The sequence below is a fragment of the Excalfactoria chinensis genome, chromosome 2 (assembly GCF_039878825.1).
Source record: "Excalfactoria chinensis isolate bCotChi1 chromosome 2, bCotChi1.hap2, whole genome shotgun sequence".
Classification (NCBI taxonomy): Eukaryota; Metazoa; Chordata; class Aves; order Galliformes; family Phasianidae; genus Excalfactoria; species Excalfactoria chinensis.
Window position 1 is genome coordinate 133,760,331 of NC_092826.1, and position 144,179 is coordinate 133,904,509.

At 40.2% G+C, this 144,179-nt stretch overlaps 4 protein-coding genes and 1 long non-coding RNA gene across 5 annotated transcripts; 3 read left to right on the top strand and 2 right to left on the bottom strand.

Annotated features, from left to right (window-relative positions):
• Window positions 1-761: 761 nt before the first annotated feature.
• MNX1 (motor neuron and pancreas homeobox 1) lies at window positions 762-3,745 on the top strand. Its single transcript, XM_072329644.1, has 3 exons — window positions 762-1,370; window positions 2,719-2,879; window positions 3,011-3,745. Exons 1-3 carry the CDS (start codon window positions 836-838, stop codon window positions 3,344-3,346), a joined length of 1,032 nt encoding a protein of 343 aa, XP_072185745.1. The 5' UTR covers window positions 762-835; the 3' UTR covers window positions 3,347-3,745.
• Window positions 3,746-12,589: 8,844 nt separating this feature from the next.
• Window positions 12,590-26,786, bottom strand: NOM1 (nucleolar protein with MIF4G domain 1). Its single transcript, XM_072329038.1, has 11 exons — window positions 25,912-26,786; window positions 25,010-25,134; window positions 24,311-24,506; window positions 21,867-22,190; window positions 21,288-21,398; window positions 20,360-20,527; window positions 19,622-19,743; window positions 16,113-16,245; window positions 15,495-15,626; window positions 14,399-14,508; window positions 12,590-13,562 (listed from the first exon to the last, which is right to left on the bottom strand). Exons 1-11 carry the CDS (start codon window positions 26,773-26,775, stop codon window positions 13,385-13,387), a joined length of 2,463 nt encoding a protein of 820 aa, XP_072185139.1. The 5' UTR covers window positions 26,776-26,786; the 3' UTR covers window positions 12,590-13,384.
• LOC140248358 (uncharacterized) lies at window positions 25,520-35,516 on the top strand. The gene is made up of 3 exons (XR_011902831.1): window positions 25,520-25,616; window positions 29,305-29,399; window positions 34,676-35,516. It is a non-coding gene; the product is annotated as an uncharacterized lncRNA (long non-coding RNA).
• Window positions 35,517-44,471: 8,955 nt separating this feature from the next.
• LMBR1 (limb development membrane protein 1) lies at window positions 44,472-105,930 on the top strand. Its single transcript, XM_072328260.1, has 17 exons — window positions 44,472-44,679; window positions 57,206-57,278; window positions 59,029-59,068; window positions 61,323-61,462; window positions 67,461-67,564; window positions 84,278-84,404; window positions 84,877-84,945; window positions 87,093-87,157; window positions 88,227-88,299; window positions 93,425-93,505; window positions 94,493-94,569; window positions 94,783-94,860; window positions 95,724-95,797; window positions 96,033-96,123; window positions 97,594-97,660; window positions 101,320-101,481; window positions 102,552-105,930. The coding sequence occupies exons 1-17, from the start codon at window positions 44,617-44,619 to the stop codon at window positions 102,632-102,634; spliced, it is 1,467 nt and encodes a 488-aa protein (XP_072184361.1). The 5' UTR covers window positions 44,472-44,616; the 3' UTR covers window positions 102,635-105,930.
• Window positions 105,931-110,531: 4,601 nt separating this feature from the next.
• On the bottom strand, window positions 110,532-123,073 carry RNF32 (ring finger protein 32). Its single transcript, XM_072328261.1, has 8 exons — window positions 123,050-123,073; window positions 121,683-121,953; window positions 118,228-118,370; window positions 116,671-116,703; window positions 116,153-116,277; window positions 115,903-116,011; window positions 111,145-111,309; window positions 110,532-110,771 (listed from the first exon to the last, which is right to left on the bottom strand). The coding sequence occupies exons 1-8, from the start codon at window positions 123,071-123,073 to the stop codon at window positions 110,532-110,534; spliced, it is 1,110 nt and encodes a 369-aa protein (XP_072184362.1).
• Between the last annotated feature and the right edge of the window lie 21,106 nt (window positions 123,074-144,179).

Below are 144,179 nucleotides of genomic sequence, written 5' to 3' on the forward strand. Positions count from 1 at the left end.
GGGGAGGGAAAGTAAAGAGAAATACAAGAAGAAAATGGAACGGGGGGGAAGGAGAAAGAAAAGAGATCAAGAGGGAAAGAGAAAAAGGGGGGAAGGGAGAAAGATGAGAGGGAAATAAAAGGAAGCGGAAGAGGAAAATGAAAAGGACAAATAATGGAAGGAAAGAAGTGGAAGAGAAAGAAAAAGTAAAGGAAATAAAAGGTGAAAACTGGAGGGGGAAAAATGATAAACGGGAGGAAGAAAAGAGGAAAAAGGAAGGGAAAAAATAAAGAAGGAAAAGTAGAAAGAGGAAAAGATGGGGGGGAGGAAAAGGAAGGAAGGAAGGAAAAAAAGGGGGGGAAAGGGAGAAAAATGATACTGTTCGATTGGGAAAATATAACGGAACAAGCGAACGTGCGCTCTGTGCCCCTCGGGTGGGGCTGCGGGGTGACCCCGACGGGGCGGGTGGGGGGTCTGGGGGGGGGGTGCGTGTCCCGCCGGGGCCGTCCGCGTCCGTCAGACCGCAGCGGCGCGGGGAAAGCTTCGCCTCCGCCCGCGGGGTCCCTCCGGGGCGCGCTCTCTCCGCGGCTGCGGGGCCGGGGCGGTGCCGTCGGTGTGGGCGGCCCCCGCCCGTGACAGGTGCGCGGCGCGGCCAATGGCGGCCTCCGGCTCCCGCTACCGCCAATGGAGGCGGCGGCGGCGGCGGCCCAATGGGAGCCGCCTGCGGGCCTTGAAGGGGCGCTCCGCGCCGTGCGGCCGCACTCCGCCCCCGCCGCCGGGAGACGCGGCCCGGGCCGCGGTGCGTCCCGGTTCTTCCCGGTTCCTCCCGGTTCCTCCCGCCGCCTCCGCCGCTCCCATGGAAAAATCCAAAAATTTCCGTATCGACGCGCTGCTGGCTGTCGATCCCCCCAAGGCGGCGGCGCAGAGCGCTCCGCTGGCTCTGGTCACCGGCGGCTCCGGCGGCGGCAGCCCTCCGTCTTCGTCCTCCTCCTCTTCCTCGTCGTCGTCCTCCTCCGAGCTCCCCGCCGACTGCCCGCGCACCGACAGCCCCTCTCCGCCTCGCCTGCTGCCCGCGCACTGCGCGCTGCTGCCCAAAGCCGCTTTCTTGGGCGGGGGGGGACCCGGGGGCGGCCACCCGCAGCACCACGCCTTGGGGCTGCACCCCGCGGGGCCGGCCGGGCCGGGCCTCTACGGGCACCCGGTGTACGGATACCCGGCGTTGGGAGGGCAGCACCCGGCGCTCTCCTATTCCTATTCGCAAGTGCAGGGAGCGCACCCCGCGCATCCCTCCGCCGACCCCATCAAGCTGAGCGCCGGCACCTTCCAGCTGGACCAGTGGCTGCGGGCGAGCACGGCCGGCATGATCCTGCCCAAAATGCCCGACTTTGGCTGTGAGTATGCGCTGCTCGCTCCCAAAACTTCCCTTAAACCCTATCGGGGCTGCGCCTTCAGACCGCTGTGTTATTATTACTACTTTAAATCAATTATGATTATAACGGGGATATCCGCCCGCAGTCCCGCACTATTCCCTCCATACGATCCATCCCTTCTCCCACGCTCTGAGAGGGCAGCTCTCCCCGACCGCTCCGCGCAGCCCCAGGGCGCAGCTCCGGGCATCTCCCCTACAGCATCACCGTTGTGCTTATTTACGCTTTGTTTCTTTCTTTAACCGGCATTACGGCTTTAGGACACCTTCCTTTAGGACACCTTCCTTTAGGACACCTTCCTTTAGGACACCTTCCTTTAGGACACCTTCCTTTAGGACACCTTCCTTTAGGACACCTTCCTTTAGGACACCTTCCTTTAGGACACCTTCCTTTAGGACACCTTCCTTTAGGACACCTTCCTTTAGGACACCTTCCTTTAGGACACCTTCCTTTAGGACACCTTCCTTTAGGACACCTTCCTTTAGGACACCTTCCTTTAGGACACCTTCCTTTAGGACGCCTTCCGCACGTTCGCGGAGACAAAACCCCATTGTTTGCTGTCGGATTGGGGTTGTTTGGACTGCGGCGTTCAGGGATGGGGAGTTGTGGGGGGGTCCACAGAAGAGCGGCTGTCCGAGCGCTGCCCTCAAATAGGGGGAGGAACGGGGGTGGCAGAATCTCACCGCGGTGTGAAAATACCTCCGGGGCCTCCGCTGCCATCCCTGTTTTCTAAAGCGAAGGATGGAAAGTGCCGAACTGCGGTACCCCGCCGCCTTCCTCATTTTGTTAATGAAATCCTCGATTCGGATCGTTTCTAAAACGGGAACGTTGGCAAATATCTGTAATATAGAGAATTTGTTTATCCTTCGTTCCGAGGCCGTTTCCCGTCTCCCGGCCCTTAACGGTGCGCTCCCGAATGCGGCCGCTGCCGCATCTCTTGGCTCTGGGTTGGGGTTAAACCAGCTCATCCCGTCCATTGGGGTTAGGATTAATTAACGCATTGCTCTAATTGCCGCCGCCGGGCTTTGCTTAACGCGTTAAACGCAACAAATCGCCGCGATCCCCGGCAGCGTTTCGTTGCGCGGCCCTCGGGAGAACGAAGGAATTTTCCTTCTTTTTATCGATTTTTATTTATTATTCCCCAGCCCTTTTCGGCCCTACAGGGGATCCCCACCACCACCACCGCTCCTCTGTTCCCCTCTCGCTTCTCTCTCCGTTGCCACCCCCGTCCCACCCGGGGTGGCCGTCGGGGCCGACCGGAGCTGATGGCCGCGTTTCCCCCTTCTTCTCTCTCCCCTCCCTCCCCCCGCAGCTCAGGCGCAGTCCAACCTCTTGGGAAAGTGCCGGCGGCCGCGCACCGCCTTCACCAGCCAACAGCTGCTGGAGCTGGAGCACCAGTTCAAGCTCAACAAGTACCTCTCCCGGCCCAAGCGCTTCGAGGTGGCCACTTCGCTGATGCTGACCGAGACGCAGGTGGGGAGAGAAAGAAGGAAAAAATGTGATAATTAAAAAGGAAAATAAGAAGGGAGGGTTGGGGAAGGCACGGGGGGTGGGGGGGTGACGCCAAGGGGTGGTGGATAAAGGAGGTTGTCTCCCATTTCTAGGTGAAGATTTGGTTCCAGAACCGCCGCATGAAATGGAAGCGCAGCAAAAAGGCGAAGGAGCAGGCGGCGCAGGAGGCCGAGAAGCAGAAAGGAGGAGGAGGAGAGGACAAAGCGGCCGAGGAGCTGTTGCTGCCCGGCCCGGAGAAAGGCGGAGGGAGGCGGCTGCGGGAGCTGCCCGACAGCGAACCCGAGGACGAGGAGGAAGAAGAGGAGGAAGAGGAGGCCGGGCAGTGCTGCCCCTACCATTCCTCCGACTGCTCCGAGGCGGACGAGGAGGACTCGCAGCCCGGGGGGCGACCCGGAGCACCCCCGCCACCCCCTGCACAACCGCAGTGAGCCCGCGGCCGCCCCGTCGGGGCCGCCCCCGGCAACGGAGCCTCCTGGCCCCCCTCCCCATCCCGTGCTCCCATCCCTCCCTGCTCCGAGGGGGACGCGGAAGGGGATCTCCGGTCTGCCGAATGCGAGGGAGGATTCACACAGTATTATTATTGACTGAGAAGAGGCCACGACTTGAGCCCCCCGCCCTGCCCTATCGGAACCGTTTCCTTCTTACCATATATCGGGAAAAGTGTTTATGTCATGAACGTTAAAACTGCTGCAAATCTCGATACTGTCTTTATTTTTGTATATCGTATTTATAAAGAAAATAATAATAATAATAATAATGAATTCCTCTACTTATGCATGCTAAATTATTACCCAGCCCCTCCTGCTGTGAGTTGGGGGGGGGACGAATATAAATAAAGAGCGTTTTGTACTGTGGGGATGAGTTCGGCTCCTTGGGCTGGGGGGGGGGGGGGACTGGGGCTGTCTGACGTGCGATTCCCCCCACTTGTGGGTCTGCGGATCCAAAGCGGCGTTAATTCGCCTTTTAAGAAAGCGAGAGGGGTCGTACAAAGGGGCGAGGGGTTCCCGGGACCGAAAAGAGCCCCTCCGAGGGGCCAAGCGCGGCCGCTCCGGGATTTCTCTCTCCAATAAATCCGCGGATCAATCGGTCCTTGTCACGGCGTCGCTTCCCCGGCTCAATTAGAGAGCATTTAAATATAATCACTGCCTCGGCCCCGCCTGCTCCCCGGGGCTCAACCCTGCCAACGAGCGGCGGAGCCGCGGCCGCGCAGCCGGGGTACAACCGTTTGTATGGGGGAGAAGGGGGCTAAAGACCTCCGGAACGCGTCCTGCTCCCCCTTCTACGTTTTATACGTAGATCTATGTTATGTTTTGATCTCGTGCATTTAAAAAAATCATATATAAAGAATATATATATCATATATCATATCATTTTTGTTTATTATTGTTGCTATTGTTCTTCGAATTCTGATTTAATCATTGCCGTTCTTTTTCACAGTCCCTCCTTAACCTTCAATTCCCCCGTTCCGCGGTGCGCAGCCCAGTTTTCCTCTGCACGCAGGAACCCCCGATCCCGGATTGCTTCGAGCGTCGCTCCCCGAGATGGGATTTAGCGGCACCGCTGTTATTTATGACTTCGCTGCCCGACACTCCGCAGGAATACGCTGTAATTCAAAGCCGCTCCCGGGGTAGAGCATAAATCTGGGCAGATCCCAGGTGTCAAAAACCTGATCGGAGGAAAACTTGATTTAGGCTGATCGATGCGTGCTCCCCTCGCAGGGAAACAATCGTGTTACGGGCTCTCATTTGAATTGGTACAACGATTTCCTTTCGTTTGCAGGCCGCGGGGTTTGGGAAACGTAAAGAGAGAAAAAAAGAGAGGAAAGGAAAGGAAAGGAAAGGAAAGGAAAGGAAAGGAAAGGAAAGGAAAGGGGAGGAAAGACGGCTTTGCGATTTTCAGTCTCAAATGTGTGATTTTCAATGCACAACTTCGGTGCAACACCGCGGCTTCTCTGTCCCGGAGCCCAAATCTGCTTCTCCGGCTGAGATCCATCCGCGCTTCCCCCGAAATACCCGACATTGGACAACCTGCCTCGTTATCCTGAATAACGGTAATAGTCATAATAAGGAGAAAAGAAGGGTAAGAAGTTACATTTTAAATATATATATATCTATCAATGGCGACCTGAGCTCGCACCCTCAAAAAGAACCACACTTTACCCATTAATACCCAATTAACCCCTCGCTAATTAACCACACCGACACGCCGCAGAGCTGTGTGCCCGAGCCCATGGATAAACCGCGCAGGGTGCGGGCAGCCGCTGCCGGGCTCCGTTATCAAAGCACTGCCGGTGTATTGTGTCTGTCTCAATAAAATTAATCTCTTTAAAGCCCGGCCCCTACAAGAATACCTTCAGTGTTCCAGACTACAAGGGCAAATATGTTTTTCAGATTCTGTTTTTATGGACGGATTAAAGTTTATTTTCCATAATAGGGCACCTAATAAAACTCATAAAGCTCTGTCAGTCTTACAGCTGGTGGCCTCATTTAACACTTTCACTTCGTAAATCATTTTACAGCTTACCAGGTGTTTCCAAAACCGAGAGGAGGGGAAGGGGGGGAAGAGAACGAGAAGGGGGCACAGAGGAATTAAACACACTGCAGTCACCCGGCGGCCCCTCTCACGGTGGGATGCAAAGGTGGTGATTCCAATGGAGAGAAAATCCCTTTAATTGGGATTTTCCATTTTGAAGGGCCGAGGCTCACGAACAGAGTGATAAAAGGAATGTGGAGATGGTTGGGGGGGAGTGGGACCCCATTATCCTATGCTGCCCAAATGAGCATCCCCACACATAGCCCAGCATGGCTCTAACCTAGTGCCCAATAGTGAACTTATTGCCCCAGTTGTGATTTAATGACGCTATTTGTTCCCCCACCCATCCTCAGGAGGTAGCAGCGCTCTTAAAGCCTCCCTGCCCCACTCGAGGAGTGGTGAGGTATGAACAAGGACCTGGAGAAGACGTTTTCCTTTAAAAAAAAAGCACCGTGCTTTAGGCATGGATGTCATTAACTGGCAATTTCATAAGCATTAAGTGCTAAAACAAAAGAACCCAAATAGGAGCCATATGGTCGAGGTAAACCTGCTAAAAGTCTTTCAAATGGGAAACCATAAATATATAATCCCCCATGAAACTTCTGGGGATGGAATTCCTCACCAGCACAAGGACTATTGATTATTTCTGAAGCCCAAACTCCTCCACTCATCCAAAGCTAAATGAATTAAGTGAAGTTTTCATGCAGTGCTCAGGAAGATCCCATCCCACACCACAACCTCCTGCAGTGCCTTTTCCCTGCTGCTGGCACCCATGGCTCATGGAATCATACAGTGGTTGGGGTTGGAAGGGACCTCAGTGCTCCGTTTGAATCCCATGAATGGACATACAGAATGAACGATGGAGTAAGAAGCTGGCAGGGAAACGTGGTCTCTCCTTGGCATTGCGTGGGATGAGCAGATTCCATTCTGCTCCTAAAATTCAGGTCTGCCCGTAGCTCAATGGCAGCTGAGCATGATGCTGGGAGCTGCTTGGTGACCATGGTATTGCAGGTCGGTGTTTTGTTTGTATTTTTAACTGGTGTTCATGTGGTCACCATTCCAGCTAAGGGGTACTGGAGTTATCCTGGATGACATTAGGCATTTTAGCCTTTTCTATGACTTTTTGCTTTCACACAATCACAGAATTGTATGGGGTGGGACGGTACCTCTGGAGATCAAGTAGTCCAACTTCTGATTTACTTTTTATTTTGCCATGAAGAATATGCTCTGGGAACTGAACAGCTTCAGCTCACTGAGCCCTGGGGTTGGTGGTGAAGCAATGGAAGTGCCTTTATGGGATGGAATCGCTCACTGTATTCAGGAGGTCAGAGCAATCCTTGTCTGATCACAAAGAAAGATTATCAAACCTTGGCTGCCAGCTTCCTTTTGGTAAAGACACAGGTTTCTCTGAGTCATCTCTAACTGCTAACTAACTGATGCTCTCCAACATCAGCAGATGAAGAGAACAACGAGCTCTTGCTTTTGTAAAAGCCCCACAGAGCTCCTCAATGTGTAGCTGGAAGCTGAGCTCCATTTTACTGCCTGCAGGACATTTGCAAGCACATCACAGTTTCCCCTAATTAACCAATCATTTGGAGTTATTATTCACAGGACCTCTGCTGATGTTCTTGGCCGATTGTAACTGCCAGCAGCTGGGGCTTGTGGTTGCAGCCTCACCCCTCGTTCTGCCTCCCCCTGCCCAAACCATAGGGATGGAGAATTCCCATCCCTGTAGGGGGCTGTGGTTGCATCTTCCAGAAGCACAAACCAAAGCAGGCAGTACAGACTGCAGCCTGGGGATGGGGTGCAGGGCTGAGCCCAGCTGGGAGCCCTGCGTCCCCGGCTGCCTTGATGGGAAGGTGAGTGGAAGGCTCCCCTTGCCGATTTCTGCAGCGTAACAGCAGCTGGCAACGTGCAGCGCCCTACACAGACAGCTGAGGGCTCATTCCAGGCTTCGACATGATGAATCTCTAAAGCATGTATTGCTGCAGCAGGTGGGTGCAATTTTAGAAATGTTAATGACTAATTACATAAAGGTTGTCTGCAGTCAGTGATGTTAATCACTGTGCTTTTGCCAGGGGTAATTAAGACAGGATTCCAGCAGCACAAGTCAGTGGCTCCCGCTGTCTGAGCTGCTTTCCTTCCTCCCCCCTCCTCAGCTCCCATCTCCTGCTCTTCTTCAGGGATTTTCCTGTTTCTTTCCACCTTTTAGCCCCCATCTTTGCTGGAGTACCTGTCTGAGGCCAGAGGACGTCCAAGCTCCCACTTTCACTTACTCTTGGGTATGAGGAGAAGCAGATGGGGGCAATGCCAGGCAGATAGCTGCTGCCTTTGCAGTCCTGCCCTAAGCATCCCAGCACCAAGCTCTGCTCTGCAGGCACTCTGCTGGGACAGCGCGTGCCAGCAGCCTCACCTCTCCCTGCCCTCCACTTCATCACCCAGCTGCTCTTTCCAGCTTTTTGTGCCTTTTCATTTGCTTTGGTGACCTCTGCTGAAAGGATCACGGCCACTGTTAATCACTATTGAGGAGCTGGAGTAACAGCTATGGGATAGTAAGGTCTGTTGTTACAAAACTTAGGCATTTTATCCATGTTTTAACCTTCAGCTCATACTCAGGTGCTGTTCAGTGGATCCATAATGTGTGTCCCAACCATCCAGGAGCTCTGGCAGGTGCAGGTAGCTCAGTTCTTCCACTGACCATCTGAGCATCCATTTTAGCAGTGGAAGAATAATGCTGGAGAAAGCTCAGTGTGGCTCAGATAGCTCTGCATCAGCCTTGGGCAGCCTCAGCTCCTCCCTGCAGGAGCCACTTTGGGGAAAGACTCACTCAGCATCCATGGGGGTGTCAAAACCTGACCAAGAAGAAAGGTCTGTTTCTCCCTCAGCAGCTCAAGGGGTGCTCTGAGCTCCCAGACCCAGAGAAGGGCAGTGCCAGGAGCATCAGTGGGGTTGTGACATTCCCATATTGCCTTCAGACCGCAGACAAGAAAGCCAAACCCACTCAATGCTGTAGCAGCGGGCTGCTGCCTCCATCTGATCTAACCATTTAGGTGGGGAAATCTGGAAAGTAAGAATCATCTTGTTGATGCTTTTAGAGCAAGCTGAAATAGAGATTAAGGAAAAAAAAAATATCCATCCAGAATGTAAGGCTTTGGCTGAGGAGGAGAGATGATTTTGTGCATAAAGTGGAAGCTTAGAACATGAAAGCAAGATGATTTTCTTTTCCCAAGGTGAAGCTGAGTACATCTGGATCTCCTGTCTTTGTAGCAGAGCCATACGCTCCTCCCTTCCCAGCTTCAGCTGATTTTTAGTGAAAAACTGTGCCATGCTTGGAAACCTTTCACATTTGGAAACGAAACATCCATTTCACTGCTACTGACAGCAGGCTTTAATGGAACCATTCATAAAGGGTCTCTATTTGTAGCGTTGCCGTGCACCTTTCCTTCCAGTTACCTCATGTTTCTTTGCCATTTCTAAATGTTTTCACATTAAAGCCTTCCATCCACGCACTGGTTTTCATGAGTCAACCAAGCGTTATGTCCTAGTCCATGAGTTTTAAGATAAGTTGGTGCCAGTAGGGATCCATGAGCATCACCAGAGGGTGAAGGGAGCTCCTCCAGGGGCGAAGTCACTAGAAGTGGTGGATGGTGAATGTCACATCTCTACCTACGACTTCCTGCAATCTGTTCCATCCAAAGAGCCCAAGGCTTTTGGAAAAGTGACCTGTGGATCTAATTGTCCTATCAAACTTAACCTGAGCAAATGTCAGCTTCTGGACCTGGGAGGGGGCAATGAATCTATTGGATATTAGTACGGATAGATGTACGGACTGGGGGATGAGAGGTTGGAGAGCAGCCCTGGAGTGAGGATCAGGGGGTTCTGGCTCTGGGCAGGTTGAGTCTGAGCCAGTAGTGTGCCCTGGGGGCACCAGGCCCAGCATTGTCACTGGGACAGGGAGGGATTGTCCTGCTCTGCTTTGTGTTGTGAGGCCTCACCTCCAGCACTGGGTGCAGTTGGGTAATAAGAAGAAGATAAAACTATTACAGAGTGTCCAAAGCAGGGTTACAAAGACGGTGATGGGTCTGGAGGGCAAGGGGTGTGAGGAGCACTGAGGTGCCTGGGTTTGTTGGGTGCAGAGCAGAGCAGGCTGAGGGGAGGCATCATGGCGGCTGCAGCTCCTCACAGGGAGTGGAGGTGCAACAACAGGGCCTGAGGGAATATCATGGAGCTGTCAGGGGAGGGAAAGGCTGTGCCCCAGAGGGTGGCTGGCAAGTAATGGGCTGCCCAGGGCAGCGGGCACAGCCCTGAGTGCCGGAGCTCACAGAGCGTTGGGACCCTGCTGTGAGATACAGGGTTGGGTTTGGGTGCTGCTGTGTGGAACTAGGGTTGTACTCCATGAGCCTTATGGGTCCCTTTGAGTTTGGGATAGTCTGTGATTCTGTGCTGACACTCAAGGAGTCGTCGTGCTGAAAGCTCTGCCGTTCGCATTTGGCATTTGGCAGCTGCTCCCAGGCTGCAGCCCCCAGCACACAGAGTTCACAGCGCGAACCAAGCGATCCCAGATGTGCTGGGAGCACGGTGTTGAGTTGCACACCTTTGCTAACGGGGCAGACCTGCTTGCGTTTGCGCTTTCGGAGCACGGCTGCTATCAGCTCATCGTCCCCCCCTGCACGGGACAATGGAAAATGGGAAGTTCAGAAGCTTGGAGAACTTGGAGCGCTCAGGTGCAGAGCTAAAGCCCTGCCAGAAGGACTGGGGATGATTTATCAGCCTCACGCTCGGGCCAAAGCTGAAAACCAGACTTCACTGCCCTGTTTAATATTGATACAAAAAACAGAGAAAGGGAAAAACATCATCGGTCAGCTTAAAAGAAAACAAAAATGGAAGCAGTGATAATAGCTGTGAGGGGGTACTACTGCATAGTTTTAAGTGGGAAACTTTCTGCTGTATAGCTAAAAAAACCCCCAAGTATCCGGCTAGCAGCTAAAGGCACCTAATGCAAATCCCACTGTTTTCCACCAGCTTGTCACGTGTAAGGATTGGTGCAGCTGCTCGCCTTTCCGGTGTGGGGTATTGACATCAATTAGAAGCCCTTTTCTGCTTCATCTAAGGATTCTGCAGCCTCTTTCTTAGTATGAAAAAGGGAACATTATTTAGAGGGCTGTGCCTGCACAAAAGCTTCTCTAAAAGTGTTTTTTTACAGTAAGGGCAATGAAGCACTGGCACAGGTTGCCCAGAGAGGTGGTGGATGCCCCATCCCTGGAGACATTCAAGGTCAGGCTGGATGGAGCTCTGAGCACCTGATGGAGCTGTAGGTGTCCCTTGTCACTGCAGGGAATTGGATCAGACGACCTTTAAGCGTCCCTTCCAACTCATTCTATGATTCTCTGCAAGATCCATTTTGTACATGTGCTATTGAGCATTTAGCCTGTGGTAGACAAAGCAGAAAGTGTCAAAGCTGTCATACCTTCCCCTAGCAGCTTATGTTCAGCCTGCAGTTCTGCAGGGAGCTGCGTGCCAGCACAGTGCTTGCTGCTGTTATAAGGGCTGAGCCCAATTATAGAGGAAGCACGCTGGCAGGGCTGCCTTTGTTGGGGATGTTTTTTCCCCTCCAGGGTTTAAAAGAAGTGTATTGTCATCTCAGCTTTCCTTTCCACATGTGCCTTACAGCCTCAGGATGCAGCGAGTTTTGGCTGCTTTCCTTGGAAATTCAGTTTTTCCCCCAAAATTTATGTTTGTGCATAAATGTGATGAACGCAAAAGCTGCAGGCAGGTAAAGCCTGCTTCCTTCAGAAAGAAAGCAATAGCTGCAAGAATCGGCTGAGTTAGAGCAAAACACAATGGATGTTTGGCATAAATAATAAGGCAAGTATGCGCTAAAAAAAAAATAAAATAAAATAGCAATTGTAATTTTAGACTGTGAGGTTAAATCCATCTCCTCTAATTGCACAGCAACACCTGCACTGCACCGCCTCAGCCAGCTGCAGCAAGGGAATGGGCTCAGACCCATAAAACACCAGGCAGTATTTCCATGGGCACTGGTGCTCAGTTCTGATCACTGAGTGAGGCACAGAAGCAGGACAGCCTGCTGCACTGAATTCCAGGGAGATGGCTCGAGATCTGCCTTCAAGAACAAAGCTGTCATGACCTCCCTGTTAGCGCAATGCATTTGTATATTATTAAACCACAAAGAAGTTGAATTGCTGGATTCCCCTCGATCCCTGCAAAAAGGTAATTAACTGGGTGGCTGCTGCAGCCCAGAAGGAATGACTTCTTACCTGTGTCTCGTGCATTCCAAAGCAGTCACAATTTCTAGAGGCTTGCACAGATTTTCTCCCATGCCCAGCCTCCAAAACTTGACCAGGTTTACCACGGTTGTTTGTAAAGGTGCTGTTTGTGGGCGCACCTCAGCATCCTGCGTTCCGTGTCACACAGTCCACTGAAACACAGCACGATGCTGCCTATGCTTCTTCTAATTAGTATGGGTTCCAGAAAGATTTCATACTTTTCCTTCTGTTGCACCTAAGATCCAATGGAGCAAAAACGTGCATTCTAAATGGTTAAATCTACCAGTGGTCTGAATCAGGATAAAGAAAGCATCTCGCTTTGCTCATTTTTGAGTTATCTCTTATGTGCAAATTCTGCGCAAGCATAACCTGTGATTCTGCAACTGAGTCTCTCCAATCCCAGTCCATTAACCAGTCCTTTAACCAGTCCTCCCCAGAAGAGGGAGGCCAGAAAAACAGCTGGGAGAAGCACACCTCCTCCCAAAAGTGTGTCTCACACAACCAAGCAAAATATTCTACATTCACCTCCAATTTAAAAACAAATAAAACATTCTTGTAAGACTCATTTGCTGCAGAACTCAAGACTTCCTCGTGGATCCCTTCTGGGAGCAAATTTTCCCAATGGGAACAGATCCAAAGAAAGAGAATAGATCAGTGGTAATAAATGCAATTAAGAAGCACCGTAACTGATGGGACTGCTGAGCAGCTGAGGGCAAGACCGCCATAGAAATTAACTGGCAGCCCTCATACAGGTAGACGCAGTACTTACTGCGAACTTGGGAGTGCCCCCCACATTTCAGGTCACTCCCCTGCTGGGTATCCAGCTGGAATAAAGACAACATGAACAGCAGAACACTTTAAAAAATCAGTTTCATGTGTAGTTGTGGGGTGACAAAGTAATCTGAGTGTTACACAAAGAAACATACACGATTTTTTAAGGCATTTGAATGGGAAGTGGAAGCAAACCCTAAAAGAAGATATTCTCTTACTAAAAGACTGCTATTCTTTACGCCTAGAAAATCTGATTAGCACAAAGAATAAGACTGGCAACTCCAATGTTAAAGCTGAGTAGAACAGGTTAAAGGAGTATAAAACTCTGCTATAATCTCTGCACCCAACATAACTGGGCTAAGTCAGATCCTCAAGTCTTTTTACTACAATTCATAGAATTAGTTGATCGATTCAACGCGTTAAGAGGGAAGTTACTTTCTTCCCAAAGTGACTCATCAGTACTTGTGCCATCTAGTGGCTCACTCCTTCAGGAAAATGCACTGCTAGTTATTAAGAGCCTTTGGTTAAGGCTGTTAACATACTGTGGTCAGCCTCCTGAAAGTCTGAAATATACACTGTTGAACACCACTGTTGACCAGGAATACAACACAATAGAATCCAACCTCTTCTCCAGATACTTGTCTACACGAAGTACTTAAAGGGACATAACAAAAAACCCACCACATTTTCCCTTTCTTCAGGATGCCTTATATGGCCTTCAGTTAATCCAGTAACTATTGTGCTGAGCACAGTTTCCATCACAAAAATGGATATAAGGCTCTCCTCATTCCCAATAATTAGGGGCTGAAAGACTAAACAAGCTTTGCAGCTACATGCAAACCTAGTTTTTCTGCACGTTTTACTCGATAAACAGAACTACAATTTGAATTTGGATTCTTTTGCTTGCAAAGCTTTGCTTGCAAGTTCAGCTCTTTCTTTTAACAAGCCAGTTTCTTCATCACTGTTTTGGACTTGTGCATTTTTCAGTAAGAAGTGGGTAAGGAACAGTTTCAAGCCTTCCCGTAGCATTCCCAGTTTGGGATTGTCAGATATCCTGTAGAGATGCAGATCAAAGCATAGTATTAGACTTCTACAGTTACATTACAGATAACAAACAAACAACACCCCAAAACCAAAGCAAACAAAGAGTTTGAAATTCCTCATGTCACAGCATAATAGTTGAAACAACTTCCCCCTAACTTTGTGTGACGTTGTGACTGCAATACAGCTTACGTCCAGGGGTAAGGTGTAAACTATGGCTGTCTCCACTACAACCAAAACGTTGGAACTCCATTTTACATGGGTGTATGCAGATATGTTTATAGATTGTAGTGGACTGGGTGAAATGGAAGCATCAGGGCAATGTTTTAGCCCCTTCAAAAGAGCTGATGCCTTTTGAACACCATGGAGAAGGATTTATTAGAAGTTTGCTGTCCCATGTACAACAATAAGATCTTCTACACAATATTCTTTAAGAACAATAATCAAAACAAAACCTTGAAGCTTTCCCTCATTAGTGTAAGAAAGGAAGAAAACAATAAGGAAGGATTACTAAAGAAATCTACCAGCAAAGACTGAAACACAGTGCACACAGATGGCAAAGCAATAAGGTATGCAGGGTTACGGAGCTCTGCTCATGGAAATCCTATGAAACTTACATAATAAGGCTTTCAGATATTCAATGTAATACCTTTCACAGCTGTATGTGTATCACAACCTGCACTAACAAACAAGCAATACCTGCTGCCTCCCCCCACTTCCAGCTTCCCCCAGGCAAGTTTGCTTTTTGAGAGTGGATATCTGGCCTTTGAAAAAGGCAGTGTATAATTCCAAACAAAACAAAGTTATCTTTCTAAATAACCACTAATGAAAGATTCTCTGATGACTTACCTCCCGAAAATATCATTAATGTCGTCTCCATCTGTTTTGACTAACAGCGTGCTTAGTACTTGCCGCAAGAAACGGACTTTGGGTTTATCTAGATCACCAAATTCAATTACCTGGTTTAGAATAGAGAAAATTCATTCAGCTCAAGTATTTCAAACAACTGAATCCTCTTCACAGGGAGCAGAGCTCTTAGCAAACCTGCTGGCCTCCCATATACACTGAGTTTGAGGTTTGGCACAGAAGAATTATCTGAGCACACTGCCTCCCATAAAGCCAATCAAAAAGGAAACAGTCAAGTTTCTAAGAAATAACCTGTCCAGCAGTAACAGAGTATAAATATATACATTTTCAATTAGATAAATGCTTCAGAAGTACCTAGAACAATCTAGAATATTGCCTGCTTACCGCATTGCAATCACTCTTCTAAATAAATTCTATAGTCTTCTCATTCTGAAATCCAAGCACTCTGTATATTTCTTCCTGGTCTAATAAAAACCAACGGCAACTACAATACGTGGCACAAAATCCAACACATGCTAATGAAATGGCTTCAGTTCCAAATCTTATAAATGTTCACATATGGAATTCTACAGGGATTGTAAGGGTTTGTTTACCCTGTACATGTAGTGGGGATCCCGTAACACTGCCTTTGGCAACAGTTGTGAGACCTAAATCAGCTGTTCCAAGGCAGATTCTCAGTTTGGGAGAGCAGCACCACTGGTTCCCTGGGTTACATCAGTACAATAGATGCATTCCCAATGAATTAGGGACTGAAGGGCAGCACAGCAAATGAGAACCCTGGGTTTGATGCAGAAGCCATGATGGCAAGGCAGTTACCCAAACCTACTAGGCTCAATGGACTGATTGCCAGATGCAAAGATGGTTCTGCATTGTGTTCTTCAGGATTTTTGTATGCCTAGGCCACCTCAGGCTCCCTTATCCCCAAAGGACAGTGTTAGTGTAGTCAATGAAATTAATCTGCATAATCTTTATGGCAACAAGCAGCTAAAGCACCATTTGGGTAACAGAATATACATTTTACACAGAACTCGTAAATGCAAGGAGAGCATACATATATTTTTAAGTAAAATATACCAACCTTGAGAACTGAAAGTGGCAATGACTTTGTCCTTACTAAGTGAACCAACAGCGATACCAAGTTGTGGATGGCACGGGCTGACAGGTTTCCCAAGTCTTTGATTTTATCCCAAATACTAAACTGAAACGTCACCTAAGTATCACAGAAAAAAATGAAACAAAACCAAATGACTGTTTAAGTGAGAAGCAGAAAAATCTTTGGACCTTCTATTCTTTATGAGTCCTCTGTTAACCAGGAAATGTTTGATCAGACTGTTCAATTCCTTTCCATATATGCAAAAGAGAAGAATGCAAACCTTCTGAAGAAGAGATTTTGTTTCCTACTCAGATGTGATTCGGAGTATATCTTACTGAATGCATCCCCATATACATGGAGAATCTTGCCTCAGGATCATGAGATCTCAACAGGCACGTATCTACTGCGTATCTACTGCGGAGCAGGGGGTAGAAGTGCCGCTCTGCTACACAGAGGGCTCGAATCCCGGGAGTTGGACTCGATGATCTCTAAGGTCCCTTCCAACTCGCACAATACTATGATACTATGATATGATATGATACTGTCAGGTGCTTAGTAACTGTCTCACTACAACAATGGCACAGAAAGTAGAAACTTCTTTACCTGAAATCGTCTTTCATATCCACAAAGTTTGCTAGCCAAAAATGCATAGAAGGGGTTATATGTCTTCTCCTGTAAGCAGCAATAAAGGATAACGTGAACAATTTCTCTCTCCTGCTGATCTTTCAACCCAAGCCTAAAATTTAGGCAAGAGAATGAAAATAGTTTAGTAAGGGGAAAAAAAAAACAGTCAACGTTTTTAGTACCTTCAAAACAAAACAACACACAAAAAAAACCCCACAAACACACCTCATTCAATTCTAGCTATTGAGAAGTTCTTACAAAGTCCTTAAAGAACCGAACAGAAGCAAACCCTTTAGACCGTAAGCTAAGTCAGTACTCTGGTATGGCAACACAGAAGTGTTGAAGCATTAGTGGTGTTAAAGAAGTGGCTGCAAAAGCAACACCAAAATGGACAGAGGCAGAGTGATCCAAATGTAATTACTTCCTGAATAGGGAAAAGTAACCCACTCCATCTTTGACACTTTCCACAAAGGAAAACAGAGGAGATGACCCGTCATCATGGAGTCTGTCATTGTTTGCACCTTTGTAAGCAGAAGTACTGCAGCAAGCACTGCAACTCAATGTACCAATACAGAAGATAAAGTACTGGTACTGTAGTATCAATCTATAGTATCAAAACAAAGGCAAGAAAACAATATCATTAGGAAGTTACAGTCTGTCTCTTCACATCAAGGCCAAGGACGAATAGCCTTCCCATTTGAACATTTGACCACTCTGAAAGAGGGCTGAGGCACTTTGGCAAGGAACAGCAACTCACTCACTATGCACCTGTTCTTGTGAATAATATGATTTAGCTTCCAGGGCTGTCAAACACTTGGCAGCATTAAAACCAATTAAAATGAAGAATGCTTAATATTATAATCTGAAAAATGTCAAACAAAATTATTTTCATTGCTTCAAGCTTAAGTTTCTTATGGCATTAATATAACTCAAATGTATTTTGTAGCTAAGTTCGACCCCACTGGAACTTGCTCTACAGTCTGTAGGGTACAGGCTGTCACAGTTGGAGCTAACAGTCATTGGCTGTATGCTCCTCCAGACACCTGCCATTATATTTGATCATAGATACGTACCAGAAAAAATACTGTCATTCAGCCAAAGAACAGAATTTAAGGTTTTACAACTGAAAAATTTGGGATGATTTCTAGGTTGATTTCTAATAAGCAGTGAAAACTCACGCCTTTTTTCCCTAAACAAAACAGCACCGTAACTGCTACATCTGGGATATCATTCACTTGCTCTCCTATCAGCCAAAGTGTGTCTGATTTGGTTACAGAAGTCTTTTCAGAACTAAATACAAAGGTTCTCAGCTATCTGGAACATATCTAAGAGATGAAGTTACACCGCAGTCACTAATTTGGTATAGTCTCCTTTTCCTTATTCATTACCACTTCTAACACAACTTAGGTATTTTGGAAGTACTCATGTTGCCAAACATTTGTTACTGAATAAAACAGCGTTTGATTTTGTTCTTATCTTCACTTTTTCAAAGACCCAGCAGTACTTCTTCTTTTCAGACCTTGTAATCCTTAAATATCTTCACTGTAAAGCTGTACACATTTCAGAAGGCTGGTTATTTTCAATAAAGAAGTTGCAATCACCTCACCTATTTAATTGCTCAAGAGGTACAACACTTCCATGGACATGCTAGTCTTGATCACTTTAAACATTTCCCTTTATATATGAAATAACTACCTCTAAGGTAGATACTTTATCACTGACATAAGCCTGCCTCCTCCAAGCAGACTACGTATCATCAGCCGAAGCTCGCAACTATCACTGGCTCCAGATAAAAAAACAGCAACTTTCAATATCACCTTTTAAAAGTAGATACAGGTGATTACAGCAGATACAATCACATGCTCGTTATTCTGAATTGCACAACGCAGCACAACAGGATATCTAAGACTTCTACAACTGTTCCAATTTTTCTGTGAAACGCGGAGCTTTCCCAGTTCTTCACGTCTATGAAACAGCTTAAGAAGTTGCCTGTTCATCTAATTTAAGAAGCGCTCATCCCCACTCCAGTGTGAGTATGTGGTTTGGTAAGGATGTGCAGCCCTTCAGATAATGAAATGGATCAAGTCTCATCCTGGCTCCAGTCATGTTCTCAACACTCACACGCTGAGCCACTTCAGGGAGCTGTTCTGGCAACAAGCTAATGGCTTGCTTTAGTTGAGAGGAGGAGAAAGAAGCAAGTTAGAGCAGCCTGGATTTAAAACAGTTTAAATCAGCATTTCACCACACCTCAACTCTGCCAGAGACCAAGCAGCAAATGAATCAACAAGTGCAATTAAAATACATCTTTATGTGTTTCCCATGGTCTTCCTCAAGAGACTGACATGAAACATATAAATTTCCAAACTCCCTGGAAAGCATGTTCATATTGAAGTTAATTCCTTCAGTGACAATTCTGTGTACTCTCCATTATGCTCTGCCAGATGTGGGCAGATTTTAGAGTCCTCCTCTATCTGCATTTGCTGCATAGAAGTCAGTATAGACGCACATCAGGCAATCTGCAGATGTAGTTCTTCTGACAAGCCTGTGTGTATACAGATCTGTATACTAGGTTAAATAGCACAGATGAGAGGCGAGGATCAATTTGCAAATTGAGCTACCAGGCCTTGGCAAGAACTGCAGCAGCAGCAGCTAATTTCTTTTAATTGAACAAGGCCATATTAAGATATTGGAATGATTCCACTGCAGTCTTAAATCCAAGCTGTGTTTTGCAGAAGTGGCATTTAATCAAATATTAGTTGACTTTATTACAGAGCCTGTTTTGGTTTGGTTAGCAAATTAAATAATTGCATGCCATCCTGGTAGAACAATTCCTTTGAATTACAATTCCTGCAACAGGAAAGCTCAGACCTGATCTCCCCCTTACTAAAGGCTTGCAATTAATATTCTGACAAGACACAAAGAATAACTTAGTTTGAGCCCTCCGCTGATCACAGCCTTCTAAAAAGCTGTTTGCTAAGTGTTGTGGAAACTGGTCTCAACGTGATATGTGACCCTGGAGCAAATTCAAAGCTGATAAATTCTCCAGGATGGATACCTTCTGCAGGAGGGAATCTCAGGTGCTAGAACACTACTACAAGTATGTAGAGATGCACAAGGTGGCAAGAGCAAGCCTGCAACAGACTGGGATCTGCTAGACTGGCATCCATATTTTTTCAATGGAAAAAACATAGAGCCTCCTTAAATCAAAAGAAGACATAAATCACAGTTCTGGACATGAATGCCAATAAAAGGAGCTACTTACTTCCCCTGATTGCCAGTCAGTTCTGCCTGTCCCCTAGTAGTCCTCACAGAATTTTGATTCCCCTCTCATCCTTTTATCCATCCTCATGAGGATGCCCACAATTACACACTTCTGTGATCATATTATTGATTAACTGCTGCTAAGCCCAGACCAGCAATGTTAGTTTTCCTACCCAGCTAATGCTAGTTTTAGTTCTGGGCTTTCTTCTGACCTAGTCAGTACTTACTTAAGTAACTTTTCAAAGGCATCCATGAAGTCTTCACTTGTCATCAGCACACAGAAAATACTTCTCCTGATATCAGTGTTCATCCTCTGCTTACGAGCAAGTTCCATTATCTTTGAACTCACCTGAAAAAAAAGAAAAAAGCTTTAAAGAAAGCTATTTCTGCAAAGCCTCCAATAGGAGCATTAATGAAAATCTCCAGTAAATGGTAAAGCATGAATCCAAAGGTCCTGAACTTTTGTCCAATAAAGGTATAGGCGTCATCAGGAGATTTTTCAACTATGGAAATCTAGTTTCATTGTGCCAATTATTTTTAAGAAGTGCTTTGCTAACGTATGGGACCATGCCATGACCATCTCAACAAATTACTTTTAGAATCAGCTCACTCCACCCATGGACAGACAACATTACACGGAAGAATTCAAATCATCAACTTGACTTTAAGTGTCTTCTTCTGTTTCACGTAACAAGTTACTTTTGCAGCGCCGCAGTTGAAATTGCACAGGATAAAAAGGAAACAAACTATAACGAAGTATTACGAGAATTAATAGCTCTTATGAAGGTCGTGAGTCCAATATTCCGAAAACGTTAAGAGCAGAACTTAGAATTCAAAAGTTTCATCTTACAGGAGCCTACAAAGTGGTTTTTGTGGGCTCCAAAATGAGTTATTCATCTCTATCAAGAACATTCAGAAGAACACAGACAACAATGAGATTGATAACCAGTCCTGCTAGGATTTACCTTCCCAATATGCAGTTTTTGCTGAGTCTTGCTCTCTGTGTTATTGATCATTGGTGCTCCACTCCAGGATGAGCCTACGATCCACCAGCGACCAACCCGATCTGCGTTGAGGAGGGACTCCAGGGAGACACGCAGCTGAGTTTCTTTTCCAGAACTACTGCTGTGAACCTTGAAGAACAAAACCAATGTTTTTGAAGATTAAGACACTTTATCTACTTAAAATTACTTTTAAATAAACACTACAAATAAACAAGGAAAAGCTGATCTCCAAAAGGTCTTTCCTTTAATTCCACCATCTGTTCTTCCAAGCAGCAGCCTGAAGAAAATTCACCAATTTTTCTTTAGCTGTAGTTTCTCAAATAGATGAAGTTGATCAAATCCAAACAGAAATCAAAACTGAATCGTTTTAGACACCATCCACAAGGCTCCCAAATATGAAAATAAGGAAAGAGAAAAGCAACACATGAAAGTCTTTATAACTTCCAGAATTATGGTCAATTTAGGAGCAGTATCTGCATCCATGCATAAAAAAGTCTTTGGAAAAAAAGAACTTGTCATGATGACTCATTTGTTCGACACAACCATTAAATGTTCCACAATCTTTGTCATGGTCAGAGACACGGACTTTGCCTCAACCTCTTTGATTAAGTATTACGTATTTTAGCAGATCGTTCTGATTGGCAGGAGATTGTTAAAGTACTAAAGTCATTTTTGACCACAAGAGTTTAGGACTGTTAAAAGGACTCCCAAATACTCCTTTATATACACACATGCACGCACACAACATACATATGTGTATTACATAAACATAACTATCTTCTCTACTACACATTACACAGTTTATTATCATCATCAAGATGCCATAAGCCAGAATTAATTATCTGTAGTGCAAGAGCTGCTATACTACATCTGTCAACAAAGTTCTCACCAACGTTCTTTGCAATTTGCGGAGTTTTTCAACTGGTTGAGGATCATAACCGGGAATCTTACGCATGTCGTTATTCCTCAGTGCCAACATGGTCTCTAGCATAAAACGAACCTACAGGGAAGAGAAATATTTATAGGAATTCTGTGCTGCAAGGTTGTTTAATGAAGTAGAATATGTGTTTTGAAAATAGTGTTCTGTGGGAATAAGGAGCTGATCTGGAAGCATACTTTGAAATTCAGATGACATGGATACAAATACAGAGGAGGATGTTTACTTTAACTCCTATTGTATTCATTTGGGTTCAAGCTTGAATTCAAAGTCTTAGCTGCTAAACACCACACTTTTTGAAGTGTAAAAGGTAACATGAAACAGAGGAATTACCCGTTGCATAACACACGCAACAGTTCTAGTTTCACCAGTTGCAAGACAGATATAAGGAGATAGTAAATAACTAAACGCAATGATTGAGCTCTAACTGGGAACCTGGAGTACAGCAGAAAGCACTCTGGTAAATTAACACTTGTACCCAAATACTTAGCAAGGCTGATTCAGAAAAGAAAATCCTAAATATACACATACCCTAGTCTGATCCTTAAGTTCCTTCTCTGCTGAGTTTGCTTTGCTCTGGGCTTCACTGATCAGATCCTTCAAAGCCAACGCATCATCTTTTCTCAAGGAAAAGCCCACGTTTTTCAGAAGAAACAAAATGAGTTCAATATCTTTTTCGGTGAAATTGCTAACAAGCTTCTTCAGAATATCAAAGATCAGCAGGCAATGAACTACGTGGAAGTTATAAAGGTGAGCAATCAAGGCAAGCAGATTTTCACATTCTTTCCCTTCAGCATCACTGCGACTGAGTTCATCAAACTTCTTCACCACAGCTTCCAAAAAGTGAGCGCCAACCTGGCAATAGTTCCATTAAGGAAAGAAATAGTCAGCATTTAAACACTGATAGATTATACAGACATCTGCAAGGCATTCATTTCAGGGGCACTGATATTATTAATTTTAAAGACATATTGTTCTTCCTGTCTACAAATATGAATGCACTATATATATATATAATTGGGTCACATTTTCTTAAAGCATGTGTTACTTAACCTCATATAAGCCTCACAGATTCCTTTTAAAGTCTGTGCAAAAAATGAAAGCCAATGTTCTGAAATTACAGCACACGCACACTACAATTTGCTCACACAGCTTTCACAAACATCCCCTCTGCTGCCAGACTGGCATGTTGTTACTGCTAACCATTTATCCAGTAAAAGCTGTGTGTCCAAACCAAAATGCATCACAGTTTAGCACTCCAAACCAAAATATGCAATAGGTGGTGTAGTAAAACAAAACTGAACGTAACAAGTTCTCACTTGCAGAGCATGAGCTTAAGCCGATTTCAAAGTGAGAATAAAAGTCAGACAGCTGTCAGAGGTCCAGCTGAAAAAAAATCCCACAATTCGTATTTATGAGGAAAAAAAGAATGCTAAGGAGTGGAATTAAAAGGCTTATCGAAGCATAGTTAGGTAATGAACGCATCACTGCTAGGGTTCAAACATGACTACCCTCAGGCCACTCGCCTCACCATTACTATTGTGGTAATATTAGCTGGTTGTTTGTTTTTTATTGCTTCATCTGTACATCCCAGCAGTAGCACTGACTTGCATGCTAAACCTCCAGTAACTGAAGATTAAACTATCCAGCAATCCCACTGCACAAACGTATAAACATAGCTAATAGAATCTTAACTTATGCACTGACCAAGCTAACCCAAAATGCAGTCGTGTTACACTTGTGTGTAATGCATACACTAGAATCCTTTTATGGAAGGAAAAAACAAAACAACCCTGTAGTACTTCATAATACAGTTAAACACTACAAACTTACTGTAGGGGAATTATCAGGACACAGCCTGAACTGGTAATTGAGCACCTGGTGAATGGATGTGGCTGACTCAGGGAGCACAAGTAAATTGTTTGCATCTGCACTCCCCATTTGGCTAGAAGGGACCCAGGGTGGAGTCCCCTGGGTTCGTACAAGGACCAGCCACTGAAAGGAGAGCATCTCTTAGACCTGAGCTGCTTCCTCAGAAGTGCTATGTAGCTAGAAAGCCCCTTCACCAGGTGGGTAAGTTCTGTTCTTTCTGTATGTGGCTACTGGCCTACCTGTGAATGCTTTGTCTAGTTAGTGCTGAGAACTTGTCTGAAACAATTTTGCTTCTTCATGAACAGGACACTTATCATCAAAGGTGCTGAGTAAGAGGGTCATCAGTATATAAAGCAGTCTAAATATCAGCTGCCTATTACACAGTAAGTTTCATCTTCTGAGCAGACTACACTTCTTAAAGTGGCATTATTGTATCATGTGTTACTTGTATTAACAACAGCCTTCCAGAAAGCAGAGAAACAAAAAGTTTAACAGCAAGGCTGCATAGGGAAGTTGGTGCAACTGCATTCAAATATGGCTTCAGAGACCAGTTATTATCTGGGTCAACAAATATATAATGAAGACCTTGCATCAATGAAGTTTGTGCACTGAGATTTAGGATGAGAATGTAATAAGATAGGATGCTGAGACACCTCAATTCTCTAATGAAAATGTCACTGAAATTAGCTCAAATATGTCCTTTATAATTTCAGCTTCCTGACAGTAAGCAAGACGCGTTATGTCTCCACCATCCATTAACTTTAAAAATACAGAAAAGCCTCAACTTCTGGGAAAGCTGCTATAATTCCTTAAGTTTTTGATGTTTTGGAGTCACTTATACCTAGCTATGATTTGCACAACTGGGCTTTAAGAGAACCAAAGGGGCTTCTTCCACTGATGTGGAAGGACTTCTGTGACTGTAGAGTCTTTCTTACCTTTATACCCAGTGCACAAATATTCTCATATGCTCAAGAGAGCATCTGTTCAATGACAGACTCTATTTAGTGACACGCAATCAGAAACTAAAAGGCATTCCAAAGTACCAGCATGCTCCCCAACTTGTATCATTCAACAGTATTAGCCCCAACCCCCTGAGGAATTACCTCAGTTCCTACTGTATGGTGAAGAATGCTGACCAAGAGGACATGTTCCATCATCAGTCTTGCAGGCATGGCAACTGCAGTAACACAAGCATTCATAAGGATACTTGTTAGAGTTTCATTCATGTCCTTTCTGCTGTTGGCCATGTAGAGCTCTTCCAGCTGTCCACTAATGGAGGACATATTTGGCTCACTCAACCTATTGAGAAACAAAATTCAACGTTTGTTATTTTGCCTCTTTGCACCATTTTCAAGGTATCCAACTTGCAACCTGGTCTTAAGCCCTGCTAGTTCCTCTAAAATGAGCGAGAAGATGAATCGAATGGACATCTTGTATTTTGCTGTGTTCAATGAACTAAAACCCCCACACAGTGCACTGGTGGGGGAATAGTAAAGATCTCCCAGTGCAAGGCTTTTTTTTTTTCCAATAGGTGTACTGAAATTGACACCTGGAGAATTATAGCAGCTGTGTGGAATTCAGCCCAAGCTTAGATTTATTTGCTGGGTTTTTCAACTTCTATAACTACCAACTGTGAAGAATTCCTATCAACAAAGACAATTATGAATAAGGATAGCAGACACGGCTGCCAACTTAAAAACGCTTTGCAAAGACAAAAGTTCACATCCACGCCACTTTACTTTGAATGATGAGCACTGTCACATAGAATCAGAAAGATTAACGACTCGTCCTTATTACATTACCTATTAATGAGACCATTCACCATTTTCTTCAGCCTTCCCAATTCTTCTCTCTTCTTGTCATCGAGTGCCTCCTGAGCTTTTCTCACTTGAGGGGGAATGTACTTTGCAGCACCGTCATTATGATCCTTATCAAGAAAACAATCAGCTGGTGAGATAAGCATTTAAAACATTTGAACTGAAGTATACATTTCTATTGGAGATTAATATATCAGACTTTTTGCTAAGCATATTGTAACTAATGCCAAAGGAACAACCTCATTCAGGGAATAAGTATGCAGCAAGTTACTGCGTATGATCAGCTTGAGGGAAGCAAAAGAACCTTCCTCTCCTCCTTACGTGAAGTTTTAAGTATATTACTTCTAATAAAACTGACATCTTAGGTCTCTGGTTTAACCAGTCAAACTGAAAGGTTTCACACAGGTGAAAGCCCCAGCTGCAGAGGTGCTGTCAGATTAACTCAGTGCCATGTGGTTAAATAATGTTTGGCCTCCTCTCCTCCACTTGCCCTACAAAGCCAAGCACAAGCAGAATATCTGGGATCCACGGGAAGAAGGAACTCCATTTTCCAATGCGTATTCATTGTCTTACAGGCCCTTTACAATCTTAGGTAAGTGCTTAATGTGGCTCTGGGTCAATGGCACTTTTGTTCCTTTTATTTGTTGATTGTGTGTACACAAACATGGCTTTGTGTGTAGGGGTGCAACGTGCCAGCACGTGCCTGTAGGACTGGGTAGAAGCTCAGAAGTCAACGCTGTTGTTGCTGCTGGACCCAGCATGGTTTTCACCACCACCTCTCCATGCTGCTCAGACAGCAAACATCAGCGCTTTGCAGAGGTGACGTCAGGTCTACTTTGCACGTACTCCGAGAAGCAAGTCTGCATTCTCTCAAGCCAGCTCCCTACCTCTTGCTCTTCCTCCTCCTGGTCCGAGGCCTCACTTCTCTCAGGCACCCCACCGTCCTCGGGGGACGAGCTCTCGCTGTCCCACTGCCCTTCCCCATCTGACTCCTCCAAGCTGTCAGAGGTCTCTGCCGGGTCATCCTCTGCCGGCTCCTCCTCAGCCTTTTTAGGGATCTTCTCAGCTTTCTTAGGATCCTCCGCTCGCCTCCCCGGCTCCGGGCCCTCCTCATCGTCGCTGCTGTGGCAGAGTCCTGCCAGGCTGGCGCCGGAGCCCAGCGCGCCCAGCACGTAGCCCAGCCCGTCCCGCATGAAGCTCTGCGGCAGCTCCTCAGCCGCGGCCTCCCCCTTCTTCCTACGGCGCTTGCCGAGCCTCAGCTGCCGCTCCAGGCGCCGGATCTCCTTCTCCTCCTCCTCGTTGGCCTCCAGCAGTGCCCGCTTCCTCGACGAAGCGACGGCAGAAGGATGCGGGGCCACTATCGCTGGTCGCGGCGCTTTGGGGGGCGGCATCTTCTGCTGCGGCTCCGGCTGCTTTTTCTCGGCGACGGCGGGCGAGGCCGGAGCCGCCGGGCGGGCAGCGGGAGCCGGGCGGGCCGTCGCGTCGGAGCCGAACCCCGGCACTCCGCGTCGGAGAAGGCGGCGGCGGCTCCGCTTCAGCCTGCGCTTCTCCTTCCTCGCATCCCGCCGGCTCTTTCGGCTCGGTCTCTCAGAGCCTTTCATAGGGTGCTGAGGAGGCGGCTGTTCTCCAGCCGCCTGCACGAACTCCTGCACCGCCATTCGCAGCCTGTCCAGCTTCCCGTCTCCGCGGCGAGCGCGGCCGGCAGCCCGCTTCATCTTGCCTTGAGCCACGCCGCGCCTGGGCGCCGCCATCTTGGGGAACAGCAGCGCTTCACTTCCGCCTCCCGGGCGCCGTTTGGGGCTGCAGCGCCCCCTGCTGGGCCGGCGCGGGAGCGGCAGGGATCCCCTCAACCTCCAGGCTGAACAGCCCCAGCTCTCTCAGCTGAGCCTTGTAGGTGAGGCGTTCCATCCCTTGCATCGTTTTTGTGGCCCTCCTCTGGACACTCTCTAACAGGTCCATGTCTCTCCTGTGCTGAGGACTCCACATCCGGACGCATTGCTCCAGGTGAGGCCTCACAGCACAGAGCAGAGGGGCGGGATCCCCTCCTTCTCCCTGCTGACCACGCTGCTTTGGATGCAGCCCAGGATACAGTTGGCTTTCTAGGTTTGCACACTGCTGGCTCAAGTCTGGTTTGCCATCCATCACCCCCCCAGGTCCTTTTCAGCAGGGTTATACTCAATCCTTTCATCCCCCAGCTTGTGTTTTTTCCTAGTATAAATATGGTTGGTGCTTTCATTACAAAAGTGAAGTAAACAATTCCTCCCTCATAACCACAGTTCAAGGACCTGCCACCAGCAAAGCAGGCAGAAGGTTCCTGTGGCCTCTCAACGCTGCAGGAGCCCAGAGTTCAGCATCCCCAGTCTCATGGTGACCTTCCCCATTCCTTACGTTAAACTCTTTACCACACTGCCAAGTTCCAGTGTCTCTGTGCATGCCAAAGGCAACGCTGACATCAGCTGCTAATGTCACTGGGGCACTTCCCTGATGGCAGTGATGTGATGATGCCATTCCCAAGGCACAGGCAAAGTAAATGACAACTAGTCTGTCATTTCTGCGGTCAGAAGGAATTAGATGTCCTGTATCACTTCGCTGCTGTCAGCAGGAAAACCAATTGGCAGCTTGATCTTATTTTTAGTCTCTTATTCTTCACTCCATGCTTATGTAATCCACTGAGTGTATGTGTTTGGCCCCATGGCTGTGTCCTCTCCTCTAGCCAACTTTGAAATCTCATGGTGAGTTTCAGTCGTGTTTGGCAGTTCCCAAAGAGAGTTCAGTTCTCTAAAGTACGGACTTTCCCCAGATTTTCCATTGTAGGGGGAAGAGTTTCTCAGCTAAACAAAACTTAGACGCTAATATACGTCACAGAAAATCCAGGCAAAGGAAACCCTGCACACATGACTCAGAAAGAAGCTCAGTCTTGAATCTCCTGTGGGTACCAAATCCATTGGAAGTCAGGCTTTGTTTTTTTCCTCTCTTGTTGCATTCCTGAACTCTCTTGAGCAGTGAAGTACTGGAAAAAAACTTCAGTTTTAGCTGAAAATTTAACACGGTATTATTATTCTGCAGATTATTTGTGCTTTTCTATGCATGTTTCCATACTCTCCTGATGACATCATGTGTCCGAGATGACCCCATGCTTCAGAAATCTGACATTCTCAAGGCTGATGTATAATGAATCTCTCCCTCTCAGTGACAAAATATGTGGCGTTGATTTGTCGAGGCACTCCTTTTGCTACATTTTAAACTATATATTATGCTCTGATTTATTGCTGCTCTGCTCCTTCTTCATGCATAGACAGCTCACATGCATTTTGCATCCTATTTATAGATTTATTGATAATTCTGCTCCATCAGCATGCCAGAATGGTGGCTAAATACATCTGAATATAATTTGAGCAAACGTTAGATGCTTTTAAAACTAAGATTTGCATCCTCCTTCTGTCTCATTGTGTAATTTGTCATTCAGGGCAACAGGGCTTTCCAATAATGGGAAATCTCATATCTCTTCAAAGAAAGAGGATGCTGATGTTTACCACCTACATGATCACCAGCAGCTCATGCATCAGAGGAAAATGTGTATGTTGCTGAAAATATAATCCAAAATTTGGGTGAAAACAGACCAGCTACTTTAGCAAAAAATATGGAAGTAAAATAATCATCACTTCTTGCAAGCACTTCCTAAGAATTAAGGTAAAGCAGAACTTCAGAGGAAATCTAAATGCAATCATCAAGAAAATGCTATATTGAAAGAAATAACAATCTGCATAGATTGATTTATCATGCAAATCTAGGGGTGCTCTATCTAGATAAATGCATTATAACCAGTAGTTCAGATACTGCTCTAGAACATTGTGGATTACTGTTTTACATTTACCAGTTTGGCTTCTAGTATGCAGGAAAAGCAGATTTCTTGTCATGATGTTATAAGAAACTCTTAAACCTGTTCCAACTTTCTTGTGTTCACTTTCCACTGTACAGATTTCACGTTTAGATCTCTGCATCACATCGGCATCACTTAGGAAATCTGAATTTGGAACCGGGGGAACATTTTGTAATTGCTCTTTGTTTTGACAGTGATCCCACAGCAGAGAACAAGCAGTAAGGGCAGGTTTTGTATTTAGAATTAAATTGAACATAATGGCATGATTCACTGGAAATGAAACTTCATATAGAATTGTTGCTTCCGGATGTTTTTGCTTTCTGCTGAGATAACCTTTGTTAGCAGATGTCTTTTGCTATTAAATTTTATTCATGGATTTTCTTTTTTTTTCCCCTTGCAGAATGATTTGGATACCCATCCTTTAGCCATCCGTCTGCTGTTTTTCCTGGTCACTTCCCATGAAGATGCTATTTAGTGTCTGTATTACACAGACAGGTACATACTTGCTCTTTTGTAATTTGCCACTATTGAGAATAGCTTGCAATTTATCAGCACAGGAAATATCTAGGTTGTTTCAGGAAGACTTTTAGGTTGATTTCACAGGGTCATTCTTTGTTCTTATCAATGGAGAAAACAGCCTGATTCATGTAAAGAATATCTTTTTAGATCCAAAGCCTTTTTTGACTCTACAGACTGAAAAGTTAGTACCAGGGTGAATTTATTCAGAGCAAGGAGAGCAACAGAAGAGTGTGAGCTTCCTTGAGGCAGCTGTGCCTTTCTAGCATGGCACCTGCCTACTTGAGATACTGTTCACTCCCATGTCATATTGCCACCACTGTGGTCAGAACTGACATTTGTTCTTGTGTTGAAAAAAGAGGGCTGCTGGGAGAGATTTTCTGGGAAAGGATGTTTATCCTCTGGAATATGTTTTCCAAAGTCTCACATCAGTACAGAGTTGATGGTTCTTCAAATGTGCTTCAGGTCCATCTGCCTCAGAAGTTATTGGTAGGTGAGATAAGTTGTTTCCTCATTGCTTTAAAAACACATCTCTGTTGCTGAGATTTTTTTCCCCCCTTCTTTCTAGAACTATGTCTTACAACTCCTTAAGTCAGGCATAATGAAAGCTGAACTACACAAGTACTCAATCCAGAATTTCCAGTCTTTGTATCTGGCCCTGGCCAGTCATTTTTCTTTGGTACAGGATGACTTATCTTCCCTTGTTCTGACATTGAAATGCCTCCTCCTTTATCTCCATGTTTACCAGCAGTACCTTCGCATGCAGGTGCATATTGCTTCCTCTTTTCTTTAGGCTGCCCCAACAGATTTTCTCATTGAAAGCTGTTTGCTGAGTTTTTCATATCACTTCTGACTTTTAGACCCTGAAATCAACGCCCTTTCAGTCACTGCTGACTGGTGATACTCATTAACAACAACCTACAGTTTGTGTAAACTAACACAGGCTGTTTTAACCGAAACAAACTAGGAATTAATCATAGATGTAGCTCTACAAGTCAGTAACTCAACATCTTCCCCCCAGCCTCCCTCCAAAAAAGAAGAAGGAAAGCAAGGGCTGAAAGTGGTAATCTCAGCAGGCAAAATTAGATCAGAGAGAAGATGTCTTTGCTGACTTTAATCATTAATGTGTTTTAGTTCATTGGAAGGAAGGAGTGGGTACTGAAGGTTATTATTTAGATAAATGACCTGAAAGGCAAGCATAAAAAGACAGGTATAATGTGTGAAAGCAAAATCCCATTTCCCCAATCCATTAGCGTTTTTAGTTTTAAACTAGAAGGAGATTATCTAATACGTGACATGGGGATAACTGGAAGAACGTAATCAGATGACTTTCTTGTTATTAAAAGGAAGAGGTAGGTTGCAACTAGAATGAGGGTGTAAATTAGTGCTTTGTGCACATCACAGTCCAAAAATACACAGTTATAAATCAGGATAACATCATCAATCAAACTCCCACATTATGGTACTTTGCATTTCCTATATGACATTTATATAATCAATGAAATGCCTCTATAGAAGTCTTAGGTCTATACTGAAAGTTGACCTTACCTAAAAACCACTCGTATTATACTGTCATTGACAAGGCAATTTTCATTGGAGATGAAGTAAATATTTAACAAGGAACGTTTCTTTTTTTCCTCTGTTCTTTCTCCTTTTATTTGTAATTAGTTAGCTTCAGTGTGTTGCTTGTAACTCTCTTCCCTGAAGATCAATCCGTGCGTATTTTTGCTGTTTAATTCTGATGAGGCACTTTAAAAAAATAATGCTTGAAAGTAGGAATGGTACTCTGGAATGGATACCTGTGACTGTATGAGTTCAACGGATGCAGCTTTGTTAAACATACAAAACATGACATGCATCTGAGTCAAGGCGCAGTCAGGCACTTGGAAGCCTTTCCATGCTGACAGCAAACCTTGGATCTGGTAACATATGCTGTAACAGTAATACCAATTTTTACTTGTTGGTTGCTGTTTCACATCTTAATATCTGTTCCTAAAATATGTTATGTTATTGTTCTTGATGTAGCATTAATTTACATACAGTTCTTATTCAGGAACTCTACTTGCCCAACTATAACTAGAGTATGACATTTCTAATTAGAGACTTTCTTCTCTTTGCTTGCAAGCAAATTATGAGATTTATGTCTGTTGCAGTTTAAATGGAAAGCAGAGGGCTCAGCAGAGCCTTAAGCAGATCAAAGTACCTGAACTTCTCAGGTCTTTCCCAAGACTGGATTCCTAGTCTCTGCATGCCTTGAAGATGGAATTTTACCAGCTAACTTTAGTTATCTGCAAATAGATGTTTAACTAATAAATAGTTGAGAAAATTAACCTAGGGTGAGGAACTGTTTCAGAAAGAGGTTAATCACTGTGTAATCTACAGTGACTATAAAGAGAGCCTGCAGAGATCAGCCCAGCTGAAAAGTCATTGTAGATGTCTGCTGTTGAGTGAGATTAATCCCATCCTAGTTATGTTGCATGTAAAATGACTTAGAAATATCTTCTCATGCTTTGTGATGTTACACCCACTAACTCAGGCCACTGAGTTCTTTGCCTGGAATGGCTAAGTGAGATTCCTCTGGATACATCCAGGTCAATTCCATGCTCCAACGTGCTCTGTGAAAGAGCTTTTTCATAGACTGTATGTATCTTGTTGCCTTCTTTCAGCGGTCGCATCTTTATCCACCATGTGATGACCAGTTTGTACCTCTGTCATTCTGGCATAACACACTCTGTGATTTGCTGATGCAACTGTGACTGTGCTGAAAACTGGATTAGTGAGTAGGCATGGATTAGAAGTAATACTTCTACCCGCATGAATGGCTTTATAATCATCACCAGTTTTAATCTATATCCTCACAAGACATTTATAATGCCCACCATCAGAACATTCCAGCCTGACAAGGCCTTTTCCTCCCTGATTGTTCTCACAAAGTGCTTTCAAACAGCAGCACTGATTTAGTTCTGACAGACAAGATGGGGTCACTTTAAGAGGAAAACTCATCTAATTCATTTTAAACTTCAGTTTTAGAATGAGATGGACAGCACCTCAGTCTTCATTAACCAGATGGTGAGATCTCCACTGATTCAAGAGGCAGCTTTGCGTGACATTTGCAGACAGTTGTTTTAGGCAGCCGGATATTATTTGGTATTCTGCTGCCCAAAGGATGGGGCAGTGAATCAAAATGATGCATATACAAATTTTAACAACCTCGTGTTTGAGTCTGTAACATAGCTGATTCTGGAACCCACTCTAACATTCTTCTACATCTGTTAATGTCTCTTTCAAGGAATCTCTATCTTTACAGATCAACTTATTTTTTATACAGCTGCTACAGGATAACATCATTCTGCCTTACTTGTCCTGGCAATACATTTCCTTACCATTCTTTACGCTAACACCAGGACTTATGGCATAATCCACCAAAACCAAGATTTGATTCAAACATAACTAAGAAGCTGATATTTGTCCTGGATCAGGTTTTTTTTGTTGTTGTTTTTGTTATTTTTTTGGCTGCAGTAATAGGTAGACAGCAGTAGGAAAGGGAAGTGCCCTTTCCAATGGCAGTACAGGCTGCAACTGGGCTAAATGAGTTATGAAAAGACACCATTAGCAGATTACAAAAATGTACTGTGTCAGGATATCCTGCTGGTGGGACAGTTAGTTCCCGTGTTGATTTAAATGAGAATTCATTACTCTGCAAGTATAGATGGTCTTTCTGTTGCACCCATCTGTATTAATACCTGTGCCACGTATGAAATAGGTTCTGAAACAGAGCAATCACAGCCCCCCTTTTTGTATAGTTGCAGTGTGTATCATGAGGTTTCTGTCTCTTGCTCTCCTTTGCAAAGATAGCGTGTTGACAAGTAAACTAATATAACGAACAAGGCTCTACACAGCTGTGTATGTGTGTGCACATCTGGGGAGCTGACTGGTTCTGTAGAGTTGGAATTTCTTTTCTCAGTACAAATTTTCTCCTTTATTACTAGTGCGTAAGGTAAGATACCTATTTTTAGGACAGCGGGTATTTGTCTGGATTCACTTACAGAGCCATGCTGTTAAACTTCCTGCTCTCCACTCCTGTATATAACCATGGGAAAAGAGGATATGCGTTAGTATCATGTAGAGTACTACAGTTACAGAAGTAACTGGAAGGGTTTTATTCTTAATCTTACACTTGGCGGTTGTAAATTCATAACTGCAGGTGCCATATTTTCATTAGATATTTCTAAATTCTCACAATATGGAACCCTTATCTATTATGGGATGATTATGCAGTCCCATAATGAAAAAGAAACAACAGGAAGAATATATAATAGTTCCTTTGCCTATAAGGCATGCCAGGATGTTTGCTTGAATTCTCACTTCTTTAATCCCAAATGGTGCATGTGAGTATTCCAGTTCTAAGACCTATTTATCTCCTGTGTGGTGTAATATTACTGCCTACGTTTGTGGTCTGCAGATGAAAAGAGCCTGCTCTGGAGGAAGGCAAGCACACCGACTATTTGACCTTTTGTTTCAGTACAGAGGGTGTCTAAAGGTTTAGTAACAAAATGGCCGTAATACTATTTGTCTACAGGTGAGCTGCCTACATGCAGTTTTCCTTCTTTGGCATTCACAGAAATAGAACAACACAGGTTATATGGCTCTAATGCTGCTTGGTAAATCGATCATGGCTTTTTTCCATTTCAATTTGAGCATTGCTAAAAACTTGATCTAATGTATTTGAACACAGGATCAAAACCAAGGTCAAACTGAGTTCCAGTCTTGCTGTATTAACTGCCTCTTTGAAGCCCTGAGCAACTCACTTAATCTCTGCCTATGAATTTAGTTTCTCAAGATACTTATAAATATGCTATGTGTTAACGTGCAGCATATTAGAACAGAACATCATATTGAACATTAGAGTTCAATATGACCATGATTATTTTTGATTAAGAGAAGCAAGCAGTTGATGTATTTAGATAGACATTTGGAATTCTGTGTTTAACCACAACTTTCACATGCTCAAGTTCAACAGTTGCCTTTTTTGTTCAGCAGAAAAGGTCATTCTCATTAGGTGACAATGCAAATTGGATACATCACATCTGCATATCTAAATATGCATATGAGTGTTCTCATTTTTCTTTGGAAGTACAGACCCTTTGAGCCAAGTGGAATTTGTTCTACTCTAAGCTTGAAAGTGAACTTCTCTGCAATAAAGATGATTGGGTGTCACAGGGCATCTGACATATTTTTTCTAATTGTGATTCCAGATATTTGATGGCAGACAGGAAGCCTGTGGCTGGATTTCACAAGAATGAAAAATTAGAAGTCAGCCTAGATTCCAGTTTTTGTGTAGGAACAGAGGTGATTAAGCAAAATTATTAGACCTATTCGAGGCCAACATCAAAAATTGTTTTAAAGACCGGTGTTAAAGATTGATGTTAGTACCGGCCTCTTGATGCAGACTGGGAATGTAGCCATGGAACAATCCCAGCCTCCAGCAATAAGGAAACAGATTCAAGGTCACTGCAATCCTAGGTGCTTTATATAGCACATTTCAATGCCTGCTTGGATTCTAGGCTGACCAGGGGAATTTGTAGTACCAAGCACTGACCTTTTAGTAGGGAATCACTGAAACTGATAATCAGATGAGAGAAATCTTGGTATCATTATTTGTGATAGACAACTCAGTCTTACTCTGCAGTGGAATTTCAAAACATTGTCACATTTTATTCTTTAGTAACTAGCTGGAAATAAACACACGATCCAATATTACTCTGCAGTTCCTTCAAAAATAATTACATGCTAAAAATTGTAATATATCAAAAATTAATTACATTAAAAGTGCTTACTAATGTTTTGTTACCGCTCTGTTTAATCTTGGCATCTGCATCCCATCCATTAATTTATTTCTGTAAAAACTACAGGTCACATTGTGAAGTTCTTAATGTATTTCTGTGTAGTTAAAGCTCCCCTCTTTTTTGATCCATAGACATTGATTTGGGGTACGTTATTGTGTGAATGCAGTGATGCATGTTACAAAGGGAAATAGCTAAGCTGACACTTTATCTGTATTTCAGTAGAGTGTTTTTTCAGTTTATACTATTTAAGATTGCCAGTTTTTATAGTCGACTAAAACATGTTAGAGTTTAAACTGCATTTTTCTGTTTTATAATATACGTACACAGACTCGTTGAAAAGAATACTATAAGCTGCTGCTCCTTTACAAAGGCAAAAACACCATCAGTAGTTAAGTCAGTAGATAGCAATTTTGTCAAAGAAAGGAAAATAAATACCTTAATTCAAATTACCTCAGTGTAGCTATCAATGTATTTTGATGCTTGTAGAGAAATTCTGTGGAGGAGACTGTGAAACGCTGTCTTCCATGGCAGTATATTTTTGTTGTGGGATAGTAGTGTATTTCAGAGAACTTTAAATAAAATTAAGCACACACACAAATAAATACACACACATCATGAATAAGTGTACGTACAATGTAATATATACATATTCATAAAAACTTTAAAACATATACTTAAAAACTTTTTGCAGGAGTGAACCTTTTAATAAATTCTGTCAAAAATGCCATCAGCTTGTCCAGCTGACATTGTGCGTAAGTATTTCTTACTCCATGAGAGGACAGGAACTATTACTTGAAGTCTGTAGGTATTTCTTGACTCATTAGTTCTCTGTGAGGACTAGGGGTGTGTAAAGAAAATGGACAGTATAATTTCTCACATTTTCTGTTACTTGCAGTACTTAAAATGAGATAGGCCAGACAGAAAAACAAATTTGTGATTGCTTTGAGTGTATGATGTAGTTCACAAGCACTTTTCTCTCTAACATAGCTGGAGTGACTCACTCTGCTCAGTTATATCATAAAATGGCTTGGATTGGAAGGAACCTTAAAGACCATTCAGTTCCATCCCCTGCCACGTGCAGGACTGCCACCCACCAGATCAGACTGCCCAGGGTCCCATCCAACCTGACTTTGAGTGCTTCCAGGCATGGAGCATCCACAGCTCTCTGGGCAGCCTGTTCTGCTCCTTCTGTTGTGTGAACACAAACTGTTCCAGAGAACTCATTCCAATTTCATCTTTTATTTTCACTCTTTTGTTTTCCCCAAGTCTCTCTGGCCATGTACTGTTCTATCAATATTGCAGAAGGGGTAGCTGAACCAAATCAAAGAAGGACAAAGCTGGGCAGAATCAGCATTACAACCTGAGAGGTGCTTTTTCAAAGTGTTGAAGTGATATCAGCTCTTAGGTTTTCAGAAGCGCTATGGAGATTACTGGTCTGCAGCAGTATAAAAATAAATTACATGTGGGGAGCTTTGAATTGTACAGCATCTTTGGGTGAAACCTCAATAACTTTGAACTATCCTTTACATATGTGATTAATAATAGAACAGCGTGATTCAGAAACAAAAGACCATCTATCTCAAACGGATGACTTCTTTGTAATCTTGACAGCATTGAAAATAGTTAAAATAGATGCTACAACCTTATCAATAACCACTTTGAAGGGAACAGGCTTCACAGAATAATGAATGAGTACTGTACTTGCTTTTAAAATTGGACAAACTCTCATAGGTGATACAGAGTCATCATGTTGTGGTAAGCTCACCAGAAGCTCTTGAATTTGTCACGTGATATGTAGAGCTTTATGTATTTTTCTGGCTAAGGTGGGACCAGAATTTTGGAAGTCTGACTGCAACAGCCATGTCAATGTGGATTATGTGGTAAATGGGGAATTAGCTAGAAACAGGAAAACTGAGGGATGCTAAAGCAAAGCTAAATGTATTATTGCCTCCTTGGGCCAGGGAGAAGGTGCACTCCTCAGTCAGATCATAGTTGTGGTTGAGCCATGTGTGACCCCATTGCTGATGTGAGATGGGGTTAGTGACCATTATCATAAACTGATGGAGATGAGAAGATGAATATCAGCACTTCCAAAGTAGTGTGGATAAGGCTGGGAGTTGTCCTGATCCTCTCATTTGCAGCATGTAGGAAAGCTGGGCATTCTTGGCTAGACAAGGGAGGCATCATCAGTGGTTGAAGAAGGTGAAGACCTTTGACATGGTCCCTCACTACATCCTTCTCTCTAAATTGGAGAGGGGTGGATTTGAAGGATGTACTGTTCGATGGATTAGGAATTGGCTGGCTGGACACAGCCCAAGGGTTGTGATTAATGGTTCTGTGTTAGGGTGGAGGCTGGTCACAAGCGGTGTCCCTCAGGGGCTGGTCTTGGGACCGCTGCTCTTCAACATCTTCATCAATGAAGAAAACCATCAAAACAACCAAAGTGGATATATTTTGAATATGGTTTACAGGACCTAAAATTAGAAATGTGGAAATATTTTAGACTTGGATGAGTCACAACCAGTTCCTTGTTCTATCCTCCCACTAGGAAGACAGTCTGAAATCTCTGGAGTCCTCTACTCAATTGCTTAGAGACACCCAAATGCTTTGGTTACTAATCATCACAAATGAATTTTGTTTTATATGAATGCCAGAAGACTATGCCAGGTCTGAAGAATCCTGCCATATTTTCATCATTTGGAGGCTATTACTTTACTGTAATATCTACTTAAGAAAGGAAGCTAAGCTCTTAAAACTGAATAAGCTGATTTCATATTATTGGCATGATTTTTGGTAAAGGGCTTGCTATATCTGAGGGCTGTTACTGAAAATGAGCATTGGCCTATGTTATATAATAATCTGTTTTCATAATTTCAGCATTTCCTGATAGACCACTGGTACAATGGATGGGTGTTATATGTTCTGTGGATCAAATACTGATCAGGAGCTCAGCTTGAAGTATAGGCTTTGACAGGATAACTGCACAAAGTTCTGCTGGTCAGGAGACTTTAATTGCAATGGCCCTTTTGGACCTTCCAGCCTCCGATATTAGCAATAACCCTACACATCAAATTAAAACATCAGCATGGTAACTGGCAGATATTGTGAAAGTCCATTTTATGTATGTGAAAGTCTATTTTATGTATGAGTACTGCATGAAGAAGTACCTGCTGAAATTTATTTGGAATGTCCTTGAGCAACATTGAATTCTCTGAATTACATGGTGCCTGTGGAACAAACCTATTCATTTTGCTAATGAGACAGAGGAGAAAGATAAAGATTTAAAAAACGCCTGGCATCATATTTTATTAGTCACCCAATATTGACAGGGATCGAGGCTGTTAAATTCCAGAAAAGGATTACTTATTATCTTAACACTCCTGAGATGCATTAAACACATTTGAATTTAATTAGAAAGGAGTATCCATGATTTAAGAATAAATCTTGCCCCCATTAATTTTAGAAATTAAGATGATTTATTCCCTTTAAAATTCCTAGCATTTTGGATAAAAGTCCTCCATAAAAAGTGCAGGGCTTACTGTCAAAGGCAAAATTTATACATATCATTTTTTGAACCTTACTGAAAAATGGTTGTAGTTTAATACTGGATAGATTTTTGAAATGCCTTCCATGAGGTATTTAACAGCACAGTTCTCTTAGTCATGATGAGTCAGATACTAAACTTAAGAGAAGAAAATAAAATGATTTAACTAACAGAAAGGTGGTTTTTATTGTTTGAAGATTTGGCATTGCAATCCATTTTCTCAAAAAATTGTTGTAAAATCGAATGTCCAAAAATATGGAAGTCGTGAAAAATAATTTGAGAATAGTTCCAGATAAGCATGTATTCCTGCCAATTATTTATCTACCTGGCTATTTATTTATTTCTTTTTAAAGGACAATGAGTACAGCCATATTAGGTAGCCAGGAGCTGATAGTATGGGTGGATATTTGCATTACATTCATAATACAGCTAATGCATGGTCAAGTTTTACAATCAACGCTGAACTGATGTAATAAGATGTCCAGTGAAATGTGTTGAATGGCTCAAAAATCAAAGGAGAATATTCAAAAATGAGAGAAACAATGGAAAATAAGCAATCAGCAAAACTTGCAAAGAAAGCTGAAATCTAATGATGGGTGAAACTCTAAAGCCAGTGCAGAATGTTGTGTAGATGTAATGTTATAATGCAGTGTGAGTAGAGCAGAGACTGTTGTCCTTTTAAATCATGCACTGTAAGTGCTTTAAGAACTAAACATTGAGTAGAAAGCATATCAGAGTAGAAAGCAATTATTGGGTAAGAACAGAAAAACTGTTTAAGACTAGTTTCTGAAACATATGCTGCTGCTGTCATTCCACTAGTGCTAGAACAACCCTACAGCTTCTAATGATTATTTGCTAACACAAAAAATATTGGCTTCACTATGAAATGACTCTTTTGGATCCTGTTATGTTGTTGCCATGGAACCAACACATGATATTGGCAAGATCATATCCCATATGAGCAAACAACATTTCAAACCAGTAAAATAAGTATTATATGTACTTATTACTTCAGGAAGTTCCCAAAGATGAGAAAAATATATGCGCAAAACTGGATGAAAACTTAGAGAAGGAAACATTTATTTTCATGCAAGTATTTATTCCAGTTGATAAACTACTTACTCCTAATATCACTGGCAGATGATACACACAAGAAAAAAAAGGCTGGCAAATACTGGAAAATAACAGAGTGATAAGTTACAAAGATGAAGTAATTACACAGAGCAATCTGAAGTGTTTGGGAAACAAACTAAAATGGGCTCAAATTCAGTCAAGTGTCCATGGATGCACGAAGAACAAGGAATCAGGTCTTGTCTATTGAACCAGAGATATTCCAGGAAAACCATGATTTGGAATAGAAACTATGGATTGCTGCTGATTGATTCCTCAGTGAGGAAACACTATATTCCTAAACTGGATTTAGTGACTCCATCTAAACTGAAGGGACTACAAAACTTCCCTAGCTTCCAGATCCAAGTGCTCAACAAGATCTACCTGCAAACCACCCTTTTCCTCACAGACGGTAGGCATCCAGCCTGTGTTTAAAGACTGGAAAGAATACAAGGAAGAAAGAAAAAAAAAACAAACACATGAGTTTGTGGTTGAAAATAAAAGGTAAATTTTCCTAGAGTAAATCTTTTAATTGACTGAAAAGGAGATTTTGAGGTGGATTTCTATGATTAACAGGAAATACCAAGTATTAAAGTTCTTTGCTGTACTTGAGAAGGACAGAAAAAGAATTTTAGTTGGAAGCTGAAGGCAGTAAAATTCAAATCAGAAGCAAAGCATGATTTTTAATATAGATGGTAATTAAATATTGAACATACCATGAAGAGAAGTAGTAAGTTTTTATTTTTTTGATCCATCCAGTCTGGCTGAATCCCTGTCAGGGATTTAATCAGACACGAACTTCTGACAGATGAAAGCGAGGCTTGTTTGGGGGCTTTGTTTTGTTTCTTGATTTATTGACCCTGGCAGAAGTTTGGAGTTCTGCTGGTAAATACAGAGTAGAGCAGGAGGATCACTTCAACATACTGGCAATGCTCTTTTTAATGTACCCCGGTGCACAATTGGTCCTCTTGGATGTGAAGGAACACTGCTGGCTCATGACCTGCTGTCCCCCCTAACACCCAGGTCCTTCTCTGCAGAGCTCCTCTTCAGCATGTCAGCCCCTAACCTGTATCGATGTGTATGGCTATTTGTCCCAAATGTAAGACTTGTCCTTGTTGAACCTCATCAGCTTCCTCTTCACCCAGCTCTCCAGCCACTCCAGGTCTTGCTGAATGGCAGCACAACCTGCTGGCTTATCAGCTGCTCTTCTCAGCTTTGTATCATCAACAAACTTGCTGACGGTGGATACTATCCCTTCATCCAGGTCATTAATGAAGATATTGAACGAGACAGGATCCAGTGCTGACTCCTGGGGAACAGTGCTTGCTACAGGCCTCCAACTAGACTCTGCACTGCTGATCATAACTCTCTGAGGTTTCCCAGCCAGTTGGTTCTCAATCCACCTCACTGTTCACTCATCTATCCCACATTTCCCAAGCTTACCTATGAGGATGTTGTGGGAGACAGTGTCAAAAGTCTCGCTGAAGTCAAGGTACACTACATTCACAGCTCTCCCCTCATGTACCCAGCCTGCCATGTACCCTGTACCATGTACCCTGTCATAACATCATAAAGGGCTACTGGATTGGTCAAGCATGATTTCCCCTTGGCGAATCCCTACTGACTACTTCTGACAGTCTTCTTGCTTGGAGATGACATCCAGAATAAGCTGTTCTATCAGCTTCCCAGGCATGGAGGCAAGGCTGACTGGCCTGTAGTTTTCCAGCTCTTCCTTATTGCCCTTTTTGAAGACAAGAGTGACAGCGGTATTCTTTCAGCCCTTAGGCACCTCTCCTGTTCTCCATGATCTTTCAAAGATGACACAGAACAGTTCTGTCAGCTCTCTCAGCACTTGTGGGTGGATCCCATCAGGACACATTGATCTGTCTGTGTTGAGTTTGCCTAGATGATCTCTGACCAGATCCTCCTTGATCAAGGGAAAGTCTTCCTTTCCCCAGACTTTTACCTCTGGGGTCTGGGATTCCTGAGGGGCAGTCCTAGCAATGAAGCAAAGGAAGCATTCAGTAACTCCACCTTCTCAGCATCCTTTGGTAACAGTAGTGGAGATATTTGACTCGTCTGTGGCACGTGTGTACTCCAAGTTCTACCTAAAATAAGTGGCCACTCTCAATAACATAATAAATTAGGCATTAGGCTTCAATCTGGCCAATTCTTAGGTAGCATCTTGATTATAATAATGTGAGTAATCATACCAGTTGATGGAATAACACCCCATTTTCTGTTTGTTTAAAACTATTTGTCTGAATGATGACTGGAAAAGAAAGCACCTTAGGCACCTCTACGAGTCAGTTCAATGGAAGTCTGCATTTCATTACTCTTTCTGGGTGTGCATGTACTTGTGCATTGGCAACTTGAGAAAAAAATTCTTGATTATACTTAGGACAAACTTATTAGGTCTGCTGAGGAGGTCAAAAGAATCACCAAGGACAGTTCCAATACTGTCTTTCTTTGTGTCAGAAGTATGGATGAAAGCCTCCAGCAGTCTTTTACCTACTCATAAAGGTACATCAGTCTTCATTTTCATATTTAGTGTTTTTCTTTCAGTATGCTTCCAATATTACTTTCATACTGAGGAACCCACATCAATGTGTTTGTTGCTAAACATTCTCATCAGTTTGCAACACTACCTTATAGTAGACTGCAAACCCCTTGATATAAATAGCTTTTGCTGTGGTAGATACTGTGACCTTCCTTTGTGGTGTAGACACCTTGGAACTGAGCAATAACTTCTGCCCAAGAAAGGAATTAAGCTATTTTTTTCTCCTGCCTTTTCAGCAAATATAAATATGTTTCGTGTTTCTGATGATGCAGCTGCTAGAAATGGATGAAAGAACTTGCCAGTCCATAATATGAGACAAATTATGTCCTGTATCTATTTGCTGGGTACATTCCAAATTGAATATACAGCCGGAAGTTCAACTGTGCTCCTCCTTTGTCTTCATATCAGTATGTGTATTTCTTACTGCAGGCCTAATCTCTGATTGTTCCCATTTTCCCCCTTTGCCTGGAACCTGCTTGCCCTCCTTGGATCATAGCCCTGGTTTGTTCAAGCTACAACACATACTTCTGCTTCTATCACACATCTAGTGAAGGCCTAAATGATTACCATACCATTGCAGCTTATTGTGTATTGTGTTATTTACTGCGTGTCAGACAATGAAATCTGGGAACTTGTCTGTTCTGTACAAACATTAAGTGCCATCTTTTCCAAGAATAGGGTTTGTCTTTGAAGTCTACTGACATACTTCCTGTAGACAGCTGAGAGCATTTGATTTCTCTGAAAACAGGTTCTTGCATAACAAATTGTCGTCTGCTTTTTCCAGTTGTGTTTATTAAGGTAAAATACATTACTTCTGTCTTCAAACCTTGCCTGAGCTGCACTGTTCTCTCTAGACCAAGACTGGAACAAGACCTTCTCACAAGCCAAAGTCTCATGCAAAAGTCATCTCGGCAGCTACAGATGCTTTCAGCACACAGCATCCTTAGAAGAAGAGATGACTGAAGGGGGATAGTTGAAGAAAACACAAGTAATTATGTTATCTGTCAGGTACAATCTATTGCTGTGGACTGAATAGCTGTGAAATAGCACAGCTTTTCCCAAGAACTGTGTCAAAGATGCTGTTCTCATTGCTCCTCCGGGTCTATTTTTAGCGGTCCCTTCGTGTTCCTGAAGTCTCAGTAAGTACTGAGATGCTCTCCCTGCACAGGCAGTGGACTTCAGAAGGACAGAGGGTGGGTTTTTTCTCACCTCTTACACTCACTGTGCGATTCTGTCTGCAATATACTTGTGTCTTTGAAAGTGTGGAAAGAACCAGGATGAAACTGTGTCCGTGCTGAAGCAGAAGGCAGTTCTCTGTGAACTCAGAATTCAAGTGATGCATCAAGCAGTTGAAGATGACTTCTTGTAGAATCATAGAATGGCCTGGGTTGAAAAGGACCACAAAGATCATCTGGTTTCAACCCCCTGCTGTGTGCAAGGTCACCAGCCACCAGACCAGGCTGCCCAGAGCCACATCCAGCCTGGCCTTGAATGCCTGCAGGGATGGGGCATCCACAGCCTCCTCCAGTGCATCACCACCGTCTGTGTGAAAAGCTTCCTCCTAATATCTAACCTAAACCTCTCCTGTCTCACTTTGCAATCATTCCCCCCTTTCTAATGATAAAATTTCGTCGAACACTTTGACACGTGCTTTTATACAAGCAAACGGGCCGGAGGCTTGGAGATAAAACTACTCCGAATGACACTTTGCACAGGTATCCGGTACAAGATCAAACTCGAACTCCTTTGCTCAGCACCACCTCACGCCTTCTGAGGGCCTCCCTCCATGTGGCTCCTCCCCTCCCTCGGGCACTTGGAGGCGCGGCCGTGCTGTGCGCGCGGTCGCTGCGTGGTGACGCAGCGGGAGGAGCTGAGGCGGCGTTGCCCGCCCTTCCTCCTCCTCCTCCACCACCTCCTCCTTCTCCTCCTCCTCCTCCACCTCCTCCTCCTCGTCCCGCCGCTGGCTGACAGTGCGGCGGAGCTCGTTGCCGCCGGAGTTTCTCGGTCGCCGGCCGGGCTCGAGGGGAGCAGCGGGCGCTGCCGCCGGCCATGGTGGCCCGCCCGCCGCCGGGGGGACAGCAGCAGGCGCGGCGGCGGCGGCCGCCATTGCGCGCGGGGGCCGCGGGACTATGAAGGATGGAGGCGGACGAGGTGTCGATCCGCGAGCAGAACTTCCACAGCCAAGTGCGGGAGTACACGGTACGCGCCTTCACCCCCGGCCCCTCCCCCTCCCAGCCCCTCACGGGGGCTGCTTTCCTCGCAGCCGCGCTGCCCTCCGGCCCGGCCTTGTTGGGGGCAGCGCGGGGGTCGGGCTGCGGCCCGGGTTGCTCCGTGCCCGGCCCTGCACCCGGCTCCCCGTGGCGTCCCGCTTCACCGTGTGCCTCCAGCAAAGCGAGGCGGTGCGGTGTGTAAGTGTGGATGCATCTATGCGTGCTTACATCTGCATGTGTAGGTGTACTTCTGAGCAGCCCGTGTGTGCTGTATTGTGCACCTCAGCCTTCAGGAGCAACCTTGTGTCCATGAGGGTCTGCGTGGGTTTCGGTGGCACTGCCTGTGGTGCTCGTACCCTCCTCAGAGGGTTGCAAGAACACACATGCTTTGCAAGCAATGTATAACCTTCACGGTTGCTCACATCCCTCCGGTCCTGCTCCATCTGTGCTGTGGTCTCTGAGTGAAGGGATACAAGCTCATAGAGCAGCACTTGTGCTTTTCCATCTTCCTCGGCGCTGCACCTTACATGCAGATGGAGAGAGCTCTTGTGGTTTCCTCCCAGATTGCCTCATCATTATTTTCAGGGCTATTCGAGGCCCGTAGGGATGTGCTGATGGGACTTATCTCTTGCTGCACCTATGAGGCACTGTTTTGGTCTGCCGCATGCCGTTCTAACTCTGCCGGGTTAATTACATTCTCTTTGCAGCTACTACTCTGTGATTATTAGGAGGTTTCTTGGTTAAAAATATAATCTCTTAGCTTGAAGTGTTTTTCAGCTATACAAGGAAGCAGTCTTAAATATTGCTGTCAGTTTTGCCACAGACCTACGTAACTCATTTATTTGATAAGAGACTTGACTGGATCCCTGGTGTGATAATTTCTGTATCTTAAAAGTCCATGTGTTAACACTAACTTTCTTGCGCTGTGGTATCACACTTTCAGAATACTTCTTTTTCTTGAGTGCAACACAAGCTGGTATGAGGAGAGCTGTTATTTTGGGAGGTTTTTTCTGGCTCTTCCTGTTTGTGTGAATGGCTGGTAGGTGTGTCAGGAGTACCATGATCAGCGGAGGGTCACTGAGAGACCAATACTTCTTTTGTAAGGAAGTATTTCTGTTCTTTGATGAAAGCAGAAGTGCATACACAAATCCTGCAGCTCTTTTGGGTGCTAGAATCATTTCCCCAGTGTTCATTTTACCATTTGTGGGTGGGTTTTTTTATGTGCTGAATCTCATGCTTTTGTTCCCAAAGGCTAGTTCTGCCCCTCACTGCAAGAAAGACATTGAGGCCCTGGAATGTGTTCAAAGGAGGGCAACAAAGCTGGTGAGGAGTCTGGAGCACAGGCCGTATGAGGAGAGGCTGAAGGAGCTGGGAATGTTCAGCCTGGAGAAGAGGAGGCTCAGGGGAGACCTCATTGCTCTCTATAACTTCCTGAAGGGAGGATGTAGTGAGCTGGGGGTCGGCCTCTTCTCTCATGTCATTAGTGATAGGACCAGAGGGAATGGTTTCAAGATGTGGCAGGGGAGATTCAGGCTGGACATTAGGAAGTATTACTTCTCAAAAAGGGTGGTCAGGCACTGGAATGGACTGCCCAGGGAGGTGGTGGAGTCACTGACCCTGGGGGTATTCAAGGAATGACTGGATGTTGTGTTGAGGGACATGGTTTAGTGGGAGCTATTGGTAATAGATGAATGGTTGGACTGGATGATCTTTTAGGTCTTTTCCAACCTTGGGTGGTCAGCAGGGATAGGGAGGTGATTGTCCCTCTCTACTCTGCTCTTGTGAGGCCCCATCTGGAGTACTGTGTCCAGGTGTGGAGCCCTCAGTACAAAAAAGATACGGAGATTTTGGAAAGGGTCCAGAGGAGGGCCACGAAGATGATCAGGGGGCTGGAGCACCTCCCCTATGAGGACAGGCTGAGGGAGTTGGGTTTGTTCAGCCTGGAGAAGAGAAGGTTGCGGGGTGACCTCATTGCAGCCTTTCAATACCTGAAGGGAACTTACTCCCAGGAGGGGAGCAAACTCTTCGAAAGGGCTGATAATAGCAGGACTAGGGGAAATGGTTTTAAGTTAAAAGAGGGAAGATTTAGGTTGGATGTTAGGGGGAAGTTCTTTACTAGGAGAGTGGTTAGGTCCTGGAACAGGCTGCCCAGGGAGGTTGTGGATGCCCCGTCCTTGGAGGTGTTCAAGACCAGGTTGGACGGGGCTCTGGGCAACCTGATCTAGTAAAGACGTATGTTTGGTGGCCCTGCTAGGCAGGGGGGTTGGAACTACATGATCCTTGAGGTTCCTTCCAACCCGGGTCATTCTGTGATTCTGTGATCTGTGATTCTTGGTGATTCTATGATTCTGTGACACCTTGTATGCTACGTACTGTTTATGTACCTGGGGAAGATGCACGATCTAACAAATTCATTCCTTTATTGAAGTGTATTGAATTCTTAAACAATGAACTGATACGTACTGCAGCTACTTCTCTAAAGCTTTGCAGCTCTTCTGAGCGATTTGTAATTCTTCCTATTGGTGTAGTCATGGAAGTATTCACATGGGAAAGCAAGAATGCATAATTCAGAGGTGTGGTATTGCTTCTTGTGAAGAGAAAATATTCAGCAAAAGCTACAGTTTGATCTTTGGTTTGGAGAAGAGCCTTCTATATCATCGTTTAATCAGCGAGGACAGTAAGTTTTCAGTTTTGAAGCATACACAAAGTTATGTTCTTACCCCTAATTTCTCTATGAAGGCCGCAGTTGTGTGTACATTTCTTGTAGCACTTGCACAGGTGCAGAAGTGTATTGCAAGTGTGCGTGTTGCGTGGCCTCCTGTTGCTCTTGTCATTAGCTTACAGATAATGAAATACACAGAGCATGTTGTTTATGTGTGCCATTATGCTTATAACCCCCTCAATTAGCTCTGCTCTAGCTGGTCTTGAAGCTGCATGGTGAAAATCGTGTTGTCAAACATGTAAATGAACATTTCTTCTGTGCATACAGGCACGGGCCTTCAATGAAGGAGGGAATATGTTCTACTGTCTGATGTGCATGTGAGGCTTTCATGCCAGCTGCAGGTGGAGTGGGGTCACTGGGGGGGGGGGGGGGGGGGGGTTAATAAAAGGATTGAAGTTTTTGCAGCGTTAGAGTGAACTTCTGTGTCTGTTCCCAGAAACCACTCGAGCTTATGGAATCTGTTAGTATCTTCCTTTCTTTGCAGACCTAGTTCTGTGTCGTGACCTTTACTGGAAGCCAGAATGATGCATTCAGGAGAGAAAGGAAATCAGGGCAAGTTTGACGTAGTTGAAAAGCAAACTCTTTTCTCTTCTGTTCTGTGAATTGTATTCACTCTCTTTGAATGGCTTTAGAGTTTTTAGATTGTACTTCCTGGAGGAATCCTAAAGGCAGGTGAAGCTTTTCTTCAGTGTAATGCTTCACTTCTCTTTCATCTATTTTCAGAACAAGCAAGCTTCTAAGTTTCCATAAAGTTTTGCTTTGTAACGTAAAACAAAGGCTTGTTGCCCTTCTGCTGGCAGTGTCTGACTTTTTTACTGTAGGTGCCATCTTCTGATAATTTCTCTGTTGAAAGAGAAATGTTTTTGATGCATGCTTATGGATCAAGCAAGAATAATTAAAGACTTTCCAAATAAAATAAATCTTTCATCTGCTTTTGAAGTGACCTTCCTTGTGGTTTAATGCACAATTAAGTTTAGCTGCATCCATCTCTGATCCACTTGTTTGGTGTGCTGGTGTGGTTTCTGGTTTTTCAGGAGTGTACCTGTCTGCACGAGAGTAGCCTGCCTTGTTCTGTTGCTTCATGAGGATGATCCCTTCCTTACAGGTCAGCTCTCTAACCTAGTTTCAGCACGATCCTTGAAACGTGAGTGCTGCTTGTAGGGCCTGTTGTTTGGAATACTTAGTAGGACAAACAACTGTCAGTCTTGTAGTTAAAATTCTATCAGGTAAATATGGAGATTGAGAGCTGATGACCCAGCATTAGAAACACGAGACATGACAGAACAATGAGTTTGCTTTAAGTTGGGTAAAGCCCTGTTCTCACCAAGCTGAACTCGTTCTCTGTTCTGGTTGCATTGTTCTGCATATCAGCTTTAGTTGGTTACAGGGCATGGGCAGCATGCCTTCTCTATGTGATCAGCTTGCATGTGCAAGTATTGTAATACATAAATGCCAGGTAATGTGTGCTAGTCTATTGGTGTCTTTGTTGTATGCTTAGTTCACCTTTCTTGATCCTTTGACTCATTTCTTTGCTGAGTTCTTGCACATCCATGGAAGCTATGTAAGCTTTTGGGGAGTAGGTTTTACCTTGTGTCCTATTTCTACACCTGTTTATACAATGTAATCAAAATGTCCCAATTGCTGCTAAAACTTTTCACAGCCAAACTCAAGGTAGTTAAGTGCCTCTGGCTTCACTTTGAAAAATATTCTTACACTCATTTGTTCCCATTTGAGTCCTCTATTCTGCAATATTAGTTGGTATTTATTTATTTTAAGTTTTCTAGTTCTTATGCTTAAAAAATAGAACATTCTCAGTTTATAAAACCACACACATGCACTTAGTTATGAGGCTTCCTTGACAAAATCAATGGTGTGACTGTGCTTATTTGTAGAATGAGGGGAAGAATGTGGAGGAAAATAACTTGGTGACTGTAGAATCATTGGTTAAAAAGCAGAGTGTACTTGGAAGTGATTAATTATACTAAATATGACATGGGGGAGTCAGTCCTGACAGAATAAGTTAGAACACAAAAATGCTATTTTAATTCTTTCACGCAAGTATCAGCAAACATTGAAACAGCTTTGTTCTCTTGCTCTGTATTTACACTTTTTGTCCTCTTGTTGTATTTCAGGGTAGAGAGGTGTTCAGGATTCTTCAGTGGGATCTGATGTGTGGCTTCTACTGGTGTTTGTCCCGTGTGTGGCTGTTGGAAGACTGATCCCCTGGAGTGCTGTGGGCCTGTTGGCAGCCTGCTCTTGTTTGTGACCCGTTCTGCTTCCTTCATCTTCTGCTCTGGACAATAGCTGTGGTCCTTGCAGAGCAGTGTTTATGCCAGAAGTGATGATATTCTGGTTGTGGGCCAAGGGGAATGTGCTGACTAGCAGCACTGGTAATTTTTAAAAACAACTTTTTTTTAGTAAAATATCTTCTGGTTCATTATACAGCCACGTAGGGGACAAATGGCAGCAGTAACTGCATTACACTTCTTCATGTAGAAGAAGAACCTGAAAGTTTATGCTGGTTTATTATAGTGATTAACATTTCTTTTCTTTTATCCTTGCTTTGAATATTTGCGGAGGACTTTATAACTTGAGCTGCTTCTTGCATCTCAAAAAGTAATTTTGCTTATGTTTCTCAGTATTGCCTTTTTTCCAAAGCTTTCTTTGGGGGGGAAAATAAAAGAGGGAAAGAAGTACTTGTAGCAGTGGCATGAGAAACAAGGTAGAAGATTGCACATAATAACATAATTATATATATATGAAATGCTTGTGGCATTGTAGTATCTTAAAAATACACTTTTACTGGTAAACATGCATGTTGTTTTGTACTTCATAAAGTAGTGAGTCATCCTCTGGCTGCTGGTACTGAAGATGAGTGCTGGTGGATCCATCTGGAATCAATAGGTGTCTCTAAACACGTGGCTTGGATGAGCAGATAGAGATGTGCTTATTCCCAAAACAAGCAACTTTTGGAGAGTGCTGCTTTTTCTGTTTACATAAGGGAAGCAAGGGAGGCGGAAGTATAAAAAGTTATTGTGGTTCAAAAGAATTCCTTTAGAAAGCTAATATGTTTATTTGTTGTAGCAGTTGACCAAAAGGGAGACCGATTCCATGGAAGGTACGGAAGACTTTAGATTGACTTAAATTCAATATATAAAAAGAAATCTGTATGGGAAACATAGACTTGGTGATGTCAAGGTGCTGGTAGGATTTGGGACAAAGTTAAGAAACAATGGAAGAAGTGACAGCAAATGAGCTCTGTTACTTATTAGGACCATAGATGAGCGTGCCCAAAGTTTGTTTGGATAGCTGCTTGTGTTACACATGGGCTGGGTGAGGTGACAGGATGCATCTGAGAGAAAGGTGGGTTACTGTGAATGTCTCAGGCTTTGCTGTGATGTAGGGATGCTGTGTGTGATGGAATTTGCTAGTCCCAGACCCTCTGAGAGAAGTGCCTTCAGGGTGAGCCTGGCATTGGTGGAAGTGCAGCTGTGAACTGCAGCTGGGAACAGCTTTGGGTGAGCTGGTTACCTCACCTTCTTTAGGTGAGGTAAGCAAGGGAGAGATTGACTCTGGGTTAATGAAAAGTATCGAAACTATAGATTTAATGCAGTTAGAATTCACTGCTTTTATTTGAAGGTTGCAAGTGATTTATTAATTCATATATTTTTAATGTGCTTTCACCTTTCCAGTCTTCTCTTGTTTTTGTATTTGATTTGAAATATATCCTCATTTGGAAGTTGGTGATGATTCTTGTTGGGAAAACCTTAACTTCTGCTATGTTCTGTCCTCTTTCCAGTCCCTCCAAGGCTGTAAATGCGTACATCTGCAAATGACTAGGGGCCCTGACTTCTTGGTAGTTAGTAGTGTGCGAGCATTTGAATGATATTTAATGTGGGAACGGGAGAGACTTTAAACATCATGATTGTAGTTTGCTTTCATGCATGTAGCAATTAGCAGCTTTTGATGATGCATCACTGTAAAAGCTATGGGACTGGGTAGAGGTGACCTGGTACTGCTGCAGTCGCCTTGGTTCTTCACATGACAAGAGGTGCCTCGTACATTCAGCTTTGATCCATCTCCACCTGTGCTTCCCTACTCTTTATTCCTGCCATTCTTCCCAGGTGTAAACAAAAGCACTTGCCAAGTGGAACAGTAGGAAGAAGGTTTTCAGCTGCTGTGTGGCATTTTAATGCACATTCAGACACTATAGCAGCAGTAGGATGGGTGTGTAGTGCTGTGTTGTTTTATATAACAGAAGTTAAAACTCGGTAGTATAGCACTGCTACTTTAGGTAATAGTTGGTCAAGCAAAACCCTGTTCAGTTTTCAACTCTTACACATGTTCTTAGGTGTGTTTTGCAGGGTGGTGTTGCATGGTGTATCCTGCCTTTCTTTCTGTGTTGTTTTTTTTCTGTGTAGGTAAAAGGGCACGTTCTGTCAAGTAACAGCAAGAAGTGAAGGTGCTCTCTGTTATGTCCATAGCCTTTTTTCTTGTGTATGCTTCACCTAGAAATGCTGTTGGATGTGTAATAACGGTTGCTTTTTTATCCTTAACACTGGCATAGCTACTACTTTGAAGTTATTTTCTTCCTTCCTTTGTTCCATATTTCCTTTTTCCTTTCACTCGAGCACAGTACAACCCTGTCTTGTCTGTGTTGCTTCTCCAGATTTACTTTGCCTACTCTAAGCACCAGAGTGCGGTTAAGTATGAAGAAGTGATCAGCTGTCTGCTTGGATGCTTTTCTAGTGAAAAGGTTATGTGTGCGTTAAATAAATGTGCTAAGGGCTGTGAGCTCTTGTTGAATGAGGGTTCTGTGGTGGTTCCTTACTGTTAAAGCACTGTGTTCTGTAAGATACTCGGCTTTTTCATAGCAGGAAGGCATCACTGACTAGAGTGGAGTAATTAACAGAAGAGAGGGATGGCTTTCAATCCGTGGCCGAACTTCATTGCCAAGGTTTTAAAGGTCATCACCACGGACAAATTGTTGTCAGCTGATCTTTATTAACTACTGGGGATATGTACAAGGTAACTTGAGCTAGTTCAGACTTTTGTTACTTGTGTTTAGTTTGTGTCTACAGTTCCAGCCCCTCAGATGCACATAGCAACAAACTGAAAAGCATGCAGTTCATCTCCAGCGTCATCCTCGCAGGAGCTGTCTGGTACAGATCCAGAAGTATGATTCTCTGTGGAAGAGTTGGATAGAAGACAACAAAATGCAGTGAATCTCCAGAAGTGGTTTCTCTTGGTGTGTCCTGTGTATAATCACAGCAGAAACACAGAGAGCTTCCTTTCCTAAATGAACATGTGGACCTCCAGGAAAGGATGTGTTTGTTTGCTTGTTGAGCCAGATGTTTCTTTTTTTCTCTATGCAGAGAAATTCAAATGAATTATTTACTCCCAGTTAAAAGGAAGAACCTAAATGTAGCACCGCATCCACGGGTTTTGTTTTCAGTTGCTGGGTGGTGTTTAGAAGAAAAAGAAAAGACACATTACAAATTATTTTGCATAACTGTTGGGCTCTGACAATAAAAATTACATTCTTGTTAGTTTCCTTTGTATTTGAGTGCACCTGGTCAATCAAAGATCGTGTGCTTCCCCTATAATGTGAGAACATACCATGGTTAGGTTTGACATAGCTTCCTAGGAGCAGCCTGACAGCAGCAGCATGATGACTGCTTTGTGCTTCTGTAAAACTAAAATAAACTTAAGGAAGTGAAAAATCTTCAAGTCATAAGTTTTTAATTAATGCCATCAGTGTCAGGAATCCTCATTAATCACAGACGTGTACATTGTCTTCACTTTCCCTTGAATCTGGAAGAGCTTAATTTGAGCTCCAGTGACAAACTCTTTGCAGAAGATTGTTGGTTATGAGCAATACGACTTGTTCCAGATTCACTGCCTTTGCAGCATCCTCAACTTTTGTCAGATCTTCTTGCAGAGATGAATGATGACATAAAACACTGTTTCTTGATTGAAAACATGGCTTGCAGTATGACTTGGATTTAATGGCACACTGTGGTGTTAGCTTATATATGTTACTGAAGTATTCTGAAGATACCAATGTACATTTGTGTGTGGTGTGCTTTTTAGAATAGCATTCTATTTCAGTATGATTACCTGGATGCTTCTTAAGAACTCTGATTAGAAAGGAAAGTTAATTCTTGGCTTAGGATACTGTGAGCATATAAATATGTGGAGTTACCCTATCTTAAGCCTTTTTTAAGGGTAGTAAATAAAGGAGTTGCTAAGAATTATTTTTCAAAGGCACGTGACTGTTGTTAGATTGTTTCCTTTGCATATGCTGTATCCAGAGAATACATGTAAACATGCTTCTTAAACTGAGTAGATATGCCTTTGTAGTGGAGCTGTGAAGTGAATAAGGAGCTGGTTGTAGTGTCTGTGACAACAGATGTCACATTAGGAAAAATCTGCTATTCAGTTTCCTCAGGTCTCAGCATTAAGATCAGTCTTACTCAGCTTTGACGATGAAGGGAAGTCTTGCTCTTAGGATGCACTTATTTCATCAAGAGATCTGCTCAACACTCTGCATCAGTGGAACACAGTGCACAAAGGACCTGGTTACCCTGAAACAGAGGCAGTAGAGATTAAGATATGATTTCTACAAGGGATAAAAAGACGTGGTGATGCACTTGAGCCCTGAAAACAAGTTTCTATCCCATGCTGAGAGCTGCTCAGCAGATGGGGAGAACAGCAGGGATGAATTCAGTGATTAGAGAATAACTCAATTACTAACTTGGGTTTTGGGTGAACAGATTGAAGTAATTTGAGTGCAGAAGGGATGGCGTAGTGCTGCTGGTAGCCATGTCAGGTAGCCATGGGCCTACATGGAGCACTGCATACAATCTCACTTATTTGTAATTAAGAAATGTGGAATGAAGCTAGAACAAGTGCAAGCAAGTATTCTTTTTGTGCTGCCGTACAAAAATACCTTGAAACAAAGAGCGCTGTGAGGAGGAAGAGCCCAGGATTGCAGTGTAACAGGACAGTGGAGTCTGTTCTTCAGCTCTCATAGACAAACACATTCCTTTTCCTCATCTTAAAGGAGTTCTACTCTAAAAATAGTTAGCGTGCAGGATTTTGCTGCTCCCTTTGGAAAGCTGGTTACAAGCAGCTCAGGACAATGGGTTCCACTGGTTATAAATCAAGACTGGAGACATATTTGAGTTTCCTTGTCTTCTTTCAAATAGTACAAAGCTTTAACTTGTGAACACTTGTACTTGTTAAGAACCTGAAGCTTCTACTGATGGGAATTTGCTGCTTTCTTTTCTTTATTCATTAAAAATTCGATATATTTTCAGTAATAAACACCTCACCAAATATTTACAATGGCAACATTTTTTTTCTTCGTTCTGACAGAAGTAGAAGGGTAATTACACCAAGATATATAGTTACACGTTATTGCTGAGTTGTTAAGTAGCTGTCATCTAAGACCAGAAATACAGCATTTGATAGTTCATGTTACTGGGCAGCTTTCTCCTGCTGTGCCCTGCAAATAGGTCGGTTATCTCAGGGGTGTCTTGTGAGTACAGACCCACATTTTCACTGTAACCTTGCAATCACAGCTAGAGTAAAGGTCATCTATTTTATTTGAGATTGCAGTCATACTTACGTTCTTGTTTCTTAAATAAAAGAGAGCTTAACGGTATTCTAGACAGAAACAAAGTTATTTGGGTCTCATGGATTCTTTGTAAAAATAATTGGACTTGACCCTGTGCATGTCATACCTAATTTTCAAAGTCGGATGCCTAAAATTAGAGCTCTCTGTCTGTTGGCTTGGTCTAGTTTCAAAGGAACTGGAAACTTAGAGAAGGACTCTTTTCAGCACTAGCACTGAGTTACCTGTTACTGACAGGACAGGCTGCGTTGGAGTGCTCTGAAAACCCAAGGTGCTTCTCAAGGTTTTTGCCCTTTCCAATTCAAAAATATACCAGCATATTTTTTATTGAATCACTTTTCCTTATTGAAGTTGCTGTCTTTGAAGCAGCCTCTGGGAAGCTGGGGCAGCAAACTTGATTTGGATATAATAGTCGAATTCAGAGACATAGTTATGAAATCTTGATTTTTTTTTTTTTTTTTTTAGCATCAGTATTTCCGATATAACCATTGTGTGTTGTCAGTTCAGAATGAGCTCATTTGCCACTTCAGACCTATTGCATGGTACTATTGCTGGGGAAAGCATGTAGGGAAACTACAGGCATCCAGATGCCATGCTTGGCTGTGCTTTGATTCTTATCTGTCTGGCTGCATAAGAGAAATAACACCACTAGGTTACTTTTATTTGTATTTTTCAGTAAGTCCATCTTTCCTATTAAGGAGCTTAAACTTGATAATCTTTAAGGTCCTCTCCAAGCCAAGCTCTTCTATGATTAAAGGCAACAGATCTTTAAATAACCAATTAAAGAAGTAGTTTAAGTGCTGCCTGGTGAAGTAATTTTGCAATTTCTTATCAAAGTGGAGATTAAAACTCGGTTTGGAGCAAAACATAACAGTGTTCTGATGTTATGATTTGCACATACAGGCAGAACTGACTGAAAAACCTATGCAGGCAATAGGGTGAACTCTCTTCATTAATAAAACCTGCTAAAAGAATTCAGGCTTAATCGGTTAACTGCTGTGTTCTGAGACCTCCTTGGTGACTGCTGGGATTGTGCACAAGCAGAAGGAAACAGAGAAATAGTCTTAGTCATTAGGGTTGCTGCAAGTAGTTTCTCAGCCTTTGTGCATAGGTACTGTGTTCGCAAGCTAATAAAAATGAATTGCACTGCTGGTATACAGCACCTTACTGTTATTGTTCAAGTACTAAAGAAGATTAAGGGTCACATCATCACAGAGTGACATGCTTTACTGTCTTCTGACTGACTCATGTTTTTAATAGGCATCAGTAAACTAGATTAAGGAAGCAAAGCTGAGCCACTGAACTCTCCTTCAAGAGACTCGTTTCTTTTTATTATCCCCGAAGATGTGGAGGGTTAAAATTGTCTTGTCATTCAATTCCTTCCCTCCCAAATTCCTGAAGTATTTGTAGCTGTTTTGGCCTCGTCTTATTGTGTTGAAGTTCTAGTGCCAAATCTTAGAAACTTAGAAAGTCATCCCAGGCTCCAGGTGTGTCTGACCTAAATAAGCTGTCTGACTTGTGAGGAGGGGAGCTCTGCCCTTGGCTTCTCTGACTGTAGACTGATTGGCTCATGCATGGGTGTCCACTGTGGCAGTCTCACTGGTATATATTGTTGCTTAGAATTGGTTGGGCTCAAGACGTGATAGAAACAGCAAACAGCTGCTTTTTTTTCTTTGTGTACGTTGGTAGCTTATTCCGTTATAGATCTTCAAAATCCCATTGTACAATTACCCCATGTTAAATGGGTTATTGCTCTTCGTATTGTCATAACTTAAACGGATTCAAACCTAAAAACAAACAAACAAAAAATCCCCAAAAACAAACAAAAAAGAAAACCCACAACCCTGCAACAAAAGGAAAACCCCAAACACACACAAAGCAAACAAACTGCTGCTGGCAGGGCTTTTTTTGTTTCTATTTTAAGGCAAAACCTGATGGACTTGTAGTGGATCCGTTGTATTAGTTTGAGTTGTTCTTACTGGTTTAACTTTGTAAGATGTAAACCATAAAAACAATACTGATTTTATGCTAATGGTACCAGTGCTACTGTCTGAACTGAACTTTAAATGATGGATTCTGAGTTTTCTCTTTATTTTGTTATTATAGCCCAGACATTTTTCATGACCTAAGAAATGCAACTGTTTTTTATTCCAGATCTGTTTTCTCCTATTTGCTGTACTCTACATAGTGTCCTACTTCATAATCACAAGATACAAAAGAAAAGCAGGTAAGCATGAAGTTGTTAATATGTTCATTGTGTTTTTTGAGTGAGTAGGTTATTCTTTTCCTTACTGCTACCACAAGAAAAGCAGAAGAACCTGCCTGGATCTCTGACCAAATGTGTTTCTCTGGCTGCAGTACCACATCATCCTGAGCTGATCTGCTGGTATACCTTGCTGTCTTATCCTTTGTCTGTTCCCTTTGTTCCCAAGCCTTGAGTTCTCCATCTCTTCTGTTATGCCAGGAAACACATTGAAGTGTCTGTGAAGATCAGCGAGTGCCACAGCTGATCCTTCATGATGGAGTGAGAGTATGTGGTTGGAGGGAGGAGGTGTGGATAGCCACAACTTGCTTCATTGTGGCACTGTGGCAGCCTGGATTATAACTGTTTTGAGACAGAAGAAAGGGGAGAATTTCAAGTAGCAAATTATGTCTCTATTGCCTTTAGAGCTTCTCTCATGTGGTCTTTACTAGAATCAGTGTCTTTTTGTGTCAAAATCAAGTTCACAACTCTAGCTGGTAAATAAAAAGGTTGCCAGTACTGCTGAAGGGGAGTAGTAGATTTAGTCTAATGAAACTAGTAAAAACTTTGTTAGGTGTAGTTGTTTTGGTGTTCTTCCTTAACCTGTTCTTTATGACCTCGCTGAATTCTTATTCCTTGAGATAAAAATTATTTTCCTTTACTTTACAAACTCTGTATGTCTGGAACTAATCTGTAATCTTTAGGGACCCCTGTCATTTTCTTCTATCTCTTCTAAAGGCAAATAGCATAAAAATGTGTATACAGCAGCAGAATGTTTGACTCTTGATGGCTTATTTGGGACTTGAGGCACAGTCAGACATGCTGGAAAAGCATTTGTGTGCCTCAAGATGTTGAATGCTTTAAATTTGGGTAGAAAATGATTGTTGGTCTTTAATGGCCTGTTAGAATAAAGTTCATTTAATAGATGGACTTGTGTATAAAATAAGTAAAATATTAAATAAATTTAGTGTTGTTTTTTTTTTTTTTTTTTTAAAAAAAAGAGGTATGCTCTTTAAATGTAATGAATAGTTAAACAGGTGGATAAAATGTAATACCTTGTTATCCTGGTATGTATTGGGGAGGAGGAATTGGTCTGACAAACTGTTGGCTTTAAGGACACTTTTACCCTCTTTGGCAGCTGGTCTCATCAGCTAGTGAGAAGAAACGCTCTGCAGCTGTCATTGCTTTTTGAAAGTCTTGTGAGCATTTACATAGACAAATTCCATTTTCTTGCTGGAATCTTACTGATCAGTTTGTAGAGTTGGCACTTCTGGAGTTTTCTGGATAAGTTTGTTGTTTTTACAACAACTTCTCTAGCTGAAGTAATTCTTAAGAGACCTGCGCTTGGTCTCTGAAAATGCCATAAGATTCCCATCAAAACAGCATCAGGTTCCACTCAAAGAAATGGGAACAAAACTCCTGTTCTTAGGAAATTCTTCTGTTAAAATTACACCGTGTTGGTGACTACGCATTTATTTTGAATGTCCATGACTGTTAAACTTGAAACACCTGGTTTGTTTATTCTGAAGTTGGAAGTCATGGAAAAGCTCAGACTTTAAAGAAAAAAAACTCACTCTGAGATGGTATCAAATGTGTAAATAACACCAAGAGGTGCAGAAAAGGGCATAATGGATACATGAAGGGTGTGATTGACCTCTTTTATTTCAAACAATTGGAATGTACAGCGACAGATTTCCATTTACTGGCTCCAATTTATTTATTTATTTATTTTCAGATGAGCAAGAGGATGAAGATGCCATAGTTAACAGAATATCGTATGTATAGCTCTATTTTTAAGACCACGTTGTTTTCCTGAATGTATGATAAGAATTGTGTATGCTTCCAAATTAAGCAAAAGTCTGTTTTAAATGTGATGACAAATAGCTGGTGCTTTTGTAGGGCAGAGGAAAAATATTTGATTAGGTGGCAAGTTGCTTTCTGAAAGGCGTGATGATAGAAGGCAGTTTGGTGTAGGGCTTCATTCACCTGTGACCTTCCTGGTAAGTGCTGTGTTGGTTAGAAGGTTGCATGGGGACCTGATGCTAGAGGTACGATGTGGTGCAAGATTTGCATCCAAGTTAAGGTGTCTAAAATATGGGTGCTTATATGTGAATTACGTCCCACTGTGCTACTTAATACCAATCTTATCAAGGGGAGCAGTGGATTCTTGGGAGCGATTTAACTCGCCTTGAAGTAGACATCTGCATTTGATCATCTGAAGAGTGCTTATAAAAGAATAATGAATGGAAGTGAAACACTTGCCAGACCTGCTGGTCTGCCAGAGACTGTCCTCTTCCTGTTCTTTTTAATAAAGCTAGATATTAATCTCCTATTTAAATATGTCTGAAGATTTAAAGAACATCTGTGAGCTGTTGCTGCCCTCTCCATTTTGTAATTTGCTAAACTATGTGGGTTTGCTACTTACTTATGATATTCTTAGCTCTTCCATGGTGGTACTGTCATCCTGTTGGAAGGAGAGCTTCATTGCATGTTTTATTGATTTGTCTTGTACTCTGGGAAAGTGCCGAGTACATTGCAAGCTGTTCATTTTTGGTTGTGCATTTGTGGCAAGCTTGAAAGGCATACAGAGATGAAACAAATCTTAGACATGCTTTGCCCACCGATGTCTGATATTTCTCTCTATGAATTTGAAGTGCTCATTTGCCACAAGGCCTTCAGATCAAGAGAGGTAAAAACTACCTACATTTCTAGTGTAGGAAGCTCTCAGCTCTAATTTAGAGAAAAGGTTCTCTCCAATGCTTTAAAAATGCAGTGAATTAAAACTTTTGCTTTGAATGATTTTTGTGGCAGCAGTGATCTTAGCTTGACTCTCAGTTTTTCAGCATCCAAGGAGTAAAATTTGCTGGGTAGCTGTTATTACCCTGCATTTTCTTTCCTAGTTTAGCTTTAATATATAAGAAATATCAATTGTAAATACTCTGTACTTCATAAGACTGCAGTGTAAGTCGGGACAGGATTAGCACTTCAGAATAATGTCCTTTCAGTGAATTATTTTTCAGAAAGCAATGGCTATCAGACATACAGGTAGGTATTTCTTTGCACTGCACAGTCTTCAGGACTTAAGAGGCGGGTGGGGGAGAAAACAGTCAAACTGCTGTGGCATCTTAGAAGATGGTTTTTTAGGTTTCACAGTTCTGGCTTAGAATAATTCACTGTCCTTAAGGAAATGAAAAATAGCTCAAACCACCAACAAAAGCACATAGCGGTACCTTCTGAAATGAAACGAGCCACACTTTCTACTGTAAATTAAGTACTGTGAATGAATAATAAATTTGCAGAGACCATTAAGGAAAAGTAAAATTTCTTTAAGTAGCTTATCGACTTTCCTGTTAAAAACTCAGATAATTACCAATTTCTGTTGTGCAGCTTTGTTCTCTTAGTGGTTGTGCTCTGTAGGAATGTTTTTGCCTTTATCTTTTGAAAAGCACAGTTCTTTCCAATACCACCAGATGGCGTTTCATTTGAATCGTGTTTGTGATCTAAAAGGAATAAGGTTGAATACTTTACATAATCCTAAGGATGCCTCAGTATTGACTTTGCAGTTACCAAAAACCCCCAAGCTATGAGATGTTATTCAATTACATAATTTGTGAAAGAAAAGCAGTGATTATTTGTTTGATGTTAATATATTTCTGTAATTGTACCCATTTTGTAGACATTAAACAGCTACTCTGCTGTTAAAAAAGTATAGTAAGATTTTAAGGGGAAATTAAAAGCAAAAAGAGTTATCAAAAGAAATCCCATGAATTTCAGCAGTTTATCTTGTAATTTTGAATGCCTATAATTCTAAAGAGAATTACTAGTTAGTTACTAATAATTAGTTACTAGTTAGTATTTCAGTGTATTCCATAAGCTACTTGGTATTAGAATTTGCTTGTTTGATGTGAAATACTGTGGAAATCACAGGATTGCCTTCAGACACTGATTAATAGGTAGCTAACTACTTTGTTTAACCCTGCTCAGAGCGTGTTGTTGTTGGTAACAGTGGTACATTTCTTTAAATTTCAGGCTGTTCTTGAGCACCTTCACTCTAGCAGTTTCAGCTGGTGCAGTCCTGCTTCTGCCTTTCTCAATAATCAGCAATGAGATCCTGCTTTCTTTTCCACAAAACTACTATATTCAGTGGTTAAATGGCTCACTAATTCATGGTTAGTACTCAGCATAATGTAATTAAAATGGATATCTGTATTATTTTTAAACTAATGACGCTATTTTCATTTGAGATGTTAGATGAATTGTTGGTATTTTGTTGGTTAGTTGCGTTTGCTGCTGTGTTGTGCATCATAAAAATCTGTTTTCACTGTTCTGTTGTTAAATCCCTTCAAGCCTGAGTAATTCTTTAATAAACCAAAATGACTGCTTTGAATACCATTGTAAATAGGACCTACCAGAGCCTAAGTAACTTGAAAACATACTGTTCAAACTTCCTTGTGTGTAAATGCAAATTTCATGAGCCTGTTTGCTTCTGATGATGACTTTGTATTTAAAAGATATAATTGCTTTTGAAGAAACATGATAGCTGTGAGCAGTTACGATTAGATAGTTAAATTCAACTGTTAATTGTAAGCGAGGAAAATCACAATGTAAATGTATTGAGCATAATAAAGAGGCAGGGTGAAAATACAACTTGTTTGCATTGAAGCAGTTCAAGAAGAGTGTAACTTCCGGGAACGCACTTGGAGGGATGATGCCTTGAGCTTTGTATTCTTTCTGATGCTGATTAATATGCTTGAGTATAAGAAAATAAATGTAATGAATACTAATAACTTCTTTCATACCTCTATTTGTCTGAGGGAAATAGCTGGTGGGAACATGATGTTCTTCAAAGGAATTGGTAGGAGGAAGGAGATAATGTGTTGTTTCAGAGAGTGGAGGTACTTAATCTGAAATGAATAAAGTTAAGATGGTAATTGGGCTTTGCATGAAATCACACGAAATCTCATTTTTGTTTGGTAATACGCACTTCAATAAGATATCTGATAATATGTATAGCAAATTCCTGAATTTCTCCATCCCCAACTTCGCAGGTTTCATTAATGAGAAGTAAATTTACAACAGATTTAACACGTGGGTAGGTAAAGCCAGGAGAAAAAGCATATTGCTTCTTTCTGAAATTAGTTGAGTATTTTTTGTGTGTGTGTGCGTGGTTTAGATAGTAGAACAAGAATATAAGAGAAGTAATAGGATAAAGGCGTACTTTAAGGGAGTAGACTTTGTACTGTTCAGGAAGTGGGATGTCATTGGAGAATGCCCCAAAGATGCTTTTCCAGGGATAACCTCCTTAAAGTGCTGTAAGAATGCACCTGAGAGTACATGACAGCAAGTAGGTGTGGTGTGATAGGGGCTGATTTGGCCTAATGGGAACTCCTGAGGTCAAATCTGGAGTTGCTTAGATGGTAGAAGTGGGGATGAGCTGCCTTAGGAGGAGCATAGAAATAGCACCGGAGTTGATATTCTGGGGTGAAATTAGGGAAGCCTGATTTCCTAAATGGGATGTAGGGACAAATATACAGCAAGATCGAGTAAAGCATCATCCTGCTGTTAACTTGAGGTAGTTCTTGCCTCAGTCTTTGCTGGTGAGATCTGCTTTAGGATTTCACAGGTCTCTGTGCCAGAGGGGGAAACCAGGGAGAGTAGAGACCCTGGGTGTTGCAGGAGGCAACTGGGTTAGATAATAAAATGGAACAAACAAATCAGTAGGCTGTGTCCCTGGGTGCAAAGAGTTTCTGTAAAAGAGAAAGCTCAGGGAGCTGACTGCAGTATTTATTGGCCTACATGGGGATGCAGAGAAAAGAGCCAGAATTCTTCTCTGCTGCATGCATTGTGAGGCAAGAAGCAACGTGTGCAGGACACAAGGGTAATATGCTTCACAATACATAGTTAAAAGGCTGTCTGGAGAGACTAAATCCTTGGAAATTTTCCAAAATGTAACAGGCTAAAGCTTTGAGAAGCCTGACTGCACCTGCAGATTATCTGTGTTAAGTGAGAGACTAGGCTCCATGACTTCAAAGTTTTTTGGTTGTCAAATTGTTCTGTGTTCTATGCTGTCACAGGTGTAATAGGGCACTGCTAATTTAGCATGCCTTCCACATGGCAATGAGGAATTTAAATGTTCAGGCAGTTATATTCTCTCCCAAACATGGGAAAAGAGACCGTTTTATAGAAAATAATCCTTCACGCTGTCTGAGTTTACCTTGGGGACAAGGCAGTATTGCTGAGGGTAAAAATTCTATAGTGAGCAATTCTGCAATACTCTTTATATGTTAGAGTTTTTACAGTACTTCAGAAAATGCAGGCTACTTGGAAATCTGCTGGAAAAACGTAGTTTTCACATGGAAAAGACTCTGAATTATCCAGCGAACATCATCTTTTGATTTAGTCTTTATGCCCGCATGGTATTGTGTATATTTCTGAAGTCCAATAGCAATGGCCAACATGGGAGGCAGTCAGCATCCATGTGTTTCCACACACAGACCAAAGCTGATGCTAGTGGTAGAGGTGACTGAACTAAAACAGGGTTTACCTCAGTTGGTGTGAAGCTGTCAAGAGATTTGAACAGGTTTCAGGCTTGACCAGGGGCATCCCAGAGCTTGACAGAAGTCGTTTATTTCTAAACATTACCTTTGGAAGGGGCTCCCTCTTGTGGCATTCACTGGGTTTACAGAGTAGTGTTTGCTTTGTAAAACTCTGTTCCAGTATAATGAATGGCCTACCTTCTTGATGTGATTTATGAGTAATATGTGCTGAGAGCTGATAGAGAAAATGTTGCTATCTCTGTAACTATCATTGCCTTTATATATGTTTTTTTTTTACTGTTCTGCAAATGTTACTGAATGGGAAAACTGATACTGCTTTAAAATGCTTGTGTTAATTTATCAATTGCAGATATAGTCTGAGGTACTTAATTGTAATCTTAAGGTGTGTTGTTTTTACTGTTGGCTGTTGCTTTAGTTTTGTCATACAGAATAATGCCATATAGAATAATGCTATATAGAATAAGGTATACGCTTTCAGTTTTTGAAAGTAGGAAGAGCACCCTTAGCTAGGCCCAGATTAAATAACCTTAACTAATGTGTGTTGAGCTAAAGCCAGACAGGGTTGAGCTTCTAACAGTTGTTGTGTTCACTTGTGCTGTTGTTAGGTACAGCCACCAGGTGGAGGCAAAATGCAAAGAAACCGTCATGAATCAGAAAAGAATTGCTGTTCTATGGTGGCCAAAGACCAAGTTTTTAGTTTTTGTTTTATTAACTTATTTTTTTGGGGGTTTTCTTAAGTTGCTGCAAAAACATTTAAGGAAAAAAACGGGATCTTCCCCCAAAACAAACCATTAGAACTGCTTAAAGCTTTGTATATATTAAGATCTGCAAATGTCTTAGGAGGTTTCATGGTATGATCTGTATAATAGTAACTATTTATTTTCTGGGTGTATTTTAATTTGATTTCTTATCCTATGTTGATAATTTGAAATGTAGTAGAGGAAGAAGGCCCTCTGTCTTCAGCCAGTGAAGTGGATGGGAAGAAAGAGAAGCGGGAGCCTGTTGAAATGTATACATATATATTTATATATGCTGATAACATACATACACATATTATAGTGCTGTCCTTACCTCTCGTAATGTTAAATTTCTGTTGTAACTCTGCAGTTTCATATTGTGTATCAGCTGCTAATGTGTATATTTTAGATTTCAGCTTCATAGACATCACTTGAGATGTGTACCACCATCCCACCCCGTACATATTATATACATCTCTTAGCGCTGTTTTGATCTGTAGATACATGTAACGCAGCTGCTGAAATTTTGACAACTATATATAAACAGCTTTAGTTAGTTCAGTTTGTTAGTGTCAGATAATTGAATGTACTATTTTCCATTAGAGAAAATATCTGAGATAGGAAGATTTCTTCCTCTTCCTCCCCCCAAAAAACCAAAATTGGATAGTATTTCAGCTCAAAAACTTCTGTGCATTTTCTGGAGGACTGGGTGTGTGCATACATATGTATAAATATATACACACGTAAACAGAACTCTTGTTATTGTATTTCTGATAAGGACTGCTGATTACATTCTTCCTGATGTTGTTGTGTGTTAATGTTCCTTGCATAGTAACAGGAGCTTCCTGACAGCAAATTCTAAAGAGAAAAATCCCCCCCTTTGTTAGCTAAGTTTAGCCACCTTCAGGCAGTTTGTTTTCTCTGGCATTTCAGTATTGTATTTCATGTGTCTTTTAGATTTTTCTTGTCCTATTTTGTATCACTTAATTGCCTAAGCTTGTGTCCTGGCACTATCAACTGATGAAGTATATTCCCCTCTAATTTTTCTTCCTCCTTTAAATTTTAGTATTTTACAGGGAAAAAACATAAGTCTGGTGAAAGTCTTTTTTCTTCTTCATTTTAAGGAGTGAGTAGGTGAAGATAACTCCTAACCATTTCACATGTTGAACTAATACAGGAGTTTTATTCTATAATGACTTTTCATACCATGCAGCACATGCCTCTTCCTTTTTTTTTCCAAACTGGACAATTTTTAGAAAGGAAACAAGCCTGTATGCGAGAAGGAAGGTGGTATTTTGATTTTGATGTTCATTTTTGGATTTCAGATGATAAACTGGTCACGTAGAATTGTGGATATTTGTGTGTTTTTCTCAACTACAAAATAGAAGCTGTTTTTTCAGGATGCAGTGCTTGTAACACTAGCCAAACCTGATAGCTGCACTAGTATGAAATTGCAGGTTAAGCTACAGTACTTCTCTAAGAAGAAACAGCATCATGTAAACATGTGATAGGATGATGCTGATGAGTACGTATTTGTTTCAGGTGTCCATATCAGAAAGTCTTAAAACAGATAGCCTTAATGAAGGTCAGTTATCACTTCATATTGCTTCCTAAACCTTTTCCCTTCCTGCAGATGTCACATGTGTTTTACAGATGTCCTAGCAGTAGTCAGTTGCTGGCTTTTCTTCTAAATCGGAGTGGTTGAGGTTGGAAGGTGCCTCTGGAAATCGTCTTGTCTATGCTTCTGCTCAATGTAGTCAGTTAGAAAAGGCTGCTCAAGGTAGTGTCCTGTTGGGTTTTAAATACACCTAAAAGTGGAGATTATAGAATGCCTCTGGGCAACCTGTTGCAGTGTTTGACCACAGTGACAGTGAAAAAGATTTTTTTCCTTCTTGTTTTTAGTTTGTGCTTATTGCCTTGTCTCCTTCCACTGGATACCACTATGAGAAGTCCAACTCTGCCTTCCTTACCATCTCACCCATCAGATAGTTATATACATTGATAAAATCAGCTCTTTTTTTCTTGAAGATCAATTATTTTTGTGGTCCTTTGGGCTTGTTAGAATATATTCCCATTTGTATGGAGGAGGAGCCCACAGCTGGATGCAGCACTCCAGATGTACATCACCAGTGCTGGGGAGAAGATGTTAACCGCAGTACTCCAGGGGTTTACTAATGGTGCCTGGCTTCTAGGTTGAATTTATACTGCTACTCATAACCTTTAGATCCTAAAAGCTCAGCCAGTTTTCAGTCCACTCATTGTCCAGTTGTCTATTCTGTATTTTATGAGCTACACCGTGGGAATGTTATGGGAGATGATGTTGAAAACATTACTAAGGTTCAGATAGTCTAATACTCTCCTCTTACAACTGAGCTAATTGTATCATCGTGGGAACTGCTGTTGCTGTTACCTCACCCTTTCAATTTGGAGGTAGCGATAGTATTTTTCAGAATGTCCACAGTTTAAGTTTCTCTGAAGGAAAAATGTGTGAGGTAGTGAATACATAGAACTGATTTTCTTGAGATTTGCTTGTGATAAAGTACTTTTGTCCTGAAATTTATTTTTTTAATACACCAAAGTGTGGGATATAGTGGAAGTAATTGACCTAATTTTGCAGCCTGTTTCCCAGGATTTCACCCAGTTTCTCTTTTGAAGTTGGTACCTAGTTCTTGTCCAAAGCCTATAATGCAGAATGATATGCGTATTTTCTTTTTAAAGCAGTGACCTGTACATAGCTATGTATCCATCGCTTTCTGGCTTCTGTTAGTACTTGCATGTTTGCTTTGTTGTTGTGTGTAACAAAGGAAAATGTAACATGATTAACTTCTAATATAGAGGAACTTGTAATGTAAACTTTTTCTTGTTCATTTCAGGTTTGTGGAATCTTGCTTCTCTTTTTTCCAATTTATGTTTGTTTGTATTGATGCCCTTTGCCTTTTTCTTCTTGGAATCGGAAGGATTTGCTGGCTTAAAAAAGGTAGGAAAATGCTGTTAAATGCGTATGGAGTAATTGCAGAACATGTTCCATTCTCAGTCCTGATTTCTAGTGGAACAAGTTACAGATCTGGGAGAACTTATTTACTGGGTTGTGTACGCTTATGGGAGTGTGTATATACAGATGTGCCAACTTGAACAAGCAGATGAAGCGAGTACACAATACGTGGTTGTGAGTAATCCTTAGGAAAAGTCCCACGTACACTGACATCAAGAAAATACGAGAAAATGGTTTAACTTGTGGTTTGTTTTTTAATAATATTTTATCTGAGTCTGTTTTTGTTTCGTTTTGTTTTCTGAGGAAGGTAATTTAGTTGGGGTGTTTTTTTTAGACAAGCAAGTTCAATCAATGCACTAGAAATAAAGCAGTGGGAAGGAGTGCAGGCTTCTTAATTGGATGGCTGATTAAATAACATGAGCCAGAGAAAACTGAAAAGCATGATGTGTGAGTTCTGCAAGTTAAAATGTTACAAAAAAAAAAAAGGGTTTATTTAGAATAGGTCAATTGAAAGGGAGCTTCAGAAATCATCTGCTTGATCACTACAGGGCTAAGCAGAAGTTAAATCATTTTATTGAGAGCATTATCCAAGTGCTTCTGATATGTGTGTGGCATACTGTGACCAGTACTAACAATGCATTAAGAAAGCTATCTTAAATGAGTGGAAAATAATGAAGAATTTTCAAGTTTATTGAATGCGGTCATGTTGAGAGGATGGACTTTTGATGAAGCATGGAACTTGGGAAAGCAGTTTCTGAATAATGTGATAATAAGAATAATATGAATAATGATATGTGAACTAAAGAAATGTACTGAAAAATTACTGTAATGGGAGGCGCAGAAAAATGAATTGCAAATGGTGAAGATCAGATAACTGAAACTGGGATGACTGTCTGGGGACCATTTGAAGCACATGCTTTTATTAGTTTTCATCATCCAAAAGATAACACTTTTGTTTTTAATGATACTACACTTAAGGGGATTCCACACCCTTTGGATGATGGTTAGTAGACAGTGAAGGATCTTGGAAAGTGGCCTGAAATTAGGAAAATGAAAAGATTAAGGATGAGTGCAGAAGGCTACTGAGTAGTTCCTGTGTAACATCAACAAGGTGGTGATTGTGGTGCAGAGGAAAAGGTGAAGTCACTGTTTTTCTTCTTGGTGGAGTTGGGGCAGCTTCCAGACAAGTGCAGCATTCAGTTTGGGTTTGTTGAGTTCATATAGATACTTGAGGGACCAAGGAAAAGCAAAGTATTCTTGGAAAGCATAGCATGAAGGAAACTTCAATTCAGAACAAATAATACGAAGAATTAGGGATTTTGTTCTACAGTTGAAGTAACTGGTAACTACATAGTCTGAGCATACAGATACACATAGTCTGGTAACTACATAGACTGAGCAAGATAGCTCTGTCAGAATGGACCAGTGGGACCCTACTGGGATGGTGTGTAAATACCTGTTTGGTGTCCTGTTTTGCTGATTGAACTGTAGATGTATGCAAATTACTTCAGTGTAAGCTTGGGTGACCTCACTAATGAGTTCAGCTCATTAGTCTGGCAGTGGATTAACTGCTGTCTGTATTTCTGTGTTGAGTTCTACTTATCCAACTTTGACTGCAGAACGTTCTGCTTTCCACTACTTCCTTCGCTTCAGATATCCATAAGACTAGCAATACTTTCAGCAGCTCAGTTTGTCCTTTCGGTTTTCAAGTGGAGAATGTTCCATTTTGCTTTTGTGTTTGTATCTAGCTACAGTTAATGTATAGAAGTAGGTTGGCTACTCTTAGTCAACTTTGTTAGTGGTTGGAGTGCTGACAAGAGTTACCATTTTTCCTTCAGGCATTATATACACACGGTGTGTTCCTTTCACTCGTAGATTGCTGTTGACTGCAACAGTTGTGTTGTGTATCCTAGCTGCCTTAGACTTGGGATTTACATTAAACTTTAAAAGTTATGTTGTAGCTGTTAAACATGTGAATGAGGTCTGTTGGTAGCTAGTAACAAGAAAAATAGGGTCACCTTTACCTGTTTACACATGGAAGCATTTACAACTCAAGATGAGATAAAATCATAATCAGTCTCTAGATGTCAATAAAAGACTTCCCTTACATTTTAACACATTGCTTAACTCTTTCTCTTCAGAGAAGACTTTGAAACTATGATTACCTTGTAAAATTTTGATACTTAAAACTAGTTTGTTAATACTTGTGCACGTCTTGTCATTCATTGCATTATGTTAATGGGCCAGAGAGATTAAAAAAAAGAAAAAGATTCAAATGCTGTTACGGTTAATTGACAAAATCAGATTCCAGTGATCATCATCTGAAGGAGCATTTCATGCATGTAGCAAAGCTTGCAGCGTTTAAGAGAAGAGTGACCTACTGTAAATATGAGGGTGTTGAATAAAGAGGTTTGATATGGAATATTTTATCTTTATTCTTAAAGTTGTGAGTTGGGCATGGGGAAAGCAGTTGATTTTAGATACCTACTTAGATCTAATTTGGATGGAAGAACTGTTTCACTGGAGGCTTCTATGGATGGCACCTTAAATGGGTCATAGAATTGCCTTTGTTATGATGAATCTTTGTTACGATGGATACGTAGTTCCTTTGGGATTTAGGTATACAGTCCAGATATCAACTTGAAGATGTTCTTGTAAGAATTACATGTTGGATTTTAATAGAAGTTATATAAAATGAATAAGATTTTCAGTTCTGAAATGGACTGTTTTTTTTTGTTTTTTTTGTTTTTATTTTGCTATTGGTTTTCTTTGTTCAGTTTATATTGTGACAGTAATGTTTGTTCTTATTACATATGGGCCCAAATCCCTAACTTTTATGTTTGTCTGCCTATCATGGATTGTGCTAAAAGTTGATTTTTATCCATCTGTTGTTGTATGTTGCAAGCTATATTTCAGATAGCACAGAGGTTAGTATTCCAGGGTCTGTATACTTTAATTCTAATGCTCTTTTATGGAAGTATCGCCTCCTTAACTGTTTTAAGTTTCATGAATCTGAATGGGTTTGATTAACCATCTTCCAGTTTACTATGTCTTTTTTCTTGGTTGCTAGTATACTTTCTAAATGGCACATGGCCCCTCTTATAGACTCATTGACTTCCCTAGGGCAACAGTTTAAAACAACCAACCACTTGCATATTATGCAGAGGAGAGAAATACGGAAATTAGACACTCACCATGGGCGGATGCAGCGCTGTACTGAAAAATCAAACTGATTCTCTGCTTAGCTTTTAATTAAAACCACTATTTTAATTCAAAAAGGGCATTTGGGGCCTAAGGGAGAGCTGACAGTGCACTTTTAAAGAGTTTAAGTGTTCTTTCTTGCTACAGTTTATTTCCATCTAATAGCAGATGCCATTATTATCTGGAATAAGATGTGTGTGTGTATATATATATATGTATATATACGAACATCTACAGAGATGTGTAAAACTTTATACACGGTGTGAATTTGTACACATGTTTATGTGTAAACAGGTGTGAATTAGGCTTCTCAAGACTACTGAAGTAATCAGAGTTGATTGTGTCACTGTAACATTATGCCTCAGCCAGTTCTGTTAACTGGAACATTGGAATATCCTGAAGTACCTCCAATATCCTGCGTTAGAATTGAAAACTTCTGCATGTCTTTATAAATTTTTTCTATCTTTGTAGAGTCTTTACGTAAAGTTGTATTTTGTGTTTAGATCCTCTTACAGTTCTTCGTCATGGGCCTTCGTGTTGTGTAGTGCAATTATGAAACAAAAAAGGTGTTAGCTGTGTTCATTTATGTCAGAGAATTAACCTTGCTCTTTAACGTTCTTAAAGACGAAACTGTTATTTGTAGCTGAGCATCTATAGTTTGCAGTGCTGATGTTTCCATGTGCGATAAGGCTGCACAGAGAGTTACACGAATGCTGCTGTGTGAGGAAGGCAAGCATTTTTGAAGAGATAATTGCTGTACCTTCCTTGACCTTAAAATGTGCTTTCTCTTGATGTAACTTCAACTGAAATTTGTATTTGTTTGAAGATGACAAAGATAAAGATGTTTAGGAGTAATTTCCTTGTAAGAAAATACAGAAGTGCGATTTACCACCGTGAGAAACTGGTATAGCTGGGTATTGCGTAATCAGGAGTGTAGAGTTTTTAAAAGGCTTTATGAAGTATTTTACCTTAATACTGATCTTTGAACTCGAAGTCACGGCATAAAGTTTAACATGAGCGACAGCAACATCCTGACCAATTATCCAAATTATCCAGACATCCCAAAATGTTCAGAACACAACACACAGAGTCTTTGGATTAAGAGGTTAACTCCTGGAACATCAAAGTAGTGCATGATAATAAAAACAAATAGTACAAAAATTTGAGGTAACTTCCTTGCTTAATTAATTAGGTAGACCAGGTGGAAGCGAAGAGGCCAGAGCTGGTGCTCAGAATGTCTATAAAGCTGAACAACATGACAGCACAATGGAGGAGGAACAAAGATTTTTTTAATATACTTCTATCCTGTGTCACAGTTTGAAATTGTCCTGGTTTATGTCCCTTTTGGCAAACTTACATAAAAGTGACCCTGTACTGTATTTTATGACCAGATGACTTTTTTCCCAGTGGCTAATTTGTATCAGACCCTCATCTTAAAGACACACAGAAATGAGTAGGAAGTCCAAACAGGTTTGTCTCAATGAGCTTTCATTGCATGCTTTCATTATTTTTGCTCGTTTTTTGCCACTGATCATCCATAAATTGTTGGAAATGAGTGATTAAGGAAGTGCTGCTTAGTGTTAGTGGCACATGCACATTCTTGGTATGTTTTTTGTGGGTGAGAGGAAATCGCGTACTGCACAAACAAAAAGGAAAACTCCTGCTGGGAACCTTTCAAGGAAATTTAACTTGCATAATGTTTTGATCTTGGTGTTTATTACAGAAAATAAGAGTAATATTTCACCAGCTATTGTTATGTGTCAGCTAGGCTCTCCATCTGCTTTGCCATTCCTTGATATCTCTTCCCAAATTCTCTTTTAGTTTATTTTAGTAAAAACACCACTTAAAAATGTAGCAACATGTTCGTATGCTTAAGGCAGGTGAGATGGGCCAGTGTTGGTAGTGCTTGCTACTGTATAAAATTCAGTTGTTGGGGCTGCGAAGTCCTGGTTGTATTAGCAATTGTATTAGCAGTTGCAGCTTAGCCCTTGAAAGTAAAACCTGGGAAGTGGGTTCCATTCCCAATACTGAAATTCCCTGGTTTTCGCTGCTGAAGGCTGATTTCTTCCCTTCCTGTACCTCGTCAGGGCTCAACTTTTGAAAGTGTTTGTTGTAGATATAATTACTTATTTGGGGAGGGAGCAGAATGTTGGAACATTGCAAATGAAAGTTGTTTTTTTAATTTCTGTAAAGATAAACTGTTATAACTTGCTAAGGAGCTACACTGTATAAAGCTTACATCTCCAGCATTTGAGTTGGTTGATAGGCTTGTTGTTGCTATTGATAGATTTTCCCACTCATGGTAGACTAAATAGAGGCTGAACTCTGCCTAAATTTTGCATGCTTTTGTGTTACAGCATTTCAAACTTCAGGTAAGTAAATGTCCCAGTCAGTGTAGATAAGTAAAGCTGCTGCTTTCCTTTCTTGATGGTTATGGAAATTGTGATACCCTTGTTTTTTCCCATGCTTAGTGTAAACAGAACATTCCCAGTTTTCCCATTAGTAGTTATAGGACTCTGGTTTAACTGTAGGTGTAGAGCACGGCAAAATATTTTTGGTATGTGATGAAAATATAGGAAGTCTGCTCATAATTGGTTTTGAAGTATTCACTTCTAGAAACTGTTTTGCTAATTTCAAGAAGTATTTCATAGAAGGCAATTTGTTTTTATAACAAACGGTCGTGGGGAAGCTTGCTTGGAAATCCTTCCTAATATGAGATTGTCTTGATTTCAAACCAGTCAGTTTTCTGAATTTGTCCCACTTACACTGCAAAAGTAAATGCAAGGGACTTGAACCTTATTGGAAAACAGCATTTGACTTCATGTTTTATGCTTATTTCTACCTCTGTGGCAATAGCCGTGGGCCACTGTGTGTAATGGCTCACCAAATAGTCCCAAGGTACCCTGTTAGCAGTGGATGTTTATTTGGCATTTAAGCTCATATTTATTTGTCTATAAAATCATTCAGCATAAACTGAAACTTTAGGGCTCTGATCTCTATGAAATGTTTACTAGTATGTAACTGAATTATTGTACATTATATTGCAGCCCATTTACTCTTTCCATTAGTAATACCAGAGACAAAAGTTGTTTAATCAGTCACATCAAAGGCAGCTGTTTGGTTTTGTATTTTTGACATAAACTAACATCTTAAGTTCAGTTATGAAAGCTAGTTCTTTAAACCAGAGTCATTTAAAATGACACCGCTTAATATTTATTAGACTATTTTTGATGTGTAGAAGCAGATCCTGCTGATTTTGGGATTTTGATTTGGCAAGATCAGGTCTTCTCCTCCCTTGTTGAAATAAAAGCGTTATTTAACTGACAGTTATACAAACCTATAACGTAATCAGTGAGATGCACAGTGGATAGCAGTTAAGGAACATATTTAATGGTAAATCCTGCTTTCCTTGAAGTCTCAGAAACAGCATCTGAACAGTGGTACGTGGTGATTTCATTTATTCTGTTGCAGTTGATTCAGGCACATTTAACACTGTCTATGAGAAGAGCTTTTAAAATGACAGGAAAAAGTAGATGAGGAGGATTAGGGCGCCAGTTAGCATGTCACGTTGATGAGTATCTATGCTAAACTGCCTGAAATATTGAAATCACAGTTCTGTACAACCAGATCCTTGTAGTTCTGCAGAGGAAAAGAAATGTTCCAGCAAATTAATTGAAAAAGACTGAGGTGAGTGCATGGATTGCTTTTGAGGACCTGTGATTGGAATATGTCATTATACTGGAGATTAGTAGAAGATTAAAATAAATTCATCTATTAAAGCAAAGCAGGGATCCCTGTTATTTGTTCAAAATAGATGTAAGTAAGATTAAGTTAAAGACAGAACCTGGGAAGTGCAATGTGTAGGTCAGAAAGAGCTTGGGAATGTTGGGTCTGTCCATTTTTGTATTTCAAAGCCTGGTCTTCTGTATGTGTAATTTGTGTTGTCCGTATTTAGATAGAGAGGAACAAAGGCTGTGCAAGAAAGACGGTAACTTCGTGGTAAATAACATGCATTCCTCAGACCCAATTGCGTTTCAATAAGAGTATGGTAAAAACAAACTGGAGAATCAGTGTCTAGAATGGAGAAATTTGTGGCTATTGAGAAAGAGTGGCTTAATGTGAATTTGTTTTTGTAGACATATAAAACATTTCATAAGGCTTTGTAAGACTTCTTAACTCCTTCAGGGGCATTACAAGCAAAATTTGGCCTTTTTGTCACCATAAGCAGATCTGTGGTTTGCTGAATGTGGAGGCAGCTGAGGAGGGGAGTAAGTGGATGTTGCTTGTTGCACACATTGGATCAAGATGTGATGAGATGTGATCTGTGCTCCGTTTCATTGAAGTAGTTAAATGTCAGCTGGTTGCTTCCATAAATTAGAATGTACTTCTTTTAAAGATGCCTCAGAGCAAGTTACGGAAAATAGGGTAACCAGACATAAACTAAAAGTATACTTCACTCTGCATTGCGTTTCTGCAATACCTGCCATGCTGTGACTTCAGAGCTGTGCAGTGATTCTGCTTTTCTGCAGTAGTTCATGGTTTGAGGTTATCCTTTTTTGACTAGTTCTTCCAAGTAGACAGAAGAGCAAATTGTGCTAGGTTAATGTATAGTCTCGTAGCATTTTTCTGTTTTTTCTATGAAAATCAATAGGATAACAGAATGAAACAGTGTTAGCAGTATTGGAGTAAAAATGCTTTGCGATAAGAATAACAAACGTGCTTAGTGTTATTTCAAAAAGTGGATTTCTGACCATTACTTTTATAGCATAGTGTTAGAAACTGTATTAGATGACTCCTGCATGAGCAGATAGTCATCTGTGAAACTAATCAGGCTCCAGAAGTTAGCACTGGAGCATTAGTTATTCCAACTCATCTGAGCCAGGAATGAAATGCATGGCTGAACTTTTTGCTCTCCCCACTCCTACATTGTTCTGAACTTGTACAGTGCAGCTGTTACAAAGTTCTTCTGTACTTAACATACTTATATTTCGTGGAATTTCTGTAATTCTTCATTAAAAGCTTTAACACGGAGCTGCAAATAAAATAACTTGTCAATCGTTGCTCTCTTTAGGAATACGTAGGTTCTAGAAATACCGTTGTCCCATGGGAGCGATATGTTTTTTCTGTTACTGGACTTCTCATGCGCCAAAGCATTAAACTTGGAATTGGAGTCCTTAGAAATGACTGAGAGATATTCTAGATGCTCTTTTTTAAGGCAGGAGCGAGTAGTTCAAAATTTTGTTGCAATGGGAATGCGTTGGAATTAAGCATGTCAGAATTAAAGGCTTCGAGAAAGCAACGAAGGTGTCTCCAATCCATGGATGCTTCCATGTTACTTATTTGTTTTCTTGCACTTCTTAAAAGGTTTCCCAGTTTGTTGAAAGGAGCTTCCAGCATTCTGGTGCTCTGGCCAGTTCCTAGAAATGTGCTTTTTTGACCTTACCTAGCCATGCTGAGATCAGCATCAAAATAACAAAACCCTTCATGTTTAATTTGATTGTAGAGCTTTAGTAGCAATCTGTATTCCTCTACGTGTCGTTTGCTTCAGAGAACTCATCTTTATGGCTTCTTTCCACCAGACCACTATCATAAGTTCCAAGTCTTCTTTTATATTTTTAGATGACTTATTTTAATCTTCTGCCAAGCTACAAAGAAGGTGGAAAGTATCTATTTTTCTTCCTATCACTTCAGTGTAGCCGTAAAGATTCTCATCCAAAAGTAAGTGATTGTAGGGAGGTTCATGCTGTCAGAAATCCCATGGCTCCCATGTTGTTGCTGCAGGTGGCTTTGGAAAGTCTGGGAAACTTGGTGGGCGGAGGGAGTGGAGCACCAAAGACTTAATTAGTGAGAGCTGAGCTGGCTAGTGGAGCAACAGAGGAAACTTGTGGAGGAAAAGGGGAGCATGGACAGCCATCATTTTACCCTGTGTATCCTTTCACGTTTCTTCACCCAAATATTTGGGCGTTGTGCTTCTGCTGTTGTGTCAACAGGAGATCTGCGTTTGTCCTTTTTAATATGAGTTTTGACACAGTTGCATGATGCCTTGATGTGGGAAGAGTCAGACGTGTGCTCTTTCCTCAAGTAGTATGAATCCACGTATTTGAAACAATGCTTTAGCTGTGAGACAACCGATAAATCTCATGTTATCATTCTTCCTGGTGTTTGATTTGTCTTGGATAAGTAAATAAACCCTAGGGTTAAAAAAAAAAAAAAAAGAAAAAGAATGAAAAGTGAGACAAAACCCTCTTCCATCCTAATGGTGAAGATGCAAACCTTTAAGGAGTCTATAATGTGTTACAGTGGGTATGATACTCTTCTAGGATGGTGGATAAAAAAGATTCACGAGGCAGAGAGAGTCACTCCAGTACTGCATCCTGGAGAGATGTCTTCACCAACCTATTAAATAGGCATCTTTTCTTGATCTCTGATTAGGTAAATTTGGATCTTTGTTTCCAGTTTGGTGTAGGCCGCACCTGTAATATTGCATTCATGTTTTTAGCTGATGCCCCAAAAATTCATGAATTCTTTTTCCATCATGATCCTATGATTTTCACTTTGTTTTTATTTTCTGTGCTTCTTTTTGTAATCTTGATATGTTGTTAGTTATACTGTATAACTATAAGCTTCTACAGAGTGATTTCATCTGCCTCTTCTAACTCCATTGACACAATGACATTTTTCAACCTGATACCTTCCGTAATTCTAATTTTGTAGTGCTTCTGGTTATGTTTGCAGATGTTAGAATGCATGTTTGTTGCAGCCACTATCTCAACAAGCACATCTTAAGGTTACTAGGACTCCGTTTTGTCACATGAAAACAATAGGTCTCGTGTGTGTTTTAAATGTACTGTGATTGCAGAAACGTTTCCCAGGCTTTGTCTATGGGTCAGGGCATAGCATAAAAAAAAAGGAGTGATGTTTACCTACCTCACAAGAGGTCAAGATGTCCAAGGAGAACATAGAAACCATAGAAACATTGTTAGGACTCCTTGTGTTTAACACACAGTGATTTTTACTTCACTAATAATTACCTTTTTTCCCCTGTAAAATCTAACCAAATTGATGTAAAGCTGTGTTTATTTTTGCAGTGTAGTTCCAGAAATGTTCATCTTACAGGAGCTATAATTTGTTCATCAAAATCACTGTATACAGGTAGTATTTTGTCCATGTGTTAAACCACTGGGAAATAATAGTTGTGTTTCCTAATGACAACTGAAAGATCAAAAGTGAGCCCAACCAGGCTTGATTGCTGTCACTTATATAGTGGTCCCTTTAGGAGATGTACGAGATGTGCCCAAAACCTTTTGGATGATCTGTGTGGAGGAAGGTCTTCATTTGTTATTCAGGCTGTGAGTGAGTGACAGAGTATTTCGGATGGTATAAATGTAACAGTACAAAATTTCAATGAACAAAATAAGAATTTCTTGTTAGCTGGGACAGTAGGCAGAGCTTTAAATTCCATTTTAAATTCTACAACTGTTTTCAAATACGCATTCTCTTCTGCAGTAAAACCCAGCCTCTGGGTGTTGTGTGAACACACAGTGTGCAGCGGGTCTTAATGTGTTGCAATTACTTAATAGTAATCCCATTTAATACCTGTTTACTGAAGAGCAGAAATGATTTTTTTTCCTTAGCAATTATATATATTAGTTTTGAATTTCTTATGACATCCGTCATCCTTTCAGAATGCTTGTTGCTCTTTGTACTTCATTGGGCTTTTCAGAGCAAATCACCTTTTCTGTCCATGTGCTGTTTTTAATACATTTTGGATATTTGTTATCCAGGATGAAAGCGACATGGTGAGATTCTGATGATGCCTTCCAGAGTTGCAAGAGGGGAGAAAAAAAAAAAAGATTGTCAGAACTTAGAATAATTAAAACCTTTCTTGCTAAAACACAGCATTTCTGGAAACATGAACCCTTAGGCCCGCTGCTACAGGCAGTACAAGTAGCTCAGGATTAAGCAGTATAAAAACTTCAGAATGTCTCAGCAATTGATTTTTAAAGAACTGGAAGTCTGAGAGTCAGATATCTGCAAGGCTTTACAAACCACAAGATCCTTAGAATTTGTTCTCAGGACAGCTTTTATTTGTAGGCATGCCTTGGAAGCTTCAAATGCTTCTTTTTTTTTTTGTTCATCTTTTGGGTTTTTTTTTTTCCTCTCATTAGAGTACACAGAAGATGACAGATATTATTAGGCTTCTGGCAAGTTCCAGGTTGCTGGGATTGATGTGTTAAACATCTTTTTTTAACAAAGTATTTCACTTGGTTAAGTGCACACTTTAAAGAACTGCATGAATTTTGAAAATGCTGTGAGTAAAAGCATAGGTGAGCTTTTGTCTAGACTGTGAAACGTTCTTTGAAGTTGAAAAAACACTTAAAGGGAGAGGCTAAGGGATATGATCTGCCAGTCTTCCTTCCCAATTTTCTTAATAAAGAATTTAGTTGTAATATCTGAACTTGTAATTAGTTTCTAAAGTTTTTGTTGACTGCATAATTTTCCATTCTCCCTCTGGAAAACACTTTTTGTCAGGTTGGCCTGTGTGATGCCAAGCTTCTCCTTTCCTGACAGCAGGGAACCGTGCAGGTAATTTTCTTAGGGAAGTCTGTTTGTTTTGCTTTGCAGATGATCTGAAACTCACTTGAGGAAATAGCAAGCTGTTAGATGTGTTTTGATTTCCTGTTCAGCAATTATCAAAAATCATCACGTGCTTATAAGTGTTGGAGGCAGTGGTAATGGATCTGTTGTCAGATAATGTGGGAAAAGATTTTAGATTGGTCTACCAAAACTAAAATCGTTGCCTAACAAAGGAAATGACATTTTCCTTCCAGTTGGGGCTTACTGTTCCTAAAGGATGGCCCTGAGTGGATGAGTCTACACTTGTGGAATTGTTCCTCTCATTCCTCTCATGGGCCTACTAAAGAAATTATGTACAAATTGAAGACTGAAGAACAGGATTGGATTCTTCTTCCTGACACTTCTAATACATTCTCTTACCTCTTGTTATTGCCGTCCTTTCCCTTTTGGACTTCATACTTCGCATCCAGTTCATCTTCCTCCTTTTTAAGCAAGGCTGCTTCCTGATCTCCCTCTCTGCTGTTCATGTTGTGTTTATTTTTTGAGATCTTCAGAGAGTGTTTGAAAAAGTAACTATGGTATACATTACTTTGCCCAGGGAGGTGGTGGAGTCTCCTTCTCTGGAGATATTCAAGACCCGCCTGGACACCTACCTGTGTGATGTGCTGTAGGGAACCTGCTTTGGCAGGGGGGTTGGACTCGATGATCTCTAGAGGTCCCTTCCAACCCTACAATTCTGTGATTCTGTGATTCTGTGATCTTCGTCAAAGATGGAAATTTTCTGGTCTTTCTAACTGGCAAGTTGTCAATTCATGGAGAATAAATATATATGGAGAATTATATATATATGTATATATAATATTAATTATATTTAATTAATTTAATATATATTATGGGAATTCATTTATCTTTGCTAGTTTTCATATTTCTTTCTTTCCCACTCCACTTTTTGTGGAAAAGCTGATGTCATGAGGTCACAACAGTATTCTTACTGAAGAACAGTGAAACTAGGATTACCACCACCTTAATATTTATTTCCATTCCCCAGGTCATTTTATTACTTCAAGCACAATTGTATTTCATGCAGCTTTTGTTATTTTATTGCTGTATTTAGCAACAACACAACTTAGCCTAAGGTAGAAGGGAACATGTTTGATTGTTTCTAAGGTTGTTCATCTCATAAGTCTACAGCATGGGAATGTTACTTAAGGCTGTGTGGTTAATGCTGTACTGAAATCTGAGTTTGATAGCTTAATTGACTACCTTAATTCATCGTGCTGTCAAGGTTGTGCTCTTTATGCCCTTCTTACAGGCTTTACAGATGCTTACAGAAAAAAATGCAAACTGAAAGGAGCTGTTGAATTTTCCTTTATATTCCAGAGCATGCAATAGATGCAAACCAGTTTATCTCAGTTGGAAAGTATCTTTGATGTACCCTTTTGGCTCTGAATTGTTTTCTGTGCTTGGTTTGGAAATAAATCCCTCCTCCTTTAAAACCAGTTAAATTGCAAGTTGAATTACACTGAAATAATTAATAAAAAGGGGAATTGTGATCTGTGCATTTTTCTTTAATGAAGGACGCCATAAGAATCAATTAGTATTTGTATTATCATGAAGGCTTCAAAGTTGTGATACTGAGAAGCTTTCTAAAAAACCCGATGCAAGGTGGTTGGTTTTGTAGTGTTTGCTTTTCTTGTTCTTACCTACCTGACAGAACCATCAGGAAAAGAAGACCAGATGAGGTTATTTTCCCTCATGAAAACAATGCAGAAAACAAAAAGCATGAACTGTTTTCCCCCTTATTTTTTCTTGTAATCATTTTAGTTTCCATGGGAATGTTAAGGAAAAGATCACAAGTGCGGATGAGACTATTTCTCCCAATTAAACAATTGGACCTGCCTTAACCCTGTGTGCACGCATGTCTACCTACACATGCAACTTGCTGGTAGCACACCTCTGTCACTTGTACAGATTTCAGCAGTTTCCAGTTGCACACCAGAAAGAAATCTAAAGGACATTTCCAGGTGATACAAATGCATTTGCTTCTTTGACATTAAAGATTCAGCACCGTACAGCCGTATTTCCTTTCTTAGTTGAAATGTTGACTTGAAGTAGTCCTGCAAGGCTGCGTTTGTTAGCTCTGTACTCAAGGCAGATATGATGCAGACTGAACATGTACAATAAATGTACTCCTACAAGCTGCTGTTCCAGGTGGGTTTGCGGCTGCTTCTAAAGATGTCAGTCTTTAAACTTGATGTTCTGTTTCACACAGAGAGTTGAGTAAATGGACTCCATGTGAAATAGAAGTGGTAATATATTCTGTGCCATGGATACACTGCGATATTTTTGTTCTTCTGAGGAAGCTGAGTAATATAGTGGGGCTGTCGGAGAGAAGAAAAGTGAAATTACTCAAAGGAGAAACGTTAAGCCAAAACGAAAAAGTCAGTCAAAGGTTTTTGCTCCTGCTTTAGTGTGTATGTGAGACCGCAAAATTGTTGATGTGTTCTGTAACTGTGGAGATAGATGGAACTAGTGAGAACAAAAGGAGGTGGATCTAACTTTCTGAGTAGCATGGAAAAAAGGAGGATGTGTTATCCAGGTATCTTGCTGTTTGTGGAGTTTGAGCCTATAGTCTCAATGGTTACCTCTATTTGTACTCATCTCCCTTTTGTGAGAGCGTTATTTGCGTGGTCTGTCCTAACCTTGTCCTCAGAGAAAACTTGTAGTAAATGTGGAAGGAAGGTGTTTACAGCTGGTATCAACTATGGCTGCATCATGGTGCAACTCTTGTTGTTCTGTTCTGACAATTGTACTCCATCCGTCCAGAGGAGGAGAATTCAATGTTCTGGCCTCCACATAAGATGAAATATTTTCCTGCTTTATCCAGAAGAAACTGCTGTGAAACAAGTTGGAGAGGCTGGCATTTCTGTATGTGTCCTGTAACAGGCAAGTTACAAACCCACTTTTGGTGGCTCAGGCTGTCAGAAACCCAGAGGACAGCTTCACTTTTGTTTAAGAGAGGAGTCTTCAAGCTTCTTGTAAAGCATGGAGCAGGTCTCTCCTCCTGCATCCTTGAGTGTTTTGGGTTATCTTCAACTGCTGTGGCTTTTTTCTGCTGTAAAGCAAAGGTTCTGTATCTCTATCCTGTACTGAAAGAAGGACAGATGCAGGTGAACGCAGAAGGTTTAACATATTTTATTTACCTCTTAAGGTTAGATTATGTGTATTTTCCTAATGTGTAAGAAGTTAATGATTTGGGGTGGGGTAACACCACAGAGATTGATCTCTAATACATTGATTTTCTGGTAACCTATTGCTTAAATTCACAACTTTAGTATTTAATGTGTCTATGGAATGTATTTAATCTTCAAATATATGTTTTGCTTATATGCTCGCCTTGAAAATATCTCATGAAAGTATCTCATGAAAGTAAAGCAAGTTTTTGAGTGCTATAAAAGTTACATTTCAGTAAATGACTCTCAAAGCCACTTGCACTATAAGTGAAATACACTGTAGGATTAAGTAAATCTCTTGTCCATATTACCTATAATATGAAGTTTAATGTTTGAGAGCCTTGATGGGATCTGCCCACTGAAGCCTTAAGGGAAATGTTGTTAAGGTCTCAAGTTGTCTGGTTTTCCCTTTGTGCTACCTTCATGTTAACCTTCTGCAGGGGTCTGATGGCAGGGAGGAGTTGGTGTTTACAGGAGGTGAATGCATGTGATTAAGATGTCTCAGGTATTCTTTCATTGCTTGATGCAGTAGTTATGTTGAGAGTGTAATTTTCAAGGTAAAAGATGTTGTGTGGAGTTTATTACTCTCTTGTGCTAAGCAGGCAGAGAAACATTGGTAAGAGAGAGTGGGTAAAGAATGGGGTAAAACTTCCTTCCATGAACTGTAAGTTAGATTTTCAGTATTATGCACTCAAATTGGGATATAAGGAATGGGAAAATGAGTTTGTTTGTGGAGATGCATATACTGATAATCGAGGAAAAACAAAATTGCTTTATGGACAGTAGTCTGAAGTTGTGTTGTTAATAGTAAGGATATCTGAAGATGTTCTGACTGCTCCATTGCTTAAAACAAGCATTAAAACACAGTGTGCACGTGCATGCGTACTATAATATTGTGTGTATGTATGTAAAACAAAGACTTTTGGCATAGATGTGCAAATGTAACACTTGGCTATTGGAGCGCTGTGACACTTTTACTCACAAACAACTGTGATGGAGCTCTGCAGGCGTGTGATGTGTGTGCCAGCAAGGCAGCTCAGCTCAGCACTCAGGGCTGGTGCTGCTGGAAGCATTGCTGGAAGCAATGCAGCAACAGTGAGCAGGCTGGCTGGGAAGGAGCATTACTGCGAGTGCGCGCTGGAGGGCTCTGCAGACTGTGAGGAATGGGGCAGAAGCAATTTCAGTTGAAGAATGTATTTTAACTAAATTGGTGTGTTGTACCTATGTGAGGTTTAATGCTTGCTGGGCTATTTGCCATAATTGGCTTTCCATTCCCTTGATTGGAATCATAGATAAAAATTTGCTAATCCACTTTCTTTGCTGAAAGTATTATAAAAGTAATCCATCTTTTAAAAATGCTCAGACAAAATCATGCGGTATAAAGAATATTTTATGAAATAATGAGATTAATGAGAACTGTAAGGCATATGCAGTTTAAAGCAGTTTTCTATGGTTTTAAGGGGAAAAACGCAACCCAGGCATTATAAAGCCATAAGTACTTCCCTTTTTATGCACACGGAAGACTGTATTTTAAAAGCACATTACATGGTATCCTTTTGTCTGCGCAATAAAATACAGATATATATCAAGGTAGAAGAAACTGGTGTTTGTTTATATTTTTCTTATGTTTGAAAATGTATGATTGAAAGTCTCTGGCTCTTCTCTCTTCCCCCTCTTCTGCCCACAGGGGATCAGAGCACGCATTCTGGAGACCCTCGTAATGCTCATACTTCTTGCACTGCTTATCCTTGGAATCGTATGGGTGGCTTCAGCTCTCATAGACAATGATGCTGCCAGTATGGAGTCTTTGTACGGTACGGAATTTAAAAGAACAAAGAAATAAAAGACTCCTTTGCATTAGTTTTAATTCTATACACAGATGTTGTTTTCATTTACATTTATTTATCGTAAATTCTATGTGACTATTGCACAAGTTGAGAAGAGGTTGTATGAATTTAGTCAGTACCTTTTATCCCTTTCAGTAAGTTCATTAAGTCAGCTGATACATTACATGCTTGTGTGGACAAGGTGTTGTATGTGTATGTTAAAAACAATTGATTTCAGTGGGATGGGAATCAAAGCTAAAGATATTGTTCAAGTTAAGTGGTGTGGGATTTTGTTGCCGCGGATTTGTTAATTGAATAATTCTTAGTTTATACTTCAAAATACAGAAATTCTCCAATTCTGAGAAAGAAAGCTTAGGGAAAGGAGTTAATTTGGTTGTATCTATGACATAAGTAGCCTATTTATTATTAGCTAAGGCTGTGCCTATTGTGTTCTTTGCAGACCTCTGGGAATTCTACCTCCCATATTTATATTCCTGTATATCACTGATGGGATGCTTGTTACTTCTGTGTAAGTATTTCTCTGATTTTTTTTCAAAGGTATAGTTTTCCTTTTTATTTTTAAGGATGCAAGGAAACTTTGTCAAAGTTGGATGTGAAAAATTGTATATTTTTATAAGTTTAAATTTTCTTTTAAGTTCGATAAGTTGGAATTCTGAGATTTGTTAACAAATGCGTTGTTGCATTTGCACCTGTAATTGTAATTTCTTAAAGCAGATGTATAAAAAGGAGGGACTCTCATTCTGCCTATGAAAACACAGTTTTTACATGAAATATCTGCAAGACATCGCGAGTACAGGGTGAAATTAGAGAACTTAGTTTGTCCTGTGTTCAGTAAACTGTGCTCTTCCTGTTTGTAATTGAAAATATTCCTGTAAAGGCAAAAGTTGGAACATAGTACAGTTAATCCAGGACTGGTGTCACACCAGTATGCAGTTATACAGCAGATATCCAGACAAAGCAAGCACAGTTAAAAACCAGTCTTATTCCAACTAGTCCTAACCAGAGTTCCATCATCCCTACTTAGGGGAATAAGAAGGATGACAGGAAGCTCCAAATCAGCCTTTGCCTCAGGGCTCTCTTCACCTCCACTGCCCACATGTTATTTCCGTAAAATAAAATGAAATTGAGAGTGTGGGGAGGGTCAGAACACGTTCCTTGCTATAAACTGTGATTTCTCCTGTTCTCTGGTATTGAAAGGTTGACAGTTAACATTTACAGAGCTGTCATTACAGAAAAACGGGTGGGGATTGGCACTTTGAGACATTTACTTAACCAAGGAGGTCAGCCTAAGAAAGGTGTTGCTTGGAGAACTCAGCCTAGGAAAGGTGTTGCTTGGAGAACTTAGTGGGTCTCCTTAGGTTCTTTGTATGTGGAGATTCTTAAACCCATGTTAAGGGAGTGGGGAGTGAAGATGGAGGGAAATGGAAGAAGGGCAACTTTCAGTATTTGGAACACATTGATGCTGGGATAGAGCTTCGTATGAACTTCAGGTGTCCTGATTGCTGAAGCACCGTGCTAGTAAGGAAATGACATGCTTATTGCTGGGATGATTTGCAGCACTGCTGCTTTTCTCTTTTCTCCTTTGCCTGCAGGCTTTCTGTTTAGTCAAGGAAAACTAGCTTAAGTTAGCTATTGTTGAATGCTGCTTTATTTCTGTGATATGTAGTAGTTGTATTGTTGCACTAGCTAATGCAAGCAAATGTAATCTTCATTATAACATCTTGTGTGCTGCATTTCCTTTTTAAACAGCATTTATGATAATGTTAACTATAAATGTCCATGTTCATGCTGTTACATACAAGTCCCTTCCATCTCCTTCACCCTTCAGTATTTGAAGGCTAGTCTTCCTAATACTTGATAATAAAAAAATTAATAGAATAAAAGTCAGATTGGGACTTTCTCCAAGTAAACATTCATGCTCCATATCTGGAGGCTATTACAGGCTACTGCCAAAAAGAAAAAATTATTATTTCATAGAAAATAGTGCTTAAAATCTTACAGCTGAGCCTGCTGTCAACTGAAGATGCAGTGAAAGTTCTACATTGTTGTGATCGCTTGACCATACAACTGCGCCTGTGAGAGCAGATTAAATGTCTGAGATGTTCACCCGCGCAGTGGCCCCTGTGTCATATGACATTGCATTTTCTGTGTGCATATTGCCCCAAGATAATGGTTCCTGGGCTGCAAGAGCTCTACAACTACACCTGGGAATTGTTTGGGAAACTACGAACTGACTGAGGGCAATCTCATGGTAGAGAGATAGTTAACGACAATCTACTTGGGTGGACAGTCTAGTCTGTGCACCCAGGAATGTCTTCTGGCACTGCTGATTTCACTAGAATAGGCATAGCCTCTGGTGTCATAAGCTTGCTCACAGGATTATTTATTCAAAACATAAGATCTCTCATCATAATCTGTCTCCATGATATCTGAAAAAGAAAATCAGTTATACCCTTGAAGGAGTGTTGCTTGTCTTGTTCAAAATTTATATAATGGCATAAGGTTTTAAAGCTTAGAGTGTAGTTTGAAGATCTTTCAGTTATCTTGAAAACTGTATGTGGTTGCACGTGTAACCTATTTGATGCTGGATTTGCAAAGAAAAGTTAGCCTTTGACTTAGAAATGACTGTTTTACATAATGTTCCTTCCTCTGTAGTATGCACGCCAGTGGGACTATCACGGATGTTTACAGTAATGGGTCAGTTGCTCGTGAAGCCAACAGTAAGTGTTACACAAACCTGTCCTTGTGAGCTATCTGGGAGAAGGTACAGTGGCATTTCAGTATTTACCTGCAGAGCACTTGTGCTTCTATATAATTCTCTCTTCAGTTTATCTGAGTTCCTATAGTCATTACCTATATACTTGTTTTTAGTTTTTATTCTTACAGCACAAGAGCCTGCTTTTCTCAAAGAGCTTTTTAAAATAGTGTAGACTTTCTCTGCTGTTAATATTAATGCACCAGTGCTAATATTATTGCCAGTATTGCCTACTGTCTGTTTTGCAAGTGCCTGAAAGGTGTGCTTATTCTGAGCTCAAGAGGTAAGGATACAAGAGCAGAGAGGTACCTGGGGATATACTTAACTGAGAGAAATTGACTTTGCATGTAGGTAGCTGTCAACTGTGAGAAATACTTAAACATGGGTACTATATTGTAGTTGAACTGAATGAAGTGAGGGAATGGAAGAATGTGTGCCATAGGCAGATGCTCTGGTGACGTTGCTGTCATGTTTCCTTGTTTGTAATTACCAAAATTTGGGTGCATTTAGATCCTGCATTCCTTTTCATTGTTCAGGGCAGCCCTGAAAATGAAAAGAAAACATATACAACCATTTTGTTGCTTGTAAGCTTTAAATTTGAAGTGCCTGACATTAATGTAGATGGGCTTCTTGGAAGTTAGACACAGAATACAACAGCACTAAATATTGATTACTGAGAAATTATTTTAATTTACTTTTTCAAGATCTGCTGTTCATTTTGTTTAGATCAAACTGAATGTGAAGGTCAGCAGGTTGTGAGTGTAGGTCATTGTAATGTCCCATTCCTGTAATATCCTTATGCTGAGATAAAATGTAACCTGAAATAAAAACTTAGGAGTTTGCTTGCAGCAAAGAAACAGATCTGTAACAGAATGGAATCATCTCCTATGGAGTTCTTTCTTGTATTTATATTCTGAAGTTGTAGAATATACTTTTAAAATAAAGGTTACTGGAGCAAAACAAACCTAAATAAATCAAAAGGTCATTCTTTCTGTTGCTAATCAGTCAATTCATGTTTCTGTTTCCAAATACAGATTCTTGAGGACCTAGATGAGCAGATGTATATCATCACTTTAGAGGAAGAAGCAATTCAGAGGAAGCTTAATGGTATGCTTGTTCTGCTACTGCTTCAAATACAGTGTTTAGATTACAGTGCTCCTAATTATGAGAATTGATCTCAATGTTAAATAGGCTCCTCTCAAAATAGTTTGAGATCTTAGTACGAAACTGTACTCAACATTATAAGCTTACAATTCATTGCTTACTGTGTTCAAGACTGGCTTGTGTGTTTGGTTTTTAACATATTCATCAGTTCTAATATGTTAATATTCAGCATAAGAAATGAAATGGAAGTTGACCAAACCCACCACCCTTTCTGTAAAAATAATTTGGATCGATAAATGGCTGTATTTTATCCCTGCCCAAAGAGCAGTAACTTACTCTCCCAGCAGAAGTCTCAATGTCCTGCACTGTCATTTCTGTTTATTTGTAGGATTTTTTTTTGTTTCAGTTGTTTAATGAATTGTTAGCTTAGAATCTAGGTGCTGTAGTTTACTGCATTCTAGGAACTATATGTTTAATTTAATTGTTGCTTTGCATCCATGAATGAATAATTACAGATAATAAATTATATAAGTGTTTTGGGCTTTCTCTGTTAGTATTATGGTTCTGCAATTCTTGGCAAATCATTCATGTTATTTGAAAAGCATTGTGAAACTTTAGCTTCTAGGATAAAGAATACTTCAGCGTAACAGATGCCTGTTAAGGAAATGTATCAGTTCTAGCTCTTTAAATCTAGAGATCATGTTGTACATATTCTTCTCTAAATTGCTGTTAGCTACATGGATAAGCTATTGAGCCACAGTTTATACAGTTGTTTCAGTTTGGAAAAAGATTTTTCATGTCATGGCTTTCATCTGCTGTTGGTCTTCTCTAGAAGAAGTGGCTTATTTTAGCTTTAATTTTCTTCATTTCCTGCCTTTCTCTTATACTCTTCAGTGATACCTCAATCTTTTCTTTCAGTTCTCAGTCTGGTAAAAGTTGTTCAGGGAGGGGATCTTTGATAACAGTAGATAATGGTCTTTGTTTCAAGGAATAATCAGGCATTGTTTCAGCTTAAAGGTAACGTTTACATTTGCTGTTTTGGAAGTTACAGGTTTTTATACTGACATGTATGTATGCATATATATGCATATGCATACAAGCATGCAAAATGATGCTTGGAGTGAATATCTTTGAAGCTACGATAGGATAATTATAATTTGGTGTGTTTGATGTTGGCTAGCACCTGTAAAATATTTGTTACTGAATATTTTATGTTGTCATGGTGATGGTGCTCAGGGATGAGAAAAAGCAATACTGAAAAATGAACCAATAGAGTTATTCATGTAGCTATTAGAAGTAGTGCAGAGTGCTTCTCACCACTGAGGAGGAGAATGCAATTTAGATGATTGTTGTTTTTCTGTGTAGATGTCTGTTGCAATCACTTCTGAGATGGATCTAATGGGATCTGCATTTCAGACTTGTAGCAGGAAGACTGGATCTTTTTTGATGAATTCAGCATTATGTGGATCTGCAATCCACTCATATCTCATAGAGCTTGAGGGATGAATGATGTGGCGCTTAATTCTTCCTATAAGAGGGAAACAAATTCTTCTGCTACACATGCTGAGAGAATGATGTTGCCACTGCTATCTGGAGAAATGCTCGAGAACATACACTTCAGTATACAGAGAAAAATAGTGGACATAAGATTTTATCTGCCTTTTAGCTTAACTTCTAAATAACATGTAGGTAGGGGTGGATGTTATATTCACAAGGCATTCTGCAAGATTTCTGTGAGTAATTAAGTAATTAAATATAGTTCTCATTTATGTGGCAAGGCTGGAAATTTTCATCCTCTCTGCCAGAAGTCTTTCTAAGACATAAATTATACCAGGAAAACAAAGTCCATTTTTCAGAGGATCACAGAATCATAGGGATTGGGAGAGACCTCTGGAGATCATCTAGTTCAAACCCTTGGTAAAGCAGGTTCCCTAGAGGATTTCTGTGTTCCAGTCTGTGCCTATTTCTTCTTGTTCTGGCACTGGGCACCACTGGGAAAAGCCTGGCCTCCTTCTGCTTGACTCCTGCCTATCAGATATTTATAAGCATTGATAAGATGCCTCCTTGGACTTCTTCAGACTGAACAGCCCCAGATCTCTTGCCTTTTCCTCACAGACTTAAGCAATACTTGCTGGTTATCAGTGCTGATTATTTTGTGGTGGAATAATTACTTTCACACCTGGTATTACTGTGGTCAGTACTAATTAATGTTTCCTCAGACAGTGCTTGGATGTAGTCAGAGGTTAGTATGAATCTCTGTTCCCACAGGGTTGGCTGGGTAAAGCATCTATCGAGGAAGAGTTTGGCTGTGTGAGCTGTGCCCTTCTTTCTTAGTGTACATGTAACTATTGTGGCTGTGGTGTAACTGATAAAATTTTATGCAAACCTCCTCTTATTTGAACATAAATATATCTGGAAAACTGCTTGTTTTCTTTGTGAAAATTAATTTTCTCCCTTTTCCAGTATAGAAGTGAAAATTGGAGGAGGAGGAGGGAGGGGTTTGATCGTGTTATCTACCCTAGTATTTTTATCTGTTGAAGAGATACTGGGATTGGGGAAAATGTTTGTTTCCAGTGTATTATATTTCAGTACCCACATCACTCCTACAGCTGAAGAATAAAGCTGGGACTTTTTTATATTAAAAGAAAAAAGTTGCCTTTGGCTATTAGTTTTCCTGAATCCAAAGAGACGGGTGGGGTAGGATCAAAAATACTTACTTGATCAAAGTTATTGGCTCTGAAGGTATCCTTACTTATGTAAGAAAGATGAAAGGTGTTGTTTTTATTGCACACTAGTAACAGTGTAATTTTGAACTAATTGGTGTTGAACTGCCAATCACCTAGGGGGAATGCAAATAGATACTCTTACAATTTCCTTTGAGGTACTGAAATCTTATGTCGGGGCTGGAAGAAAAACAGAATAATACCGTTAAATTGACCTTAAATGAGCTGCTTTGTGGCTTTCTTGGAGAATCCCTTCTAACTTTTCATTGCTAGTCCAAACAAGTCTTGTCTACCAATTTGATTTATTGGCTAGACAGCGCTGACATTGAACTTTGTGCATGTTTGAAATAAAGCTAATGGTATAGAGCTTTTAAGAATTTAGCTGCATCCTTTTCAAACACTCTTTTGACTGATCTGAAACTTCACCTTCCCTGTTCATAAAATATCCTTTTGTATAGAAACCTGTTTGCTACAACTTTTAAGGAGGAACCACAACAGCACTTAGATGCAATTCAGAATTTGTATGAAAGTGTCTCATTAGAGATCTAATTTGATTATGCTGACTTTGTTGGAAAGACTCCCATGGATATTAGTCTTGAGCTCTGCGTTCTTATATTGAAAGGGAAAAAACCGCATATACCTCAAATAAAGATTTTCCCTAGAGTCCACTAAGTCGATTATGGAGAAGAAAATGTCAGATGCTAACTTTTCTTATTTTAACTGCTTTCATTAGAGTTCTGAAGACTTTTTCCACTGAGCTCTAAAGTTACGTTCTTAATTCAACTTACAGTAATTAGTTGTTCCATAAAACACTGTCCTAGGAGTAGGAAATGCATCAGCTTATTTTTTATAATAATGATGAGACTTGTTTACAAATTAAAACAAACATGAAGAACAACCTCTGTTCTTAAAAAAAACAAAACCAAACCCCCACCATTTTGATGACTTAGTTTCATTTCTCTATGTATTTTTTAAAGTATGGCCATTGCAGTCACTTCAGTTCAAGGGAATGAAAGTCATTAGAACTAACAGTATCTGTACATCTGTCTGGCTAGTTCTGGGATTCAAGATCTTTAAAAGATTCGAAGCCAGTGTAAATGTTATCTTATCAGTGATATAACACATATACAAAAGATAAATTTAAATGTCACGTGTTTTTGCATATAACTTATATCCTTTGTGCTAAAGAAACGTGCAATGAAACATTTCAGAAATGAATTTCTGAAAGATTTTAGTGCTGAAAATTTCTGCATTGAAAAATTCACACTCAGTAGATGTTTCACAAAAAAATATAATAATCCAAGAGATATTCTTGCTTATTTTAACACTCATGTAGGACGTCACACTGCAGAATACTGCAAGAATATGAAGGATGGAGGATGAGAAATTTATCTTCTTATTTCGTACTGAAGTTGTTAGATTGGTCAACAGAGAGGAAAAAATAAGGAAACAGTCAAACTGGACCATAAAGTAGTGTTAGCGTGCCAGCAACCTAAGTGCTGCCTGGCTTTTGTGGGCAAATGATCAAGATTTGAGATAAAAGCCTGTTCATGCTGTGAGACTATAAGTCTCATAGAAATTAGCCTGCCACCAAAGATGAGGCCATTAGTAGGGGATTGCCAACAACTAGAGTCAAGGGTAGAAACCTAAGTGTGCTTGCACTGGAAAATTTGACTGGCTGAAGGAGAATCAGGTTGAAAAGGATGGAGAAGAAAGATGGGCTGGCTTCCCCAGACCTACTTGGAGGAGGGGAAGAAGACTTGATGAGGAACTTCAAGGCAGAGAACTAATGCACCTGCCAGTTTTCAGCTGTTGTGGAGGAAGGAGTTTGAGGAATTAGTTATTGGTGATATGCTAGTAACTGAAAAGGAGTATGAAAGAATGGAATCTCATGGGTGGCTGTGAGGAAGACTGAATTGTGGTTGTTGGCAGCTCTGCAGCACAGAGAGGCTGACTACAATGGGCTGGTGGTAAAATGGAGATAAGGGCAGAAACTGCAACAGGTAGAGCAGTAGGATGGAGACTCAGTGGGCAGAGCATAAAAGGCTAAGAAAAGGGAAAGAGAGGTAAAAGTTGAAACTGGAGGTCCAGTCACCACCTTGCTTAATTTGGGAGCAGAAGTGCATTTTGTATTTAAGTTGTGAAATAATAATGCCCCTCAAGGGCATCCGGAGATTCTTTGCTTCTTGATATGATGGTCATATGGAGGCAAAACAAGCCATTCTATGTCAGGCTGCCACACAATGAGTGGTTTTTATAAAGTACTTGAACAAAATCAGAAAACATCTGCCACTTGAACCCACAAGTGTTAATGTGACGTCTCCTAAATCTGAACATTCACAGTATGTCCTGCAGTACTATATCTGGTCCCATCCAAAACAAAATAATGTCTTGTGTTTTAAAAGGGATATCTTCCACATTGGAAAACCAGACAGTAGAGTTGGAACGGGAGCTTGAAAAAGTGAAGTGCAAGAAAACAAATCTAGGTAATATGATTTTCGTACTGTTTCACATGGATTGCAGTTTAAGTGACTTTAAGGTACTGTGTTCAGTTTGCAATAGTCATCTGATTAATTCCAATTGTTTCTAACTAAATATGTGCATTCGCAGTCCTTTCAAAGTGTCCTTGGTTCTAGAATTGCCTTACACAGAATCATTGTACCTGTCTAACAAATGTTTCAGAGAGATAGTCTGATTTGGATCTTAATTTTAATGCAATTACAAAGAAATTGTAATACTTGGCGTCGTGGCATGGAGATCAGTAGCACAATCTTTTTCATATATTGTGACACTTGTGATTATTTGGCAACCACCCAGTAGGAATCTCCCTACTTATTCTCAGGCTTGGAATACTTTGCATTTATCAATGTGCAAAGGTAAGACTGCAGTAAGGAGTTGTTGGCTTTTCTTTTTGGTCACATTGAATGTCAGTACGTCTAAAGTATGCTGGTCTCCTATTTTGTCATTTGAGTGATAAAAGAATAAAATGTTTAGATATTTAAATTCCCTTCTCACCCTTGAGTTCAAACTAAAATATGCATACAGTTCTGCCCTTTATTATATATCTCAATATTCAGTATAATACCTTACAGAAGCAAGGTCTGGAATATAGCACCATTATCTGGAAGACATTATGAACTGAGTAAACAGAGTTTTTACTTTCATTGATGTTTAACCTCTGCTAAACTACAGTCTGCCAGGGGCAAAAATGTTATGGTGGAAACACTGCTAAACAAGAGGGAAAAATTTGTTTGTATACTTCTCCCTAACTTTTCCCAGAGGAGGCTTCATCTTTGGGCATTGCTTTGTACCTCTCTTCAGAGTGGTTATTATGATGAGCTGGTTGGTGTCAGTTTGAGAGAAGATTGCTTAGTTATCCACATCCAAGAGTTTATAGAGCCCTAAATAATTGTTGCTTGTTTTACTCAAAGCTGATCGATGTTAATACACTTCTGTATTTCTCTTCTGAACAGAACGTCGGAAAAAAGCTTCTGCTTGGGAGAGGAATTTAGTGTATCCAGCTGTTATGATATTGCTACTGATTGAGACAGTAAGAATTCTGTTTATTTTTAAAGGAGGAGTTATGAAGAACTTGGGGATTTTGTTTTAAAAATTCTGGGTGATACCTTTAAGCAATAATCTTGATACTTTTCCTGATCATTTTAAAAGAACTTATCTTTATGAATTCTGGTGAGGATATACATACTCATTGTTCAAATGTGGAGTGCTTTTAATTAATTAGATTGTTTCTTCTTCTTTGTAGTCCATCTCAGTTCTGTTAGTTGCTTTCAACATTCTTTACTTGTTGGTTGATGAGACTGCAATGCCAAAAGGATCAGGGGTAAAGTAAACTTCTCTTATGTGATTTCTCTAGTTTTGGTAACGCTTCGGAGATTTTGCAAAAGTGAACTTTGAAACTATGAAGTTGCTTCCGAGTTCCAGCCCTGCTGAAGCATTTACTACACATTATATATGTTATATGTGTGTATACATATATATGTGTGTGTGTATGTGTTATAATAAAACCAGTCCATAATCTTTATAAAGGTGCAGTGATTCAGTCAAGTAAATAACTAATATGGAATTTTGCATTTATCTGGCATGATCTACTTTTATACAGTTTAAAAATGTTCAATTTAAGAAAAAAAAAAAAAAAGGATAGTAATGAAACAGTATGAAAAGCCTTTCAGGTCACTGTGTTCATCTTTCAAAATGTGTTTTTTCCCCCCTCCTATGTGATAAATAACAAAAAAAACTTCAAGAAGGTAAATAGCATACTGAGTAGTAGTCTTTTTAAATCACAAGGGTGTGTAAATTGCTAATGCTTTCCCCTGCCTGTAGCTCTAGATGAGGTTGCGGAGCTGTAAAAGCCATTTAGTTTGTTGTCTGCAATGTTTGTTGCATTGTGAACAGCTGCTCATCTTTGGAGATCTCATCTGTTTTAGTTTCTGGGGCTCTCTACGAGTATGGTGGATAGATGCATCGTGCATGAATTGTGAAACTTCGTAACTTCTGACATAATACACTTCACTCAAGTTTTAAAGTGAGATGATGCAATTGCAAGGGATGTGAGGTTTGCAGGTTAGAACATCAGAATGATCCTTAAACAATTAAGAAAAAGCTTTGCTTCATCTAATATGTGTAATTTAACTGTATGTGTGTTGCCTGTATGTTCTTAAGTTATGCCAAGTATTTTTCTTCTAGGGACCTGGAATAGGAAATGCGTCCCTATCCACCTTTGGTTTTGTGGGAGCAGCACTTGAAATCATTTTGATTTTGTATCCTTTCTTTAAGATTTCTGTCTGTTAACAAGCATTCTGTCCAGTTTTCTGGGACACCGGTGTTTTACTAAGGCTCTTGGAAAGAAGAAAGAGATAGGTCAGTCCTTCTCAAGCACTCGAAGTGTTTTTGTTTTCTTTTCTCCTCTGGTTCTGAAGACTTTTATAGGAGACTGCTGAGAACTTGAGTGAAACTAGCATTCTTTGGAGGTTCCTTTTTCCTTGATTCTCACAGCTATCTCATGGTATCCTCTGTCGTCGGCTTCTACAGCCTTCGTTTTTTTGAAAATTTCATTCCCAGGAAGGATGATACGACTATGACAAAGGTAAGGTAAAGTCTGTGATGGTGACAGCCCCCTCCTCTCTCTTGCCACCCAAGACAGACCGACTCTTTTAGTTAGTAATTGCCCCGAATGGCTCATTTGCAGTGATCGTTATTTGTTTGTAAGCTGCGTAAACACAAACTGGAAGATTTTCAAAATGCTGAATGAGTGGGAAAAAGGATGTGCTCTGTTTAGTTTGGATGGCATCCATTCACTTGTTAACAAGCTCTGCTATTCCCAGCTTTTTACTTGCTATAGAAAAGCTGGTGAAAGAACTTTTTTTCAAAGGAAATGTATTGCTAATGAGTAACTTTGATTGTGCTAACTGTACTTCAGGGAGCTTGTTTGAAATCTGAAGAACTTGGTTGCTAGAAGTAATACAGAGTAATTCAAATTTGAATAATTAAACTAAGACTAAGGAGGTCTATTCAGCAGCATTTTGCAGTTTGAGGCTAATTTGACTTTCTGCAATTTAGCAGTGGCTTGAGTACAACAAGTGCTGTTACCTAATGCTGAGGAACATGTTTATTTTCTTTTTTTGCAAAATATTCCCACAGCTGACAGGGGGAGATGTTCAGTAACCAAGGAACAGATGTTGAATTTAATTATATATCAATGTGCTTATATTGTGCACATGATATAATCATATTATCAATGTGCTTTTTATCCAATATCCAAGTTATTGGATAAAAATGTTTTTTACCATTAATTATTGGAAGGGGAAAGTAGGTAAACGTGGAGAGGGTTTAGTAAATTACTTAAGGAGTTGGAATATTCTTAATGTTTTGTTTAGTTTGTTTGCATTACACAAAAAATAGTATAGAAATTAATAGTGATGTGTGTATATCTACTGTCTTTTAACAAGTCTGGAGTCTTTCTTTTGAATTTTGATAGAATTAATGCTGAAGATCCCTCCTGAGAGAAAGAAGTTTCAATTACTCTTTATAAAAGGCTTTACAAAAACTGGAGTAAAATCTAACAGCTGTGATTTTTTTTTCATCCTATTTAAAGTGGTCAACAGGAATTCAATTGAAAAGAAACTCTTTGTTGTAATTTTGTTTTTTAAATAATGCTAATCCTGCAATCCATACAAAACTTCAGCTGATGTATCAGTCATTTAGTTAAGCTCATGGAATGGTTCTTTTCTAAAATGTTTGCAGGAATTAAATAGTTGATGCTTTGCAGCGTAGTAGCTTTGAATCAGGACATACTTAACACTTGGATTAAAAATAAATGAATACATATTTGACTTTTTTTTTAAACTCTTGTACGATCAATGGTGTAACACCATTTGGAGAGGTGTGACAGAGGTAATCAAGGCTACCAACAGGTTGTAGAATTCTTTAGGTTCAGTTTGAACAGTATTTTACGCAATTATTTTTCCTTCATCTTGCCCAGATTTTCTTCTTATTTTTTCTTGTTCTTTCAACGGTCCTGTTTATCATCTCAATGCTATTTGATGTATTCAAACAGATAATTGGAAACTGTGTCTCAATCTTGGTGCTGAGCTCGGCTTTGCCAGTGATGTCAAGGACGCTGGGTAAGTGAAGCATAGAGTGTTATAATACAAAATATTAGAATACAGGGCATTTAAGAATGGGTTAAAATAACACTCAAACAGCTGAGCAACAAAACACGTAGTTGTAACTCTCATGCTGTTGTCTATGTTTGGGACCCTATAACATGAGTTGTTTATTATACTGAACAATGTGCATTTAAAAAACAGCAGCAATGCATTTTCTGGAGAACACTTTTAAAAAGGCAGGTCAGATTTCAAAATTATTGAAAGGAGGTGTGAAGAATACACAGTAAGTACAGGGCAGGATAAAATGTTTTTATGTGCACTGTCAAATTGCAGTGCTTTGTTTTTATGGAGAAAATATATTTGGGGATTTCAAATATAAAATGAATTAATGGTAAATGGAAATGCCTTCTAAAATAATTCCATGAATTTTTGGTGATTAATTCTATTTGGCACTGTGATAAACAGGCTACTTTCATTTTCACTGAAGTCTGCTTGCACTTTGCATTCCTTCAGTTTTTAAATGCAAACAATTTGAATCTAACATTGCAACTAATTCTGATGTTTTGTTTAAGAACCAGCAGTAGAATTCAAAGTGAACAACGTAGCCAGTTGGAAAGACGAGATGTTCAAGATGTTTTGTATCTCAGTTTTGTTGAATTAGTTGGTCTTCAGCTTCAATTGTAAAAGTTACATTGCAAGGCTATTACAAAGTACATAAAAGTAGACGTTCAAGTAGTGGAAGATACTTGCAGCTAATGTGAATTTAATTGGGAACACTGAAAAAAAGCTTTATCGCAGACTGTATGTCTTAAGTTTGAGTTAAAGCTCAGGCCCACAGAGCAGCAACTTGTACTCAGCAGCAGCAGTTCTGTAGCCAATTATTTCCAACCAGAATACCTTCCAATAAGAGTAGTTAGTGTTTTCCACTAAGCTGTGCTGTATATTTTTGTGGTGTATACCTACAGACGACGGCTACATACTAAATAATTTCTTTTTTTTCTTTTATTTCATAATTTTCTTCTTTTAAAAATCACTGTTAACGATCTATGAGATTAAGGGTTAATAATAAGTGGTTTCTGTGGAAGAAAGTATACATGCTGGGTGCACTGTTGTCTCGTAGGAAACAGATTAATGGTAAAACTCACTTTAAAAAAAAAAAAAAAAAAGGCAGACAAATGAAATTCCTGAATAGTTTGCCATAGAGATAAATAAAAGAAGAAAAAGGATGGAACAATTAACGCACAGCTAACAAATGCACAGACACAGCTGTCCAAACAGGATTAATAGAGTGTGTTAGAGTACAGTGAGTCATGTGGCGCTTTGCAAAAATATCAACATGTGTTGCACTACATGCGACTGCCCTGCGGGACTGAAGAGGTGCAAAGTAAGAAATCCGTTAAGCAGATCATTGTCTTTTCACAGCATTAAATAAGCAAGTTTCTAGACTGTACAGAAAACACTAAATATTTTTGTTATGTGAGAGGTAAAGTAGCAAAAGTTATCTGATACGTGTATGGATCTTCTTCAAGTTTTAAAGATGGAAATTCCAGAGTTCTTTAACGTTAAACAGCATGCTTATGTGGATGAACTGTCTCTAATCTTTCTTACTCCACGATAGTTTTTACCAAGCTAAACTAATTGTATCAGAACTCTTCAGCTTTAGAACTCCTGCTTGAAAATTGTTTCCCACCAGCACTGTTTTGCCATGAGGCAAATGGAGAACAGGGCACTAAATAGACAGAAATATAGAAGCAAAGAATTGTGAACAAAATGCAATTTTCTAATATGATGAAAGCTTTCCAAGAATTCTTCTCTTACTTGTAATGGTTGAGCAAAAAGTGGTATGAAACTCATTTGCGAATGTTTAAAATAGTGTTTCTTTTTTAACCTGAACAGATTTTTATATGATTTTTTTTTTTTAAACACCAGAACAATTAGTGCCTCATTTGAGAAACTGCCGTGAAGTTTCATGGATTTAAGTCTACTAGAGATGAAGCTTTCAGTTCTGAGCAGCTTTTCAAGTTGTGGTCTTGGGAACTGGTTTTTTTTTTTCTGCAGGCTGTGCAGATTGTGCTTCTGAGGAGTCACAAAAGCTTGTTAACCTTTTCCCCAGCCCGCCTACAGAATGATGCTGTCTGATTTTCTCATGAGCAGTGACTTTTTTGTATTTGCAAGAGGAAAATGTGTAGCTTATGTTACAGAAGTGTTGTGCTACATTTTTGTTTGTCCTTGGAACTCCCACACCATTGCCAGCTATTCTTCTGAACCCCCTTTGTGTCCAGATAAATTCACCCAATGTTCTGCCTGTTTTGTTCCTTTTCCTTTGAGGCTCTGGAAGTCTATACATTCAAGTTTGACTTTCTCAGTTTTCCTGTAGCTCTGCAGCCTGAGTAAAACACTGTGCTGCTTTGAAAATGTTCTTAAGGGCACTGCTTGGCTTCAAGTGTGAAAACAACTGTTATTTTTCAATTGTTTACCACTTGTTTAGTCAGCTTGTGCTTCACTTCTCTTGCTTTATTTCTACTTGCCTCTATTTTGCTGTTTTGGTCAACTTGAGGCTGTTTTTTTTTTAACCCCTTTTATCCTTTCAGACTTTTCTCATTTTCTCCATTGTGTCCTATTTTGCTTGAACACAAGCTGATTCAATTCTTTTTTTCTGCAATTTAAATGTTGGAGTACAAGAAGCATCTGCCTTTCAATATGATGATGACTGGCTGAGGAGTCCTGAGGTTCTGAGCCAGGACTATGGCACAGTGAGGTTTGTAAGTGCTGAGGTTACCTTCGAAAGGAAGGTAGCTGGCCTTCCATTCTGTCTCATCACTTAGTATTACTGGTGAAGTTGCAGTTCTCAAAGGCCTCAACCTTTTCAAAAATAAGGTGATAGAAACAGCTTTCAGATCCTGCAGAGCCAGGTCTAGTTTCCAGTGCCACTTTAGTTCTGGCATAAGGTCGGCTTCTTTCCTTCACAACGTTAGTCTGTACTGTGAGAACATGTTGCCATGGTCCTTGAGCTTAAAACCATTCCTCCTTGTCCTGTCACTGTCTACCCGTGTAAGAAGTTGTGACGATGACCTGTCAGCACCATCTTTCAGCCAGGTTCTTTTCCTTCTGTGCAAATACAGGCAGATAGCTCTGGGAAAAAGGGTGGGGTTGGAAAGAAGTCTTTAAACTTCAGTTTCAAAAGCAGATACTCTGAAGAACACAGACATACAGAAGTACATACAGTGTTGTGGTTCTCATGGAACCTGTACTGCCTGTGCTTTTCATCAAGAAAGTACACAACGTATTTTATCGTTTTTCTGGAATAGATTTCATAGAATCTGAAACTTCAAGCTTTTTTTTCTTTTTTCTTCTTTTTTTTCTTTTTTTCCTAATATTGACTTTTCCCAGTTATCTTTATTGAAGCCATAAAGGCAGAATTCTTATTTAGAATAAGGATTTGCTGGAGCTCTCATTATTCGAACATCTTGCTAGGAAACCTTAGAAAGCCTTTTGCTAAGTTTCTTAGTTTTATGGTAGTCAAAGAGGCAAGTGACTTGATAGCATTTTCTTGTCTGTTTAACCATGTCTTGTACTTTGTCTGAAGTTACTTCACTTCCACAGAGTGATAGTTGTGTGCTTTTCTAAAAATGTAGCCAAGGTTCTAATGCAAGTCTCAAATTCAATTTTAACAGGAATTACTCGATTTGATCTGCTTGGAGACTTTGGAAGGTTCAACTGGCTGGGGAACTTCTATATCGTATTATCTTACAACTTGCTCTTTGCTATCATGACAACATTATGTCTGGTCAGAAAGTTTACTTCTGCTGTGCGAGAAGAGCTCCTGAAGGCATTAGGTAATAACAGCACTGGAAATTTAGTTCATGCTTCATTTTACTTTTCTCTAGCATTGATACCTCGTAGTGTTACTGTTCCATGTTGTGAGAACATAGAACTTTGCTCCTCCTAAGCATGCAGAAGTCTGAATATATATCCAAGTGTGAGCAGTGGTTGTCAGTGATTCTTAAGGGGAACTTGGCATTTATTGGCAATTGGAAGGCAGAAGTAAGAGCTTTTAGTCTTTCTTCCTGTCCTCTTACCTTGACAGAGACGCCTAATCTTTAAATTCATATTGGGTATATTATACTGTGCTGCTTTCAGATTCTGCATTCCAAAATGTAAACGTTAATGTGCTGTGTTTGTTTTTCAAAGCAACTTATTAATTCACTAAAAATAGGTTAGTGTAAGTCTTGGCTGCTTATAACTGGCTGAGTAAAACCTAGAGTTGATAACAAGATTTTGACCAAATCATGATTTAATGTTCAGAAATTTGCAAGTTTGGCCATACAAAAAAGGTGGGAAAAACATTTGATACTAAGAAGTTGTTACTGCATTTCATGTCTACTAATGAATGAAGCTCCTTTTTACAACCATAGGATAACATTTGCTTAAATGGAATGGACTAACAGTGAAAGTTCAGGGTTTCTTTATAAACATGGGCTGGGTTTGAAGTGTCTAAAAGGCACTTGTGTTCGTTTTCACTGACTACTGCTTTCCAGAGTTGGAAACGTGGTGAACAAAATCCAAGTGCTTCCTAGAGTGAGCCTTTCTTCTGGTGGCAATTAAGTTAGTCTCAGAGCTAATAAATAGGGCGCTACAAGATGACTGATACTGTAGGACTAATAATAACATTGTGTCATTTTTGATGCTGAGTTTTCAAGTTCTAGGGGAGCAGGTGACCCAGGAAGTAATGTGTAAATCTATCCATTAGATTTTATGCTAAAGTAGTTTCAGAAAAGTTGCATAGTTGATTTGAGAGAGTTGCTTTGTTGAAGCAGTGTTTAGTTTGTCTGTATTTTTTCTGAACAGCTATACACATGAAATTCAGAAGAATCTCATTTTTTCCTTATTTTGTGATGTTTTTCAGGATTAGATAAACTTCATCTGTCAAACAATCCAAGAGACTCAGAGACAAAGCCATCTGCAAATGGGCATCAGAAAACACTGTGATTGACAATCACCTGCAGTCAACAGAGCTGAAAACATCAACCTCGTGGCATTCCTGTCATCTCATCAGCTTTTTTATATTGTTCTTTTGTTGATAATCTGGGTCCAGCCTTGTCTCATTTCTCGATGCTGTGTGCTTCTGAGGCACTTAGCTGTATCAGATTCTTCTCTTTCCAGTTAACTTTTGGTCTGCTTGTTTATTTCCCAGTAAGTTAATGCAGGAGGTGCCTTGAAGACTGGAAGCTGAAGAGAATAATTAATTTCTTTTTATTGACAGTCTCATATCTTTAGATACAAACCTGCTACCCTCTGAATGCACAGTACTTCCTGTGTAACGCAAACACAGTTGTAAAGAATAACTTTGGGGTATTCTTTATTCAAGATACACTTGAAGCCCAGTATGGCCCTTACTGGAAATGCAAGCTACTTGGAGTGGACATCCTTGACAGTAGATAAACAGTTCCACTAAAAATGTTTTAAAAAGGAAAGTTACTGGTAGAGACCACAGTTCATGTTGGACTCAGTTGGCTGATAGCATGAAGCTTTCTTGGAAGGCCAGTGTTTTCAGTTCTCTGTTCCCAGCTGTAAATGCCAGGTTGCTTTACTGGTAGTCAGGTAATGTCCAATTAAATAGTGAGCAGCACAATGGAGATTAAGTTCAGTGATAAATCTGAGCCTAGTGTGCTTTGGGGGAAAAAAAGAAAAGCTGCATAGACCCCATGTCACAGCTCTTACAGTTGTGTAATGATGTTGTACCATGGAGGTCACTCATCCTACCAGGTGCGTCCCTGTAAAATTCTGTATGAACTCCTGTGTGTAAGCAGTACTTGTAACCCATGCAAGTAGCACAAGTCTAGGAGGCTGTGGTTGCAGGTTTTTTTTTAGTGTCTTCTTTAATTTGAAGTAAATTACTTCTCTGAATTTATACGGTAGTTATGAGGATTTCTGTTCAGTGGCATAATCCAGTATCTTTCACTAGCCTGTTTTTTAATGTACACACAAACGTGTATATAGGACTACATGTGTAGATACCATAAATTCAATTCTAAGCTTATAGAGGTGGTGTAGGTGGTTTGGTAAGTAAAGCTTGTGTGTTCAAGCTTGGTAGTATAAATTTCTGTGATGTTAAAATTTAACTGCCCGGAGGCCTTACATTCAGAATGGCATCAGTGAGTGTAATGTCATTTTTCTTAGCATCACTGCTGCCTTAGGAATCGTATTAGCAGTCTGTAGTAATAATGAAAAAATACAAGAAGGTGAAACCAGCACCCACCAACAAAACCACAGCTGTTGAAACTCTAGTTGCGTTTTTTGTGCTGCTCTGTTACAGGTAATGTTCAAATGGATTGGAATGAGGACAACTTCAGTATGTGCCCCGCATGTAGTGGATCAGTTAATGTTCCTGGTCATTCTGGTTCCTGTTAAACTGAAGTATGTCCGTCTGTGGTTTGAGGTCTTCAGTTTGATTAGACTGTGACAGTTATCTCACCAATGGGGTTCTGAGATAAACCCCGTGTTAGAAGCTGTTGGGTGGTATCTACTGAGATCTGCACTGGGCTGTAGGCTTATAGGTGTGTGTGTGTGTGTGTGTGTGTGTGTGAGAGTTGTTTTTTTTTTTTGTTTTCCTAGACAGCTTCAAAAAATCAAGCTCCAGTGTACCTGAGAATTTCTTGTTTTTTGCAGGCTGCCTTTTCTGACTTGAACTGGGGCGTAATGTAAATACTGCTGTAGCAAACATGCCAGAGTTACTTTTTGTGCGATTAGTATAAATTCAAGGCTTATTAAACTGACTGTTGATGTGTTGTACTGAGTCTCGGAGGACTTTAAGTAAAATTGCTTGATTTTACTAAGATTTACAAGCATCTCTTTCTGTTGTTTATTGTTCTTTTAGTGAGGAAGGTTTTCTGAGTCAGTTCCTCAGCCAAGAACAGGGAGCTATAATTAAAATTTCTTTGAGAATGTTTACATTTTAAACACGGAGAGTTTTCTTATTAGGGCCATAATTCAGGTATTCTCAGAGCTTGCAGCCTTATGTGTTATCATTATAGGTAAAAGCATCTGAAATGTATCCACTTGTCCACATAAATGATAGTATGACCAAAGTTGTCTAGTGTCTTAAATGGGGCAGGTGAGCTGTGAGTGAGGCTAGTTAGCTTTGTTAAAGTATTTCTGTTGCAACTTTGATTATATAAATACAGTCTTTGAGTGAATGGATTTGAAGGTGCACTGACATAGATGTTGGCTTTCACACTTCTCTCAGTAGAGACAATGTTTTTGAGGGGTTTGTCCCAGCATCAGTGATCCAAGAAGGCAGGAAGAGATGGGCTTCTGAGGTGCATGTGGCTTCTGAAAGCGAGCTGGGCAATTACTTAAGCTGAGCAGAGGCAGCTCCTGCTGATGAGCCTGCAAGATTCAGGCAAAACTTGAAAGCTCTTTCGAAGTGAATGTTACAGCCATACCTGCTCCTACCCCTTCTGGATTCTTTAGTCAGAGAGGTGTGTGGGTAAAGCCTGTAAGAGAATATTTTACACTGGAATATGACAGATGCTTTAGGATGCTGTGTGGTTTCCGTGGTGGATAGGAAATCCAGAACTACTCTGTGCAGTTAGTGACAGTGCTTTGTTTAAAAACCAACTGTTTATATTGTAACACTGTCTGCATTATGGTATGTTTGGCCTTGAACATGACATGCTTATGCAGAACTCCTTACAGATCCAATGGTACTTTCAAGTATCCTGTGTGTAAGATACAGGTCACTGTATACTTTTCACAGAAGCATATGTGGTCACTTAAATACACGCAACTGATAATTCATTAATGGATATGATGATGCATTCCTAGTATTTTGACTCATGTAGAGTCAGGTGGTCTATACCTTCAAGGTATATACAACTGATCTTAGTAACATTAACATCTGCCTCACTTCTTAGGAGGCAAAAAGCACATAAATGCTTCCATCTTCAACTAGACACCACACAAGACCAAAAAAATAAATAAAAAAAAAAGATGTAAATTAGGTGTTTTAGATCAGCCATTTCTTAGCTTTATTCTGTGTTGGTAGCACAATATTAAGTGCAGTGGCAGAGCTGTAAGATCGTGGGATTTCTTCTAAGTGTAAAGCACACTGTCAATACTTAACACCTTAAATAGCAGTATTGGTTACTGTATAGTAACAGTTTTTGCATTTGTAGGAAGCTTTGTTTACTTTTTGTAACGTGACATTCATCTTTGGCCCTGCTCCTTCACTGTCTTTTCCCTTGTTGACTGCTTCATAGAAATTAAAGGGTTTGACAAGTTTCTCTCCTTGTCTGGTTCCAAAGTATCACCTTGAGTGCCACACGTTGGGGCAGCTGTGTGTGTGGACAGGAGCTTGTGCAGCCCTGTGTTGAATGGGATGGATGCATGCAGTCCTGCAGAGAGCCGTGTTCTCCATGTAACTGACATGTGTGCCACCAGGAGCGACATCCATGGGAGAGCTGCAGCAATCCTTCCTGTTCCTCACCCATATCTGCAGCAGCTCAGCTGGACTCACTGCTGCATAGGAAGGACGAGCTGGCCCTTTTTGTGAGAAATTTACCCTCTAATGTACAGGATGAAGGTAAAAAGCAAAGAGAAACCCCATCCATGTGACTTTCTTTGAATTTGTTAAGGATGGCCTATGTTCTCCCTTCTTTTCTTCCTCTTGCAGAAACTTGGTGGGCTCAGGCGGAGCGCAGTAGCTGAGCTTTATGCGTTCTGTATTTGAGCATCATGTATAACTGGGAATGCCAAGTGCAGGAGTGCTGCTAAATCCTACTATTTAATGCATACTTCAATTTTTAATTCCTTTATTTCGGTAAAGTCAGTAGGGACAGCACACTACGACCAATTAAGTAACCTCTTTAAGAAGAAATGAACTTTGTTTTGTTTGATTAAAAAGTTTATATGAACTGTGAACCTTTAATTGCTTCAACTAAGACTGTACGGTCCCTGTGCTCTTCCTGTTAGTATTTTTTTGCATTCTACAGCTGACCTGTGTTGAAGGTTATCTAAGGATACAAATATACCTGATTCTTCTCACCTGTATTTTTCAGGGCCTAGTATCTTGCGCTCTTAAATGTACCGCTGCTGGTTAACTAGCAGTCTGTTCTAGTTGCATTAATAGCATTTGAATGTTAAAAAATTCTGTTTTTCAACTCATCAAGAGAGCAATTGAAGCAGACCTCTGTCCCCTGACCTGCTTTGATGTGGATTCCAGACCAGTCTGGTGTGCAGGTGATGTCTGCAGCTGGCAATAACCTCTGCCACCTCTTCCTGTCTTGCCCAGTGCTTGTCCTTCAGGCAAAATCTAACACTGCCCAAAGAAGCCGTGATGCTCCACCTCTGTTGTAGGCGTGAGGAGCTTGGAACACGGGTTGTCCATCTGCTACACAATTCTAGTTGCTGCTTTTTTGGGTCACTTGTGATTGATGTTCTCAGAGTCTGCAGTCAAAACTATGGGAAGGAGTTTGCATCTTCTGTGAAATTAGGACTGAATGTGACTTCTGAAATCCCTGCTGTGCACAGTGATTTTAGGAAGCTGGAGCAGAAAAACTGGGGAGGAAGCTGTAGCTCACCTCTGTGATGACCATCTCTTTGCTCTTCCATCCTTCTCTTACTTGATCTTTAGAAATGAACATCAGAAAAAGTCCTTGTTTTAAATTCTTAAGTTGATGAAGTTCAAGTGCTTATGAAACTGTGCTAAACTTGGCCTTAATTGTTGGTTATTAACATATTTTTATATAAGGTGAGCACAACCGGAAATGCAGCACTGATGTTCTTCTGTTATGAACATATTAGTATTTATTCCTTCATTTGCACATTATCTGTTTTCTGATATTGGGATCCATTAAAACGGTCCTGGCTGCTCTGAGAATTTACCAATGGGTCTGAATTTGGAGTTAGATGGAAATGCTTTAGTCATGCTCTTAACTTCCAGTGATGCGAGGCAACCTACCTGCTTTTCAGTGCAAGAAGTAACTTCCTTGTACCATCGATGTGAGATCGTGCTGTTCTTGTGAAGGAGCTGATGAATGAACATTTCAGACCTCTGTGTAAGTGACCATGCAGAAATGCAGTGTGGTGGCGGTACCTGTGTTGTCAATGTAATGGATGTGTTTAAATGCCCAAGGAGGAAATAAGCTGATGTATGACCCATTTTCTCCCTAACATAGGTTTTCCCAACCTGGGCCAAAACACTTGGTTTCGCAAAATCATTGTGGCTGTTTCCGCTCTGGCTTTATATTGTTTTACAGAACAAATTGGAGCCTTCTTTCATTTTCTTTTTTAGAGGGAGACTTCAAAGAACTTTTGTCTAATTTGGTCTGAGTCCTGTTGCTTTAAAATAAGCAGACAGAAAACGGATACATTTGGGTCAAGAATCTGAAATCTTAATGTGCATAAAAGGAACAAGTACACAAAAGGAGGGTAGGTTTCTTATACTTCATTGGTCTGAGAACCAAATCCTATATTACCTAGATTAAAAAATAAAAGTGCATTATTCTGAAAGGCACTGCCTCTAAAATCCCCTCTGAGGAGACGAGAGCACCTGGGTGCTGCTGGCCATTCATCACACCTTGTCACCTTCAGGTGGCCTCTGCTGATGTTTCCATAAGAGTACAGTAGCGAATTAGTGCTTCTGTTGATGTTGCTACTGCTCTCACTGTAAGAATGACAGCGGGTACTTCCACTCATGTACTTCCAGTTTTTTCACTGTACTGTTACTCATTTAGATTGGTCTTAGTTTTTCTAAATTGAAAAAAAAAAAATTGCACAATCTTAACTATGTGTGAACCCAAGTGATGTCGAATGGATTTAGTTGTACTTTGTTGGTCCAGTTTGTACTTAAGGCCTTGTAGAGTCTGTAGTTTTGAGCAACAGCTTTTCTTTCACATGGTTGTATGTTGGACCAAGGTAAAACATGGCTGAAAAATGACACTCTTTGCGAATGCAAACAGAACAATATTCTGTATGAACACCTTCTCCCCACCAAACCCTTCCTAGAGTATTTTAGGTCATCCAGAAATGTGTTTTACAGTGTTTTCACTTTGCTTTGTTACAAAACTTGATGAAAGTAATTCTTGCTGCCGTGGTCAGGTTGACTGTTCTTTTCTTTTGGTAGGCCATGGTTGTAGGTTTTTTTTTTTTTCCCATTGTTTAAAATGTTACATTCAGTGTTTTGTAGGAAGAAGGTGGTTTTTTTTTTTTTTTTTTTTTTTTTTTTTTTTTTCCTTAATATGTTTTCAATAAAGTGTGATTCATAGTGGGGTTTTGATTCTGTTATTTAAAGCAGTGAGGAAGATCTGTGGTGTTCCAAGCATTCTGAATGGTTCTGTCAGCTGCATTCCCTCCCATCCTTCCTGCATTTGATGTATTTTTGAGATTCTCGTGAAGAAAATTACGTGGATCTCCATCACATACCATGTATTGTGTACACTCAGAGCTATGACAGCCCTGCTCTTAAAACAAGTGTGTGATTACATTCCAGCTCTCCAAGCAAGTGATGATTGTTCATAGAAGAGTATCCTGGTTGTGTGATATTAACAGTGTATGATTGAAGTGCAGTTCTTACGTATTAATAATGTGACAGTTCTTAAGCTCTTTGAAACAGTCACACTGGAGACTTCAGCATTGTTGTCTTTAAAAGAAGTCCAAGAATTGCACATTTGGAAAGGACCTGCAGACCTCTGAGCCATTCAACTGAACAGGATCAAAAATATCTGTTAGTCCCTCAGATGCAGGTTAAATACCAGGAATCTCAGTGACTTCTGTGCTCTCTGACAATACATTGTTGTTTAACTGTCCAGGGTTTCCTACATGTGAAGTGTAAGTGACCCCTGCGACATGTTGAGCTTTAATTTGGTTCTCAAGTGTCCACAGTAAGCAAGACAACTCCTCTGCTTGCATGAGCATTTCCAAGGCTCAAAGGCTGTATTTCCCTTTGTCTTCTCTTTAACAGGTAAAGTTCTCTCCAATTCTCTCAGCAGTTTGATGCTGCCCTCTGTAGAACAACTCTTGCCTAAGAAATTCCTGTCAGAATATTTGCCTATTCTAGCTCAAGTCTTTAAATGCATGTACCTGGAAATATGATGATTGCCTTACTTGATGCTTGACACAATCTGATCTTGTCAGCATTATTTGAAAGCTCTCCATTTGAATAGTTAATCAACTATTCCCTTTTTGTGCAAAATGATCTTTCTTGCTACTTTTATGATCCTTTTACTGTAGCTTCTATGAGATGGTTGTTGTGCTCAGACCCGTAAGTTGCATGTGGTGACCTGAATTGGTTTCAGCAACGTGCAGCTGAAAATTCATAACCATATTTTTATTCCTGCTAAAAAAGATGAGTACTATGAGTACTTACTGGTTCCATAGTTCCCAGAAGTTCTGAAGTGATCTTCCGTCTTTGATGGTCGTTTCTTATTTGCAAACAGCAAACTGGGATTGATCACAGTTGTTCAAGCAGAAGCAGCAACCGGGGTTCTGGTTGGCAAGTTTGGCTGAAGGAAAATGTGTTTCTTGCAGTGACCCCACTGGCAGCACTGATTGTTCTTGTGAATAATGGCATAAAACCATGATGATGGTAAAGGATAACGGAGTTCTGCTGAAGGAACACAATGCCTAAATTGCCTCATCACTGGGAAAGAGAAATGAAAATGAGGGAAGGTGAAAGTGCCAGAGGGAGGGAGATGAAAAATGCCAAGAAAGGTGAAACTATGAAAGTAAAGCAACAGCACTCTTATCTTTTATTTCTCCGAAGAAAAGGTGAATGCCATTATACATTAAAAAAAAACCTTGAAACATCTGGACCTTAAAAGTTAGAACGATGCACGTGTGTTGTCACCTGTGTTCTGCTAGGAGGTACTTCACTGAGCAGCGGGTATCAGCACCTGAGGACCTTCTTTTGATAATATGAGCGGCACAAAGGGCAAATATGTGGCACTCCCAAGGATAACTCTTCAAATGCTTCAAGACAGGTATGGTGAAACAAATGTGAACAAGAAAGCAGAACAATCTGTCGTGAAAACGGATTGCTGGTACCAGAAAAAACACAGGCATGTTGAGCAGTAGGGCTGAGTGGCATGATACAGATAGGACAGTCAGCTATCTCCAGCCGAAATGCCTAAGTAAAAACAGCAACAGAAAAACCTCTACGGTAGTGAAACAGCGTAAATGTATCATAAAATTACTAATTAATGCATTCAAACTTTGACCGGTGTATTTTGATGAACGAACAACATTGACTCTTGATTTTGCCTGCAGTCTCCTTGGGCTCTTTAATTGAGGAGAGATGCTGCTGAAGTAAAAGGAGACCTCTGAAGTATAAAAACTTGATAAATGTTCCTGATTTAGAATAGGTTATATTAAAAAACATAACTTGGCTGTCCCCCTCAAAAATCTCAATTGTGCTGAAGGCTACAATGCCTCTGAAGCTGATCATCTAAAGCTGATAAGTGCGTAGTTCTTAAACAGGCAAACAAATAAAGCCAGCCAACCTGCATCTGGATCCTCTCCCAGTCATTTTCACTGAGGAGTATTTCTTTTCCATCCAGCTGCTGAAATGCTTCTCGACAAGCAGCTATAGAAGAGTCTATCTTGGAAAGAAAATCATCTACGTTTATGTCATAAGAACTCAGCAGCCGATTGCTGATCTGTTGAACCTGAAAAGAAAATGGATTGCTGCTAGATTGAAAACTTAATTGGAAAACAGCCATTTTTCAGAGAGGAGGGGATGGGAAGTGAGGGGTGGGGTAACAGCAGCTGTTGTTAGGTCAGTACTTGAATACCTTCTTACTGTTCCACCTCAGTTCTGGGCAGTTTTTCACACCAAGACATGTGCACCCCTTATAACTGCTAAACATGACCCTTCATAGCATATGATGGAGTACTCAAAGTGAACTCTTTTAGACCCGATGGAAGCAAGAAACCAAATCCAATGGCTACACAAATAATAAACAACAAAAGAGAAAAATCCAAACAACAACAACAAAACCCAACCAAAACAGCTGACAAAAACCAGCCAACCGCAGAAATACCTGAAAATCTTGCTTAGCATTTAGTTTTCAAACTTTCAGTTTCCCATTTCCTTCTAAACCTATGAAAAACCTTACAGAAGCAGTTGATGTTTACTAACATATATATATATATATATATAGAGAGAGAGAGATTTACGTAATGTGCAAGTAAGAGAATGTTTTCCACTGATAACTGTAGTGTTTCTCAGTAGAGACTTGAAGACAAACATTAAAAGAGGGCAGATAAGAAGTACTGAAACCCATAACAGAAGCCAGTTGGTTCTTGATGATGCTTTATTCTTTTTTTTAATAGTTTGATCCACTGATAAACTAAGACCTGTTAAGTCATCTCATTGTATTCAAGAGTGATCTCAAGCACAACAGTATGTTGAAAGGATGTATCCATATCTTAGCGCCAATCAGCTTTAGTTACCAGTGCAAGGTAATGCTGAGGTATTAACTTAGCGTATCTAACTAAAAACAAAAGCCTTCTGAAGCCTCCTGCAGAGTGTATTTAAATCACAACGTGATTTGAAAAGCAGCAGAACTTTCCATACTTTGTATGAGACATTTTATACCTGGCAAAGCGCAGATGGATGTTCTTATGCTCCCTCCACGTTTGCTCACTGACAAGAAAGAAAAAACTTCTAATGCTACCCCAAGCAAACAGTGACCTTTAGTGGTATGTGTGCATGAAGAAACAAACAAAAACCCCACTGCAGGCCTTCTCCAGTATTTACACTATGGGGTTTCCAAATAACCCCAAATGATAATTGAGATGCAAAATAACCTGATTAAAGTGCAGTGTATTGGTATGTCTTTAATGGTTTGATGTAAATCTATAAATGAAGATTACTAGGAATGTCTCTGGTTAATCTGAACTGCCGTCACCTAAGTTCTAAAACCAGACCTGCTTCACACAGCAATGTTAACTGCTTTTTCTGACTTCATTTCCAAACCAGACTTCAGAAGGTATAGGATAAGATCATGGAATCATAGAATGGCTTGGAAGGGACCTCAAGGATCATCAAGCTCCAGGCCCTCCCACCCTATTGAGCCACCCCCATCTAATACTAGCGCAGGCTACCCAGGGCCCCATCCAACCTGGCCTAAGATTACACCCAAGCATCAAGTAAAAGTTGATCCAGATGAAAACACTTTTCATCCCGATTTATGCTCGATCTTCATTTAGGTCAGCATCAAACATGAACAGAGCGGAACTGTTTTTGTAAGATAGCCAGGGCAATGTAACTGAAAGGTAGAGCAGTCATGAAAGATGCTTTAACTTTCTCTGTGAGTCTCTCAGGACCCAAAACTTGGGGAAAAACAACTACATTTTAACTCATCCCTGATCCAGTGTGTCTATTTCTGTGAAGCTGAGAGCAGTGCAATCAGCATGCGGTCAGTTCCAGGACCCGACCCATCTCTGAACACTGTGGGATGATTAGATTGACTGCTGAGGGAAATTAACCAACAAGAGCTGAAAGCGGGAGGCAAAGAAAGCGGCTGGAGCTGCATTAAAGTGAGTAGTGTCCCCTTTCTTGCCGTGCTGCGTTGTTTGTTCCTTTTCCCTCAGCGGGGAGAAGCTTCATTTCTTCCCTGAGCGTGCACTTGTGCTTCTCTACCCCATTTCACTAAGTGATCCTGAGAGTCCCCTCATGAACAACTTTGCGCAGTTACTGTAAAGGAGGGAGAGGAAAGTTCTTTTCCTGCCTAAGAGGTCGGCATTCTATTAAGTTCCCTGCTGCTAAGACACTGGTCTGCTTTGAGCTGCTCCTGGATTTCCTGAAGCATGACTTGACCCAACCCGCATCCCATCCATCAGCAAATAAAGCCTGGGGTTGAGAAGAGAAAAACTGTAACTAAAATATAACCCCAAATTTATGTTAACTGGCAAATGTGTACTATCAAAATAAGTGGAAAGTAATGAGCACTTCACATTTGTTAGTCTTACGTTAATATGTTCTAGGATTTACACATTAAATCCTGCTGCGTTACACCCAGACAGATTTTTTCCAGATCTGAAACTAACTGAATTTATTTCTGAAAATGCCGTACCTCTGTTTTGTCTGTGGCTTCTCAAAGTGTGAATAGCAAAGCACAGGCAGAGGATTTGAAATACTCTGTTGGTATGCAAAACTCCTTCAGTCATCTGTAGGGCAGCACAAGGGCTATGATAAAACAGAACGATGAAACAAAGCACCGGCGTGAACTTTGTCCACAGGGAAGCCTTTTAAAGTGATCCAGTGTCAGCAAATTGCTTACTAATGTGTTGACTTATGGCAACCCTCAAAAGTAAAATGAAAAGGCTGGAATTTACAGCATATCAATGAATCAGTTGATAAGCTTTAACTGGTTTAATATCCTCCTCGTTTGGCTGCTTGGAGCCACTTCAAGTTAGCAACAGAATGTTTACCATCTCCATGTGATAAAGGAAGTCAAACGACTAAACAAATTTTAGGACCATTACACTGTTTGGAGAGATTTAAATTAAAATCATTGGGAGAAATCACATGGAGGGGGAGAACGAACCTAAAGCCAGCCAGTCCATCTCACAGTGACTTACCCGGCTTCCTAAACAACAGTCAACGCATTTAGCAAAGCTGGAGATAATGTAATGCGTTTGAAAAGATTTAATTGCACCAATAAAAGGCCGTGCTGCAATTAAATGACGTGCACAAGTGACATTTATGGATAGGATCAAAGAAATTTGCTACCTCATCTGCTGAAGCAACGCCCCGTTCCTGCGTGCAGTGGTGCTAAGAAGTAGCACGCTTTGCTTTCTGACCTTTTGTATCTCCTTTGATCTGAGTTATTAGAAATTCTAATCATAGGTGTAATCAGGGCTCCCATATCACACCGAAATAAGCAATATATGTTCTCCTAGTGCTAATATTTCAGACTTCATTTGTTTTATTTCGTGATATTTATTGAAGAGCGTGAAACCTGGTGTTTAACCTTTGTGATTCTTCCAGGAGAGGCAGGATTATTAAAAACTTGGTTTTGCTTCCACTTGAGGTGCTGTTTGATTATGCTAACATTTAGGAAGTGACATTTAAAAAGCACCACAATATTTATTTTATTTTATTTTATTTTATTTTATTTTATTTTATTTTATTTTATTTTATTTTATTTTATTTTATTTTATTTTATTTTATTTTTGAGGCAAAATTTATTTTAGAAAAGCTTTTTAGTATCTGGAAACAGATTCTCGTGAAAAATTTCTTTGGTATTTTCTTTGACCAGCTCTTAAATGTGTTAAGAGCTAACTGAGCAAAACTCATCTATCATCTGCTACATATCCTTTAATCCTAATTGGCACCAAATTCTTTTAAATGTGGCTAATTGAGATTTAAATTTTAGGAGGAGGTTTTTCACTCAGAGGGTGGTGATGCACTGGAACAGGTTTTGCCCGAGGAGGCTGTGGATGCCCCATCCCTGCAGACATTCAAGGCCAGGCTGGATGTAACTCTGGGCAGCCTGGTCTGCTGGTTGATGACTCTGCACATAGCAGGGGGTTGAAACCGGATGATCCTTGTGGTCCTTTTCAACCCGGGCCATTCTATGATTCTATGCATCCACGTGTGTGTGACATTGTTCCTAAAGTCCCTTATGCAGAAAAATCTGTTTCTGTTGTCTGTTATCACTGTGATACTTAAAGACAGTCACAGTCTACTGAAGTATTTCTTCACTTCTTCCAAACACAAATGTTTAAGCACCCTCCATCCAATCCACCTCCAGTGCCAAAGGACCCTCCATCATCAGTCTGAGTTGGGTTAGAGCAGAAGCTGGAGAAGAGCAAATTCACAGCATGGAGCTACCCAGTTCAGCGCCATGTGAAGGAACACTGACAGTGCAAATAAGTCATGATTGTTTATGGATTCATTAATTTCTCCTCTTAATAAACCACAACCCCTCACAGAAAACAGATTACTGTGACTAATCACAACGAAGAAGTAAATACAGACTCTCACAAAAAGCCTTGTTGTACGTGCCAGAACAATACATAGCTTCTTATTATATATTAACGGAGGCCTTAAGTATTCAAATTATTTTCCCTACTTTTACCTCAAAAATAGGGTGGGATGAGGAGAATGTTAACAGACTGTTTCCAATGCTGCTTGCTTGATATGAGTGATAAGGAATAAATGAAAAGGTAGAGAGCTGACACTTAAGAGTTTAGACTTAAGGGAGCTGAATCAGACCGTAGAATGGACCAAAGAAGCAAATGTAACGCACCTTTTCCTCAAAAAACTGTTTTCTTAGTTTGCTGTCTTTAGGAGGGACTGTTTTTCTCAAGTTTTTATACCATTTTCTAACAACGTATCCCCTCCAGGTGGCCTGAATTCTGTAAGAAACAAGATTGCTCAAGAGGAAGCTTAAATTTGTATTATTTTGGTTTCTTATGAAAAGTTTTTAACAAATTCAGAACATTATTTAGAAATAAATATTGGCCAGTGATGGCATCTCTAGCCGAATCAAGGCTCACCTGGTGGCACACTTTATTTTATACAAGCGGGCCCCGTCATGTATCACTCTGGTCTGATACTGCTTTTTCCTGCACATCGGACAAGACTTTTTGCCTGTAAATTTTTCAAAGGATTTCAGGCACGCCTGAAAAAAATAATTGCAATTATTTCCTATGCATTTGATATCACTGGAAAGAGGTTTGATTACAGAATGTAACAAAAACGTTTATTCAGCAACACATGGACACCAAACAAAGCACATATTTTTGTAAGTAAAACGCTAAAAATTAATTGTAAATCTATGTATATTCTCATGATGTTTTTTTGAGTTAGACTGTTCTTGTTTGGTACAAACTCTGCTTTCCCATAGAGTCTTACAAAGACAGCACAGTGGAATAAAGAACCTCATCATTCAGTAGTTTTAAATTGAACTATTAAAGTTCTTTTTTGGGACGATTACATTGATTCATTGAGATCCTCGTTAAGTAATTTAAAATGCACACTATATGCCTGAATTATTAAATAAAAACATACTCACTTTATGGAATACATGGGAACAGGAAAGCAGCACCTGTTTTACAAAGGAAAAAGCAGAGAAAACTATCTTAAATCCATTCTAAGTCCCCTTCTTCTGGTGACTTGTGAATTCTTCCTGGTTAAAATACTATCATCAGTCTTCTGTAGGAATTACTGAATCAATTACAGCTTAAACCAATGCGTGAATTTGGTGTTAGCAATACATGAAGTGGCAGAACGTGTGAGATGCCAACTACAGCACAGTGTTATGGGCATATTATGGACAACATACTTATCACAAAGGTGATGTCCCTTCCCTCCCTCCCCCTTCCCCATAAACACATAAAAATTCAAGAAGTGATGTAAATCAATTGCAGCGTTTCATACATTAAAATAAACCTACATCAAAATGCAAAATAAGATGAAAAAAACAAGAAAAGAGAAAGTGTGTTCACAGGCTACAAGAAAACTTCACCTTTATCTGACCTAAATTCCCACCAAATGCTGATGATCTCCATCCTGACAAAAGGCAGAGTGGGACAAAAACAGCAGTTGGCTCTTAGAGGAAGGGAAAATGGGGAGAGGACTGGGGAAACCAGAACAAGTAGTGTGCACTATTGAGCTGGCAAACACAAAAGGATTAATGGCTGGCTGCCAGCTGAAGGGAAAGCTTTCAGATACAGTGGCTTTTTTCTCTTGAGGGAGGAAAGCTAACAGAAATTCCGAGGACAAGAAAAAAAAAAAGGATTCCAGGGGCATTTCCCTTTTTGTGCCAAATCTGAAGTAACCTTCTTAATGACTGCTGTCTTTTGGTCCCTCTTGTCCAGCTTTAGACTTCTAGGGTAGAACGGTCTTTTGCCAGATCCATCCCACCTGTCTTTGGACAACTGTACACCTACAGTTAATGTTCATGTGGAGGGAAGTAAAACCCTTCCACCTAAGGTCTGTGAGAGCAGCACTCCTCTCCAATCGGTCACTCGTCACTTCACGTTTTCAATATGATACATGAGAGGCTGTAATAAAGCTCAATGGATGTGCTCATGCACATGCGTGGCATTGAATAGACCAAAGTAAAATGTTATCTGAAGAAATGCTCACATATGTAAAAGACTGAATGGCATTAAAAGCGAACTTACTTCCATTATCCAAATGGAAATAACTACTGAATTAAACCACAAAGTAAGGAAACTTGTGAGAAAAGAAAATATAACGTACATTGATTAATTAGTGTGTATTTACAATTTTGATTAACAGGGCCAAAGTTCGTACCTAATGTGAGTTTAAATGGAGCAAAATATAGCCTAGAATTGCTTTGCAAAATCAAACAAAACTGCTGATTACCTTTTCCACTGCTGTCATAACTGCATCAGTGAACAAACACTACCAGCCTTTCTCTACCATCCCACTTGCAAAGTACTTCAGAGTTGGCCAACACAGCACTACACAGCTGCTAAATACTACATGGCATTCTAAAGTTGAACCTCTCGGTTCTTCTCTTCCTCCAGCTAGTGACTTTTAGGAGTAACTCTGGAAAAACTTAGTTACACACAATGGTGTAGTCCACAAGTTACACACGTACCTGAGGCTGAAGTGCAAACTCTTCCCTGCATATTGCGCAGGGCTGGATGGAATCTCCATGCTGAATGGATCTCTGCTTTATTTTTGCCCATTCTTCAGCAGTCAGTGGCAGGGAAGGGGGCTCAACTAGTCCTAATTTCTGAGCTGCAGACAGTTAGAACAGCAAATCACCAGATAATGTTCATCAATCGTTCATTCATTTAAAAATACTGCATACAGAGGCTTCACACAAATTTATCATCACATAAACCACTGGCAGGTAACATACTTCCTAATACTGGCTAGCTATTTGCTAATTTTCAGACCTTCTTTTAGATATGAGATTTATATAGGGATTTTTTAAATGTAAGCTACTATTTGCCAAGTAATATGAATGTGATACCCATTCACAGCTATCACAGGACATCAGTGGCTGGGGCACTGTGACAGCTCAGCTAGGCAGTCTCAAATGATAACTGTGAGGTACCATGCTGAATGCCCATGATAAATCTGTCTTCTCGAAGAAGGGATTTGTGAAAACACAGTATTTCCCCCACATATGGGATATAGAACAGGATCAGTATCTCAGTAGTGAAAATAAGAGATGCTAAGTGGTACAGTAAAATGAGACCTATGTCATACTGAGGAGCAGAAGAAACATTTGTGGACTGAATGAAGATAATGGAGGAATGCCTGAAGTGTATAACGTAAAATATGAGTCCATGATGGGGCATCCATAATATTTGCTAAAATCGGAAAAGAAAAGGTATATTAAATAGTTAGAAGGTAAAGCAATGGTGCCAAGTAGAGAGCTTTGGTTGTAAATGGGAAACAGTCAAGTCTATCTCTTGTACCGCAGAGTGGATCCAACCAAATTCTTGACATAAAGCTTCCTTATAGCAGAGAACATCCTTTAAAGACACCGAACAAATCTGATTTCATATCTTACCTTTACTAAAAAAATATATCAGGCTTCACCTGACAGTAATATCAAAGAGTATCAGTGGATGAGTAAGAATAGAGGATCGTGTGTGGGTAGTCCAACACACACGCATGGATAGTCTTTGCAATGACAGAATCTGGATACACAGCAAACGAGTCACAGTGTGAAAGACTATCACAGAATAAAAAATGCCCTTTATTTTCTTCCAGTCACTGTGGTCAGAAACTGTTCTGGGGAAGACAGCGTGACTGCACCGGGGAAGCCTTTTGTGCATGCCCAGAGTGAAATAAATAAATAAGTAAATAAATACGTAAGTAAAGCTTATTAAAAACTTCCATAAAAAGATGATTAGTGCTGCCAAATAGGAAGAGATTGGATGCAAAACTTAACTTCTAAATAATATAAACCAGATGGGATATTTGTGAGGGACAGGTTACACAGGTGTTTAGAAGGGAAAGCTATTACACAACACAGTTGATGAAGGAAAACTGGCAGCAGGACACAGACGAAGTGATACGTGATTGATGTAAAAGGCCCTGTGAAGATATTTTTGAAGCTGCACTTGGAAGAAATGTAAGTAATGAAAGCCTACATTTATCACAGCTCAGGAGATCCAAGAGTTTTCATTCTTATGCACTGCTTAGAAGCCCAACCTGCTTACTGACACACAGCTGAGTTATTTATCCTAAAACGAACATTAGCGAAGTAATTACATACAATAACCTCTAAGCCCTTATAATTAGCTTTTAGGACGCAAGCCCCCGTTGAGAAAAATTTAATGACCAAACCCTCGGAGGTTGTTTGATTACCTACAAACTCAAGAAGAAAAAAATACACTAAATTACATTTTCAAAGTTGCTACACAAATTAAAGGTTTCAAATACAGCGTCCTTAAAAAGAGAAAGTTTGACACAAGCATTACGCATTAATGAGAGATTACAGGTGAAAATACTAATAAGCAAACACAGACACAAAGGCAATGACTTCTTAGAATCTTTCAGCACATTCTTTGCAATTGGTTGCACAAACATTCGTGTAGGATCTCTCAGTCAGTGCTGGGATTTAAGGAGAAAATACTTTGTCTTGTAGTTGCAGAGAACATGCTCACACTTGGTCTGCATTTTTTCACCACATTTAGCTTCCAGAATCGCTCGTTATTTGTATTTGCGTTAACCCCAGTAGCTCTCTGCTGGCTTTGCCCCCGGAATCCTCTCCTCTTTCAAATTCCTCTTCAAACGGAACCAAAGGAGAAAAAAAAAACTCCCATCTTTAGAAGTATAACCAAGCAAACATACTAATAACCACCCTGTCTTACTACCTTTGTCCAAACTCTTGCTGCACTCACTTATTGTGTATTATCTTAAGTTACCCCCTCAACCTCATGCTGATTCCAAAAGGCAGTTGCCTGTGCTTGTATGGAGCCTCATTGATTTACATGGTTCTCTTTAGAGCTTGGACTACTGTGACAGCTCCTCCAGCAAAGGCAACACGATCTTCAGAGAGGCCTCGGGGCATTTTTATAAAAAAAAAAAAGAATAAATAAAACAACTTTTAATGATGATGAAAGTTTGTTGCATTTAAGACTGGAAATCGTGGAGCTGGAAAGCTCCAAGAAAAGACTAATGAAGACAACCAAAAGGATGGAGGTGGGATGATCACGGCAAGAATACCATAGAAACATTTAAAGGGAAGCAGAGAATGGAAACTGATTGCTGAGAAGCACATTTGGACTCCAGCTCTGCTGAGACGCTTCACGGCTTTGGATTCCTGGATTTCTTTTTAAAGTCAGTATTATCTGTCACTGCTGCACAACTGTGTTATTATAATGCTATTTAAAAGTGAGTTTTCTCACCAGGCATCATTCCAAGCCTTCACATCTGTGACTTTTATCTTGTTGCATGTTTGTTTCTAAATTTGAAAAAGGTATTTAGCTACAGGTGTTAATTCTTCCTGGATTTAGCCCCAGGACCATAGCAAAAACAAACCTTTTTAACTTTGAGTAAAGGTGGGCATATGTTAACAGAACACATTTAACACAGCACAAGTGTCTTTTCACTGAATAAGGAAGAAAAGAAACCATTTCAAAAGGACATAAAACCCTCCTTATTCATCCTGCAGTCTTCAAAATAAACACAGTATCCTAAACACAGTATCCTAGCTTAAGATGAGAATATAAGGTAATGGAAGTTACAGCAGTCAATATGTGAAGCATATTAAAATAGTGTAAAAGACTTCCTGCCCTTTAATGAAGAATTCTTCTTCCTGAAGATAGGTTTTTCTTTTTCTTTTTTTACATTTACTTTCATAAGAAGAATAAGTCTTAATATATTTATAAAGTCGTATTCAAGCCAATTCCACTGCTTAAATGACCATTCACATGGCGGCCTAAATGGTCGGACTTTGACTATCTTAAAAATAAGAACTAATGCTGTTTAGCACTGTATTGCCTTACCTAATAGAAAGTCTAGATGCCTCCTTTTAGTTACTGTAAATAAAGAGCAGAAATTCACAAATGAGAGTATAAAGAAGTTTACCTAACGTTAGCCGTGGAGGATTGGGATCAAGAACGTATTCCTTTTCTGCATCTTCTTTATTCTTCTGGTGAGCGCTCTTTTTTTGTAGCCCAGTGTCAACCACTGCTTTGATCATCTCTTTCTTCGCACGTCTGTAAATGTTCCTGATGTTCCTTGACCTTGACTTAAGAGGATCTGCTAACGAAAGATCTTGGAGCTGATGACTGTGTATTATATGATCCTGCAAAGCAACTGCAGAAACTGCTATCCCCTCTCGTTCAGAGGTGAGGCCCTAGCAAGGAACAAAAAAAAAACAGGTTTCCATAATTATTATTGCAAATGATCTAAAAAGATGTACGTGATACTAAATTAAGAGAAATCTTAGACAAAGTTTTTGACTTGTTAAAGGCTTTTATCCACATGCAACTCGTTTACTTGAAGCCTCACATACAATTACAGGGACGTGAAGTCTAAGATTGATGTTTCTGACACAACCCAGTTTTAACATACAAAAAGTAAAATGATATCTTTCATTTGTCGTTTGTATTAAGTAAAATAGCAGTAATTTTTCAGTTTTAATTACGGAGTCCATAATCATTATATGCAATAAACTCATCATGGACTATAAAAGCCTGGCGTGCCCAAGCACATTTCATTTCAATTAAAAACAATCCCAAGGGCTTACGTGGTTTTCCAGAACACTAAATACGAGAGATGCTCTGAAAGTAATGCCTCCTATTTTATTCTGTTGGCCCAGAACATCGGAGGTGAATGTTGGTGATATGGGGTGATATGGGGTGATAAGGCAGTAGAGGCAGAACCTTCCTGTCAATATTCTGTTGAGGTTTTTTTTTGCTTTGTAACAGATGGCAGCAGAGGAGCAGCCTGGCTCTATCTCATGTGACACAGAAATGAGTATGAAACAGAGATACTTCAATGAATTCCTCCAGGAGGAAAAAAATTGCACACATTGACATCCATTGACCCTTGGTGAACATTTATGGAGACCAAACAGTGGACATCACAACAGTGAGGTGAATGGATGGTGTGTTTCAATGGTGACAACAGCAGTGAGTGTGAAAGACAAGACATGCTCTGTATGACCATGAAGATTTTTACAAGCATGGCATACAGGCTCTTGTTCATCACTGGTAAAAATGCATTGCTAACAGTGGTGACTATGCTGAAAATTAGTGTTTTGTAGCTGAGAATTTGGTCTGTCAAATAATGATTTTGTGCTCTTTGTTTTATCTTTTGGGGAACTAAATAGGAGGCATTACTTTTGGAGCAAAAGGAATACATTATTTTTATGCAGGTAATGGGTTTATCTACCTATTCCTACAGTTCTTCCCACTCCTTTGCCTTCTTTCAAAGGTGTGCAGTCATACCTTGTAAAAATGATGATGCTCCATCGATCATCCCCAGACAGGTCTACAAAAGTCAGTTGGCTCTAGGAACAGAAACAGTGCCAGAAATGCCTGGCAACGAAAAGCCTGGGTGGGGCAAAGAACCTGGACTGTTGGGTATGCACAGCCTTCATCCAAGTGCTCCTCTGCCAGTGCTGTTTTAGCACCAGCAGGGTGTTTATCTACGATCTAAGGAGGATAAATCCAATCAGCAGTGGCTCCAGCCCAAAAAGCACCATTAAGTTGGATAGTGTGCTTGTTGTGGCTGTGTCTCTTGCTGGGTTGGGTGAAGAACTCACACTCTTTCCTGTTAACCAAAACAAAGTTGTCTCATTTGAAGTTATGCACTGGTGGCTTTGAGAAAAGGAGATGAGATGATTGCCATTTTGGGTCACTTGCATTTTGGCAAATCTGTAGAGTTACTAAAAAAATACTGTATATACAAAGAGAAGAGATGAGCTGTATCCACAAAGGTAAAACCAAAGACCTCTGTCACCTGGTGTCCTGTCCTCAGTCCCAGCAAGAAGCGATGGCTTAAGGGAACATATTTCCCTATGAGACTTTTCAGGCTTTGGAGCGTGACCTGAGCTGGAAGCACTGTGCTTCTCTGTGTCCATCTCTCTGGCACAGAGCCCTGCAAAGGCACTCGTAGCCCATAGTATGAGCATAGGTTTCCACTTGCTCGTTCCCTTTGCATTGTCACTTGCAGATCCTTTATCTCCTAAGCAGAGGACAGGCACAGATGCTGCCTTAAGTCCAGGTGTGCCATTTTAATAATCTTTTGGGCTTAAATAGCATTCAAAGTCCTTCTCAACTGCTACTGACCTAAAAAAAAATCATTTTCTTGTGGAAGTGACATTTTCCAAGAGAAAGCAGTGATGTTGTCCTGAGAGTAATCCTTTGAGCAGCATATAAATGGAGTGATTAATCCACTGGATGCATTTCTTCTCTGCAATTATAAGTAATTACTTTAAATTCAAATCTGCAAATGAGAATACCTCTGTAGTGCGAGGGAAGATGTAAAAAAAAACATCTGAAGTGGCTATAATGACATGAAATCACCCTTTGTTTCTGAGGACAGAAAGATAAAATAGCAGTTTTTAAAGTGAACGTGTGAGTTTGCCTGACACCAAACCTGACTCAGTAATATCACAAAGGGAGATTTTATAATATATGCTTTTAAATACATTTCTAGTAATAAATTTTACCAAGCAAATAAAAGTACAAAACTTGTTTTTGTGCTGTCTAAAATTCATGTGGAAGTGCGAATGCTGTCACAGCGGCAAAATAAATCAATTGAATTACAGAAAAACCAGCATCAGTTTTAAAACAAAAACACTGAAAAACGCTTTCCTCCTGTATGCCTTTTGGCTTCACTGTTCATCATCCCTGAACTTAGTCAGGCATTGCTTGTAGCTTTCCTGTATTGCTTTTCTTTTTCCTTCCCTGAGTCCTTTACCGAGTTCCTCAGAGTTGCTAATAAGCAGAGAGGTTGCCTTCTTTTCCATTTCTGTCATACCTCATTAAGGTGATTTTATACACACGTATGCTTAATTAAGGCTTTTCATTAAAATAAGCCTTTAATCCAAAGGTGCTGGGCCTTAATTGAAACTCAGAGAAGATTAGTGTCATCTCTTATTTTGGTGTGTGCTCTTACTGTACTTTCAGCTGCTTCTAAACTGAAATGTTTGTGTTAGCCCCAGCTGATACATGGCCAGAAATAAATTACAATTCATACTGCAGTCTTCTGGAGAGCAGCATGCCTCAGTAACTGCCATTTCTTATTAAGTGCCGCTTTTTACCGAGAGCCTCCACTTAAAATGCAGAAGGTTGCTTTAAACACTCGAAGGACATTATCATAATGAACGTGCTGCCCGCTCTAAAGGTGACTAATAAGTGATGGATGATATCTGTTTTTATCTGTGCGTATTATTTGAAAAGGTAATTGTTTTTCTAAATAGTGCTGAAATCGCAGGTCTGCCAAGAAGGCCTGAAGGTCGGAGAACTCTTTTTAGGAAGATTTATGAAAAATGGAAGTTTTAGCTACAAGTTAGCAGCACTCATGAGGCACATCATGGTGTAATGAGCTATAAAGCCTTTGTGAAGGAGGAAGATATGGGTTCAGCAGGTTCTGGTCTTGCAGCACAAAGTGGACCAGCAGAAAAGCCAATACATTTTCTTCTAGTACAGCTGCAACTGAGCTGGGTGCTTCTAATTAGCAGAAGCAGGTGGCCTGCTATCAGTGGGATGAGAAGAACTTTCCAAGGAGAGCAGATAGCTTGAATGGGTTGAATGGGTTCACCTGCTGCAGGGAACCTGCTTTGGTAGGTGGGTCAGACTTGATGATCTCTGGAGGTCCCTTCCAACCCCTATGATTCTGTGAATCAATGCTGAAACCTGGGCTTTATACTGTGATGCTGTTTGCAGCGTGTTTTGATGCTTTGTTATGTTGGAGGAGCGTTAAAAAAGTGTAGAGCTTGAAAGGAATGCTCTGCTTCGTGGAAGTCATTTGTACTTGATCAACACTGAAGAGGCAGATTTAAAAGAATGTGTTATAAAATTACATATTGACATGATTAAAAAAAGAAGAAGCAGGAAAGGGGTTGTATCAAGCAAGAAAAGGTGAATGCTGTACTCAGGTGAACCTTTAGTGAGTGGAAGGGCTGTTACATAGCAGCGTTACAGCAGCGCTGGGGTGTGTTACTGTCTCCCAGCCAAGCTCCAGGGTGTGAATGTTGAATAGGATGAGGAATGACTTTTATGTCTTTACATATATAGATTATTATTATTTTTTTCCACTGGAAATAAGGATATTTATGCTACTGAATGTGTATATGCCAATAATAATTCTAAAAACCAAGCACGGTGTTGTCAAAAATGATGAAAGCCAAGGTGGAACGCGCCGAGGAGGAGTCCCTGCTTCAAATAATTCTGCTGACCTAGGAAGGCAAGAGAACCAAGCTTGTAACTCAGCAAGGAAGGTGGTATCACACCGCTTTGTAGCTGCTCAGTTAAAGATGTATTTTGTGTGTTTGTGTTTTTTTTTAAGAGAGGTCCCTCAGCCATCCCCAATTATAAAAGTACAGGGGTTGCTCTTTTTTCTCATGTTGGTGAAGTTTTACCTCATTTACTATTTATTTGCATACATATGAAGCACACATACATACGGACACTGTGTTTTTTCATTGCTGTGCTCTGGGTTTATTTTCTGCACTTTCTGTCAGTTTCTGCTAATTTCCAGGCATGTGCTTCCCTGTGTAGCTGTAGGTTTTAAGGGTAGTAGAGCTGTTATTAGCTCTCGTTTAAAGCCCTTTCAAGTAAATGAGAAGGCTGTCATTGGTTTATAGTTGAATTCAGAACCTGTTCTGTTAAGTAAATATTATTTCCTTCTCAGGGAGGAAGAGCTTAATTTAAAGGGAAATTTGCGTATGTACGCTTTGGGAACAAATGAGATCCCAAGCCAGATGTGATTTCATGCATGACCTTTCATTTTTATTGAACGTTGTGGCAGAGTGAAAACTTTTGCCCCGCAATAGTGCACATATTGGTGAGGATTTATAGAGCCGTAGTGCTTTTTGTTTATAAAAGCCTCTGTGACGTTTTATCAGAGTACACTGAGAAGGGCTTCGGTGTAATATTAAGCACCTGTTATGCAGTATTTCTGTCGGCTGTCTTTATTAACTGTGTGTTAATATCAGAATGAGGAGTGCTGTGAATGTGTGCTCAGTTTTGGATGTGTCTGTGAAGTGCTGCTTCTGTTCTGATCTGTAATTTCCAGTTAGCAAACGAATATTTGCTTAATGTGGACATTTCCCGTTCTGTGGGAAATCAGTTTAATCAGGTAAAAGCTGATTTTTTCTGCAAATGTCTACTACATACAAACCTCAGATTCATATAATGGCCAGCTTTTAATGCACTGATAGCGTCTCTTCCTCTCTGTTTGTCTTGTAAGAGGTTCTCATTCCTTGAGAATGAAGTAAAGCCCTGGTTCCATCACTGCAGTCTTCAGAATTAGCACTGAAAACACAGGATTCTTTTCCTGGGCTGATGAAAGTAATTTCTTGTTTGCTGTGTCAAACAAAGCATGCTATTTGTCACATTGTGGTTTGTGTATCTTTTTAGAAGCTTTCAACTTTGATCTGAGTCAAGGTACACTCAGTAGCACAGATGACAGAAGTCACAAACCAGTGATGTGCATTGTCATTCATACAAACTCTTTAAGTCAACAAATACTGAGACTTAGATGTAGAAAAACATATTGCTTTTGAGGGGGCTTGTGCATTCTTGTGAGAAAATGCAGACCTTTGCTTTTCTTGTTTCAGACAAAGGTGTGGAACAATTTATTAGTTAGGGATTCAGTTCAGTGTCTGCAGTCAAAAGGTGCCTCTTCTAGACGAGATTCTGGCCCTTGCTTATATTTTCTAGGTAAACAGTTGCGTTTAAAAGACATTGTAGAGGTGGGCTCAGTAGCACATAAAAGCTGCTTTCTTCAAACTGTCATCACTGAGGTTTCAGAGAGTGCTTTTAATACTTCCAGCTCTGGTGTTTGTGTTTCTTTCCCCCCCTTTTTTTTCTCTCTTAATGTTAAATGCTATTTGTAACAGCACATTTTTTTCCCTATTTCCCCCTTCCCTCCCCCCCCCCCCCCACCCCGTTTCTCATCTAATATAAAATTAACTCGCCTTTTTCCTCTTCTATCTCTAGGGAAATTGATATTGTGAGTAACAAACCAGTGGGTTAAAAAGCTGTTTCACAGAGTTTCTGTTGCAAACATGAATGCCAAAAAGGCATAGAGTTATAAAACCAACAGGTTGTTCGAATGGCCGGCCATGTGATTCTGAAGGTTATGGTCTACCGCGTTTTGAAGCGCAGTTTCATCATCTGCTCTGACATGCTAACATTGTGCAAGGGATTTTACAGTTAGCAAAGCTTGGAACTTAACATGTTTGTTTGGTGAAAGCGTATCTCTCAGAAAGCCATTCAACCTTCAGCTACAACTTCAAACTTTGTCGAGGTGTTGTCTGTTCAAGTGGTCAGTTGTTGTCCCTGTTATTCTTTATTACATCTCATTTGAATTTGTCTGGCATCAGCCTGTAGACATTTGCTCTTCCTTGGCTAGGCTGAAGGGCTTTTTATTAACTGGTATTTTCTCTATGGAAAGGTACCTTAACACTGTCATCATGTCGCCCCTCTATTTTTGTTGCAAACCTGATCAGATCAGGTTGGCCAAACTACTCCTAACACGTTTGCTGAGGCCTAAAATACTCCCATGTATTTCTTCCTTCACTGTGCAGTCTATCTGTTTTCAAGTTCTTGTAAAAATGAAGATACCTCAAACCTACAGTTCTCTTATTCTCATCAACACCAATTATGAAGGACAAGGATTTCTTTGCTTAGTGAGGAGGCAGCACAAAACTTTCTTCCTATTGTTACATAATTTTCTTCCCACTATATCTTTAGATAGAAATGTCTGGCTCCTTAAGTGCTGTTCAGATATCTCTTAGTTGTAAAATAGGTGCAAGAATAGGAGATGCAGGGAGCAACTTCTGCTGCTGTGCTGCAGAAAAGCAAAGGGAACTTGAAAGAGGAACGTTTCTGTAATGTAATACTATTTGCAAATACTAATAGAATAATGTCAGGAGCTTAAAGGAAACTCTGGGTAAGGCTCAATGTCTGGCACGAGGATAATTCAGATATAACACAGCACCTGTTAGATATCGAAAATGATCAGCGAGCTACAATATTTTGTGTCTGTACAGTTTGTAAGAAGAACAAATTGGGATATGGAAGATCAGTTCAGAAATGTGAAGCGTGGATAGGAACTTGAGAGTATATTCAGGCTAAATAATACTTAGAACAGGGTGAATTTAACACTAAGGAATAGGAAGTAAAGATTAGTTTGTTTTTCTCAGGAAAAATGTGAGGTGGATGACATCATTCCATATCATATCACAACATGATGCACAGCACAATATGAACTAAACACCTTATGAGCTTTGTGAAACTTGGAATGCAACTTTTGGTGTGTGCGATAAATAAGTATTTAATGCTTATTTCAAAGGCACATAGCTCAAATATGAGGGTAATTAACCTCTAATGAATTTCAAGGAACCTGAAGAATTCTTAGAGATGTGGTGATAGTGTGCTGAAAGTATTACAGGATATATGTGAGGAGTCACCATGGCACAAAGGGTGCAAGCTGAAAGGACAGAGTTCATGCAGGAACAAAGCATTTTGGTTGCTTAGAACTTGAGCAGATCATAGGAAACTACCTACCCTACTGCTGCTATTTACAAACAACAAAGACTGCAAAACATAGGGATGTGTATTCAGGGATTGCAATAACCAATGAATAAAGTGGCACTGGAAGTTGGAACACATGGCATTCATCCTAGGAATCTGAAGGAGCAAAATACTGTTGTTTTAGACTGTATCTGGCAATACAGTTAATCATAGAAAAAACAACTTGATAACTAATATTATGCAAATAAAACAAATATAGAAAGCAACATGTTTTGTCAGGAAACTAAGCCAGTCAGTGGAGCGTCTAGGACTGTGAATAGGATTGTTGTGGACACTTCTAAACTGCCAGTGAGCAAAAGTATATGCCTTCCCTCATTCCGAAGCCGTACAGATACTTCTGGGAAATACTGTTAGTAAACAGATCTTTTTACTTGAGATGTGGTGCAACCTACACCTATCTGCTTCCCTTCCTGCACCATGATAAGCCATGGAGATATACCAACCTGGGTCTGCAGTGGCACAGAGCTTTATGTGCTGCACCCTATTGTCAATCTATATTCGGAGGAAAGGCTGGAAGTGATGACTAATGACGTCCCAGTTTACCGATGAAAGAAAATAAAGCATTTTATCACTACATTTCTGAGATTAAAAAAACCAAAAACCAAAAAACAGCAATGCCAAACACAGAAAAGGTCAAGAGGGAAAATGGAAATGATTAGAGGCATGTGGGGGAGCTTCTTTACAAGTAAATTAGCAAGAATGGTCCGGATTTGCAGCTGATGAAAATTGGCATAGTTCCACTAGAATCAATGGCACCGTGCCAATTTACACTAGCAGAGAATCTACACCAATGTCTTTCTAAATGTGAGAGAAAACCAGGGTGATTATAGCACAGACGTAGAGCAGAAGCAATCTAATTACAAAAGCAAGGATGCGAAGGTTGGGAAGTGCCATAATTGACACCATGTGCCTCTTTAGAGCTATTTTCCTTTTGTGCATTGCTTAGGATCAGCTTTTACAGCTGATGCAAAGTCACTTTCAATTTTTAGCTTAGGTTTTCTCTTCTCATATTCCAGTTTCCTTCAGTCCGTCCCTGTCTTGCCTTCTCTCAGGTGCTATTCTGTGCATCAGGGAAGTTTTCCTTTCTCTCCCAGTTAAATACTATGGTGTAAAGAGGAATGCTTGTACTGGCGAGTGTGCTTGGTGGTCACGCTCACATTAGGTTAAACATTAGGAGCTCAGTCTTGCCAGTACGATACTGAAGCATAGGCTTTGGAGAAGGTTGTAATGCTGTTCTGAAAAGCTGTGTTAACAATCCTATGGTTGGCCTGTGCCCGTGGAGGCAGATTTGACTGTGTTGTTAAACTGCTCAAGTTGTATCACCCAGATGTGTAACCATGAATCTCACCTTGCAGTGTAAGACTGAAAGCTGTATTTTTTCTGATTTTGGTCTCTGCTTGTGCCCTTGTATCTATCCATCTGCTGGCTGCAGAGCAATTGTGTGTAGACTACAACGAGGATACAAGGATAAAGAACCATCTGTTAACTGCTGGAGTTAAAGAGGCTCAATGTGGTTTGACTTTCAGAGCTTTGTGAGGATGGAATGACTCTCCATCAACTCCAACGTTAATCCCTGGAGCATCCATAGAAGAATATGCCCAAATGTTATATCTCTTCTGCAATTGTGGCACTGATAATATCAGCGAGAGACAAAATATTTTGAGTGTAGTCAATGCGTTTTTCCCACTCTCGGGAAGTTTTTGCTGAAACAATCCAGAACAGTTTCTTCCTGACACAAGTACCTGGCATGGAAAACATCTGACATTTGCCAAAGTTGTAAACAACTGAAAAAATGTAATAAGTGCTGTTAAACCACTTAATTATAAAAATAGTTACGGCATAAATAATTTGCATGGTGAAGATATGCTCGGTGCAGCTTAATTGCACTTCCTGATACTGGCTGAAATAAAAGATGAATTAATGAGAGGGAAACAGAAAGATAATGGGAGTTAAGTAAGATAGATGGAAATGTGCATACAGACATACCCACGTGGGGGTGAGAGAGAGAATCTTCTGTAGGGCAGGCTCTGCTCAGAGTGGTAATTCCTTCTAGAGTTGATTTTCTCCCTGTAGAATTTCCATTTGTTCTACCAATTCTCTGTTATTTTGTTAACTTTCATGACAAATTTCTTGCTCATATTCTCATTTGTCTTTGCATTCCCACCTTATAATATTTTCTTTTTATGGCTTGGCTGTAAAGTCATTGAGTTGGTGTGTCCATCTTGGAGATGAGGAGGTGGCTAAGGCTCTGGCTGTGCACTTGCTTGGTCTTATCAATGGCTGTCATCAACTTGTTTGTACATCCAACTTGATGAAGTATAAGCTAATTTTTTTGGGGTAGAATTGGGGATTGAAGGAATTTTTGTTCAGATAATTGGTATTCAAAAGATGTTTCCAGCAATAGTACCTATGGCAGCTTCGGATAAAGACAATATTTTTCCCATAGCACTATATTGCACAATAATAGATCTTCTGAAGGAACTGTTTCTTCCAAAACAGAAGTCACACCATATTTCAGAAACCAGTCACTGGGCTGCTGGTGCACTCTGGTGCCCAGGTGTTTCTAACGCTTCTTATTAATACTGAGTTAAAAGATGATAAAGGTGCAACTTCTTCCTCCTTTTAAAAATTCCTAATGGCCTTGATACTTCTAATCGCAGTTCTATCTCACCAATAAGAAATGTATTATATAGGAGACACATAAATGTTGCTAATGTTGTGGTAGTGTTGTAGCTATTATGCCTCTTTGAGGCTTATGTGTCTAAGAAAGAATATACGTTTAACAGGAACTTAGATTAATCTAATAGAAGTAATTGTCTCTTTACATATATCATCTCTTCTAAGTAGAACTTCACATTCTTTTTACATGTTTTATACTTCAGTCTTGGAAAAACGAGTTTTAAATCAGACATTCTGTCAAAATTATTTAACCATGAATGTTACTCCACACCATTGGAAAAGTAAATCACAATTTAGGTTCAGCCTTCCCACTGTCAATACTGATGGAAAGGTAGCTGACGAGTTCTTGTTGGATGAGATTTTCTTTAATGTTTTAGCCACCAATAGAACTCTCAGCTAAGCCCTTCAGAGGAAACTTGAGAATTGACTGATGGGAGTCACATGGTTAAATCAGTGCTTGTTATTCATAATTTATTCAATGGTTGATGGAAAAAAAATTGTCCAATTATTTGACAAATACTGCTTGGCAAGATGATTTACAGAGAATAATGCAAGTATTTGTTGAAGAATTTAAAGTGACAAAAAATGCCAAAATTACGGCCTTTATTCTCAATGCAGCGATTAGGGCTGATTGAATGATATTCAGACAGTTTGACTAATTTTGAATAGTCCTTACAGAGGCAATATTACCATTGACTTCAGCTGGAATTTTGCCAGAGTAAGGACTACAGGATGGGGCCTTTGAGTGTAAATGTCTTGAAAGGGTCCCTTTATTAAGCAGCAGCTTAAATTCTGAACTGCAGAGAAAACCCATTTTCACTTTTCTCTGCTACTTTGCCTGCTCTGTGGAACTGCTCTGTATGAATGTTAATCCCATTCCCTCTTTATCAGCAGAGGGTGCTATGGGAGTTTTGTGCTCTCCAGTAGTCTTTTGTTTATGCACAGTTCAATCTAATTTAAGTAGAACTGACCATTTCAATGGGAGTCAAGTGTGTATTTAAATGGTGTGTGGGAGAGCCATAATTTAATGGCAAACCATTTCCTTAATTGATTCACGTTAAAGAAGGGAGACATTTTAAAGTGGATAGTTTCAGATTCCTGGCCTCTACCCCCATACTCTCCTAAATGGGTCACTGAACATGGTCTTATACTCTTATGTGATAAATGATACAGCGTTTTCATGTATTTTTGAAAGTCAGATTCAACCTTCCAAGTTACCAGAAATGCACAATGAACCAATATTTTTGACTATAAAGTTCAGTGCAGTGACTTCTTCAGTTAATGAAGTTTTATAATGGTAAGACTTGAATACAAAAAGCTGCTTACAAGTTCCTGACATTGAAATACTCAAAAGTGGAAAAATGGTTTGTAGGAATTCGCTATGTCTTACTACGTAACAAGAGTGTGAAAGTTGTAAAATCAAGCATAGAGAAAACTGAAAATACGTCGGCATTCTTAATTCTGGTAATTTTTCTGTTTGTTCATCTGCATCCTGACAGAGATATTAAATTACATGATTGCATAGCTACCTTTTTCCATGAGGTGTATTCCATTAACGCATACAATAGACACCACAGAGTAGGAGCTCTCTTAAATGTTTTATCTGAATTGCTCAGTGTATGCTACTGAGTTATTTGCTGCACACTGTTCCAGCCAGAACTGAATGCACAATTATCAACTTCCTCAAGTACCTTTCTACATCAGTACCATAAGAAGGTGGTTTATTAACACTTTGATTAATCACCATTTGAAGGCTTTTTGCCTACTGAATGCACACGAGCAGACAAAAGTGATAAAAATGTAGGGCAAAAGCTATCACTGATTTTCTCAATTCAACATAAGATCCCTTAAACGTGATACATTTCATAATGCTTTGTGCTGCTTGTAGCCAAAGCAGATCTGAGGCTGACTCGTGCTGCGGTTCTGAGTTCTCAGCTGTTTCATGAATCAGTTTCTGTGATCTCAGAAAATCGGAATTTTTGGGAAATAAAGTCCAAACAATCAGAGTTCAGCAGTGAAAAGTTCTATGGCAATTTAGTCAGCAGCATACAGGCTGCAGCCCAAACTGAACAGACTCCAGAACTTGAGGATGACATTTATGCTTTTTAACCTCAAGGCTACGTTCTTTCCTTCCTTTACACACTGCCTGTCTTCAGCTTCTGCAGTAAATGAGAGCATCTTGCAGATGACAGACTCATTTCCTGCATAGCCCCGGTGAGTTTGTTGTCTGCTGGGTACACTGAGTGAAGTGGTTTTATGTGGATATATCTAATGGTTAGCACTGGTGAGCTGCTGAAACTGAAGTTACATAGGGACTCACTGCGGTGTTGGTTAAACTAAATGGTCTCTAGAAGCCTATTCTACCTCTTTAATTCCGTTCTTCATTCCGCTGTGTCTAACTTGCAATATTCCTTCCTAACCATGACTGAAGAGAGGAAGGGTAACAGACAGAGGCAATAAAAAGTGCAGGAGAGAGAAAATTTACTGCTTTCCTTCCTAGGCCGTGGGTCTGGTGACTGCAGGCGGGCAGAAAGGCTCGCGGAGTTCTGCAGCTCATGCCCAGCAGGTTTGAATATGTGGAGTGTGCTCCTTATTACGTGCTGTATAGTTAATATTTCCACTCAGCACACGGGAGCAGATTCACAGAAGCTCATAAACAAAAAAAAAAAACAACCCATAAGAGGAATGGAGGGAGTCACAGATTCATCCTCTGCTCCCTGAAAAAGAGTGGAATTATTTTAGCTCAAAGTTCTTTGAAAAGTTCAGATTCAGTCAGAAATATTTCCAACAATTTCAGTGCAAACTTACAGTCTGAGGAAGCACTGAGCTCCCAGAGGGAGGGTCTTCTGATGGGAGCTCTGAGACAGGCCTTGCTTCAGTGCACCGTCCTCTGCAAACAGTGTGTTCCCTACTGCGAACTGTATAATCCTGGTAGTGAGAGCATTTTGTATGTTACTTTTGTAGTGCCTCCTAACACCCCTGGGTGTACATATGTACTCCAGTCCTTGTTAGTTCTACTTCACATACAAATATGGTTTATTCTGATGTAATCAAATAACTTTAGAAACGGCTTTCTAAACTGAATGCTATTCATCTTTCATTTGGCACTGACTGTAACTAATAGGTGTTCTTTACTTCCAATTCCATTTGAGAATAAACTTTGCTGCTGTATTTTTTCACTTGTATTCCTAATATAATCTAGTACTTCCAATAGTAGAAGATTCGCATAGGTTAAATTAATGCCATTCCTGCTCACTGGTCTCTAGAAGGCTGTCTTCCTATCTATCCAATAATGTTGTCGTTATGATATTACTCTGACATGGCTTTGAAGTACAGAAAGGAAAGAAAATAGGAATTTCTGTATGTAGGAAGGTATTCAGAAACAGTGATGTAACACTCTTCTTAAACCTAATGCTGGAAGATGCTGAGAAGACTCACTGCTATTTGTTTATATTCAGTGTATTGAAAGGGGATTTGAAGTGCTGATTTTTTTCCTAGAAGAAAACAGGTGCCCCTTACCTCAGATTTCCTAACAAATCTTTTACCACAGTAGACTGTTTACATTGAGGGGACAAGTAAATGGTTGAGCATGTGCTTAAATTCCAGCCTGTAGCCAGGCTTTCCATTTAATGCATGCCTAAAAATCATAGTTTAGGCAAGATTTACTATTTACTTCCAGGTTTGACCCTGTGGCATCATGACATTATCGTCAGGGTGATCAGTGTCTGGGGCACATTGCTTGCATGTGCTAGGAGATTGGGTGGCAGGCTGTGATAGTTTATTCAGTGTTATGTCTCTAGAAATGACTCAACTGAAGCTTATAGGCATCACAAATAACTTTAGTATTCAAATATTATCAAGGTTTTCTGTTTCTAAAGAGGGAATGTTATCTATAGCTATATGTTTTTTGTTGATAAGGTCCAAAAATTGCAGGCCATTTTGCAAGCGAGGAACTGATCTCTGCACAATGGAAGGCAATGTCACCTCATCATTTGCTTTCGTACACTGTAATAATTTTGTAGACCATTTTCTTTATGGTCGGTCAGAATGTCAGGTAAATATGGAGATTTTTCATTGGATGTCAATATTAGGATGTCATGTGATTTTACTTCTGTTAAAATCCTCTGTCAGAGTTTCTGAGCACTGAAGCATAAGTAGTCTGGAGTGAATAAACGGATACAAATAGTTTCTTATCAGGAGGACCTTTCATGCCAATCTCTTTAGCATACAAACATTTAATAGATGCATACTGTTGTAAAAATCACTTTTCTGAATGCTGCTACAAGGATGTCAACAATTTTCCTATATGCTTTCCTTGTTTGTTCAGGCCACTTGCAAAATTATTGGTACTAAAGTTAATACTGATCCTTGCTTTTCTTTATTTAAGTATCTGCCAAGCACTTCTGCCTTGAGCTGCGTCCTTACTGTATGTAATATCTAGTGTGAGAAAAGCTGTCCTCATACTGACATGACAGGGTTGGATCTTCCCAATCTGAGTCAGCTGGATAACACAACCAAATCAAAAGACCTGGATGTTCAGAGGGCAGAGCATTTAAACATTAACTATTAGGAATTCAAAAGTGCATACGTGTTTTCTGGTAAATCTAAAACTGCATAAAAACAGTAAAACAATCTGGAAAAAATGATGTGATATCTTTCTTCATATGGTTTAACGTGTTTACTAATGATCTCGCCTGCTTCTATCAGCAGGAACCAGGCATACCTCTTGCATATATATGCTAGACTTTCTGGTGTGATTCTTTCTTATTTCCCAAGGAAGCCTTGTAAGGAGCTGTGATTTAAAATTCCACATCCCATTTACATTTTCCTATTTCCTTGATGCCAAAGGTGGGCTGGAAACTACCAAAATGTATTCCCATTTCAATGAACAGTGCAGGAAATTCCAGTTTCTCCTGCTTACAGCAGCTTAGACTTTGTGTAAAGGCCACCTGAGGTCATTATGTATTACATTATCTCCCAGGGCCTTTATCCTGGGAATTCCAGGAAGTCATTTATCTCATGATACAATAGCCTTTGGTCAACAGCTTGTACTCTTTGTACAAAAAGTAGATAATGGCCACCACTAACAATATTGTCATGGGAGTATGGGTTGTAAATCCCTCCCAGGAAGCTGGGCAAATACTTGGGTATCTAGCATCAGTATTTGAGCTGACTTCATTGTGGGTAGCTTGTATATGGCTTTGTGTGTGGTAGTGACAGTGGAATAGACACTGTGCCAATGCACATAAAGTTTGAGTAGATGTTTGCCCGCATAAACGCCACTCATTTAACCATTGTCCACATTTCTCTAATGTGGAAAAATGTGATGGAGGGAACTGTCCACAGTACAAGAGTAATTCCATTACTGTTCTTGAGTACTAATCAAGGACAGGTGACATTTTGTCACTATGAATACTATTTCGTAATGCTGATGTTATCAGGTTGCCATTTAATTCTTCATCTGTCACCTCTGACATTATCCTTGTGCTGGCTAAACAAACACACACCCTTCCTTGTAAGCATTTATAGAACAGGAAAGGAATTGTCTTCCATTTCATTTATTCTGTCATAAATGGTCCAGTATCATTCCTTAAAGAACCTGTTGATGTCGTAATTCTGTCATCCACCCAAGTGAAAGAATGTAGCTGAGATCTGAAGTTCAGAATCATGCAGTGTTTTGATGTTTACTTTGTTCATCTGTGTTTTAAAACAAAAGAAGCAAAGCAAATCAGCTTCTTTTATCTTTTTAATTAGCGCCTGGAGGATCCGTATGAACAGCTTTCTTGGAGATTGAAGTCTGTAGCTTGGTCTCAGCTGAATGAGTGACATGGGCTAAGGGAGGGGAAACAAACACAATGTGTTACCCTACTGTCCCTCCCCTCTTTCTTCAAGGCTGTTATTTAAAACCAGCAGCCCTGGAGACAGTGTTTAGATCTGGATATTGAGACCCATGATTCCCATGGCCTAATCTCTACTTGGCTGGGGCTTTCTGTTTGAAAATCCTTGAAGGCCTACAGGCAACAAGCAGCAAGTGTCTTGGGATTTCTGCAGGATTTGGGCTGTAAAAATTTGTTTAGGAACCAAAAAGTTTATTTAGGAACCAAAGAATGACCTGTTTGTTGTTACAGACTTTAGATAGGCAAAATAATAGTAAGATAGAAGCACCAAGTTAGAGCATCTTGTGACTTAGTTTAGATTGAAATGGCCAGCTTGAAAATGATGAGGTCTATATTTTTTCACATACTTGGGGATTCACAGGTCTTTCCTCTTGCATATCAGCCATAACGAAATTAATTAAAACAAAAACAAATATATTTTTTCAAATTTAAACCCCACTTTAATTCTTCACAATTTACATGACTTAAGGAACAGAAATATTTTTTTTATGTCTTCGCAAACTTGTTCAATACTTTCAATTGGTTTTAGCTTGGATAATCCAACCATTAATGAAACGATGTTACACAATGCTATATTTTGTTGGCGGCTCTAATACTTTTCTCTTCTGGGAAGAAATTTCCTCTACCATATTCTCACAAGAAGTATGTTTTAATATCGTCTCCCTGCTTCTTTTTTCTTCTGTTCAAAGGAAAGATCAGCTCTCCTTACAATTGGCCAGGAAGCATTTGTGGGAGGTTAAGTGATACTACAAATATTCCTTAATTGAGTTTAGATGCATTCCAAACATTTTTACATCGGCATCAAAGAAAACATCTTTCCAAAGATAAAGAAGCTTCCTCTCATATTTCAAAAAATCATCACGTATTTTCATCAAGCTTTCAGGAATGAAAGCTACTGGACTTCAGTGTTGTCATAATAAAAAAGAAAGGTGCACACAGTAATACTGTGATCCACAGGTGACAAGTGCTGAACAAATAGCGCGTGAAGACTTCTTCCTACCTGACAGCATCTGTCTCCATCAGTTATTGCTCTTGTACCAGTTCAGATATGTTTGATCAACTTTCAGATGATTATTGTGGCAGGAGCAGGTGAAAGCAGTCATGATACTTTGATATAAAGTACAAGGCGGTCTGAAGGAACCTTTCATTAGCAGCTGATACTCAGTTGACAGTGAGATTTGTATGAGAAAGTAGGGATGAAAACAGCTTTCCCTCCTCAATCAGAGAGGTTCAGTCAGGGTATGAGCTCAGTGAATTTCTACTGACTGACTTGTGTATTGACACATCCTTTCTCTTTGACTGGTGTTATAATTTCATGCCCCTTCCATTCCTTGCACCTGACATTCTACCATTTGTCTTTTAATTGTGTCCATCCCTTCATCAACTCTGATACATTGCAATAATATTTGATCCCCAAATTTGGGTGATGTAACTTAGTTTAAGCAGATGGTGGGGCTTTGCTGGCTGATAATGTTGGCTGCTAACTGTTGTTTTCCATTACATTTTGTAAAGTTGTATAACGTTGCATTTCTATTTTTTCAAGTATTCATATTTGGTCACTCTTATAAACTCACTTGAATGAAAGATACTCAGACATTAAAATAATTTCTGTACATACAGTTAGATTATTCTGTCCCTTTTTAGCTTTTCAGTGCTAAAAACAGTAACTCTCACAAATAATTTACATTCTTTTTTTTTTGCAATAACTTCTCAGCTGTCTCTGTGACTAAGCAAGAGCTATTGAGTATCTGTGTTTGATTATCTATAAGATTGAAAAAGGGTTTCCGTACCTTATGTTGGATGCTTTGGCACAATAATCTTCAATAAAGTAGGGTTCTTGTTCTGTATCAAAATGTAGTTACAGCAAGCACAACAAGCCAAAATTCTGATTAATTGCCTCCTACCAGCACCATCCTCAACAAAGCATTATTTTAGAGGCAAAATCATTAGCAGCTAAAAGGCCTCAGCACTTTTGTTGCTCGGGTTTATAGTGAATGTCTGATTAAGAGCCCTGATATCTTCAAAGTTTATTATCTTTGTTGTCCGTTTTTATGGTCTTTGTTTGCTGCACTTGCAAATCATCCTCTGTTGTCCTGACAAGCTCATTAAGCAAAAAGGAGTGTATATAAGGAAGAGCCTCTAGTCATTTAGTTTTGTATTTCCTGTAGTAATGAGGCTGTATTGTTGAGTTTCTCTTTCCATTGCTTGCTTTTTGGTAGCACATATTACATTGCTCAGTTGTAGTGTAATGCCCAGGTCAGCCACTGTAAATCAAACACACAGAATTTTGCATTGCTCTTGATGGAATGGAAATAAATAAATGATTAATCTTTCGCCTAATTCTTATCAATATTCCCCTTATGTAAATCTTGTTTCCAATTGCACTGTCAATCATCTTGAAAACAATGAAAAGAATCTTAATTATAGAAATGATTTGTGGCCAGTGAAAAGGTGCTCAGTGAATGGTTTCCTCCTTGTTTCTCGCTGGTAATCAGTGTTACCTTGTCAAAATAAACAGAACTACTAAAATTAGCACAGCACCATTAAGAAAGGAGTAAAAAGGAGTGTAGCACACTAGGTACCACTAGTAGGTGTGAGACTGGAGGTGATGCTGTATAAGCATTAAATGAATTATGATTCTTGCATCCTGGTGTGGAGCACAGTAAAGTGAGACACGTTCTTGAGAGTATTTTGAATAGGAAATGAAATGAATTTTGACATTAGAACGTGCATACAAAAGTAGAAACTCTGAATTTCCTACAAATATATCCCAACGAAAACCTAATTCTCTAATACAGGTTACAAGCTTTTAGAGAGGGTTATTTTTTTTTCTATGGTTGCACATTAGAGAGCAACTAAGAGCTTTGATCCTGAAGATGCACATATTTGCAGGCAATATTAATTGAAAGAAGAAGAATAGAAAGTAAAAAGGCAAGCAAAAATACATCAGTAACAATTGCAGGCACTATAACCACTGAGCAATTAGGGGTCTTCTCTGCGAAGCAGATTTGAAGCACACCTTCAAGTGTTTCATGTGAAACTAAAGCACTGTGCAGTAATGGCAAAGGATCACAGTGATAGCATAAGGCATGCAAAATTTCTGCAGCAGAAAATTTGCCGTAACAAGTTGTTTTCTTTCACTTGCCTTTACTTTGATGGGATATCCTTTTGCCTACTCGACAGAAATGATCACTGCTGATTAAAAATCAATGAAATATATACCTTCTCCTCAGGCTCTCTCATTTCTCAGAATTACATCCAGCTTTGCACTGCATCAGGCAGAAGTTACACCTGGAACACGTGTGGTTGCTGCCGTGCCCTTGGAATTGCTGTATGCTGTAGGACTTGTGAAGTTCAACCGGACTTCTTCCTTTATTTTACTCTGTCCATTTTCTTTGATGTTGACTGCAAGAAATTTTATTTTTATGTTAAAAACTGTAACTCTCTTGAATAACTTCCTCTGAGAAGGGACACCTGAGACTTCTCTTACAGTTTCTGTTCTTGGAAGTGCAAAGAGTAAAGAGAGATCAGGCAGAGAATTTAAATGACACCACTTGCGTGGTCTAAAATTGTTAATCTCATCAGTAAGGCTAATTAAAAGTCCCTGTCTTCACTGAGTGGCTATTCATACTCTGTCTTATTCCAAAATTGCCATGGGTATGGGGATTAGTGAGTGACTTCATTACGAGATATCTGCCATCAAATAACTGAGCAAGGTATCCAAACTTCAGTGAATCACTGTTTATATTTTCCCAGCTGGAGCAGGCATTCCTCAGCTCTCAGAAAAGCAGGGAGGGAAATAAACCACTCTTCCAAATCCCATTTACTTTCTCCTTTCCCACAGGAGAGAATCACTTTGTTGAGAGAAAAGGTGGTTAGAAGTTAATTGCAATTTAATTACTCCACATGTGTATGTTTGCAGCTGAAGGAAATGACAGCCTCAGTTACGATCTTCAAGCTTAAGAAAAAGCCCAGTGAGCTTTCAAAAGAAGTCAGTAAAATTGGAGTGTGTTGTTGGCACATGCAGCCAAGTAGTCTTGCCCTATAAATGTGATGGGACAATGTTTTCTGGGGAATGGTGTTGTTCCTCTCATTGAAACTAAGATTTATGAGACCAAGCTGGATATTCTCATCAACTGATCAACTACTGAAAATATTACTAGTTTTTTTAATCATTTCTATGACTGTGACATGTAGCATCTTCTTTCTTCCAGGTGCTATTGTAATACAACAGAAATAAGCAGATTCTCACCAAAAGAACATGAAATATTAAGTACTCTCTTTAAGGGGCAAATTTTCAGGCACACCTCTGAAAATCTGATCTGTTTTATAGTGCTGCTTTGAAAATACTATAGCTACTAGGTGGATCAAAGCTGTCTCTTGGCTATTTTTTTATTGTGCTGTTAACTTGAAAATACTGTTGCTGTATTATGATTGATATTATTAAAAATAGTTGGCTAGATTTTATAGTATTGGATGTAACTAGGTTTTACAGAAGCTTCTGTAATAAAGTTTAAATATTGATCTGAATTCAAAAGCAGGTGTGTTAGTATAGGAATATTGTTTACGAAATCCATCTGTACCAAAGCGGTGTGTAAAAAGTATGTAACGAAGTTATGCTGGAACTGGCATTTTCTGAGGAAGATTGCTATGAAGTAATTATGGCATAACACTGAGAACGAGGTGCTGCTTTTGTTGTCATTGTTATTGTTTACTTTGTAAAATATTTTAAATTCCTGTGTGAAAAGGTCTATCTAAATCCTAAGCATTGTCTTGTTCCCCTTTCACCCATCAGCTCCTTGTTTGACCAAGGACTAATAATCACTTAGCTGTATGTACGGCTGAGTTTGCACATTAATTTATTCACTATGAGCAGTTTGTCAGAGTTGTCTCTGAGTTCCATTTCTTTTTGAATCTGCCAATAAAAAGCTTTATTTTAGTAACTATCAGGTTCATGAAACAACACTGGCACTTTAGCTTAAACAAGACCATTTTTGTAACTTCTTGTATAATAACGACTTGCCCTTTCATGTATTTTAGGGATATATTTTCTGCTTGATATGTAATGATACATATATATAGAAATATTAGGAGGAAGTTTTTCCACTCAGAGGGTGGTGACACACTGGAACAGGTTGCCCAAGGAGGCTGTGGATGCCCCATCCCTGGAGGCATTCAAGGCCAGGCTGGATGTGGCTCTGGGCAGCCTGGTCTGGTGGTTGTCGACCCTGCACATAGCAGGGGGTTGAAACAGGATGATCACTGTGGTCCTTTTCAACCCAGGCCATCCTCAGATTCTATGAAGCTGTGAAACCTGCTGCAGGAATTTTTGAGATGTGAGAGGAGCAGATTGTGATATATAACCAGTTTGAGAGAAAACAGTGCTCTCATGGCTCCAACGCCCATGGACTACAGATTTTAATTTGTCAGACTGACAAAATGTAACCTTGGATGCACCTGAAGAATAATTTGGCCTGACTTGGAGAGAATCCACAGGGCACGTGGCAAGAGTAACACTTGTGTTTGCAATGCCTTTCTGATGGGACAGCTCTTTGTGGTGCATTTTACAGGTGGGGAAATGGAAATACAGTGGAAAAATAATGCTGCAAAGCATTGAGACAACAATGGCCATCTGTATTATGAATGATGGTAACTTAGAGTTAAGCATTTGCTGATGTTATGCTGGCCTGGAGCTGAATTTCTTCTCCAAGATCATACAGCAAGCAGTTAGAATTAAAGCTATTGGGATGTGCTCCCTACTCTGCTCTTTTCCTAGGTCCTTTCCTGGTAATAAGAGCAGAGATGAGAAAATGCAGTCATTAGAAAAGAATAAACCTGACCAGCAGGTCAATCATGTTTTTCTCTTCTAGAATATTTTCCATTGTTACTAATATTAAGCAATCGAGAGACACTGATGGCCATGGAAGAGACGATATTATAAGAAAAATGCAGGTAAGAAGATTATATGCACAATTTAAAGCTAATTGACATCGAAAGAGAATGTGTTTATTATGCTCTTTTGTATGCTTTGTAATGTTAGTTAATGCTTTGTGTTTGCAGTTATATGAAGTAAACACGTGCATTTCCATATAATTCCTGCAGACCAAAAAAAAAAAAAAAGAAGTATATGCAGTACAACAGACCCTCAATAATGTTTTTCTCATTGTAAAGAAGCTGTAGATTGTTCAGCGCTGTGTGTTTGCACAGCTAGGCGATATTACTAATATCAAGTT

What these genes read in the sequence shown, in the direction of transcription:
- MNX1 (XM_072329644.1), top strand. Translation starts at nt 836, where the DNA reads ATGGAAAAATCCAAAAATTTCCGTATCGACGCGCTGCTGGCTGTCGAT. An exon ending in CAAAATGCCCGACTTTGGCT is followed by an intron (nt 1,371 to 2,718) that starts GTGAGTATGCGC and finishes CTCCCCCCGCAG; the next exon opens with CTCAGGCGCAGTCCAACCTC. An exon ending in TGATGCTGACCGAGACGCAG is followed by an intron (nt 2,880 to 3,010) that starts GTGGGGAGAGAA and finishes TCCCATTTCTAG; the next exon opens with GTGAAGATTTGGTTCCAGAA.
- NOM1 (XM_072329038.1), bottom strand. Translation starts at nt 26,775, where the DNA reads ATGGCGGCGCCCAGGCGCGGCGTGGCTCAAGGCAAGATGAAGCGGGCT. An exon ending in GCCTTTGAAAAGTTACTTAA is followed by an intron (nt 16,246 to 19,621) that starts GTAAGTACTGAC and finishes CCTAAATTTTAG; the next exon opens with GCTTGGGTTGAAAGATCAGC. An exon ending in ATTAATGATATTTTCGGGAG is followed by an intron (nt 13,563 to 14,398) that starts GTAAGTCATCAG and finishes GCATCTCTACAG; the next exon opens with GATATCTGACAATCCCAAAC.
- LMBR1 (XM_072328260.1), top strand. Translation starts at nt 44,617, where the DNA reads ATGGAGGCGGACGAGGTGTCGATCCGCGAGCAGAACTTCCACAGCCAA. An exon ending in GATTTGCTGGCTTAAAAAAG is followed by an intron (nt 67,565 to 84,277) that starts GTAGGAAAATGC and finishes TTCTGCCCACAG; the next exon opens with GGGATCAGAGCACGCATTCT. An exon ending in GGGATGCTTGTTACTTCTGT is followed by an intron (nt 84,946 to 87,092) that starts GTAAGTATTTCT and finishes CTTCCTCTGTAG; the next exon opens with TATGCACGCCAGTGGGACTA.
- RNF32 (XM_072328261.1), bottom strand. Translation starts at nt 123,073, where the DNA reads ATGGAGCATCATCATTTTTACAAG. An exon ending in AGCATCATCATTTTTACAAG is followed by an intron (nt 121,954 to 123,049) that starts GTATGACTGCAC and finishes GTTCCTTGCTAG; the next exon opens with GGCCTCACCTCTGAACGAGA. An exon ending in AACAGTTTTTTGAGGAAAAG is followed by an intron (nt 111,310 to 115,902) that starts GTGCGTTACATT and finishes TTTTCTTTTCAG; the next exon opens with GTTCAACAGATCAGCAATCG.